This window comes from Pristis pectinata, chromosome X, assembly GCF_009764475.1.
Source record: "Pristis pectinata isolate sPriPec2 chromosome X, sPriPec2.1.pri, whole genome shotgun sequence".
Classification (NCBI taxonomy): Eukaryota; Metazoa; Chordata; class Chondrichthyes; order Rhinopristiformes; family Pristidae; genus Pristis; species Pristis pectinata.
Genome location: NC_067450.1, coordinates 1442655 through 1551753, shown reverse-complemented (window position 1 = coordinate 1551753; position 109099 = coordinate 1442655). Strand labels below are relative to the sequence as shown.

Below are 109099 nucleotides of genomic sequence, written 5' to 3'. Positions count from 1 at the left end.
CATCATGAGCACTGAAAGCAATACACTAAACCTCCATTTCAGATTTCAACTGACTGCAGTGATTTGTATTTCACAGCTCCAGTATTTAATTTCCTCATTCATTTCCTATTTACACCACCTCCAGACAGATCAGCGGTGTTCAACAACCCTGCCCCACCCTTGCTCAGGAGGTGCCACCTCTACTTGAGTAATTCATTCTCCTGGGTTGGTACCACCTCCACTTGAGTCATTCAGTCTCCTGGGTTCCACCCTGTCAGACACTCCCTTTTGTTCTATTCACCCCTCCCCTGCAACATAGAACATGTTTTTTTTTAAACTTTTCCTCATTCTGATGAAACATTAACTGTTTGTCTTTCCACAGATGCTGTCCGATCTACTGAGTATTACCACACTTTGACTTTATTTCAGATTTACAGGATCTGTCGTATTTTGGAAGGAAACAATCGGCCCAGCTTGTTCCTTTGCCAATTGGTTTCACTCCCTCCCCCTTTCTCCCCATTAGCTCTACATTTGTTTTTCCCTTTGTAAATAGGGATCCATTCCCCCTTTTTGAAGGTTCCTATTGAAACTACTTCCACCGTCCTCTCAGGCAGCGAGTTGCAGATTTCAACAATAATTCTTCATCTCCCTCTGGCTCTCATGTCCTCTGGTAATCAACCCTCCTGCCTGTGGAAACAGTTTCACCCAATCAACTCCACTAATACTCTTTTTTTCCCTAGTTGTTGTCCCAGTTGAGGTTCTACATAACTGAGGTCATTTTGGGCTGTTTGTTTTTTTTAAAAAAAGTGGACCTATTATGTTCTCTGCCAGTTTTTTTCCTGTCCCTCTCTCTTTGAGCTCCCAGTGCTCCAGCATACAAAGCAGAAAGTGTGCTGGCAAACTCCTCAGACCCCTCTGCCAGTTCTATTCTGATTTGATTACTTGGACACACATGGATGACAAACAATCCAAGCTGGTTCCTCCAGGGTTGTTTGTGTGGAGATAAATGGCTGCTCTTTGCTGCAGTGTCCCTTTACTGACAGTTTCCATTTGTGCAGTGCCTTTTAATCTAGCCAAACACCCCAAGGTGCACAGAAATACGAGGGCAGGTGACCAAATGCTCAGTCAGAGAGGTAGGTTTTGAGGAGTGATTTCAGGATGGAGAGAGAGGCAGAGAGCTTAAGCGAGGGGATTTCAGAGTTTGGGCACGGCTGCCAATGGTGAAGCAATTAAAATCAAGGTAGGGCAGAATCAATTCTTAGAGGAGGAACTAAGAGAAATCACAGTAACCATTGATTGAAAAGCAAGCTGATGCTTATATGCACAAGAAGCTGATTTAATATGCACAGAGTGTTGCTGATCCCCAAGCATCTCATTATTATTCCAACATTTGCATCACAACCCAAAAATGACACAGTCAGGAAATGTGCCACAATTTGCTGCAAACTAACTTGCTTAAATGTTCCTTCAACCTTTTGGAGTTTCATATTGCTTGTGTCTTGATGCAGCTGTATGTTTGGTTGCAACATCTGTCAACACTTTCTCCATCCATTCAGGCCACTATTCTCTGATCAGCATATTCATGAGTGGTTTGGCAAGTCAGCAGCACATTGTGCATATTAAAAAGATATCCTCATGAATATTGATGACCTAAGGAAGCATTCTGCTTACTGAACAAGGAATTCCTGCCTCAACCACCCGGAATGTTTTAAAGCACCAGTCTTGGCATTAGTTGTAAGTTCATGATTGACTTGGGAACATGAGATGGTGTGACGATAACCCAAGGCTTGATCGTTTGTCTTCATTGATAATTCGAGTACAGTAATGTGATATAACGAAGGGGAGCAGCATCCAATGCTCAACATTCTGAATTTTCCCTAATCTCCCACTAGGTTCCTTCTACATGTTACCTCCCCAAAATATTAGCTCACCCCTTTCCCACTCTGACCAACTCAGTCTTCCCTCCAACAAAGTCCAGATTATGAAGGATTCAAGCTTGAAGTTTGTAAGGAGGTGGTTCAGTCCCTCTCTGGTCTGTTCAACTATCTGCTCTCCTCAGCTTTGCAGCTTTTAACTTCCCTTACCAACCTGTTTGTTAAACTTTTGACATCTGACTACAACAGCTTTTTGCGAGAGAAAGTTGCAAATTTCCTATGGCCTTTGAATTAATATTGTGAGTGCCTCCTACACTCCCCTCTCCTGAGGGAAGAGTTTTCTATTTACCCAGTCAACTCCCTTCATCACCTCTGTTAGGTCACCCCTAATCTTTACTCATGGTAACTCGTGCCTTTAATTTTACCAGTTAACATCTACTTATTGACTTTTTTTTGTATAGATACACTTGGGCAGCTTGGTGCATACTTGGCACAGACTGGCAGAATCTATCTCTCTCAAATTTAAATGAAGATTTCAGAGTGGGGAGTATTCCCATCTGAAGGGCCCTGGGAATAGTGACACTGACAGCAATTGTGGCAACAAAGACTTGAATCAGCAAATGCAGCAGCACTTTGCACCACAAACAAGGAAAGATTTCAATCTTAATGGTGTCTTTGCACAAAGTGCTACTTGGGAGAGGATGAACGGTGGGAGGATGAGATGCAGCAACAAGGGCTTTTATAAGTAGAAGCTGAGAGCACAAACAACAAAGATAAAGTACTAAACCTCCCCTATTCCAGAGTTTGACTGCAGTGCTGGTATCGTCTGAGTTTTGACATATTCTTGTCGGTCTGTAATTTTACTTGCTTTCCTTTGACTGACCCATAAAATTAGGAAATAACACGTGGCACTGACTGAGGCACAGAAGAAGGAGCTTACCCCTGAGCAGAAGTGCTCTTTGTCGATGCTGAGTGCCCGGGTGAGGGAGTGTTCCACCCCCAGCATCGAGGTGCAGGTTCACCATTACCCAGTCATTGCTCACCAATCTCGATCTTGAAAGTCTCCCTCCCTCCCTCCCACTTCCACAGCTTTTTGGGAGAGACAATTCCAGATTTCCACTGCTGTCTGTACAGAGAAGTGCTTTCTGACATCACCCTGAACTGCCTGGCTCGAATCTTGAGGTTCTCCCTCCTTGTTCTGGACCCCCTCACTAGAGGAAATAATTTCACACTGCCTACCCTATATGCCACACATATCATTTACACCAACTCAGTTCTCTCCTTAACATTCTCTCCCCAGGGGAATGCAAGGACAGTCAATGCAGCCCTTTGTTTTTTTACCCCCAGTGTCATTCTGGTGAATCTGTGCTGTAGCCCCATTGTGAAGTGTGAATGCAGATACTCCAGCTGTGGTTTATCCATCCCCTCTGAGGTAATGCCAGAATGGGTTGACTTGGGCCAGGTCAGATCATAATGTCTGAAATAAAGCTGTAAAATGTTGGAATTGCATAGCAAGTCAGTCAGCATCAGCAGAGAGAAGGTAGAAGTTAAAGATTTCATGAGAACTAAGCTGGGTCTCACCCCAAACCTTTACTGGCAGATAACCCTGTGCCTTCCCACCATTTTATCTGTCAGATTGAAAAGGAGTTCAGCTATGAAAAGAAAAGCCACAACACTTCCTCTCTGGGCCTCTCTTCATTTATCTATAGCTCCCTAAAGTTTTCATTTAAACATTGTTGAAGACTACTTTGCAAACTTTAAGAGCATATCTGTTGTGTAGTTTGACTATCTGTCCTCTTAAAGAGGCAGTCTCACTGCTAGTGCTCACTATTCCCCTCCCTACTCCAAATCAAACTCATGACTAATGCAATCTTTCTCGCTGTTTTTTTAAAAAATTTTTTGTTTGAACAGCAAAGTTAAACAGGGCCACTACCTAGCAGGGTTATGGATCTGTAAAATTTGTGGAATCAAAACTGACAAGTTGATACCAATTACCCAGGGTCTGCTGCCTTTGCTTTTGAGTATGTTAATTTATTTCACTGGTACTAGTGGCCTCTAACTCCTCCAAGACTATTTGCTCTGATATTGTGATCAGTGGTTACTGTTTCAGTTGGGGATTGGGAGAGAGGAAGAACCCAGAAATCTGGGATCAGTTAGTCCTAGTTATTAAATGGCTGCTTTTTTTGGGGGGGTGGGAAAACAAGGTTTCTGATGAATGAGGCCCAATTTTTTTTTCCTCTCTCTCTGCTTATTGCACAGCGCGTGGCATAGTTTGGACATCACATTCTTGAATCGTGAATGTTTCAGTGGCAGGGGAAAAGACGTTTGGCTGATTTTCACTTTAGGAGCAGCCACATCGATCAACCACCATGCCTGGGATTTGCCCGTTGATAATCTCTTGCTTGTCATTGAAGTAAAGCATGTTGATGGGCGACATTTTGGTTGGTGTGCAGCAGGGGCCTGCTGACCCTCGGGCATTGGCATGATGTACCAGGTGGGTGTGTGGGTATTTCTGCATGAACATGTACTCGCATTGACCAGAGCAATAGTTGGCTTTGTATCGTTTGGGAGCAATAATCCAGTCCCAGCCGAAGGCCTCAAAATCAACGGTTAGTGGAAAACGGCAGCAACGGGACTCTGTGGAGTGTTCATCACAATCTAGCCCCAGGTTTCGGCGGGTACGTTTGTTTGTTTCTGCCACTTTGACTTCCAGAAATGGTTGCTGTCAAAAAGAGAGAGAGTTTTCTTTCATTGAAGTGTACCTATACATTTTCTTAATGTCATTAAAACTTTTAAGTCTTCTCTGCTATAGTGGGACATAGGGTAAAATATGAAACCAAGGATACAATTCCTCTGAGCAGGACACCAGGAGAACGCCTCTGCTATTCTGCCAGTAGTGTTGGTTTGAGACATTTCTGTCTTACTGACTGAAATTCTGTAACAAGTGGTGTACCACGGATTGGTGCTGGGACCTTTGTTCATTGTGATGTATATAAATGACTGAGAATATAGGTGGTCTGATTAATAAGTATGCAGGCAACATGAAAATTGGTGGAGAAAGTGGTTGTCTATAGATATAGTGGGGCATAAATCAGCTGGAAAGTTGGGCAGAGCAGTGGCAGATGGAATTTAATCCAGACAAGTGTGAGGTGATGCATTTTGGGAAGTCAAATTCTGGTAGGACATGATAAATAACAGGGATCTTGAGAGCATTGATGTACAGAGGGAACTTGGGGTGCAAGTCCATAGCTCCCTGAAAGTGGTGATACAGGTGGATTGAGTAATGAAAAAGGTATTTGGTATACTAGCCTTCATAGACAGGCATTGAGTATAAGAGTTGGGACCTTGTGTTGCATACGTAATTATGACATTTAAAAGCAATTGGACAGGTGTTTGGATAGGAAAGGTGTAGAGGGATACAGGCCTAATGCAAGCAAATGGGATTAGTGTAGTTAGGCACCACAGTCAGCGTGGACAAGGTGGGCTGAGGGGGCCCATTTCTGTTCTGTATGACTCTAAATGCATTCAGTTCTAGATCTAAGCTAATTTGCACTACTTGCACTATTTACAGCGCAACAATTTTTTAACTGCTTACAGGTGTTTTTGATACACTTAATGATCTCATAAACCTAATAGCCATTTTAAAACCACTGTCAATATTGATATTTAACCAGTAGGTGCTCTAAATGAACTGATAAGGGACCCACCCTTTGCAGACAGTTTAAATGTGGATGAAAATTCACCTCCCACTAGCAGCCATTTTAAGCGCATTATCAGAATGCAGTTAGATTCCCAGAAGTAGGCTGAAATTCGCTGAGGCTATTTATGGAAACCCCTCAGCAGTTTTAATGTAAAAAGCAGATTAACCAGACGCTTGAAATTTAAAACAAAATCAGAAAATGACAGAAGTACATAGCAAGCCAGTGGGAAGGTCTCATTCAGATTTAAATCCTTTTGAATGCACAGATAGACCTCAGAGATGTTTAAAATTCACATATTCCTAATTTAAGTGCATTATTACAATTCTCCTAACCCGAGTGCCCATTTTAAATGCATTGCTTAAAATTTGCCCTAAATCTATAGTTAAAATGGTGTATGTGTAGCAGCCATTTTAGACTTATTTTTCAAATTCAAAGTTACATTTTTTTTAATTGTTGAAATTCACATTCACCTAGTCGCCAGTTAGAACATAATGTTAAAATTTATGTACTCCTAAAAGCCACTTCCATTGCATCTTTTGACCCATTTTTCAGGATCTGGATGGTGCTATCAAGGCCAGCATTTATTACCTATCCTTAAATGCCCTTGAAGTGGTGGTGAGCTGCCGCCTCCTTGAAATGCTGCAGTCTGTGTATGTCAGTGTGCTCAGGGCTGTGAGTGAATGGGTCTGGTCACATGATAACACATGACAGCAGAGTTTGTTTTATGGACCATGGATTGAGAGAACCCGGCCAGAGTCTATGAGATTTAAAGGGGGACAGGAACGCACTGCGCTTGGAGACACAACATGATAAAAGGAGGTGGGGGATGAAATTACCGAAAATGAGATGTTGATCAATACAGAACCTGGGGAAACACAGCAGTGGGGAAATTATTATGGTGCTTGGATGGTTTGGGGAAAATGGTGGAGATAGTAACTAAGAGGCAAGAGGATTGGAACCTGGTGAGATTCTCAGAGGAGTAGAATGAGAACCACACAGTACGGACAGGACGAGTGTTGGATGGTGTAGTCAGGTGGGAAGGCTTGTAATAGGGGGAAAGTTGTCATTGACCTGGTTTCCATTAAGATGATGCTGTCAATGTGACTGTCCACAGTAAGTTTGTAGATGAAGGCCATTTTTTTTCAAGTGAACAGACCTCTTGGAAGTGCCAGGGATAGTGGAGACACTGGCAGAGTGTACCAGGTCAGCACTGGGTCCAGTGAGCTGGACAGGAGTTTAGTGAAATGAGCTCCCAGTGGTCCTGTAGGCCTGGGATGTTGATGAAAGTGTAGGTTGGGGCAATGAGGGCTGAGGGTGGAAGCAGGAAATTGAGAGTGCGGTGCGCCTGAAAGACAGGTCTGACTGGTGAAGGGGGGGGGGGGGGGTGGGGGAGAAAGTGGACACAGAAGCAATGGGCTCAGGTCCAGCCCATTTCTCTGCCAAACTGGTTGCAATACTTGTTGTTTTGGCTCATTTTTGTAAAATAGCCAATTGACCCTGGTCACCTAACCAGAGTCTTATGGGAGCCAACAGCAGTTGTGTTCAGGTTGGGTTGGGGCAGGTAAGGTTCTGGTCATCCGTTCAGGTTCCGGTTGGGTCAGGTCGGGCTGACTCAGTACTTTGTGAGTAGCAATAGCAAGCCCTTCGTTTCAAGTTCCTCCCAAAAATGACTTCCACCTTCATGTGACCAATAGCACGTTTGAGCTTCTTATTATTTACGGCCATGGTTGAGTCCAATCAGGTTGGGTATGAAAAAAAACTCCCCAGGCTGGGTCAAGTTTTAATTTTATCCCCAAGTAAATCGTTATTGTACAGCTATACCTCATTATCAATCAAATGCCTGCAGGAGCACAAGATAATATGTGCACTCCAGTCAGGCACCATTATAACAGAAAGTAAAGAAAACTGATGAACACTGCCATGCAAGCAAGGAATTTTTAGCCATTATTAACAAAAATACTTTTAATAGCGCCTTTCGCGACCTCAGAGTGTCCCAGAGCACTTCAAAAATGCAGCAGCCAATTTGCGCACAGCAAGCTTCCACACATTGCATTGAGATAAATGAATGGCGACTCTGTTTTCACGCTGTTGGATTTACCTGTGGTGCTGAAGTTAAAGGTCCTGCTGCATTGCCATAACCTTAGAGCAGTCTGCTTTCCCCCATGACTGTATCATTTCCATTTCTCACTCCACCCAGCACAGTAGCCTTGCAAGGTGAGATTACCAATTGTGGGAGAGGTTTTCTGTATCAAAGCTGGCTGAAACTAATGTTCTTTCTCCCCCTTTGCGCTCCTTATGTTCTTTTTCTGTGTTTGGAAGAACCATTTATGGCTTCTTAATATCCCTTGAGAGAAAGATGGACTGGTGAGGAGAGTGGGGGGTGAGGGAATTGGACAACCCATTGAACGAGGGCTAATTTAACAGCGAAGCAACTGAATCCTCTGGATCTGCTTGCACAGGTTCTCTTGCAGTTGTCGCGTTAATCAGTCAGGAGTCCTGATGTCTCAAAGCATTGGGCTTGAACTGTTCTGCACTAGCCAGCACTTCAGTTAAATGCCAATTTCCCTTCAGAACAATCAAACGGACATTGACAGCAGTAAACTATTAAAAAAAAACTCAGCTGTGATACAAACAGAAGAAATAGAAGCAGGAGTGAGCCATTCAAACCCACCCTGCCTGCTCTGTCAATCAATCAGATTGTGGATGATCTTTTGCCTCAGACCCAGTTTCCCCACAGCAACTCCTTGAATGTCCAAAAATTTCTCACTCTCTGTTGAATATACTCAGCAAATGAGCCTCTACAGCCCTCTTGGGGAGAGAATTCCAAAGATTCACCACCCTCTGGGTGCAGAAATTTCTTCTCATCTCTGGTCCTTATTTTGAGACTTTGATCCCTTGTTCCAGAAACCAGAGGCTGGGGAAACATCTAACCTGCCAAGCCATGAGAAGTCTTGCACTTTTCAATGAGGTCACCTCTCATCCATCTAAACTCAAGAGTACCAGCCCAGCCTGTTTAATCTCTGCTCATACGATAATCCTGCCAGCCAGCATCTTTCAGAATATTAGAAATAAAAGCAGGAGCCGGTTATTCAGCCCCTTGAGCCTACTCTGACGTTCAGTAAGATCATGGCAAATCCTGTACCTGAAGTCTACTTTCCTGTCCAATCCCCATATCCTGCAATTGCCTTTAGTGCCCATAAAGTTACAAGTCTCAGCTTTGCACATACTCAGTGACTGAGCACCCACAGCCTCTGGCAGGGGAAGAATTCCAACATTCACAATCTGCATGAAGAAATTCCTCCTCATCTCTGTACTAAATAGCCAGCCCTTTCCCCTAAGACTCTGCCCCCCTGGTTCAAGCCTCTCCATTTCAGAGGAAACTGACTCTGACTATCTACCTGTTGGTTTCTCCCTGAAACCTTGCATGTCTTAATGCGATCATTGTTCACTCCAGTGAGTTTAGACCAATTTTATTCTTTCTTCGTGAAACAACCTCCTCATTCCTGTCATTCATCTAGTAGATCTACTCTGGGTAGACTCGTAGACCAGTGCATTCTTTTGGGTACAGAGACTAAAACTCCACACCCTACTTCCAAATGAGGTCTTATCAAAGCCCTGTCCAACCTCCTTACTCTTACACTGCAACCCCCTTGCAATAAAGACCACACACCGTTTGTCTTCCTCGTTGCTTACTCTGGCTCCCTGTTATCTTTGTCTTGTGAACCACCACACCCAGATCCCATTGTGCATTAATATTTATTAGTCTCCTTCCATGTAAAAAAAAATCAAACAACTCACTCCACCAACATCTTTCTCTCTAGATCTTTTTCCAGTTGTCTTAAGTCTGTCCTCTGGTTACCAACTGTCCTCCCATTGGATGCTTAATAACACTTTCTCCAGTCACCAATCACGGGCTCTGTTTGTGTGAGATTCTCTTGAAACTAGGGATACCTGTGCTTCCTTAACACAGGACTTAACGGAACTGTACTTACCAGTCCCTTCTCTCCACTTCCTGGAGATGTGATGGCCAAGTCATTCCCGTCCATATCAAAGACGTTGATCTCAATGCCCCAGTTGGTGTGCGGTTGCTTGAACCAGTTCTGCAGCACGTGCTTAAAGTCGATGCTTTGCCAGCGCCCATTGCGGGAGTCCATGTCTATTTTTAAGGATCGGATCCGTGAGTGCCTGCTGCCCTTTTCCGTCACAGGTTTCAGCCTGAGGATCTGCAGGTACACCGTGGAGGTGTGCAGTACTGGTCGCAGGTAAACCCACAGGTGAGCTCGCACCACATTTGTAAATGTGACTTTGGGGCTAAATTTAAAAAAGCAACATTTTGGACTCCCATCCACTTGGACACAGGGGTCAGCTACAAAAAGAACAAATCAAAAAACAGAATCAAAGCCAACTAATACATATCTGATTGGATAGAATTGTAGCCAACCAGTTCATTTGATTGCACAGTTTCATCACCAACTGATACATATCTGACTGAATACATTCGTAGCTAACTAATACATTTGATTGTTTGGAGCTTTGATGCTGCCTGGATTAGAGCGTATTGAATATGAGGAGAGGCTTAAAGTGCTAGGGCTTTATTCACTGAAAAGGAGGAGGATGAGAGGAGACATGATAGAGGTATATAAAATATTGAGAGGAATAGATAGACAGTCAGCGCCTCCTTCCCAGGGCACCAATGCTCAAGACGAGAGGGCATGGCTTTAAGGTTATGGGTGGGAGGTTCAGGGGAGATGTCGGGGAGATTTTTCATCCAGAGAGTGGTTGGTGCATGGAATGCACTGCCTGGGGTGGTGGTGGAGGCAGATACATTGGACAGGTTCGAGAGTTTGTTGGATAAGCATATGGAGGAATGTGAAATAGAGGGATATGCGGGAGGAAAGGGTTAGGTAGTGTGAGGGTGGTTTAATGGACGCCACAACATGGTGGGCCGAAGGGCCTGTTTTGTGCTCTATGGTTCTAATCCAGTTTTATACTGTGAAAAAAGAATAGGTGGTTACTTTTTTTTTAAAAAATTGTCTTTTAGTTGAAATATCAGAAACCAAACTGCTCACAAAGTTGTCTCCCTATTCAGAGTGTACCATTAGAAGGCAAAAAAAAGTTGTTATACACTCTGTGCTCCTGTGGTTGTATGGTAGCTAAGTTACTAGACTAGGATCTACAAGCAAGCCAGTGACATGTTTGAATCCCACCATATGAGCTGAAGAACTTAAAATTTGTCATCAGATAAACCTTGAATTTCTTGATAACAGAATCAATAATTGTGACCATGAAACTACTGCTTTGTTGTAAAAATGCACCTGGTTCACTAATGTCCTTTAGGGAAGGGAATCTGCCATCCTTACCCAGTCTGGTCTGTGTGACTCCAGACCCAACAATATGGTTGTCTTAAGTCTACTCTGAAATGGCCAAGGAGGAAATTAGAGAAGCCCAATAAATGCCAGCCAAGAATTAACCAGCATTATCTGCCTCCCAAGAACAAATAAATAAAATAAAATTTGAGCAACACACCGACTGAAAATTGAATTTCAACCCATTAAAATGAGAGTTGTTGCTTCACCGTTTTGTAGTGATGCACTCTGGGCAGGACTACGTTCCACCTGGTTTGTGCTCTGCTTCCATGTGAAACTGCAGAAGTATCTATTTGAAAAGCAGTTTGATCATCGTGAGCCACAAAGATGTTCCGTAGGGATGAACACTAGGGTACAGAGATGTCATCTTATCCAGAATGCCTCACTGCAGGATGGTGAAGCAATGGAAGATTCCTTGGTTGTGGAAATGCATGAGATTACAGCTGAGAAACTGGAGCATTAATCAGTAAGTAATTGATCATTATTTTTCTGTTTTAAGAATTTTATTCTGAATGGTACAATGTAGAAAAATGGCAGTAAGATGTAAAATGATTGGGGTACCACAGTAACAATGTATGGTGGCCTCATTTTGAACACATTGGGTATAACATTACCAATTTCTTTTGTCACTTGAACACCTATTGCCAGCAACACCAGTGAATGATGTGCACTGGGCAGTTTTGTGTCAATAGAATCGATCAACTCAGGAGTAAGGTTCATTAATGGAAATGCTAATCACGTCAAGACAGCTGTCTACCAGATGTGTTTTGATGAAAGTTCATTGGCCTGTGAAACATTTAACGATATCACAGCGGTATATAAAATCATGAGGGGCCTAGATAAGGTGGATGACCAGTTTTTTTTCCCACAGGGTAGGGAGTCTAAATCTAGAGAGCATAGGTTTAAGTTGGGAGGAAAGGTTTAAAAGGGACCTGAGGGGAAACCTTTTCCACACAGAGGGTGGTGGGTAAATGGAACCAAGGGAATGTAGAAACGGGTACAATTACAACATTTAAAAGACACTTAGATGGGTACATGTATAGAAAAGGTGTGGTAGTGATGCACTCTGGGTAGGAGTCACATATAGACCAGACTGGGTAAGGATGGCAGGGTTATGTCCCAAACACAGGCAAATGGGACGAGCTCAGATAGACACCTTGGTTGGCATGGATGAGTTTAGCAGGGCCTGTCTCCATGCTGTACAACTCTGACTCTAAAGATGGGAGACTAACACAGACCAAGAAATCAAGTTACCTGAAGTTGTAGAATTCAACATTGAGTCTGGAAGGCTGCAACATGCCCAGACAGAAGATGAGGTGCTGTTCCTCAAGCTTGTGTTGGGCTTTGTTGTAACAGCGCAGGAGGCCAGAGTGGGATGGGGAATTAAAGTGGCGGGCAGCAGGAAGCTCTGTGTCGCCCCTGCAGACTGAATGCAGATGCTCTGCAAGGTGATCACCCAACCTGTGTGTGGTTTCTCCAGTGTAGAGGAGACCACGTTGTGAATACTGACTGCAATGCACTAGATTGAAAGAAGTGCAAGTGAATTACTGATTTACCTGGGGGGTGGGGGCATTCACAGTCTCAAAATAAGGGTCATCTATTCAGGACAGAGATGAGTAGTTTCTTCCCCCAGACAGTGGTGAATCTTTGGAATTCTCTACCTAAGAGGCTCAGTTACTGAGCACGTTCAAGATGGATCAATAGATTTTCAGATATTAATAGAGTGAAGAGAGATGCGATTAGTGCAAGAAAGTGGTGCTGAGGTAAAAGATCAGCTGTGGCCATACTGAATGGAAGGGCTGAATGCCTCCACCTGCTTCTTATGTTCTTGTGTAGTCCCCTCATTTGGTGGGCTCCATAAGAGAATTCTGGGTGGAGGTGAGGGGATGTTGGACCTGAAATCCAATCCTCTGTTTTCCAGGATGAAACTCCATTATAAATCAACTGGTGTTAATTCTCAAATTGTCCAGCACCTTTAAAAATTCTGCTTAAAGCATGTTGGATTGCAGCTTGGCTGCTCCCCTAGCAACACACCCCTGGATCTCTGCTAAATCATCTTTGGTGAATAGGAAGGGAATAGTTTAGTTTATTCCTCAATTTTGCTGAAGAGACTGTACAGATACCAAGTGCCTTTGCGATGTCCCTCAAGTAGCCTTTTCGTCACATGGGAAGCCACACAGAGTCTGGATTTTCCATTCTCCACTATTTTGGTGCCGGCATGAAAGCAATCAGTTTGATTGGGTTGATACCATTATTATAATAAAGAGAGTTAGAAAGTCAAGACTAGAGGCTCGGCAGACTCTATGAATCTGGGGCATTACAGCCAAGCCCAACCTTCTCTCTACCTAACGAGCACTGTGAAGACTTTCTCTATATGACTTGCTTAGAGTGTGGAGATCCCATTTGTGTCACACTCACTTCCTGTCAGATGTCAGTATTATTTCCAACTCATTATAAACCACACCGCGGGAGAACTAACTGTCTATAAGTAAAGATATTGTCTGTTTGCCTTTCAGATTTACCTTTTTCCTTTCTGGTCCCTCTGTTGATGAGTTTTCTGCACATTGATGGGGAAAAACATGCTCCTCGGTGCATTGTAGGAATTCTGCACCCTTTCTGAATTTTACACTGGTTCTGCCCCAGTTAATGTTAGAGTGATTAAAATCCCCTCCAATTATTTCCAATTGCTATTTTTTAAAAAATTCACGATGTGGATGTTGCTAACAGTGCCAACATTTACTGTTCGTCCTTAATTACCCCTGAACTAAAGAGGTAGTTAATAGTCATCCACACTGGAGTTGCATACAACCCAAACTGGATAAGAATATTAGTGAACCAGATCACTTACCCAGATCTCAGAAATTTGCCTCCATATTTGCTCCTCTATCACCCTCTGCCTGAGTGCTCTGTGCTCCATTGCACAGCCCGACAGCTTGAGGTTCCCCAGTCTCGGCTAACTCAAGAGAGATCAGTGAGCACTCGGTATTTGTTGATCTTCCAGCATCCCTCCTCGCAGCTGTAATTGTTTGTAATGATCTCCCCAGCCTCCCCCAATGCTTTTTCTTTTTCAATCTTTATCTTGCCTGAAAAGTCTGTCGCTAATTCTCAGTTTGGGTGAAGGTAATTTTCTGTGGCTGCAGTGCCCTTGTCTGACCCTTCTGTCACATCTTTAAAGAATTCTGGAAGATTGAAACCTTTACTGACTATTTGATTTTTGGTTGTATTTTTAGTTTCTAAATGTTTCTGTTACCTTTTTTGAGAAAATTATACTTCCTATTATCAATGTTAAGCTAACTGCTTTTTTGTTCCCTGGACTTGCTCTAAACCCCTATTATGAATATAGGAATCATATTAGCTGTTCACTAGCCCTCAGACACTCTCCCTTTCTAATTTTTTAAAATATGCATAACAATTCCTCTGCTATGTTCAGGTTTTTATTCTCTCTGGCTTTGCCTTTATCAATGATATCCTTCCTTCTTTTCTATCTTAATTATCTTGAAATACCTTTCTGATCTTTTCATCTCACGTCATGCTCCCCTTGTTAACTTCCTATTCAGTATTTCTATTGCTCTGCCGTCATTGCCTGTGATTTTATTTGTGCTTCCTTTTGTGACCCTACACTGCTACTGATTTTCCTCTTATTATTTACATGTCCATCAAATACTTTATCTTGTTTTGTGTTTTTTAATTTCATCTAATAATTTCTGTCTTCTGTATCATTTTATTAAGTTATTTCCTGTCGTATTCATAGTCCCTTTATTGTCTATGTACCCAGTGTGTACCTTTTTCTTTAGATTGGACTTTACTCTTTATTCTTTTGTGGTGCCCCATTTGCTAATTTCTTTTTAGCAGAATACATACCTCAGAACTCCCATTTTACAAACCTTCTGATATGTTACTTTATAAAATGTTAGAATATAAATAGATTAAGTATATTACAACCTTTGAAATACTTAAAAATTTTCACAAATATTTACCATAGCTGCTCTGTCTACTTGAGAATTATTTATTTCCTGTTTACCTTCCCTTTTCTATCTTCTCCATTGTATTACTGTGGTCTTTGTCTTATTTATGTCATTCTCAATTATTAAATTTAAATCTTATGTTGTGATCACTATTGCTTTCATGTTCCCTATACACTGCTCCTATCTACTCTGGTTCATTCCCTATTATTAGACCAGTAGTGATTCCTTGCTTGTTGGGCGACTTATGCATTGGGTAAGAAAGAAGCTCTGAACACATTGTAAAAGCTGTTTCCTTTTTCTCTATTCCTACTTTTTCTTGATGCTTTATTTGAGGATGTTTGCTTACGTATTCCTTCCTTCTAATATTAGACAGTCTGTGGAATACCCATATTAGAATTACTACTTGGACTTTATTCCAAATCTACTTGGATTCTGTTTCCATCTTAATATTAATTATGGCCTTCAGTTTAAACTGTTGTTATGCTAACTACTGAAGTTGGCAGTGAAGCGACTTGGATACAAGGCCATTAAATGTTAAATGCAAAGATGAAACAGCAAGTTGAAGAACAAATCAAGTGCCTGCCCCCCACCCACCCCCCCACCCCCATACATCAGCTGGTTGAGCTGAGCCATACAGGCCTCAAAATCCCAGGTTGGATTCTCAATGAGTGTCAGCCAGGGCAGGGCAGAGACCCTGGGTCACACTTATAGCCCTGAGATCGCAAATGAGGATGGACTGACACAGCAGGGAACTGCACCCAGGAGAAGAGGGGACAACAGTGGGACAAATTTATTAAAAGATTTAAAAATTGCAGCTGTACATTACTGCAGGCTCACAGAGGAACAATTACAAGAAACCTCAGCCATTTATGAAGAGAATAGAATTATGTTTTGTAAAAAGGCACAGGCAGTTCAATACTACAGGTTAATTTACACTGTTCAGCCTTGTGCTGAATTAAAGGATACATCTTGGAAGCAGAAACATTCAATATTAACTAATGATCCTTAAAAATCAAATTCAATGTAACATGGTTTTAATACCCACTGTTTTCATTTTATGAAGAGCTGATCTTGTCAAACTCACAGCTGTGGAGAATTGCACTGGGATTTGTATTCCCCATTATGTGCTGCTCTATTTAATAGTGTCCTGTGGCCACAGGGCAGCTAGTCAGCTGCAATCCAAGCCCATTTGCAGTTAAATGGCCCTATCCTAACAGACAGGGGTCACAGCCCCATATTTCTGTCCCTGCATAACATCATCTGCTTCCCAAAGGATTTGGCTCGAACTGCAAACAAACACTTCACAATATAGAAAGGGCAAGAACCCTTTCAAGCAACTCCAACAGGATATTTGATGCACTGTTTTTAAAAATAGAAATCCTGCCATCTAAATTCACCCAAAATGAACCTTTACTGATATGAGGTAAGTACATTTACTCTCTGTGGATGGCTTCAACTCCCTATTGGCATCCCAGTTGCCCAGGTTTTTGTGGAATGAAGGTTATGAATAGATAGACCAGATCAGATAGGGATAGCAGCTTGCCTTTCTGAAAGAATATTGGTAAACTGTTTGGGATTTTGCCACAATCCAGCAGTTTCAGGGTTACTTTTACTGAGAGCAGCATGTTCAGATTGAAGCTGAATCTAAGTTCTGAGGGGCTTCAGGGTCTCTGGGTGATTAGCCCAGTAATGTGACAGCTGCACCACTGCACCTAGTACAATGGGTCTCATTTCCCTGTCGGTGGTGAAGGGACAGTTTGCTGCTGACCTTCGAATGGCCCTGTGCTGTAGATCTCCCTTTTGGAGATCTGTGGAGGCCAATAACAATGATATTGTCAGGCTGGCTAAACCACCAATCAGATTGTAGTATTCTACCACAGCAGTCCAGGAAGTAAAAAGCTTTCATTTTTTATAGCATTTTTTAAAAAAATTACAGAGAAGAACATAAATATCAGAATGCCAAACAGTGGGTTTCCTCTGGGTGCTCCGGTTTCCTCCCACATCTGAAAATCATGTGGGTCGGTAGGTTAATTGGCCACTGTAAATTACCCCCGGTGTGTAGGTGAGGGGTAGAATCTGGAGGAGTTGATGGGAATGTGGGGAGAATAAATGGGTTAGGACAGGATTAGTGTAAATGGGTCCTTGATGGTTGGCATGGATTCGGTGGGCTGAAGGGCCTGTGCCCGAGCTCTATCTCTCTATGATGTACAAAGAGATTAAGGAAGAATGGCTCAGGGAGTCATGAAGGGAACAGTTCCTTCATAATGCAGAAAGAGGAGGTGAAGATGTGGTGGCAGGAATTGCTAAAGATGATTAGTTGAATGTGGAGTACGGTGGGGTGAAAAGCGAGGTCCGGGGAACTCTTATCTTGCTCTGTCCAGGAGGAGAGGGAATGAAAGCAGATGTGGGCAAGAGCTCTGTCATCTATGGTACAGGAGAAGCCATGGTTCAGGAGGAATGAAGACACTCCAGAGGCACCTGTGTGGAAAGTCTCGTGATCAGAACAGCTACGACAGAGATGGAGGAACTAGGAGAGTTGAATAGGATCCCTGCGTGAGACAGGGTCAAGTATGATCAAGATAGCTGTGAGAGTGTGGGCTTCAAATGGATATTGCAAGTATCCACGTTCTTCAGATCATCCTTCACAGTTTCTGCCACCTTTAACGAGATTCTGCTGCCAGACACATCATCCCCTCTCCTCCCCTTTCAGCATTTCAAAAGGACTGTTCCCTCTACGACTCCCGGGTCTGCTCTTCCACCTCCACCAACCATTCCTCCTCTCACAGCACTTCCCCATGTAACCACAGGAGATGCCACACCACCCTTTCACCTCCCCACCATCCAGGGAGCCAAACGGTCTTTCCAGGTGAAGCAGTGATTCACTTGCACTTCTTCCAACCCAGTGCACTGCATTTGGTGTTCACCGTGGTCTCCTCTACACTGGAGAAACCAAACACAGATTGGGTGATTGCTTTGTGAAACACCTGTATTCAGTCCACAGGGGCAACCATTGTCTACCAATTCTCCATCCCACTCCCACTCTGACCTATCTGTCCACAGTCTCCTGTACTGTTCCAATGAAGCCCAATGTCAGCTTGAGGAACAGCACCTCATCCTCCGTCTAGGCACGTTGCAGCCTTCTGGACTCTTATTGAATTCAACAATTTCAGGCAACTTTCTCTGCTTGTATCAGTCGTGGCCAGACTGCAGTAGGATATCAATCTGTAACGTTGGCTCCATATTTATCTTTCCATCAGCACCACTGACATCTCCTACTGTCTAAATTTCCTTTATTTGTGTTTTCACTCTAACTGCCCTCATTTACATTTATGTTCCTTTGTTTATGCTTTCTCTCTGTAAAGGCCCTCATCAACCTTTCAACTGGATAACTTCATCTGCAGCCCCAAAACCCACATACCCAGTGCAGATGGGAAGTATTTTAACTGCAGTTTAGATTGGCATAGGATCCAAGACCCCATAAATTTCAAAAAGAATTGTGCAGCTGCAGATATGAAGGAAAGGGGAAGGTAAGTTACTTTATTTAATTATTTCAGTTTGGTTTAATGTTTTCAGTTATTTATAGGTAATTTTGGGTGTTTTTCATTCACTTTATTTTCACTTCTCAAAAAAAATCGTTTTTTTTACTAACAAAGTAAACCTGTTGCTCTTATTTACTTACGTTTTAGGAAACATCTCAACAGCTTATTTTAAAATCATTTGCCCCACTCAGAGATCGAACTAGAAATGATTGTTTGTTACGCTTTGGTTCATGCACAGAAATCTATGATACAGTCACTGAACATAATATAGGAATTGCTGGTGTTAGATTTGCATGCAAGGCTATAATCTAAAGATTGTTGATGAGCATATCATCGCATGAAAAAGGTTTAGAAATGACACCATATCTTGGAAATGACTTGCAATTAATCTTTGCAGTTTACACATGACCTACAGCTTAAAATGATAGCTTGTATCGCGTGCACACACGCACACACAATCTATGTTTGTATGTGCGACTGCATATTACACATGCAAACAGTAGCTTAAACAACTATTTGCAACCTGTGTGCAAGCTTTAATTTGAAGTAATGGATTTCAATTTGCACATTTGATTTACAAGCTGAAAATGATTTCACAATTTACACATGCAGACTACAGCTTAAAATAATGGATTGTAACAGACATACTGAGTATAGTCTAGAAACTGCTGATGGACATATTACAATGTAAAAGCTGATGTAGAAATGAAAGCCATTGCTTAGAAATGTCTAGAGTCTAATATGACACTTTGCAACTTACACATTTGGCCTGTGGCTTAAAATGACCATTTGTGATTTGCACAAACAAGGAATACCAATGTAATTTAAATTGACTATTTGCAATTTACATGCATGATCTACAGCTTGTAACGATGGATTGCAGTTTACACACATGATCTACAAGCATAAAATGATGGACTGCAAGTTACATTTACAAATTATAGCTTAAGATGACAAATTGCAATTTGCACAATGCGCTAGAGGATTAAAATGACTATTTGCAATTTATATGCATGAAAAGCGTATACAATCTGTAGCTTAAGATGGCTGTTTGCGACTGATGCTTATGATCTTTAAGCTTAATATAACTGTGCAGCTTGTATGTATGATCCATCGTTTAAAGTAACTTGTAATCTACAGATGCAAATCTAATTACTCCCCCAAGATTATTTTGCTCCATCTGCATCAAACATTAATCACACTCTTCATTCCTCCTTTGTTTTTCTCTTTCTGTACAAGTTGTTGGAGGTTGTACACTTGGCATTTATGGGAGGGCTGGAGCTAACCAAGTTGGAGGAACAGAGAATTCCTTTGGTTAGAGCTTATGAACTGACAGCAACTATATTTTGAAGACACTACTTGTATCTTGGTATTTTTCTCCTGCTCAGCCTGTCAGAAGACCCCTGAGGGATACCCTCTTCACCATGGTCTCCTGTATACCAATATCTGCCCTGAAGCCTTGATCTCAGATGACTGGTTACATCAGCCCTCCTCCAGTGATCTTCCTGGGTTTGTGATTCTGGAAGGCAGTTTCATAATAGTTTCTCCAGACTGTGGATCAGTGATGAACGAGGAAACAGCAGGATTCGCTCACTAGTGACTAGCAGCAGATTCACAATATGTATAAGATGACCTATCTCCAAGTCGGTAGACGATGATAGTCAAGTAATTTTTGTTTTGTTCCTTCCTCTTTCTCGCTGTAATAGATTTAGAGAAACTGCTCAAGCTTGCAAGAGTGAGATATGATTTCCAAAAAATAATCTCACCAAATGGGATGTAAATAAAGGTCCATTAAACTCCCCTGAGGAGTTGTCAATCAAACTGTATCAGATAGAGCCTCCATGAATATAGTGGTTGAATTAAGTACAGAAAGTGCTGGAAATACTTGGCAGGTCAGGCAGCATCTGTGAAGAGGGTAACATTAAATGAAAGATCAAGCTGAGGTGTTGGCTCTTGTGTTGACCTGTGGCATGTAGTTTTGCTGGGGTAGGGGTCTTAGTTTTGCCCTTAACAGAGCCGGTCTCCCTCAGTGCCCCTTCTGCAGGGGACATTGACTTGAAGCATTGATTCTGTTCCTTTCTCTGCTGACACTGCCTGACTTGCTGAGTGTTTCCAGCATTCACAGTATTTTGACTTGATGTTTGAATTGATTGGCTGAGACCCTCTCTCTACTGTCTGACTGAGAGGACTATATTTGGTCATAATAATCCTGGCACTTTTTGTGAATTAGTCTTGTGTTTACTTTGTCAGCAAGTAAGACCTGTCTTTTTACAGCATCAGTCATGACCTCATGATGCTCTGAAGTGTTTTCCAGCTGATAGTGTTTGAAGTACTGTCACTTCATTACTGTTGTAGTGTAGGAATAACAAATATCAACACAACAGTCCTGACTGAGTAATCCTGGAAAATTAATGTCGTGTACACCTGTAGTGTGTGCTGCCTAGAGTCCTGCTGAATCAGGTACTGTGAAAGGGCTTGCTCACGGGGCCGTAGACTGGACTATACTTAGCCGAAGACCCAGAGAGGCAGCAGCCTTTACTTTGAACAGTACGGTCAGGGCAGGTGATCAATGCTGCTCTGGTGACCCAGGAGAGTTGGGGATTGCACCAAGGGAGGACGGTCCTACTTGTGGGTAAACACCACCAGCTCTCCAGTAAAGGTGCATCCCCTCTGCACCAAAGTTGCTGGCCAAGTGGCTGGGGTCTCTTGGCTGCAGGCGGGGAAGATGTGTATAAGGTGATGAGGATCACCAATAGGCCCATCAAGCCTGGCACAGCTATTAGTTGGAAACTGCATCAAACTCTGAAGTAGCTGCAAAGCATGGATGGCCCACCTATAACAGCGAGAAGAGATGGTGATTACATCCAGAAGCACTGTGGAGGTGCAACTGTCAAGGACTTTCTCAGTGGAATGTACAGCCTCGGTTGCAGAGAGTTGCCCATCCACCCGGTCTCCCCTTCAGGCATCAGGGGAGGTTGCACAAGGAGGGGTGTCACTGATGTGCGTGGTGACACTACTGAGCTCAGATACCCCTGAGCAGTAATTATTGGTAAATCTACCTTGAGAAGGGTTGACATGAAGAGCTATGATGCCCACAGAGGAGTCATGTTCTCCCTGAGCATCTCTAAGCAGATCCCTGTGACCCACACTGGGCCCAACACATTTCAAGCTGATGTGGTGTTTCCACAACCAGCATACCATGAGCTGAACTGGAAACTGCTGTCTCCACCCCTCTGTAATAGTGCCCATTGGCCCCTGTTCTATGTCAGAGTACAGCAAAAAGGTGGGATCCAAAAGCATCAGGTCTTCTGTGGTCAAACAACAAGCATCTATGCAAAAGATGGGGCACTTTGTTTTTGTGAGATGATTTAGTCCACGATGAAGTTTGCAGCTGACACAAAAAGTGTCCATGTGAGTAATAATGAGGAGGAAAGCTTTAGATTGCAGGAATAGATAAATGGCAAGTGGAAGTCAATCCCAAGAAATGCAGGGTAATGCATTTGAGCAGGTGCAACAAAGCAAGAGAATGTCCACTGAATGGAAGGATATTGAGTGGTGTGGAGGAATGGAGGGACCTTGGAGCGTATGTGCACAGATCCTTAAAGGTAGCAGGATAGGGCAATAAGGTGGTTTAAAAAGCATATCTGAGGTTTTCCTTCATTCACTGAAGGAGTTGATGCTAGAACTGTAACCAGCTTGAGCCCTGCCCAGCAGGCTGAACCACCTCCTCCTGCATCAGATTTTCTACATGATTCTATGACATACCTCCATTTTGGATCATTTCTTTCTCATTTCCTCCTGGTTATGACTGTCCTGGACTACTCTTGGCAGAGTTTCCCTCTCCAGAACAAGGAGAGCTTCAGCTCCATGAAAGTCAGCCTGACTTTGCCACAGCCCAAACGCCAAGGCATTGCCAATGAGCTACATGGTTTGTTCGGTCACTTCATCAGTTACCATTCCCCAAATAGTTGAGAATTAAGAAGAGGCAAAGGAAACAATAATCCTGAAGGTGACATGTTTATATGATTTCTTGCCTGGAAGATAGACTTGCATAATTACTGTTGGATTGAGAGGCCAGAAATCACAATACATCTTAGCATAGAAATTGTGATGTGAAATTTTATGGACTATAGACTAGGGATGACTGCTTCTGATAGTTCATGGACGTTCAATGGCAAATTACTACTTCACAATGGGCCAAACGGCCTCTGTCTGTGCTGTAACCATTCTAAGATTTTACATAATTCTATGATTCTGCTTCTGTGGATATTAACAGTGGATCACTGCTTCTGACAGGGACTAAACATGGAAAATTACTGCTGCAGATACTTTCCAGGTTTAAAGAGTGGAAGTTGCTGCTCCTGATCATTTATGAACTGCAAATTTCTTCTATTACTTTATAAACTGTAGTCTGGAAATTGCTGCTCCTGATACTTTATAGACTTTAAGCAAAAAATGCTGCTTTTGATAATGCTGCTTTTGATATTTTATGTATCCTGAAATTACTGCTTCCAACCATAAACATTAACTCTGTTTCACTCTACACAGAGGCTGCCTGACTTGCTGAGTATTTCCAGCATCTGCAGTTTTTTTCTTGCTTCTAATGTTCTATTGATAAAAGAATGGAAATGATTGCTTCTGATAATTTATGATGTATAGACAGGAAATTACTATTGATATTTCTTGGAGTATGCATTGGAAATGACAGCTTATATTTTAGGTTCTGTAGGCTTGAAATTAGTGTTCTGCTGTATGGAATGTAGACTGAAAATGACTGTTGATTTTTGTGGATGTAGATGGGAAATCGGTGCTTCCAATATATTTTGTGGACTATCGTCTGGAAATTAATGCTCCAGATATTCCGTGGGTGAATGCTTCAGATACCTTATGCAGTATATCTGATAGTTTATGGACTAGTAACTGGAAATAACTGTTTCTGACATTTTATGGACTTTAGAAAGGTAATATCTGCTTCTGATTTTTTTTGGACTAAAGACAGAAAAGTGCACTATAGACTGGAAATTCCTGCTCCTGATAATTTATGGAGTAACGATTGGAAACTGCTGCTTCTGATATTTTATGGACTAAACTGGAAACAATGGCTTCTGACATTTTATGGACGTTAGAAGGGAAATAGCTGCTTCTGATTTTCTTTGGACTATAAGCAGGGGTTTATTGCTTCTGATATTTTATGGATTGGAAATCTCTTCTGTTTTTTTTTTGAGAATTGAAGATTGTAAATTGCTGGTTCTGATATTTTATAGAATAAAGATTGGAAGTTGTTCCTTCCGATATTTTTTTTAGAGAAAAGACTGAAAATTGCCATATCTGATATTTTATGGACTAAAGATTGGAAAAGGAGGCTTCTTATATTTTATGGAATAAAGAATCAAACTTGCTGTGTCTGATATCAATTAAAGATTGGAAATTCCTGCTTCTAAGATGTTATGATGTAAAGACTGAAATTTGATGCTTTTGATATTTTATGGATTAATTGAAAATGCTGCTTTTCAGAATTTATGACAATAGCTTAGAATTTGCTGTGTCTGATATTTTATAGAGTAAACATTGAAATTCTTTCCTCCTGATATTTTACGGACTGAAGATTAGAAATTGGTGCATCTGATATTTTATGGAATAACGATCAGAAATTGGTTCTTTTCATAATTAATGGAGCAAAATAAATAGCAATAACTTATGAAGTATTTCAGTTTGAAAATTGGAAACTGTTCTGTTATTTTGTTGACTAAAGATTAAAAATTGGTGCTTCTAATGGTTTTAAAACTAGGAATTGGAAATTACTGCTGGTAATATTGTGTGGACTATGGTGGGGAATTTGCAGCTTCTAATGCCTAATGGATAATAAGAAGGAAATTGCTATTTCAGATACTTTCCATAACGTAGTCTGGAAATTGCTGCTTCTGATCTAAGCAATGACCAGAAATTTCTGCTTCTGATATGTAATTGACTGTAGACTGGAGAAGACAGCTGATGTTTTATGGGCTAAATTGCAAGTTCCTGCTGCTCATATTTTATGGATCCTTGACTGTAAATAACTGCATCTGACATTTTGTGGACGATAGACTGGAATTAGCTGCTCCTGGTACTTCCTGGATAATTGACAGCAGTTTACTGTCTCTGATATTTTATGCTTTACAGAGTGAACATTATTTCTACCGACATTTTACCGACCACAGAATGGAAATTAATGCTTTTAGCATTTTACGGACAGTGGACTGGAATTTACTGCATCGAGCAACTCCTGGACAATGGATGGGAAATTATTGTTTTTGGTGCTCTACAGATTACAGATGACCAATTACTGTCTCTGATATTTTATGTGCTACAGATTGAATGAAACATTGAAATATTTTACAGACTCCAGACTGAAAATAAGTGCTTCTCATCTCCTCTTGACCATAGACTGGAAATTACTGCTGTTGATATTGCAAGGACTATAAATTAGAATATAATTGCTTCTGATATTGTGTGGACTTGCTTGGGAATTACAGCTTCAGTCCATGGAAAATCATAAGTTTGGAAATATTTGTATTTTGTGGACTGTAGTCTGGAAATCACGGCTTCTGGCATTTTATGGGTTACTAACTGGACATTACTGCTTCAGATCTTTTCTAAACTATGGGGGGGGGGAAGGTGAGAAGCATTACTGCTTTTGATACTTAATGGGGAAATTACTGTTTCATATCATACAGAATGCAGACTGCCATAACTGTCTTTGAGATGTTATTCACTACATACTGCACATCATTGGATCTTATATTTTATAAACTATAGACTGAAAATGACTGCTTCTGGCATTCTATCTTCTATAATAGGGATAATACTTAAGTGATTATTTCATGGACTAACAGACAAGACATTACAGCTTCAATTATATCATGTTCTACAGAACAAAGTGAATGCTGATAATTAGTGGATTGTAAACTGTAAATACTACTGATATTTAATAAATTATAAGCAGAAAATTATGGAATTATGGCTCCAGATATTTTCTAGAGCATACTTTGGAAATTACTACTGATATTTGATAGATGAGAAGGAGGAAATTACTCCTTCTGAAATATTAGAAACAATTTCAGTCAATAACATTTTATGGATGATAGACTCCTGGAAGTGACTGGTTCTGATATTTTATTGGCTATCGATTGGAAGTTGCTGCTTTTGATATTTTAAATACTATAGATTAGGAATGACTATTCTTGAAATGTACTACTAAAATGAAAATATAATGTTAGATATTGTATAAGTCTAGACTGGAAACTGCTCGAGATATTTTATAGGCTTTAGATTAGAAATGACTGCTTGAGATTTTTTTGGATTAGACAATGGAAATGACTGCTTCTAACATTTTTTAAACTTGACAAAAACTTCTGCTTCTGATTACATAAAATAGGCTCCTGAAATTTACTGATTCTGATATTTTATGGGCTATTGGCTGGAAGATACTCTAATGTGCAATAACAGGTGAAAACTATATCAGATATATTATGGAGTCTACACTATAAACCACTGCTTGTGATATTTTAGGCATTCAACAGGAAATTGTTTTATCAATTTAGGTACTACAACGTGTAAATTGTTGCTTCTGATATTTTATTTGTTGTAATCTGCAAACTACTATTCCTGAATTTATGGGCTATCAACTGGAAGTTACTGCTCTTAATATTTTATGTCCTACAGACTGAAAATTACTGCATATAATGTACCACAAACAGAAAAGTGTCACCCCAATACTTTATGGGAGTCTAGATTGGAAACGACTTCTGCTATTTTATGGACTATCAGCGGAAAATTACTGCTGCTTAAAAAGCAAAAATACCTATAGCTGCTGGAAATCTGATTACTTGTTGGTGTAGACTGGAAATTACTGCTGCTGATATTGTATGGACTGTTAAGTGGAAATGGCTGCTTCTGATTTTTACATATTGTAATCTAGAAATTACAGTTTAAGCTATTTTATGGATAAATAACAGGAAATCACTGCCTCTAATGTATAGACTGTATGCAGCAAATTGCTGTTACTGATATTTTAGTGACTACAAACAGGAAATTATTCCTAATATTTAATATAGATGGGAAATTACTGCTTCTGATAATTGTATTTGCAGGAATCTGCAAGTTGCCACTTTTTATTTTATGAACTGGAAATTGAAGTTTCTGATATTTTGTGACTATAAACAGCAAATTGCTCCTGATATTTTGTTAACTATAATGTAGAAATGACTGCTGCTGATACGTTATGATCTGCAGTGCAGAAATTAGTGGCTTATACTGTTTGATTTGTGAAATGACTTCAGGATCAATTTTATTATTTTTGATGCTGCATCCTTCATCTACAAGTTGTATTTTAAAGTATTAAATATATATCACAAATCATAATCCAACTACATAGAACTATTTTTAATCTACCAATAGATGAATGTATTGTTAATCTTCATTAATGTGGGATTGAGGTATTAAAATTATTAAATTTGGTGTGAAGTTTTTAAAATGTGTCAGTAATATTCATGCCTAGTTTTAGTATCAGTATCAATGATTGTGATATTAGTTCCTTTTCTATATATTCTCTTATTTGGTTTTCAATTATGAACTCCAGCCGATGTGTTATTATTTGATCTTTGAGTTACTGTCTCTGATTTATCTAACTGTAACCCAGAGATTATGGCTAATTATATTGCAACTTTGTAATATTCTAAATATTTCACTCAACGTGACCTTCTGCCTGAAGCCTAACTGCATGAATGTTAACATGAGATCTCTATCAGATAAACTTATATTTTGAGTTAGTTTCCCGTGGAAACAGAAGGGGTTGGTCCAAATATCGCTCCATCAATGTTGCAGAGTGTAGCGCAGTTTGAACCAACTAGGAGGTTGATGTCACCTGGAGCGAGACATTTCAGACTTTCGACATAGCGGCAGAAGCAGTTAAAGATTACAATTTATTGCATGATGTTTAAGCGACCCCACCCCCTCCGCCAGTGTGACATTGTCCCTTTGAGTCATCAACATGATTTTCGCCCAGAGTTTGAAGATGGGATAGAGGTACTCACGTTCGGCGGCCATGGTAATGACAGTTTCTGTCGTGGCGTGGTACTCATCATCTTCCAGAGCAGGTTCCTTGGCTGAGCAGTCATCTCCCTGGATGTCATAGCGGTCCAGCAGTTGTTGCAGCGGGGGAGCTTTAGGCAGGAGCTGATTGACAACGTCTCGGCTGATGTTGGGGGCTTGCTTCAGACGCAGCTTGCTCAGGATCTGAGACTTAATGGATTCCAACCTCAGTGCTTTGCTGTGCTCCCTCCATAAACAAGCGGAGCATTCTTGTCTCCCAGGTTCCGCATGGTCTGAGACGCTCTCTTCTGCCCCCAAATCCTCCTCCAAGGCTGGCTCGTTGCTGCCTGTCAATCCCAGAGAGATCAGGAGGCAAAGCAAAACGTGTGGTCTGTGCATGGTCTGCTGGCGTGTGTGTGTGTGTGTGTGTGTTTGGATGTGTGCGTGCGCGCCCTGTTGAGAATGAAGAGGCGCGCCGGATCCCAGATTGCAGCCGGGACTAAGGAGAGGGCAGTGGGCGAGTGCCACGCTGGTGTATGATAACTGATCAACTGCGTCGCCCCTTTTTATATTATAACTTTGACCAGAACTATTGCGTCGTAAAAATCCGGGATTGGCTGAACAGCCAAAGGGGTTTTGGCTGTCAGGAGGAGAGAGAGAAAAAAATTAAGATATTGCCTGTGTCAGTTCTAGTTCTTATTTGCAGGTTTCCCTCTCTCCCTGCAACTCTGTCAGGATAACATCCTCTGTATTTCATTCTTTCTTTCTCTCTCCCATTTCGTGGGCACGATTTGGACTATTCTGTTCGTTTAGACACAAGCTAATGTTTTCATTCACTAATCTTATTTCAATTGACAAACTATTTATTTCCTAAATTTTCCTTAGTTTATCATTGTTATAAAGAAAGCATCGGCTGCGATTTCGTGTTTAGTTTTCATCATTTATTTCCCGATCTTTTAGCTTTTGTGTGTTACCACGTTTTGTTTTGTTTATATAAATTTTTGCTTCGCTTTTAAACCAACCAGGATTGACGGTTAAGCCACCGCCCGCCAGTGAAACTGACCTGCAATTAATATCACTGAGTTTATGCTAGTTGTACCGACTGGACTGTTGTCTGAAATGTGTTTATCGGGGCGTTCTTGTAAAATAATCTATTGGCGTTCTGCTGGGGTGATGGAAGGAGGGCCGCTTGTGGATAAACCAAAGTACCGTATCGTTCGCTTCCTGGAAGCCAGAATGGAGATCTTTAATTTCAGTTTTTGCTTCTTTTTTAGGTTCCACTTATTGGTTCGAAACCTTTTTATAAACAGTGTATCAAGGCATAAAGCTACTACGTTCATTAATTTATTCATCCGCTATTATTAATAAATTGTAACAAGGCGGGGAGAAACTTCAAGTAATTAATTAAATCTAGACTAAAACCGTATTAGTGATAATAACCATGCAACCGCTGGATTGTTGTTTACTAATCTAGTTCACTGATGTCATCCAGGGGAGAAAATCTGCCGTCCTTGCACAGTCTGGTCCATGTGTGACTCCAGGCCCACCGATGTGGTTGACATTTAACTGCCTCCTCAGTCCGGGGACAGTTAATGCTGGCATCGCCAGAGAACGGATAAATACATAATTTTTAAAAATGGTTGTTATTTTGTACTCGATGCATTTGTTTGCAGTTTTTCACCGAACCTCTCTGAAAGGTTTTCCGTGTCAGTTACTGGTCAGTTTCATCGTCTGATGAGCTGCAGGTTGTTTTCGGAGCGGAAATTGTGATGGTTCTCAGCCTCCCCTCAACGAAAAGAATCGACAGCGAGAGGCCAAAAGAGTGACAAACGGTATACACGATAATGAAATAAATGGCTATAACAAATGCACCGGACCCAAGGGAACGGGGCATTGCAATCGGGATGAATTGGTTCTTAATGTTGTAAAGCACGGTGGAGAGAGAAAACAGAAAAGTGAAATTGGTTAAGTTTTCCTTGTCACTCTTTGAAATTAAGAGGCCTTGGAAAAATCGCAAATTTAAAGCTAGAATGACACAAAAGGTGATCGAAAAATCAGAGGAAAGAAATTTCTCATAACAAAATATATTCATCCCAAGTCTTAAACAAGGCCAGGCTGCAGCTCTTTCGATTTAATTAGAGCGAGATTTACACATCACCAGCCATCTGTATTGTCCGTCTGCATTTAAACTGGGTTGCAAATGTATGCAGAAGTTAAACGAACTGGACTTTGGTTAAAGCTGACCGAATTGCAGATGCAAAGCCTTGCGCGTAAAGTTGTCGGATCGAACTGTTGAAAGCTATTGGTGGGACTTATGAAGAATATTCGTTTTTGTGCAGAGAGCAACGAAAATAATTTATTGTGCGAGACAGAGGCATTTCTGTTCTGCTTTTATACCCAGAACGGGTCTGATTTAGTCAGTGTTTGCCGACCACTGTACCATACACGGAAAGTTCCCCGCCGAGCCTTTGCTGCACCGTGAACTAGGGATTTAGGCAGTTCCACCTCCGAAATGAAAACAGAAAATGCTGGAAACATTCAGCGGGTCAAGTCGGCGGCTGTGGATGAAGAAACGGAGATAAGGAGTCTCTGACCTGAGACGTTAACTGTTTCTCTTCTCACTGACGTCCCCTGACCCGCTGAGTGATTATTCCAGCATTTTCTGATTTTATTTCAGATTTCCACCATCTGCAGTTTTAGTTTGAGTTTCACCCATCAGTTTATGTAGGCGCGGCCCGTGCACTGAGTGCACAGAACCCTCAGTAAAATAGAGCATGATTTCCTGATAGCGCCAGTGAGAAATAACTCCGTGGAGCATTCTGGATCTAACCAAAAAAATTGGGACTAAAGCGAACAAGCCTGTCGATAGAAAGAGATCGGCGATCAGCGCCTGGAGCTTCGTCCGCATCCAACCAACAGCGCAGCCGGCTAGTGTCTTAACCCAACTCCCGCCTCACTCCCAAAACTCTACTGATTTCAGTCTGTAAATACTCAACAGGCTCCCTGCTTCAACCGCTCTTTGGAGGGGGCAGTTGCAGATTTCGGCTGGATTCATATTCTGAAATCACTTAATGCTTCACATTAGCTAAATACAGTTTGCTCAGCTGTCAGTGAGCTGAAATTACAGAGAGGGACAGAACGGTCTCAGCGAAAGGTGGCGTTTTGACCGAGGATTTCCATCAGGACCGTGTGGAAACACAAGTGTTGGAGAGGACTCTGGAAGCACGCCCGGTACCGAGTGATTTAGGCTCGCTGAATTTACTATGTCGAGTAAAAGGGATATTATGAATGATTTAAAGACGTATTTGTCTCGCTTCTGGATTCTGTGTGTGTCCGTTTTCAGTCTGGGGTTGTGTGTGTGCGCGTTGTGGCCAACTGCTGACTGCTTTGTACAGTTTAATATGTATCTACACGGGCTCCTGAAAGTAAAAAGTCCCAAGGCGTTTCACAGGAGTGAGTGTCAAATGACATTGGACACCGAGGCACGCCAGGAGGCCGAGCAACGGCTCCGTGGTAGGGGGTGGTTTCAAGGAACATCCCAAGGAGGAGAGGGATGCGGAAAGATCTGTGAAGAGAATCCTGGAGCTCGGGGACCAGGCAGCAGAAGGCACGGCCGTCAATGGCAGGGCCACGGGAATCGGAGGCGCGCAGAGACGGGGAGGGGTGTAGGGGAGGGAGGGGGTCACGGACACAGGGAGGGATGTAAGGGGGGTGTAGGGGCCGGGGGAGGGGGTCACAGAGACGGGGAGGGGTGTGGGGTAGGGAGGGGGGGTCACACAGACGGGGAGGGAGGGGGTCACGGAGACGGGAGTGGTGTTGGGGAGGGAGGAGGTCACAGACACAGGGAGGGATGTAAGGGGGGTGTAGGGGCCGGGGGAGGGGGTCACAGAGACGAGGAGGGGTGTGGGGTGGGGAAGGGGGTCACACAGACGGGGAGGGAGGGGGTCACGGAGACGGGAGGGGTGTTGGGGAGGGAGGGGGTCACAGACACAGGGAGGGATGTAAGGGAGGGAGGGGGTCACGGAGACGGGGAGGGGTGTAGGGGAGGGAGGGGGTCCCACAGACGGGGAGGGCTGTGGGGGAGGAAGGGGGTGATGGAGACGGGGAGGGGTGTAGGGGAGGGAGGGAGGGAGGGGGTCACGGAGACGGGGAGGGGTGCTGGGGAGGGAGGGAGGGGGTCACGGAGACGGGGAGGGGTGTAGGGGAAGAAGGGGGTCACAGACACAGGGAGGGATGTAAGGGGGGTGTAGGGGAGGGAGGGGGTCACGGAGACGGGGAGGGGTGTTGGGGAGGGAGGGGGTCACAGACACGGAGGGATGTAAGGGGAGTGTAGGGGAAGGAGGGGGTCACGGAGACGGGGAGGGGTGTAGGGGAGGGAGGGGGGTCACGGAGACGGGGAGGGGTGCTGGGGAGGGAGGGGGCTCTATTGTGGCTGAGATCACGGTGGGATTTAGTGGGACAAGGAAGGCCATTTTAAAATGGAGGCATTGCTGGTCAGGGAAATAGCGGGGGTCACAAGCACTTCGGTGGGGGGTGGGGGGTGGGGGGTGGGTGCCTTGTTGTGAGGTGACATTTGACATGATGCCACGCGGGAGGCTGATCCATGAATTGGAAGCCCATGCTATCCGAGGAAGTGTGCTAGAATGGATACAAAACTCACTCATAAAACAGAGTTGTGAATGAATGGGTCCTTTTCACACTGGAAAGAGGTAACTAGTGAAGTACCGCAGGGACCAGTTCTTGGTCCTCAATTGTTCACCGTTTCCATTAACAATCTGGAAGCAGGGAACCGTGTGTAATTTTCCAAATTTGCCGGTAATACGAAAACAGATGGAAGGGCACGTTGTGATCAGGACACTGTTAATTCTGCAACGGGATGTCGATAGATTGAGTGAGTGGGCAAAAAACTGGAAAATGAGTTTAACGTGGGGAAGTGTGAGGCCATACACTTCGGTAAACGGATTAGGTGGATTATTATCTGAATGGGGAGAAACTGCAAGTGAGTGACGTTCAGAAGGATCTGGGGGTTCTAGTGCGTGAATCACAGAAAGTTAACAGGCAGGTCCAACAAGTAGTTAAGAAGACAAATGGAATTTTGGCCTTGGTTGTAAAGGCATTGGAGGTTAAAAATAGGGAGGTTTTGTTGCAATTGTACAGGGTGTTGGTGAGGCCCCACCGGAGGACTGTGCACAGTGTTATCCCCTTACCTAAAAAATACAGTAACACTGGACGCTGTCCAAAGGAGATTCCTCAGGCTGGTACCTGGGACCAGAGGGTTGTCCCACAGAGAGAGGTTAAATAGTTTGGGCTTAAAACCACAAGATATAGGAGCAGAATTAGGCCATTCAGCCCATCGAGTCTGCTCCGCCATTCAATCATGGCTGATTTTTTTCATCCCATTCTCCCCCCTTCTCCCAGTAACCCTGAACCCTTTAAGCAGTCAAGAACCCATCAATCTCTGCCTTAAATACACCCAGTGACTTGGCCTCCACGGCCCTCGGTGGCAACAAATTCCACAGGTTCACCACCCTCGGGCTGAAGAAATTCCTCCTCATCTCAGTTCTAAAGGAACATCCCTTTATTCTGAGGCTGTGCCCTCAGATCCCAGACTCTCCTATGGATGGGAACATCCTCTCCACGTCCACTCTATCCAGGCCTTTCCGTATCCGGTAGGTTTCAATGAGATCCCTGCTCATCCTTCTGAACTCCAGTGAGTACAGGCCCAGAGACATCAAACGCTCCTCATATGTTACCCCTTTCGCCCTCCCCCTGGATTGTCCTTGTAAATCTCCTCTGGACCCTCTCCAGTGCCAGCACATCCTTCCTTAGATATGGGGCCCAGAACTGCTCACAATATTCCAAATGTGGTCTGACCAACACCTTATAAGGCCTCAGCATTACATCCTTGTTTGTTATGACTTGTAATCCTTGGAGTTTAGAAGAATGAAGGGTGATCTTATTGAAACATATCAGACCCTGAGGGGGCTTGACAGGGTTCCGGCTTCTGCCCTTTTCCTTTCCAGTCCTGATGAAGGGTCTCGACCCGAAACGTCAACTGTTTATTTCCCTCCATAAATACTGCCTGACCTGCTGAGTTCCTCCAGCGCTGTGTGTGTTGCTGGAGGGGAGATGTTGCAATGTTTTCACGTGAGAGAGTCTTGAACAAGGAGGGGCAGTCATTTAAAGCTGAGGTGTGCAGGAAACATCTTCCCACTGAAGGTGGGGAATCTCTGGAAGTCTCTGCCCCGATCGATGGTGGAAGCTGAATCATTAGAAGTATTTAAAGTGGAGGTGGAGAAATATTTGAAAAATTGAGGAATAGAGGGGTATGGAGAACTGGCACAGAAGAGGAGGTGAGGCCGGTGTAGATCAGCGGCTGGCCAGGAAACTGTTGCAATAGTGTGAAGATAATAAGGGCATGACTGAGGGTGTCAGCAGTGGGTCAGCTGGGGTGGAAATAAGTGGTCTTAGTGACTGTGTGGATATAAGGTCCATCGCTCGTCTCGGGGCTGCAGCAGAACACCACAGTTACAGGCTGTGTGACTCAGGTTCAGGCAGAGGTACCAGGAAGAGGGGAAGTGGCTGCCAATGAAGTTTGTGATGGGGACTAAAGATAACATATCGATCTTCCCAATATTTAGTTGGAGGAAATATCTGTTCATTCAACACTGGATGTTGAACAGCAGTCTGACAACTTAGAGGACAGTGGAAGGGTGGGGGAGGGAGGACTGGGTGAGGTCAGCGTATGCACGGGAAGTACCAGGCCTCTTTGGGGGATGTTGTTGAGGGGCCGCACGTAGATTAGAAGCAGGAGAATCAAGGGGTAATGGGTGGGAAGAAGCATCATTCCTGGGGGTTCCCTGACTGGAGAGAGATGGATGGACCCAGCTGGTTGATGGAGAACAGCCGCTGAAGGACGACGGTGCAGCCAACCATGTCAACGGCTGCAGACAGGCTGACACAGACAGATCACCTTTGCGACCACCACATTGGATGTCAGCAGTGACCGATCAGAGCAGGGCTGAATGCCGGCTGGAGGGGTTGTCCGGGTAAGATGGGCACAAATTCAGGAGGAAACAACATACCTCGAATATTTTGGAGAGGAAGGAGGGGGAGAGGTTGTTGAGATGGACCAGAGATGGAGGCATTAGGGGGTTGTCTTTGTTATTGGAGGGGAGGGTGAGGCTTAAAGAATATAGTTAAAGGGACACAAATGATATGGAAACAGCCCCACCCTGAACTTTCCAGGGATAGAGGCGTGAAGGGTTGGTCTTCTGAGGGTAACATGATGACAGCAGATTTGAAGGGGACAGTATCTGAGGACAGCAAACACTGGGGGCCAGGAAGGGCAGTTGAGTGGTCATCAGGGAAGTATTTCTCTGTAACGTATGAAATCTGATCAGCTTCAGCTCCTCAGACCCCCATTAATCCTCCATACTGGAGGGAACACGAGTCTGGGCGACCTGCTGCAGCAACACCCCACCTCTCACCGCCCCCCACTTTCTGATTAGTGGTCATAGACCTGAGAGCCTCTCCATAAATGCAGCCTGACAGTATTTTCAGCATTCCCTGTTTGTATTTTACATTCAACGGTCCTTGGACTGCTGTATCTCAAACAGCGGTGACTAAGTGGAGTATTACACTGCCGATTGAGACTGTGCAGATCCTGCCATCTACTGGCCATTGCTGGTACTTCAGACCAAGTATTTCAGATCTGCAGATCTGTTACTGCTGAGTGTACCAGAAAGATAGGAACTTCGAGAAGGATTTTACTGACTTCAAGTTGTCCCAAAGCGCTTCACAGCCTACGAAGTACAAGTAACACAGCATCTTTCTCCCAGAAACAGCAATGTGAAGATGTTTTCGTGATGGTGGTCAAGGGTGGTTGCACCCCCTCTGCTTCAGAATATTGCCCTGGGCTCTTTCACTTCCAGCTGAGAGGGCAGATGGGGCCTTAGTTTAACATCTCATCAAAAAGATGGGATAATATTCCCTTAATCCTCAAATCCCAGAAACAGGATTTGGAAAACCTGGTTACCTCACCCAAGCCCAAGAGAGCCTGATCCTGGGCATCGAATCTGGGTCAGGTATACATTCCGAGTAAAGCATTCAGGTTTGGGGCAGGTCACCTCTGTATCCAGTTCAGAACGATTTGATCAGTACTGTATTACTGCTTGTGTCCTCTGCCAGTATTGGCCACGGTCAGGTCAGGTTTTCATTTTACATCCAAGCAGATCTCTAACCCGCAACCCTCTGACTCAGAGGCAAGAGAGGTATCCACTGAGTTAGAGCTGACACACTGGGACAGGGTGTATGGGACACCACAAAACCAATGGTTTCATTGCCTGAGAAGTAATTAACTCCAATTTAGGTTGTAACCAACTGTATATTGTAGACAACAACAAATTCTATTTACAAAGCACCTTTAATGTAGCAAAAGCCTCCCAAAGCATTCCATAGGAGCACTATCAGTTAAAATTGTCACCAAGCCGCATAAGGAGATACCTGAGTAACTCAGTCACAGAGGCAGGTTTTGAAGGCATCTTAAAGAAGGAGAGAGAGAAAGAGAGACAAAGAGATTTACGGAGAAAATTGCGGAGGTCAGGGCTCAGGCAGCTGAAGGCATGATTGCTAGTGGTGGAGCAATTAAAGTTGAGGGGTGATCAAGAAGTCAAAGTTGGAGAACCAGAGAGACCTTGAGGGTTTACAGGGGCCACAGGGATAGGGAGGGTTGAGACCACGGGGGGATTTGACACTGAGGGGTTGTTTAGCCAGGAACCAGGGTGGATCAGTGAATGGGGGAGACGGGTGAATCAGACAGGGTGGGAGTTAGGACACAGGGCTGCAGCGTGTTGAATGACCTCGAGTTTACAGAGGGTTTGGCAAAGGTGGCTGGCCAGGAGGGTGGTCAGACACCCAGCTGAGGCTAGAGGTAACAGATGGATGGCTGAGGGGTTCAGCAGCAGATGGAAGGCGTGGCGGAGTCAGTGAGCCCGAAGTAGGCAGTGGAGGTGACGGAGAGGATGCATGGCTGGTCCGAACTGATTCTAGGTCAGCTATGTTATGGTGGTTGCAGGCAGTCTGATGGTGTTGGTTGTTTTTTGGAGAGGGGAGAGAAGTCTCGGGTAGATGTGCACAGTTCTGAGGGCATGACAGGAGTAGGATATGGTGCAGCAGGTCATCAGCCATTGACAGCAAGGGTGTAAGGAGCACACAGGGAATCAGGGATATGGAATGGAGAATAAAGAAAGGGAGAGGCCCAAGGGGGGTGGGAGTGGGGGTGGAGATGGATGAGATCAGATGACAAGTTCATCATTTCATCTGTAAAATGTATTTGGTAATGAATAAATGCATTTTTCATTATGTGAGAGATGGCAGTGATTGACATGGAGACCAGTGGCACCATTCATTAAAGTGTCCCTGTGCTGCTACACATGCCATATATAATGAATGGCCAAATCCAGGTTCAATGGAGCTTTAAGCAGTGATGGAGCTGTGTATGTAACTGTGCCATCTGTGGCCCTTATTAATCAATATTAATGCTCATTGAAAACTTTGTTTTTTGTGGATGTCAAGGATGTTTTTGTCCTTAGTACATTTAACAGAAATATAAAGTAGTAACTGCCAAACAAACCATTAACTATGGGGTCAGTGACGACCAAAATAAGCCTGGTGATTTTACGCTTCTTTTGTGATATTAATTCACTACCAGGTTCACATTGGAAGGAGGTGTTGACACTGGTTAATAAGAGGAGCTTCTGCCTTACAGTGCCAGAGACCCGGGTTCCATCCTGACCTCCGATGCTGTCTGCATGGAGTTTACACATTCTCACTGTTTCCCCTGGGTGCTCCGGTTTCCTCCCACATCACAAAGACACATGGGTCAGTGGGTTAATTGCCCACTGAGTATAGTGTGTAGGTGAGGGGTAGAATTTGGGGGGAATGTGGGGACTCAGTGGATTGAAGGGCCTGCTTCTGTGCTGTATCACTTTGTTCTACATCTGCAAGTGGAGTAACTTATGCAACTATTGCACTTCCAAACAATCTGTTTGGAATGTAAAAACAATGAGCACAGTGGTGGTGCAATGGTTAAATTATTAGACTAATAACCCAGAGACCTGGGTTCAAATCTCACCATGGCATATGTGGAATTTAAATTCAATTAATCATCTGAAATTTTTAAAAAAAGTCTTAGGAATGGTGAAAACAAAACTAGCAGATTGCAGAAAACCCCACACAATTCACTAATGCTCCGAAGGGGAGAAAGTTGCCGTCCTTACCTCATCTGGCCTCCCTGGGATTCCAGTCAGACCAGTGGGCTTGCCTCTGAAATGGCCCTGTAGCCACTCAGTTCGAGGGAAATAAGGCCTTGGCGGAAATCTGAACATATTCAAAACTTGACATCTGTGGAAAGGACAAATTGATGTTTCTATTTAAGATTTTTCATAAGAACCAAACGTTAATAGACTTAATACTGCCATGAGTCACATACAGTATATCACCATTTCAATCAGTGATGACTTGATTGGTAGCAGCCTTGCTTTTGAGGCAGGAGCTATAGATTTAGTGAACTTCAGTGCGTAATCTAGGCAGAGATCCTGTGTATGGGGGAGTGCCACACTGTTGGAGGGACAGTGCTGAGGGAATGATGCCTTTTAGACATCGTCGTTCCTAGACAGGGAATTTTTCCTTTCCCTTGATTCCTTCAAATGATATTCAATGAAAAGGTTCCCGAGTCATCAGAAGATAGTGATGAGGAAGTTTGCTTGGCCTCGTTTCACCCAAAGATATCAGACCTCATGAGGGTTCCCAGGCTAACTCCCAGAAACGGTGCCCTACTTTGGTGGTCCTATCCATCGAGTGGGAGAGGTGGGAGATCTGACCGAGTACAGCTAGATCAAGCCTGTGTTGGAAGAGGACTTTGCAGGGTTGGTTGGGCTGTGATTGCCACAACCTTCTTGTTGCTGATCTCCCTGATTTACTTCCTTTTGAAACTTGCAGTAGCTATTTACAACTGAGTCACTTGAGAGGGGACGGAGAGTGGGCTGCAAGGAGTACTGGAGACCTGCAGAGGAGAGGGGTTTCCTTTCCTGAAAGGCACCTCTGTACCAGAGAGACGTTTACGACATTTGGGGGTCAACTTCAAGACCCAGGCCCTGAGTTTATCCAGTGACAGAATTTGAATTTGCTACCTGAAGCTTGCTATCCCCAAGTCCAGAACCACCGGGCCACCAACTCTCTGGGAGGGTGAGTCTGGATTTATGCATGCTGAGGAGAATGCTAGGTATCGGGCAGTCCAATTAGATCTTTAGGAGTTCAAGAAAACAGTGATTATGGAGAAAGGCTGAGAGACCTTTGAGCCAGGTAACCTTCTGGGTGACTGATCATCCCAATCACATGTAGTTGTGATGGTTAGGAGGCAGCAGTGATTTCCAGGAAAGCCATTTCCATTTGGCTTTCCTCCTGGAACATGGTGGTAATATTTTAAGAGTCAATTTTAAATGATTCAGTCTTTTTTCCATGTGTTTAATCATTTTAGTGAAGGAATGGGCCTACCATCTGGAGTTATTCAGATGTGGTTCTCTTGTCAAGAATGCAGAAGTAGTTCTGGAATTCACAGTGACAGGACAGGCATTTTTTTTATTATTATTCAATTACTTATTCCAAGTTGGTTTTTAAACGGCCTTTTGCTGGCTTCCTTCTGTACATAACTCTAACGCTGCAGTGTGCAGGCTGTCCAACCACAGACCGCTTGATCTCCTGCCTCTCGGTCCTTGATTCAGACATTCTTGAGCCGCTTTTGGGTGCCTCCTGTAAAACTGGACTGGCACAGACCTGGGACCAGGTGCTGCAGTCCACTGAAGCCAAGGCTTCTCTAACAGCACCTCCCAAACCCACAGCCTCCGCTGCCCAGAAGCAGGACATCATGGGAGAGGGAGTGTGAGGAGAGGTGCACTGGAATAGAGTTAATGAGCAGATCAAGGGCTCAAAGTCAGTTAAGCACTGTGCTCACCTTTCCTGCTCTGATGAAGTCATTAAACCATCTGGGACCATGTAAATTGCTCCTTAGTGCAGACAAGTGGCAGAGGACCAAAAGGGGGAGTTGTAAGGGGGACAGGCGATAAGGGAAGGGGAATGAGATTGCTCTGCTGGGTGCCAACATGGACCCAATGGGCAGCCTCCTGTGTTGTTAAAGAAAACAGGGCACTGAATCCAGGAATGGGCACCAAATCTACTGTGGACTCTGGTGGCCATCTCCAACCACCTGGTCTTCATCTCTCTGGCAGGCCTCTTCCTCCTGTCAGTGGGGAATACAATGGCCCTTTGAGTCCTTACAGCCATAGGGTGACGTCAAGCAAGGCATCACTGAAGTAAGGGGCGGCCCTGATGCGTCAGCCCTCTGTCAGGTCCTCTCGCTCTGTTTGCCACTAACTCCAAAGTCCTTTAAATCCCCTGCTTGCAACACGCCTTTAAATAGTGCAGCTGAAATTCAGTCCTGTGTGGCTTTAACACGCCCCAATGACCTAAGTGATCAGGAAACCCAGAAATAATAATTTAATGCCATGGCTGCATTGAGAAAGGCTTTAATAAACAGGTTGCAAAAAAAATCGGGCTTCACTGCATGGAAGTTAAAATTCAGCCCCAAATGTGGGTCAGCAGGGGTGTTGGATCGGAAACTTGCAGGGGTGAGCTTGGTCTACATCAGTAGTGCCAGCAAGGCAAAGCAACTTCACGCCTAGCCTGGGTTCTGTCTGCTTTGAAAGCAATTGGCATGGTCTAACACCGGCTGCTGAGTTGCAGGCCTGGTTTCACCCCGCTACCCCCTCGCCTCTCTCAGACGACAAGTATCCTATGTGAAATGAGTTTAATGCAAACTCAGCCGAGTTGCTGCAATTCAGGTCCAGTCAACTGGCTCTGAGAGTGCACAAGAGCGGTCCCAGCAAGCAACAGAAATGCTAGTGTACGTTCTCAACCTGTGATCGAGATGTGGTCAGGGCGATTTCCTCCAAAGCAAAATGGGAACAGGTTTACAATGGAAAGGTTTATGATTCTGCTACATCCAGCACATTGAGAAAACCTATTGAGGGCAGGTCAACAGAACCTTGCTGTGCTCCTGACCATGTTGTTGTTAGTAGAAAGGAAGGTTTGTATTGATATAGCACCTCAGGGCATTCCAAAGCTCTTTACAGCCACTGAAGAACTTTTTAAATGTGTGGTTGCAATGTTTGCAACGTGGAAGGAAAAGTGGGAATAGACAGGTCTTCCTCAGGTACGCAGGCTGTGACCAGGATGGATGCGTGGGTTCCAGTCTTCACAACCTCCAGCAACCATTTGGCAGAGTGGACCAAAGGTCATACTTCCAAATATGCTGAGGACATAACTTGCTGGGATTGTGAGTAGGGAGAGGGATGTAAAGAGGCTTCAAGGAGATATAGACTACACTCACCAATTTTTATCGATGCACCATAGAAAGCATCCTATCTGGATGTATCACGGCTTGGTACAGCAACTGCTCTGCCCAGGACCGCAAGAAACTGCTGAGAGTTGTGGACACAGCCCAGCACGTCACGGAAACCAGCCTCCCCTCCTTGGACTCTGTCTTTACCTCTCGTTGTCTTGGTCAAGCAGCCAGCATAAGCAAAGACCCCACCCACCCGGGTCATTCTCTCTTCTCCCCTCTCCCATCAGGCAGAAGATACAGGAGCCTGAGGGCACGTACCACCAGGCTCAAGGACAGCTTCTACCCCATTTGAACAAGACTATTGAACAGTTCCCTTATACGATGAGACAGACTCTTGACTTCATAATCCACCTTGTTATATGAGCTTGCACCTTATTGTCTACCTGCAATGCACTTCCTTGTAGCTGTGACACTTTACTCTGTATTCTGTTATTGTTTTTACCCTGTACTACCTCGATGCACTGTGTAATGAATTGACCTGTACGATCGGTACGCAAGACAAGCTTTTCACTGTACCTCGGTACAAGTGACAATAATAAACCAACTCCAATACTAATAATAGAAACATAGATATCAAGAGAAAGAGTAGGTTACTTAGCCCTTCAAGCTTGCTCTGCCATTCAATAAGATCATGGCTGGTCCTCTATCTAAGCACCATTCCCACTCTTGCCCCATTCCCCGTGATGCCTTCTGTGTCTAGAAATCCATTTCCTTCTTAAATATATTCAGCAACTTGGCCTCCGGGGCCTTCTGTGGTAGAGAATTTCACCAGTTCACCACCGTCTGAGTGAAGAACTTCCTCTTCATCTCAGCCCTAAATGTCTTACTCCGATAAGTAAGTGACTGCTAGTTCTAGACCCCCCAGCCAGGGAAACCATCCTCCCTGCATCCAGTCTGTCAATCCTGTTAGAATTTTACATGTTTCAGTGAGATCGTCTCTCATTCTTCTAAACTCTAGTGAATATAGACCCAGTCAACCCAAGTTCTCCTCCTGCGACTGCCCTGCTGTCCAGGAATCAGTCTGGTGAACCTTTGTTATATTCCTTCTGTGGCAAGTATATCCCTTCTTAGGCAGGGAGACCAAAACTTCAGGTGTGATCTCACCAGGACCCTGTATATTGTAGCAAGACATCCTTACTCCTGTACTCAAAACCTTTTGCAATGAAGGCCAACATAACATTTGCATTAACTGCTTGCTGCACTGGTATGTTTGCGTTCAGTGTGTACAAGGTCACCCAGCTCCCTTTGTACATCAACGTTTCCTGATCTATCACCATGTAAATAATACTCAGACTCAACATTGAACACTACAGCACAGTACAGGCCCTTCAGCCCACAATGTTGTGCTGACATTTTATCCAGCTCTAAGATCTATCTAACCCTTCCCTCCCACATAGCCCCCCATTTTTATATCATTCATGTGTCTACCTAAGAGTCTCTTAAATGTCCCTAATGTATCTGCCCCAACCACCTCTGCTGGCAGTGTGTTCCACGCACCCACCACTCTCTGTGTAAAAAAACCTCTGACATCCCCCTTATACCTTTCTCCAATCACCTTAAAATTATGTCCCCTCGTGTTAGCCATTGTCTTCCTGGGAAAAAGTCTCTGACTGTCCACTCGATCTATGCCTCTTATCATCTTGTACACCTCTATCAAGCCACCTCTCATCCTCCTTCTCGCCAAAGAGAAAAGCCCCAGCTCGCTCAACCTCTCCTCATCAGACATGCTCTCCAATCCAGGCAGCATCCTGGTAAATCTCCTCTGCACCCTCTCTAACTTTTGATTTTCTTACCTAAGTGGATAACTCCACATTTATCCACGTTAGACTGAATCTGTCGTGTATTGGCACTCACTCAACTTGTCTAAATCACCTTGAAGTTTTCTTTGCATCCTCCTCACAACTCACTATCCCACCAGTGTTGTTGGCAAACTTAGAAATATTACATTTGGTTCCTTCATCCAAATCACTGATGTACCTTGTGAATAGCTGGGGCCCAAGCACTGATCCCTGCGGTACTTCACTAGTCACCACCTGCCACCCTGAGGAAGACCATTTATTCCCCCTGTTTCCTGTCTGTCAACCAATGTTCAATCCATGCCAGTATATTACCCCCAATCCCACGTGCTTTAGTTCTGCACACTGACCTCTTATGTGGGACTTGGTCAAAGGCCTTTGGAAAATCCAAATACACCCCATCCACTAGTTCTTCCTTATCTATTCTACCTGTCACATCCTCAAACGCTCCAGTAGATTTGAAAAAACACAATTTCCCTTCTAGAAATCCATGTTGACTTTGTCTAATCCTGTCAACATTTTCACTGTGTGCCGATACCACATGGCGAATGGAATATAATGTGGAAAAATGTGAAGTTATCCGCTTTGGTGCCCAAAACAGAAAAACAGAATATTTATTAAATGGTGACAGATTGGAAAATGTTGATGTTCAAATCAGCCTAGGTATACTTGTATACTGAAAGCCTACATGCAGGTGCAGCAAGTGATTAAGAAAGTAGATGGTCCACTGGCCTTTAAACTTGTTCTCAAATCCTCTCAAAATAAAGATGTCTTACTACAATGATATTGGACCCTAAGTGAGACCACACCTGTTATATTGTGGACAGTTTTGGTCTCCTTACCTATAAGAGGATGTACTTGCCATAAAAGGGAGTGTAAGGAGGGCAAAGGTTTACCAGTCTGGTTGTAGGGATGCTGGGTTTGCCGTTGGAGGAGAGTTGCGTAGATTGGGACCGTAGTGTCTAGAGTTCAGAAAAATGAGGGGAAACTTCATTGAAACGTACAAAATTCTTACAGGGCTCAACAGGCTGGATACAGGGAAGATATTTCCTCTGGGTAAGGAGCGTAGAACCAGGGATCCCAGTCTGAGAATAAGGGGTGGCCACTAGAGGAGATTTCTGTCATTCAGAGGGTGATAAACCTTTGAAAATTCTCTTCCGAAGAGGACTGTGGATGCACAGTCGTTCCATTCATTCAAAACCCAGATTGATAGATTTCTGGATACGTATTAAGGGAACCAAGGGATATGGGTATTGTGCAGGAAAGTGCTGAAGTAAGATCAGTCATGATCTTGATGAATGGATAAGCAGGCTTGGAGGGTCTGCTGGTCTAACTTATTATTACACTGCTTATTTTTACTTTCTTCTGTAACTTGTGCACAGTAAGCTCCCATAAATGGCAATGACATAAATGGACAGAAAATGATTGAGGGAGTAACACCTGGGTAATTTTGCTGCTCTTCAAGTGCCATGGGATCTCTTACATCCATATGATAAGCTGGCTAAGACTCCTTTCAACATCTTGTCTGAAAGACAGCATGCCCGACTATGTGTTGCTCCCTCAGTGTGGCACTGGGAGCATCGGCCTGGATTGTGGGAAGTTTCCAGGGAGGAACTCAAACCCAGGACCTCAGTGGCGAGAGGGCTGCCTGCAGAACCCCAGATGGGCCGGTATTCCATTCCCTGGCACTGACATCCTTCACCTTGACAAGTGCAGAAGGCTCCAAACAAAAACTGATTTATGTGCGGAGTGGGCTGGGGTGAGTGCTGCTGCATTCCTGTCAGATGTAGTTAGGGGATTTGGCAACTTGTTGCCAATGCCTTGAATACCTGGCAAAGGGACGTGGTTTCCATCCGACAGCTGAATGTGTCTCGTTTATCCCATCTTCACACCTGCTTGGGTTGAATTATTACATTTATTTTTCATATAGTTTGCAACTTCAGACAGTGTTTTCCACCAAAAACAGAGTGTCTGTCTGGAGCAGACCAGCACTTTCTTTTGTGGAATTACACAGGACTAGGTGGAGGCCATTCGACTCCTTGGGCTAGTCCCATCATTTAGTTTGATCACAGATCTGTCACTCAACCTTGTTTGTGTGCCTTTGCCCTGCGATCCTTGATGTTCTAACCCAGTTTTGGCACTTCAATGATACCCCAAGATTTTAGGGGGAGAGCTCTGAATTCCAACACCAGTGAGCAAAAATGTTTCCTGATTCACTCTTGAATGGCTCAACTTGAATTTTAAGGTGATCTCCAACCCCTCTGGATTCCTACACCAGAGGAAATTATTCCCCTGCAGTCTACTTTATTTATTGCTTTAAACACCCTGAGTAGAACTGCCCTCAGTCACAGAATTATTATCAAAATTCACAATATCAAAGAGGCCATACAATGCATCATGTCCAATGACAATCTTATATACTCGAGGGGACAAGAAAGCTGCCCTGCCTCAAGTGGAGTGAACTTGAACATGAACTTTCTCAATGAAGGACAATGGTTCTACACGTCAGGAAAGACCACAGTCATAGAGCACGGAAACAGGCCATACGGCCCAACTTATCCATGCCGACTGTGTTCCCGGCGAGCTGGTCCCATCTGCCTGCGTTTGTCCCAGAGCCCTCTAAACCTCTCCTATCCATGTACTTATCGAGATGGCTTTTAAATGTTGCTAATGTGTCCGCCTCAACCACTATTTCTGGCAGCTCGTTCCAAACACGCACCACCCGTTGCGTGAAGAAGCTGCCCCTGATGTCCCCCTCAAATCTCTCGCCTGTGATCTCAAACCTATGCCCCCTTGTCTTTCGCACTGCCTCCCTGGGAAAAATACTATGTGCTTTCACCCTGTCTCTGCCCCTCATGATCTTATATACCTCTATCAGGTCACCCCTCAATCTCCTACGCTCCAGGGAATAAAGTCCTGGACTACACAACCTCTCCTTGTAACTCAGGCCCCCCAATTCCAGTCACCTGAAAGATAAAGAGATTCCCTAGACATGTTTTGAAACCATTCAAGAACAAATACGGCATCTGTATTTCATGCCTCATGGAAGTTCTGCCCCGATAAACATGGGGTTGGAACTGTGTCTGAGTTGTGGGGTGAAAATTAGCCTGGATTAATGGGAACCCAGTGAGAAATGACTTTTGACTAATCGAAAAGGACAGCTAGTAGAGCCACTGCCTTACAGCTCCAGAGACCCGGGTTCAATCCTGACCTCGACTGCCATCTGTGTGGAGTTTGTACGTTCTCCCTGTGACTGTGTGGGTTTCCTTCGAGTGCTCCGGTTTCCTCCCACATCCCAAAAATGTGCAGATTGGTAGGTTAATTGTCCGCTGTAAACTGCCCCTTATTTGTGGGTGAGTGGGAGAATCTGGGGGGGTTGACGATACTGATCCTATATTAATCCCATTTTTTACTCTCCCCACATTCTCTTAAACCACCGACCCCGCACATCTCTGGGATGTGGGAGGAAACCAGAGCACCCCAGGGGAAACCTACAGGGTCACAGGGAGAACATGCAAACTCCACACAGACAGTGCCTGAGGTCAGGATTGAACCCAAGTCCCTGGCGCTGTGAGGCAGCGGCTCTACCAGCTGTGCCACTGGCCACCCACGTAATTCTTAATGAAATTCTGGCAGTTTCAGTTATCATTATTAGTTTTAATTCCACATTTATTTGATTACTTGCATGTAAACTCCCAGCTGCCACAGTGGGATTCGAACTCAAGTATCCAGATCTATAGAGAATTCTGACTGCTAATCCAGTAACTTAACCACTAGGCTACCGTACCTACACTTTTGACTGGGTGCATAGAAAGCACAGATAATGCAGAGAGACCATTAGGATGGCTTATGTGGGCGCAGTGCAGTCAGCTTTCTTCTCTGAGGTTACAAGTTAAGGCATCTTTGTTCAAAGGGCGAACCCTGTGGTGTTGTCAACGTCAGTCTGACTGTGAAGCACCCTGAAGAGGTGAAGAGGAGGAGCAAGGAGGGACATGGGTTGCGATCAGCGGGGTGTGTACAAAGGGTGCATGTTCCAAATTCCATGGAGGAAAATCTTTAGCTCCTGAGAGTGAGCAGAGTTAGTAACTGGGGCTCTAGATATTGCTTTGTAATTGGCCATTACAGTGCATCTGGATCTACTTGCCCTTTGATTCTTCTCCTCTGTGCGGTGGCTGAGGTAGGGTCAGGGGTTGGAGGGCGGGTACGAAGGGTGGGGGGGGGGAAGAAGGGGCTCAGCACCTCCTCTTGATGCTAAGTGGAGCTGCATCTCACTAGTATCTGAGGCTTGTGGGGATTCAGGCACTGCGATACTAAGGGGCTCACCTCCTGGGAGCCCATCTGTTTGCATCAAAGAAGGCAAGGAAACCCCCCAGGAAGCCCATTTCTGCTGAAATCCTTCCAAAAGGACATCTCTGGAAAGATCAAGCAGCAATGATAGATCTGAGAGGAGGAATCCCTCCTTTAAAAGAAAAACTGGATTCTCTTAATGCAAGGCCAAATATAATGGAACACCCAGAGTGTCATCCAAGAGTTGCATCTGCACTCCCTACATCATAATTTAAGTACATCAAAAAAATGTAGAGCATTCATCAAAGCAGATGCTAAAATACTTTTACCATGTTTCCTTGAATAAAGCCAAAAGACGTTTTCAGACACTGTGTGTGGATATCAGTGCACCAGCTGGGTACTTGGAAGAATTGTTTTCTACTCACCATAAGCAATTGTCTGCTGCCTGTATCCCAGCTCACACCAAGGGCAGTACCGGAACAGAGTGGTCATTCCCAGCAGGAAGGACTGGACAGGCAGGGGCTGTTTATCCCAGAAAAGAAGTTGCCCAATAGATGTCTTTAAGGCTGTGGTAGGGTTAGATGTGGGGACGATGTTTCCACCTGTAGGGAAGACCAGAACCCAAGGTCAGAAAAATATGGACACTGATAAATGCAACCGGGAATACTGCGGGAATTCTTTCCTCAGAGAGCGGGGAGAATGTGGTTCTCACTCCCACGGGGAGGGTTTTAGGTAAACTGCAGAGAAATGTTTAAGAGGAAGCTGGTTAAAGACACAAGGGGAAAGGGGCAGAAGGATGTGGTGATGGAGAGAGATGGGAGGAGGCTTTTGTGGAGTATAAATACCAGCAGGGATCAGTTGGGCCAAATGGCCTGTTCTGTGCCATAAATATTGTATCATGTTCACTCACCACTCCCTGTGGCCACTGACATCAGCTGCCTCCAAACTTAAGAACCTCCTCCTTTAGGAATCCTTCTGCGGCCTTGTCCCTCTCCATCTCCAACGTTCTCCAGCCCCACAACCCTCTGAGATCTCAGTGACCTGGCAGATAAATTGCAATAGGAGTTGAGAGAGAAATCTACAGAAATTCACAGCGGCCAAGATTTCCTGGAGAAACTTGATGTGACTTATCACCTGAAGCATGCGCCTGTCATTAAATAAGATAAGTTAGCTGAGGAAGACATGAGCATCAACCTTTCCTCACTCTGCTGGGAGAAAGTGAAACCGTGAATAAAACATGAGCCGGAAATAGATACTTTAAGTTTTCTGGGCTCTGGACTCTTGAAGAAACTCCAAACATTTGTTTGCAGAAGTCATGATAAACAGAGCAGAATAAACACAGTTCAGACAAGAGACAGTCACGTAGATGCCACGGCCAAGAAAGCTCACCAGCGCCTCTACTTCCTCAGGAGGCTAAAGGAATTCAGTTTGTCCCCTTTGACTCTCACCAACTTTTACCGATGCACCATAGAAAGCATCCTATCTGGACGTATCACGGCTTGGTACAGCAACTGCTCTGCCCAGGACCGCAAGAAGCTGCAGAGAGTTGTGGACACAGCCCAGCGCATCACGGACATCAGCCTCCCCTCCTTGGACTCTGTCTTTACCTCTCGCTGTCTTGGTGAAGCAGCCAGCATAATCAAAGACCCCACCCACCCAGGACATTCTCTCTTCTCTCCTCTTCCATCGGGTAGAAGATACAGGAGCCTGAGGGCACGTACCACCAGACTTAAGGACAGCTGCTACCCCACGGTGATAAGACTATTGAACAGTTCCCTTATACATTGAGATGGATGATGACCTCACGATCTACCTTGTTGTGACCTTGCACCTTATTGCACTGCACTTTCTTTGTAGCTGTGACACTTTACTCTGTACTGTTATTGTTTTTACCTGTACTACATCAACACACTCTGTACTAACTCAATGTAACTGCACTGTGTAATGAATTGACCTGTATGATCGGTTTGTAAGGCAAGCTTTTCACTGTACCTCGGTACAAGTGACAATAATAAACCAATAGCAATAGCAATACCAATTTGATGATTCAAACTCTTGGATTCCACCACATTGATGCTACAAGGAAGACCAGGAATGTGGATCTTTTGTCAATTTTACCCGACTGGTTTTGTGAAGAGGTCAAAATGTCCTTTTCGCATCTTACCTCCCAAGGTCAGTTCATTATTAAAGTTATATGTAGTTTTGGTGCGAATTTAGAGGATACGGGTGGCAGGATTGCAAAAATGGCAAATGAAACTTAAAGGGCTGGTGACAATTAAATGGAAGTGTCAGGAGGGGGACTCGGTTCTGAAAGCCTGTTAGTGATCTTCACCAAGGGAGATGGGATTTGAAGGTGGCAAATAGCAGTGAATTGGAAAGATGTCAGGTGTGGTGGCTCAGTCAATGCGCTCCAACTCCACAGTCTCGAGCACATCATCCAGGCTGACATACAGTACTCCCAGTGCAGTACTGAGGGAGTGCCGTGCTGTCAGGGTCTCTGTCTTTCAGAGAAGATGTTAAACTGAGGCCCTGACTGGCTTTGCAGAAAGTCGGAAAAGATCCCACCTTGCTATTTAAAGTGGTGCAGGCTCTGCTTGGCCTTCTGGTCAATTGGCCACTGTGTGCAGTTTTGGGCCCCTTATCTTAGGAAGGATGTACTGAAGTTGGAGAGGGTTCAGAGAAGATTTACGAGGATGATTCCCGGAATGAAAGGGCTTACATATTCAGAGCGTTTGTCGGCTCTTGGACTGTACTCACTGGAGTACAGAAGAATGAGAGGGGACCTCATAGAAACATTTCAAATGTTGAAAGGACTGGACAGAGTAGATGTGGCTAAGTTGTTTCCCTTGGTGGGTGAGTCCAGGACTAGAGGGCACAGTCTTAGAATTAGAGGGTACCAATTTAGAACAGAGATGAGGAGAAATTTCTTTAGCCAGAGGGTCGTGGATTTATGGAATTTGTTGCCACGTACAGCTGTGGAGGCCCGATCATTGGGGGTGTTTAAGGAGGAGATTGATAGGCATCTAATTAGTCAGGGTATCAAGGGATATGGGGAAAAGGCTGGGAATTGGGGCTAGATGGGAGAATAGTTTAGCTCATGGTGAAGTGATGGAGCAGACTCGATGGGCCGAATGGCCTACTTCTGCTCCTTTGTCTTGTGATCTCGTGATTATTACCCTCAATGGCACTGCTGAAACAACATGTCTGGTCTTATCATTGAATTACCACTTACGGGGGATTACTGTGGGCAGATTTGCGGCTGGACTTCTCTAGAGCTGACAGTAAGGACTGCAAGTGTAAGTACTTCATTGCCTCAAACTGGGACATCTCCAAGGAAAGGAAGGAAGGCTTGTTCTTTCCTTCAGGATATAGGTCTAGGGGAACACCCTTCCTGGGGGCCACAGTGGACGGTGCACTAAGAGCCACCCTCCCCACAGCACCATCCCCAGAGGTCAGCACTGCAGCGAGGTAACCATAGAACATAGAACAGTACAGCACAATACAGGCCCTTCGGCCCACCATGTTGTGCCGACCTTTAAACCTCGCCTAAGACTATCTAACCTCTTCCTCCCACATATCCCTCTATTTTAAATTCCTCCATATGCTTATCTAGCAATCGCTTGAATTTGACCAATGTACCTGCCTCCACCACCGCCCCAGGCAGCGCATTCCATGCCCCAACCACTCTCTGGGTAAAAAACCTCCCTCTGATATCTCGCTTGAACTTCCCACCCATTATTTTAAAGCCATGCCCTCTTGTATTGAGCATTGGTGCCCTGCACTGGCTGTCCACTTGATCTATTCCTCTTAATATTTTGTACACCTCTATCACGTCTCCTCTCATCCTCCTTCTCTCCAAAGAGTAAAGCCCTAGCATCCTTAGTCTCTCCTCATAATGCATACTCTCTAAACCAGGCAGCATCCTGGTAAATCTCCTCTGCACCCTTTCCAACGCTTCCACATCCTTCCTATAACGAGGCAAGTAATGGAGTCCAGTTTCAGGCCAGAGCTGCGCTGTCAGAGTTAGCCCCAGGGCCCCTGCGGCAGATGGTACGGCTCTGTATCTGGTTCTCGGGACTGCGCATCATTGGCCTGGCCAGAGAATTGTAACAGGACCTACTGATGTGATTGGTGGCATCACGTCAAGTGCAGACAATCAGTTTATGCCAGCCGATCACCCTGGCATGTGTGTGTGTGTCTCTCTCTCTCTCTCTGTACATTGCCGCTGAATTATGGCACGTAAGAATGAGAGGCACACCTGGGTTTACATGGAGGCAAACACTCCAGAGCCATCACACTGCTTGTCCTGCCTTCCTCGGGGTGTTGGAGCCTTAGTTGTCAAGGTGAAGGATGGGTGGGTGAGCAGAGAAAACCTTCTCTCCACTCCTCTGACTGGTGCCCCCCACTGTCTTCCTCTGCTCCCAAACTCCTCACATCAGGGGAGTCCCATTGAACATGCACTGTGTGTTGTATTGGATTCTTTCTTGGTGGGCATGAGTACCAGCAAAGAATCCTGTCACCTCACAAGTCTGAAACAAGCTGAATGCTGAACAGTGTTGCAGCTCGTAGTGCTGCTGCCTCACAGCCCCAGCGACCTAGGTTTCGATCCCAACCTCTGGTGCTGTCTGCATGAAGTTTGCACGTTCTCCCTGTGACCACGGGGGATTCCTTCGGGTGCTCCAGTTTCCTCCCACATCCCAAGAATGTGCGGGTTGGTAGGTTGATTTGCTACTGTAAGTTGCCCCTGGGGTGTGGGTCAGGGGCAGAATTGGGGAGGGGGGAAGTTAATGAGAATGTGTGGACAACAAAATGGGTTAGGGTAGGATTAGTGTAAATGGGTGCTTGATGGTCAGCACAGCTCAATGGGCCAAAGGGCCTGGGTTCAATCTCTCTGTGACTCTGTGACAAAGGTGTCTATTTATTAGACGTTTTGCCTTCTTTGAGACTGTGAATGTCAGGTCATGCACTCCAAGCAAGAGCAATGCTTCCCTGCTTCAGAAAATTCCTTGAAATCACTTGGGACCAATGGACCAGCAACATCCTTGAGAGAACCAGCCCACAGACTAAGTAGTCTTGGACATTTGAGGGAATTTGGCAATGTTGGAATTGGGAAGGCGAGAGAGGGGAGGGAAGCGGAATCAGGGTACAGGATCAGCATAAACTTATTGAATGGTGGAGCAGGCTTGGGGGTGGGGGTGGGGGTGGGGGGGGGGTGAGGTGCAGGGGAATGGCTTTGTCCTGCTCCAGTTTATTGCGAGCCTATATTACCTTCAGGCTCCATCATTGGTAGTACCACCATTGGAAGTATCTACAGGAGGCACTGCCTCAAGAAGGCAACATCCGTCAAAGATTCCCCCCACCATCCGGGCTGTGCCGTCTTCTCACAGCTCCCATCGGGCGGGAGGTACAGAAGCCTGAAGTCCCCACACCACCGGGTTCAGGAACAGCGACTTCCCTTCAACCATTCGGTTCTTGAACCGACCGGCACGACCCTGATCACTGCCTCAGTGCAGCAACACTGGGACCGCTCTGCACTTCAATGGACTTTGTTTTGTTTGAATTGTGTTCTTTCTTGTAAAAATTGTGTATAATTTATGTTTAATTTATGTTTTTCTTGTGAATGCTGCATATCTGATGCTCTGTGCCTGTGATGCTGCTGCAAGTATTTCATTGCACCTGTGCACACATGGACTTGTGTGTGAGACAGTAAACTCCACTTTGACCTGCAGAGAATATATATCTCTTTAGTTAATTTTGATTGCTGTCACGTCCCATTGTTGAGGATCAAGATGGTTGAGATATTCAGTTTAGAGACACAAACTTGTGGCCAAACAGTCTTCAGAGACATGTCAATGGCTGACTGCCTGATCTAGAAGAAGTTTCATTTACCTGGCACCTCTAACATCGAACAGCATCCCAAGGCACCTTACACGGAATTTCAGTTTGAGGACTCAACATAGGTTGAGTTAATCGCCCTCATTATTCGTCAGGGTTAAACTATCGTGGGGCGGTCGTGTTTCCTCAGAGCCGATTCTCCCTCCCCCTCCGGTCCCTCTTGTCGCCGACTGAATCGTTGACTTGTCGTCGCCTCCGTGCAACCTATGCTGATGGTCCACGACCTACAGCTGATTGACGTACGAGCAGCCAATCGCAGGGTGAGTGGCGGCGAGCGCGAACCGAGCCGCCAAACACCAGCTGACAGGGCGGTGGGTTTCTTTCAGTGACAGGTTAGGTTGAGCGGTGGAGGACTTCCTGGTTGCAGTTAAAGGTGGTGAGTGGAGGGATTCTTACTGATATCAGATGGTTTTAGAGTGTGTTTGAATGTTTGAATATCCGTTTCTTATCAGTTAAGCAGATAAATTAAATGCTTTTTTTCCGTAAATCCTCTTTTCTTTTAATGGGCAGGCCTTCTGAGCCGGCCTTTTGATATCTGCTCAACGTTTCAATATTGTCGTTTTCACCTCGCCCTGCTGCATCATTCTCTTTTATTTTTTTAAACCATTTTTTAAAAGAATCACTTAGTATTGAGGAAATATCTGTTTCCCACTAAGATTTTTTTTCGGTTCTGGTAGGAGTTTTACTGGGGATAATGCACTTTGTCTTAAGGCTAGTACTTTTAAAGGGATTATTTTCCTCTTTTTTTTAAAAGTCAAATGTCCCTGTTGCTGCAGGATATGGTGTTTTGTTGTCATAATGTCAAGGACAATACTTCGAAAATCTTGTACTTTGGGTAGCTTGAGTATCTGGGCCAGTCTAACAGCGAACCAAACCAATCCAATCCAACACAAGTAGGTAGAGTTTCTCATTGTTTGATTTGGAATGCACACGTTCCCCTTTAGGTCCAGAAAACTCGGGTGAAGATAGACAAGAGGAAATAATTTGGAATCTGGGGAGACCTTAACTGGACAAAAGCCCAAATGCTGATAAATTAGAGTCCTTGTCCAATTAGTTTTTTTTCAACAATTATCCACTGGGACATTGGCTTGCAGAGTTGTCTGGGATCCTACCTACCAGCATTCACTCCATCTCCAGATAGGCAAGTCAATTTTGAACAGTCCCTGGACTACAATAAACCTGATTTGGTATGGGTAACATTTGAGTGAGTTTGCTGTAAAAGTTCTCTATTCCAGTGCAGGCGGTGTCTTCTTGGAGTTATACTGACTTCAATGGGCCCCAACTTTCCCTCCTCCAAAGAGGATACAGTTTACCTCCAGTGCATCATGTGCTTGCAAGCAAATGGAACAAAAAATTTTCAGCCACTTTTTCAAAACAATGGCTTGTAAAGTATGGTTGATTGTTCTTTTAGTTTGTGCACACCACAAAGTTTAAATTGGATCACTGTGCAGTTGATATGCCTTTTCTCCCCGTGCACAAGGTCAGATGCCTAAATCAGTTGATTAAATTATACTGTCTTGGGTTATTTGTGGGTTCTGGGATGTAATCTTTATTGTAAACAACTTGCCTTTAATGTAGTAAAACATCTTCATAGGAACATAGTTGGAGAAGAATTAACTGAGGGAGAATGGTTGATCAAAAGCATGGTCACTGAATGGCTTTAATGAGCATCTTAAAGATGGACAGGCGGTGTTTTAGGAAGAGAGTCGAAAACACAGCCACCAGTGGTGGGGCATTCAAAATCAATGATGGTCAAGAGGCTAGAAGTGGAGGAACACAGATCTGGGAAGGTGGAAGGGCTAGAGGAGGTTACAGAGAAAAGGAAGGGCAAAGACTGTGAAGGGATTTGAAAAAATGAGGGTGAGGATGTTTAAGTTGTCATTGTTAAACCAGGAGCCACTGTGGGTCAGCAAGCAGAGAGGGGCAATGGGTGAATGGGATGGTGTGGACTAGAACATGGGGCGGCAGATTTCTGTTTGAACTGAAGTTTATTGGGCCTGAAAGATGGGAGGCTGACCAAGAGAGAACTACTAAAGTTGCATTAAGACAAAGTATGTTCCTACACCGCTGGAAACACAGGTGCTACCTTGTGCAACTGCATCAACTTATCTCTACTGCAGTGTATGATGCAAATGACAGCAGAAGCGCACAACCTGCATTTAAATGAGGACAGCAGGAACCCCGGAGCAACTCCACTCTACGTACCAGCAGCGCAAAATGCGCAAGCAGCTCCAGTGCACCAAAAGCGCAATTTCATCCCCTGGCACAGCAGTTTTGCACTCTCACTATGGCCACTGAGCACAAGACCAAACCCACTTCACACATTTCTTTTTGGCATCTCCTTGCCTCGGCACAGATGGTGCTCATGAGGCCTGTGCATCTCCAGCATCTTTCTTCCTCACTTAGACCTGGCGAGGTGGTTGATGTGGGGAAAGAGAGGCTGTGCTTTCAAAATAGTATGTGTTATATAATGTGAACTTCGATTTTCCAATTTTATATTCTGGCAAATGCACCAAGATCATTTACCTAATAGTCTCAAAAGTTAATACAAGCAAGCCTCCTATAACAGCCTGTTAACCCATTCACCTGTTTTGTGTTGATAACTGATGGCTATTTTAACCAGGGAAGGGAATGACTTTGTCCTTGGCAGCTGTTCTGAATCTGTTTTGAATTATAAACAGGATTTAAATACCTCATTGTAAATTGTGAGCAGTCATTCCACAGGTTACTGATTTCAAAGTCGGATCACAAACTCCACAGTAAGTCGTGAGCCACAGACAGCAGAATAACTTCAAACGTGGTTAAATCCTGGTGAATTTACTGGTAATTCCTTCCACTCCAATGTCCAGACAAATCAATATTCCCACCCATTATAATCCACATTTCCACAGGGATTCTGCGACATGCAGCTAAGTTAGTAGCATTCTTTCATGAGTGAGAAGTTGTGGGTTCATCCCACAACCATCATCACAACCCATGGTAAATGATCATTTGTTTTGGTGCTGTTAGTGGGATCGTGCTATGTTCAAATTGGCAGAACAGTTAAGAGCCATTAGCACTATTTTGCTGTCACCTTCTGTGTGCAAAGTCCTTCTAGAAAACTCTGGCTTTGGGAAGATCTTAGTGGCAACGTCACTTCCCATCTGCATGAGCTGAGGAAACCATTGGGCAGACTGTGAGTGCAGAGAAAGAGAAGCATGCTCTTTTTTTGTTTGAACTTTGCCCTTCTTTAAAGTAGGAGACAGGATGAACGTTGGCGTCGCTCACAGTGAGGTTAATCCCAACACTCGGATCATGAACAGCCGGGGAATCTGGCTAGCCTACCTCATTTTAGTTGGAATTCTCCATGTCGTCCTACTGAGTATTCCATTCTTCAGCATTCCGGTGGTGTGGACCCTCACTCATGTCATCCACAACTCGGTGAGTCAAGGAGAGTGGACGGGGTGGGATGGGGATGGTTAGGGATTGAAATGGGTGCTTTATGAGACTGGTGCCACCTTGCCATTTTTTAGGATTGTCATTAAAACAGCCGCCAGCAATCTTGGGGTGCACGTGTTCAGTCTCTGAGTTTGTGGGTACTGCTTGGTACGGTTAGTCTGTTGCACTCCCTCCTACCCTTGGTTACAGGTGATCAAAGGACAACCAGCCAGGCTCTTTCCTTCTGAACACTCGAGTGATGTGTGTGTGGACCTTGGTTGAGTATTGGATCAAGCTCCCGTGACCTGCACTTGCACATCAGAGATGGTAATGGTCTCCTAGCAACCCTCCATTGCTCAGGGGTGTTGAGACCTACTCCCCCACTCTGCGCTGTTCAATGTCATGTACCAGAAGCACATTTTTAGGTGACTTTAATTAGGTAAGTTAATTGGTTACTGTAAATTGCCCTTGGTGTAGGTTGGTGGGAGGAAAATTGGTGTGAGTTGATGGGCATGTGAGAGAGAATAGGTCACAGATGTCCCCGGGTAAGAAACAGGTTCTGTTTTTACAGATGTCCACAAGTCGATTTTGTCCATAAGTCAGAAAATATACAAAAATCACTCGCTATTAGTAACCATACCTTCACATTATTGTAATGAAATGACATCAAAAGTACATAAGGCTGATAAGAAAGAACAATTCCTTAAAGTGGAGAGGGGAAACTAGTTCTGTCGTTTGTAGGAATGAATGTATGTACGTACATCGGACTTTAGAAGTTCATATCATGGGAGCTCAATCATACGCAGGGGGTGTCCATAAGTCAGGCGTTCCTAACCCGGGGATAGCCTGTTGGAGACACAAGAGACGGCAGATGCTAGAGTCTGGAGCAAAAAACGAACTGCTGGAAGAACTCAGTGGGTCAAGCAGCATCTGTGGAGGCAGAGGAATAGAAGTCGGGTTACTCTGTGACTCAGTGGGCTGAATGGCCTCATTCTATGTCATAAGGAAACACTAACTATGACTAGTTTTCCATTGTGGTCATGCTCGAATAGTTGGACTTATTGTTATTGTCGAGTTGCATGGTGATTTGCCCCTCTTTGCCCTGTAATGCAATGCCACTTAATGACATGCAGTCTCCACAGGTACAACCATCTTGTGCAAGCACTTATGACGGTTAGTGTTCGTGGGCTATTCAACGTGGTAGCGGAGCTTGGGCAGGTCCCATCCTCATCCAGTCAGAGTCTGAGAGTTTCTGGTCTGTAATGGTTGTGCATATTGGTTGATACCTTTACCCGATGACTTCAGCAGAGCTGGAGCTCTTTTTTTTTCCCCGTTGTATACCTTATTCCCAAAAATGACCAGAACAGAAACAAACAGCATCCATTTAATGAAAGCGGAAATGGCAGTGGCTGGGAAATAATTGTTTTACCCAACACTATGAGTTGGAGAAACTCCCAGAGCCTAACAGTATTTGGCAAGATGCAAAATACTCATTACTGTATGTTCAGCAAGTCTGAGGATTGCTGCTGGAAAATCTCACGGTGGGAGATCAAGGTGGAGGGATCAGTTATTACCGAAGACTTCACTAATGGAGGGACTGCAAATTCCGCAATGTAATTAATCCAAGCCATTGTATCCAAAACATGTTACTTCTGTTAATTTGATTTCCAGAATTCTCCCAGTTTTGGGAGAGGTTAAATTCTTAAAAATTAGTTTTCCAACATCTGGGCATCGCTGACATTTATTGCACACGAGAAAGTGGTGGGAAGCTGCCAGCATTAAGCACTACAGGTTCAACAAACAATCTGCTGGAGGAACTCAGCGGGTCAAGCAGCGTCTGTGCGAGGAAAGGGATTGTCAATGTTTCGGGTCAAGACCCTGCATCAGGATCCTGCAGACCCAAAACATCAGCAATTCTTTTCCTCCCACAGACGCTGCTCAACCTGTTGAGTTCTTCCAGCAGATCATTTGGAGTCTCTTGGGTTTCCATAGCACTATAGGTTCTGCTTCTGTCGACCTGATCTGGCCCAGTACACTTGTGCAGAGTGTGCCAAGAATAAACAAGCCTTTGATAGAGATACATTTGTCACTTATGAAGCTTGAAATAATGAGCAAGGCATAGAAGGATATGGAATTAATGCAGGCAAGTGGTATTAGTATAGATAGGCATGATGGTCAGCATAGACCTGATGGGTTGAAGGGCCTATTTCTAAGCTGTACAGCTCTATGATCTCAGCTTTTAAATGAAAACCTAAAAATTCCTGTTAACTAGCTGCTTTAAGCTGGCTAAATTCTTCCATACAAAGTGGAAAGGTGCCTCTGCAGGTTATGGAACCATAGAACAATACAGCAGGACTTATCAACAGGACTTACAAGCCTAAAGCCTCAGATTTTAAACCAGGAGGCCTTCACACGGGAGATGTTGGGTGTTTAAATCCTACAGCAAGAGCAACACCGAAAAGATAGAGGCAGGCCTGAGGCTGAAATGGTCCGGCATTTTATTATCTCCAGAAGTATCCGACTAAGTTGTTTCCCTTCTACCTGCCACAAAAAATAGTGAGGGCCTCAGTCAGCACCAAGTGTTGTAACGAGTCTCTGTTTATAGGCCATGTATTGGTTTCTGCACACGGTTAAAGGAACACCCTTTGAGACTCCAGACCAGGGCAAGGCACGGTTACTGACACATTGGGAGCAAATGGATTATGGGATCCAGTTTACGTCGTCACGCAAGTTTCTCACCATCACACCAATAATTCTGTGAGTCCTTGTTTTGTTTTTGTGGTAATTGCTTTAACTGCTAAGACTGGTAGAAAACCTGGAGCATTGTTGTGAGAGGGAAGAGGGAGCCAGAAACTAACCAGTGAAATCCTTACTATTTATCAGCTTTATCCAGGGCTCAAGGCCTTTTTGCCTTTGAGTCAGAAGGTTTCAAGTGGTTTCAAGTTCCACTCCTGAGAGCTGAATATTTTTTTTCCAAGACAATACTAAACCTTGTTTGTTTTGATGTAAAAGAGCATTCTCTCCAGTGTGCTAGGGCAATATTTATCCTTCAAATTGGCATTACTTAAAACAGATAATCCATTACTCATCAAATTGCTTTGGGAGTAAATTGGCTCCTAGGGTCCTCTACATTGCTGTAATGCCTACAGTATATGCCAAAAAGTACTTGCTTGACTGTAAAGTACTTTTTAAGAGGACCCGAGGTTCTGAAAATCTCTGTAGATATGCAAGTCTACCTTTTTTTTTACATGTCATCTGCAGATCTAACAGGCAATGATCTCAGGCAGTAGGGTTCCATAACTGATATGGTATCTGGTAACTGATATCATAACTGGGTTAGGAATGCTACCAGGCTGAATCTTCCTGTTGCTGATCAGTCCTGCCTTGATCTGTACGTTTCACAGACGAACACCTTTTCAACACACTCACTTAGGTGTTTTCACGTTTTTAAAATATCTTATTTAGGTGATGTAGGTGTCACTGGCAGCATCACCATTTCATGTCCATCCGTAATTGCTGTTGTGTGAGCCGCTGCCTTGACCAGTTGCAATCTTTGTGAGAAAGGTGCTCTCACAGTGTTGAGTAGGATTTGGACCCAGTGACGATGAAGGGGCAGCAATACATTTCCAAAGGAGGATGGTGTGTGACTTGGAGAGGAACCTGCAGACAGTGGTGCTCCTATATGCCTGCTTCCCTGAACTCCTTGGGGGCAGAGGTCACAGGATTACTGTCAGAATAGTCTGCGTGACTAACTGTAGTACATTCTGTACAGTAGAGGATACACACTAAGGCCCAGTGGAGGGGGGAAGTGAATGTCTAGGTAGTGGTTGGGGGAGTCAATTAAACAGACTGCTTTACCTTGGGTGATGTTGAGCTCCTTGAGAGGTGTTGGAAGATGCACTTATCCAGGCAAGTGGAGAGTGTTTCATCACACCCTTGTGTCTTGGAGACAGTGTAAAGGCTTTTAAGGAGTAGGGAGAGCTTGGGCACTGGTTGCTTTGAAAGACCACAGAAACAAACCTTAAAAAAAAGTTTAATTATTGAGAAATAATCTAAGGCTACAAAGATGATTTTGTGGAATGGTATTGGGGTGGCTTAGTTTATGTGGAGATCAGAGAAACTGGTATTGTTCTCTGTACAGCAGGATAGGGGAAGGGGACATTCAAAACCATGAAGGCATTTTGATGGAGAAGTATTCAAGGTGGATAAATTTTTGAATGATCAGGGGATTGAGGGCAATGGGGAACTGGCATAGCACAGGTGACAAGACCAACCTAGACCAACCATGATCATATTGCATGGTGACACAGGCTTGGCGGGGGGGGGGGGGGGGGGGGGGTGCGAGTGGTCTGCTCCTATTTTCTTGTGTGGAATCATAGAACAGTACAGCACAATACAGGCCCTTCGGCCCACAATGTTGTGCCAACTTTTAAACCTCGCCTAAGACTATCTAACCCCTTCCTCCCACATTTCCTCTATTTTAAATTCCTCCATATTCTTATCTAGCAATCTCTTGAATGTGACCAATGTACCTGCCTCCACCACCGCCCCAGGAAGCACATTCCACGCCCCAACCACTCTCTGGGTAAAAACCTCCCTCTGATATCTCCCTTGAACTTCCCACCCATTACTTTAAAGCTATGCCCTCTTGTATTGAGCATTGGTGCCCTGGGAAAGAGGCACTGGCTGTCAACTCTATCTATTCCTCTTAATATTTTATACACCTCTGTCATGACTCCTCTCATCCTCCTCCTCTCCAAAGAGTAAAGCCCTTTTGGAGTGGAGGCAGTGAAACTTTCCAGTGGCTGGAGGGTCAGCAAACAAGGCCACAGATTTAAGATAATTGGCAAAAGACTGAGTAATGAAAGATTTTACAGGGGTGTAGGACTACTTGGAGAGATTGTTCTAAGACCAGCACACAAATCATGGGCTGTCTGCTACAGTATGTGATTTGATGAATTAACTTTTAGGGATGGCTTGTCATTTAATAAATGATTATGTTTTCTTTCCAGGTACATGCTAGCAAGTTTCTACACTAAATATAACGTTGTTCATTTCCTGGTGAACACGACATCTTTGCTCACTGCCCTCATTCCCAAACTCCCTCAGCTGCATGGGGTCCGCCTTTTTGGCATCAACAAGTATTGAGCGGGTAGTTGGTAGCTGAGCGAATGCTCCAGCCAGCCTCAGAAGGGGGCCAGTATCAATGATGGGCACAATGTACTGAGACAATGAACCAAGAAGAAACTGCTGGCTCCACCTCTCAAATTAGCAACTATTTACTTACTTGCCCAAGTGGCAGACCTTGTATGTAGGAATTATTCTCTTATGGATAAGCTGCTTGTGTATAATTTTATATTTCTCTTTCTCTCCTTTTGCATCAATTGTACACATATAAAAGGTTTATATCACTGAGGGTGTGGTCGTGTTTGTCACACAAGAACATGAAAATGCATACAAGTGGTACTCTGCAAGTCTGTCTTCTGTCCACACTCCTTCTCAGACTCTGCCCATCTGAGAATCTCCAGTACTCGGGGGAGGAAGGGAGGAATGACTAGTGCAGTAAATTTTATAACATTTCTTCATTGTTCCTACTCCAGTCCAGAAAGTATTTTGCTGTAATTCTTCTTGTAACCACAACAGAGCAACTGCTTGACCTTGCCGGACTATGGTCTACTAAACTAAGCAATACAGACTCCCAGTAATGAAGAACTGGCATTCCGCAACCACTTATGAGGCAAAGCAACCCCAGCTCTTATACAGGATACTAAGATGGGCTATATTAAAATAGTCAGAGTCAATGCATTGCTGGGGTATGATAGGTCTAAACCTTGAGCCTGGTACTGGTTATAGCCCTTGCTGGAAAGTGCAACTCGTTGCCAGTGAGAGTTAAACTGCAAATTCTCGAACACTACCACCTAATTTACTTTGCCCAATAAGACACATTTCAGAGGTGACAGCACCAAAGTTCAGCGACAAGCATATTGCACACCTTAAAAACTATTAATCCGTGGAAATAAGCAGATTCTGGGCCAGCTGGTGAAGAGTTAATCAGTTCCAATACTAAAGGTAGAAAATTTCAACCTGGTCTCTAATATTCAGGAACCTAAGTTATCACAGGACTCACACTGGTACATTAAACATTCTTGGCTCTATTTCTGAAATTAAATAGTTTCAGGGAACTGTAAACTCAACTAATGCTTTTCTAATTATGGGTGAACGAGGAGAGGAAGCAGCTCATGAAATAGAGTCAAACTTAAAGCTTCAAGAAACTTAATTCATTTCTTTTTTATATAAAGCATCTACTTATTAAAGCAAATGCATTAATCATTGTAATTGTTCATGCAGTTTCCTGTAGCTACCAGTTAACAGCCATATGGGCTGTCAGCTGTGATCCAGAGTATTGCACTCTCTTAACTCAATCAGAGGGTTGCTGCAGAAACTGGAGCACAAAAATCCATGTTGACATTCCCAGTGCATGCACTGGTGAGGGACCACTCTGAGAGGAGTTGTCAAACCGAGGTCCTATTCCTTCACGTTAATACAAAAGAGCCCATAGCACTGTTTCGAAGAGTTTACCCCATTTATGGGGATCAAAAATTTGTCACTTACCCAAAAATCACTAAAACATTACCTTTGTTTTAAAAGCAGAAAATAAAACAAGAGAGAAAAAAAAATTGCAGGTGCTGGGAATCTGAAATGACAGAAAATGCTGAAAATGCTCAGCAGGTCAGGCAGCCTCTGTGGAAAGAGAAACAGTTAGTGTTTCAGTTGCAAGACTTGGCAAAGGTTCTAATTGTTTTGAGCAAGCAATGTGGGCAGCATTCCTGTATCTCCACTGCACTACTGAATGTGCTGTAGTTTAATACCTCATTCAAACTGTAGTTCTGGCCTGATGAATTAGGGAAGTAGGAGCAAGCATTTCTCCCAGTCACAACTTTTTAAACTCAACTAACACAACCAAACGGATTAACTAGATGCTGCTGCTTATGGAATCCTGTTGTGCAAAATATGGAAATTACAGTGCTAAAACCACAAGCTAACGAACTGCACATAGTCTGGGACACCATCCTTGCAGCTCTAGGCTTTGAGCTTGAATGTAGCCTGAATAATCAACAAGGCCAAAACTGTGTGTCCAGTGCAAGAATCCCAAGTGAAACAAAAACTGAAACCTGTAACAAGGTTCCAGCCACTGCACGTTCCCTATCACAAAACTTTACATTGTCACTTGGCAAAATTTGAAATCTTAGCAAACAATAGGAAATAAATAATGCTGCAAATGCTTAGCAGATCCACTAGTAACAAAGCTCATTTCACCTGGGATCCTTCCACACTTAGTTACTGAACAGTGACAAGCACAAATGTTGGATTAAAAGATTTCAATAGTTTTATCATCCTACACCTTTTCAAGTTCATCATCTTCAATCTTCAAAAACATTATTTATTTGCCTGTATTAGAGCTTCCCCTCGATATGGCGAGTCCCCACACCACAGGAAATGGAAGTTCATTGTAGCAGCCATGTGTCTACAATAATTACTACTGCCAGCATGGATATGGGCCAAATGACCTGTGGCACAGAAGAGCTACTGAGACTGATGCCATTTTCCAGATTTCAGCTTGTTAGGATACATCAAGTGGTTACCTCAAGCAAACAGCCAGTACCTATCATCATCTCTATGACTCAAATGTAATATTTGGCTACTTAGTTTCTGGTTTGTTATACGAGGCCCCATCTGCTTCCTCAGGTTGATAGAAAGCTTTTCAAAACAGGGGAGCTCAGGAGAGCAATGTTTACTGTTCAAACGATCTGCTCATTTATTTCATCACTATTTGCAGGAGCTTGCTGTGCACAAAGTGGCTGCTGAGTTTCTTAGATTACAGCTACAAAGCACTTTGGGATGTCCTAAGGTTATGAAAGGTGCTATATACATGCAAGCAAAGCAAGAGAAAGTCAGGTATGATTGAGATTTAAAGATGGTTGCTGAGAATATATATTTTAAAAAGTAAATACCCTTTATAAAGAAAAATACACTTAGGTAACGCAATTTGCATTTATTTTTACTCCCAAAAAAGTTCTGGCTAACAAGAAATTGTGTTGGGATCTGCAAGCCTTTATAAATCAAAAGAATGGAGGTCCACTGGGTGAACCCATACAGCATTAAACTTGCCCAATGCCCCCTCAAAATTAGCTAACTTCAACAATGCTCACAGTAATGGTCAGCTGAACTTTGCTAACAGCTTACAAACTTGTACATTAAACAATCTGGCCATTAAAGGCAACAAGTTGTAAATTACTTATTCAACCTTAAATATCTTAAGTTAACTACAGGTGGGGGGGGGGGGAGCTATTTAAAAAATTAAGGTTATAACGTAAGAGTTTATTTAAGACTTCATAAAATGGAAAATGAAATGAGAAAATGCTGGAAAACAAATCAGCAAATCAAAGAGCCTCAGTGAAGAGTAAAGGGGTTAACATGTCAGCACACTGACTTTTTTAATGTTCATAAAATGGACCTGAACCTGAACCTCTTCCACAATAACTGTTTGTGAGATTCTTTACCAAATTCAATATAACATTGCAGCAAAAGATGCAATTGGCACATGCACACAATTTTAATTTCTGTGATGTCATTGGATGGATTCACTATACAGACAATGTCCAATTGGGGAGAGGGGGGGCCACTGAGTATAATTCTAATCAGCAAGCATTCCTAGTTTGCATACAAGTTTCAGATTGTGCGGGTTCAAGTTCGACAATCTGGGCTTTTAATATGCCTTCATAAGCTGCTTCCCGCCAAAAGAAAGTTGCTCTCACTTCAAAAATGGACCATGGAAAAAGGGAGGGGAAGCAGAATAAAAGATTTTAGCTTAAAAAAGGTAAAGGATTGAATAGGTTATTAAAAAGTGAAATTAAAGTTAGGAGAAAAATTTGTAGAGAAAGTGTTTTTAAGTTAAAGGATTGAATTTGATGTCAATATTACAATAAGGCTATTCCTGATGTTGGAATAGATTTATTATGGTTTTACCAGGTTTCAGTTTTAACTTTATTTCTGAGTCAGAGTGGCTTATCTGAAATGACCCAAGAAATTATCATCTCCACCCACCTGTTCATATACATTTCCCAAACTGGAACTCCCTCAGCTGCTCTTCTGTACAAAATTGTCTCTGCTGTCTTTTGGGATTCTCCCCCTCCTTCATTGTCCTCAGTTTCCTCCCACCCCAGCAACTCACCAACCACTTCAGCTCTTCACTCCCATGTGTGCTGTCATCTGCATGCTTCTCTGATACGGTGACCTCACCTCTATTAATTACTTTACACAAACCTAAATTCTTCCAATGCCTGTCTCCAAAGTTCTCACTATATTGCCACATAGCTATGCTCCCACCTGTCCTTATTCTACTTCCTTCAGCCTGGATCCTGTCCAACTCTAACCGCACTCTAACCAAGTTACAAATGGAATATGCCTGTGACAATTCACCCAACTCATGCCTCCTTCAAGCAGAACCCACCAAATTTTCTGTTGGAGGCTGACCAGGTTCCTGGTAGTTTGAATGTACAGTTGAGGCACTTGTTTTGAAATGCAGGATTTTCAGGCATACAATCAATCAACTGCAATGCACCAATTTATCTAGGTTTCCTGAACAGTCTCAAGGTGGCGACTCAGCATCTCAGGAGATTTAGATCTCTGTCAAGTTGAAAATAGCAAGGGTGGAGGTCACCCGACTTGCATGTTATTGTAAAGGATAGCACAACAGATCCAGTCTTGGAGCATACACCTATACTTGAATATCCAATGCTCTCTTGCTAAATTCTAATCCTGTCTCATGCACATAGGAGGGCATGGAACAGTCAACATGCATTCAAATTAATGTTCCTGCTGTCTGGGAATTGATGGTATGCATAGGTCATAGACTTTTCTCCTTTCTTTGGTTGAGTAAGGAGTAGGCTTGTAGGGTAGCAGTCTATACATGTATATACAATATTATAAGCATTTATTATTCTTAAGTGGGCAATTTTTGGCTCAATTCCCAGAGAAAGCTGGTTAAATTGCCAACAAAAAAAGTATACAGTACTGAATCTATCAAATAAATACACTTCCCATTCCCACCCCATGGAGCTATGAACACATAATGCAAAGGTTGGACTGAGTAAATTCCAGTGTTAACCCCTGAGTACCTCATTCCAGTTGCAAGGCACTTCCTAGTTGTGTTCAATTGTAGTGAGAGTTCTGCAGACATCAGTGTAACATATTCACTCTTGCTACTGATGACTACTTGTGCCATTACCATGAAAGAGAACATCAGCTTCATTGAAGAATTTTGTTAAAGCCAATTAGGGAGCTGAATGAGGCGAGCGAGAGAGAGAGAGAGAGGGGGAGAGAGAGGGAGAGAGAGGAAGAGAGGGCGAGAGACAGTACAACAGTAAGAGACAAAAATAAAAGGAGCACAACTCAGTTTTTCTATTTATGGTAGTTATCAAAAGGTTCATATTTTGTTTATAAGATTTGTGTAGGATTTCTGCAGCACAGTAAATTTTCCAATAAATATTTAATTTTTTTAAAGTTACAAAAAGAAATTGTATTCCATTTCCTAAATCACAATAAGTGTGCCAATTTTACACCCTTAACTCAAATTATTTTCTGGTTTCTTTTTTTTTAAAAAAGTGCTTTCTTTTAAAAAGAAAATACCTATCATACGGTGGAAATCAGGCCATCAGCCAAGCACAATGTTTAGTCTGTTCCTTTTGCATTGCAAACTTTTCCCCATTAAAAACGGTCAGGAAGATGTATGACCTTGGGGAAAGGAAGAGCCGAGAAAAGGAACATTTCAGGAGGAGGTAGCCGAGCATGGAAAAATAATAAAGCATTTAAAAAAGTCACCTACTGGCTAATTTTTCATTCTACCTGTTGAAACCAGAAATTAATTTGTCTTTACCTAACAGATTATAAAGTAAAGCCCTCTTAAGATCACCTTAGTTGCTACTGTACATCCAAATTAAAATGTTAAAAACAAGGTACAGTTAAAGTCTATTCATTCAATTCAATAAAAGAGGACTTTTATTTGTCCTTGTTCTAATCTAGAATCAGGGTTTGACCTTCTCAGTCAGGCTACTATCTAGCCTACTGAGGTGATCGCTGAGGTTTGTTTTAGCACTTTTAAGGCTCAGCGCGGGAATGTCCGTCGCACCTTCTTCCTTCTCTTTTGTTTTGCGTCCGTTCTCTGTGTGGGCTCTCCTTTCGCCTGACTGTTGTGCCCCATTTGTGATGGGTTGAAGAAGCTCCCGTTAGCCTGCGGCGCAGCTCCCTGGAAAATCTTGCTGAAAAATTCTTGGAGGTCGGCAGGAGAAGCTGGGCCATTCTCCAAGCCGGCTCTACAGAAAGATGATAAAGGCATATGGAACAATATTTTAAACACCTCTTCAAATGACCATATGCTCATACAGTAGACTGTCAACACCCTTAACCAGGCAGACTGTCTAATTCAACACTGCTATATCACGCAACCCTTCTCAAACCAGAGGAACAACGGCCCAACTTCTGCCAACATTGGCTTTATGTTGGCTGTGGAAAAAAAAAAGTAGAATAAGAGGACCTTGAGCCTGATTTTTATGTCCTTTCCACTGGAGAGCACTTGTTCTTTCATCAACTTATCCAAAAGCAGAGTCAAGACAGAAATAGACAGTAACCAGGCTGAGGTATATTTTCCTCCATTCCATGACTAGTGAAAGTCAACACGGCTTTTAACTACAAAGGAAAATATATTCTATTATTGAGGGTGTGAAGCACCACCTGTTCAGATTGCTACTGAGCAATGTGATGTTTTCAAAGCCATGAACACTCAAATGAGAGCTTTTCTCAAACTATTGGAAATTATTCTCACTCTTCCATTGGGCATCACTGGCAAGGTCAGTACTTATTGCCTAATTGTCCTCAGGCAGATGATGGTGAGCTCCCTTCTTAAATCACTCCAGCCCGTTGGTGAATGCACTCCCACAACGCTGTTAGATAATAAACTCCCAAGAGCTGCAATCTTGTTTGAAAAATAGCATTAGAAGTGCAATTTTACAGCTGTAGTTTATACATTGAATTTTTATCAATCAACATGAAACACCCACCAATAACCATGTGATCATGTCCCTAACACAATTCTAACCTGCCATTAGAACCTCCTCAGAGGGATTAGAGAACAAATGTGGCAGAAACCTACACATCGAGGAAGATTCTAAGTCTGGTTGCCGGTCTGTGCCAAGTCAGGCAAGCTCAGCTCAGGACAGCAGTCCGAACACTGTGCTGAGAAGAGGGGAAAAGGAGCAAAATAAAGACTGGGTTCGTGTTTCTGACCACCATCCAATGAAAATGTGGTTTGACTTGGAGGGCTGGGGAGAAGAGAGTGTTTTGTATATCAAAACCATGAAACAGTACAAACCTTCCAATTTTAGTACGATGTAATCCAAGCGCTAGAGCACACCAGATATTACTGTGTTGCTGCAGGACCCAATTCTATTAATGTGCAATCATCGGGTCACACCAAACCCTAGAGCGCATCTTCTTTACCAAAATTTCTCAGGTGATTCAAGCAGGAAAGCACCTGTATTCTTTAGAAGAAATTATCCCAAAATTCTCAAATCTGAACTGAAGAAACCACTAGTCCTTAGGGCAAAATTGTAAAAATTTATTTTAAGGTTATTCAGACAATGCCATAGCTGAAACTACTCAGTGCTCTCCTACACACCAATCCCCTTCTTTCTAAACTGCAGCAGAGAGTTACATACACATTTTTGTAGACAGTATTTGGAAAGCTTTTAGAAAATTAGTCCTTCTTAAGATGTGGATGCTGCTGGGAAGGCTTGTCCTTAGTCATCCCAAGGTGATGGCAATGGTCAACCTTCAATCTGATACAATTGCGCTGCTGGCAGAAGGGAGGTAAAAGTCAACAGTACACCAGAATGAGCAAGGTGAGCAGGTCGTCTCTCCTAAACAACTGCAAACCAGTTGGGTTTTGCGACAGTCTGGGAGCTTCATGATCAGTTTTATTGATGACAGTTTCTCCAGTTTTAAATAAAAGAGTGCAGCACAGTGGTGCAGCAGCTACTGCTGCTGCCTTGTCCCAACCTGGGTTCAATTCTGACCTTGGGTGTTGCCTGTGTGGAGTTTGCACGCACTCCCTGCAGCCATGCGGTGCTCCTGTTTTCTCCCACATCCCCAAAGACTTGAGGGTTTGTAGGTAAATTGCCCCTAGCGTGTAGGTGAGTGATAGAATCTGGGGGGAGCTGATGAGAATGTGGAGAGGATAAAGTGGGATGAGTGTAAATGGGTACTTCAAGGTTCGCACAGACACAGTGGGCCGAAGAGTCCATGCTGTACGACTCCATGAGTTCAAATTCTATTAAAGTGCGATATGAACTCTGAAAACATTTCTGGCAACCACTATTTTTTTCATCAGCTGGTAAACTCTATGTAACACCAATGTGCTCTCAGGCTTGTAGGTCATTAAAAATCTGCATGAAGTTGTGAGCTGGTCATGCACCTTTGTTCAACTATTGTAATTTACACAAGACCAACTGGGATACTGCAACATTGCTTCCAATAAAAACAAATTACACGGGCATTTTATTTGCCTTACATGTATTAATAATATGCCCTTGAACTTTTATAATGTAGAGTTTACTGTCTGATACCATAAAAATTAGAGTCAAAACAGTTGGAAGATCAATAATGAATATTCTGAGCTCTCTGCATTTTTACTCACCTATGCCGACCACTGCTTCCCGAAGTTCTTGTAGCAAAAGATATATGGCAAGGTACAAGATGTATATCAGGAGATATTCCTACCCTCTGACACCCAGCCCATTCTGAAAAGGGAAAAAAAATAAGTTACTAAAATTTGTGACTGTGTGTGACTTAAGCTCTCTTCCAACAAATCAGAAAAATTGATGGGCAATATCACAATGGTTAAAGTAACAAAAGAAATCCAAGTACTTTGTACCATGGCTCTCAAATCATCGTTTAGTATTTCCCAGTCAAGGTGAGGTGTAGGTGTCCCCACCCAGCCTGTTACTCACCTGCTTCCCAACCACCCATTTGAAAGTGAATTTCAAAACTAAAACTGATTGATGATCAAAGGCATCAAGAAAGTGTAATCACGTCAAGTAAACAGGGCTGATCTAACTATATCGGGAACAAGTTTAAGGGACTGAATGACCTTCTCCTGGTCCTATGAACCATTCTGATTTTCCTTCCTACTATCGCCAAGCCACCACTTTATACCTAATGGCCTGACGCCAATCAAGCAAGCAGCATATGCCATCGCTATGGCACCCCACCTCTTCAAACAAATCTGACAACTTTAAAAGCTTTGAAGGTTTACTTTCATCTGTAAAAATTTAAACGCAGACCTGGCTTCTCACTTATTTTTCCTTTGATTATTTCCACTGCTGTAGACAGGATTTTGGAGTACTTCAGGAATATTTTGAAATACTCTGGAGTACAATTTTAGCCATATTCTCCAGAACAGCACTCGAGGGAGCACTTTGAGAGACACTCAAGCATTTGCTGTCACTGGGAGAGCTGTAGTAACAGCTGCTGCAGTGAAGTCTACTTCTTCCATCAACATCCCTTTCATTCAGCAGAAAACAAGAACCATAGTCTCTTCAGAGGGGAGCATTTCACTTTCAACCAACAGCAGGTTACTTGGTAGGTTCTAGTACTGACTTTCTTTTCACAAAAAGATAAGAAGCTCCCATCATGTATCGGTCAAGCCTAGGTCTGAGATATTTTGTGTAGAAAAATAGAGAATAGAGAGCACGAACAGAACATTCAGTCCCAGTGATCCATGCTGCTGCCTGTGCTTCATAAAACCAGGGTGTTGGAGTAACCAGGCAGCTGGTTTTATGCAGCGTATTATTTCCAAATTGGCATCGCATGGAAGGGTCATTGAAAGCTACCAGTTTTTGTTTTTCTTTTCTTAATACAACATACACTGAAAGTACAGCAAGGTAGCTTCAAATTTCTCACCGTCTTACCTGTGATATCATAGACTTTGCCATCCATCATGGCGAAGTAAGTGATTTTCAATCCTAGCATGCTTGATTCTGCCCAGAAATCTCCATCCTCTACAGGGTGTCTCTTGTTACACTCAGCACAGTATCGAGCTGCCTGAGGGTCACGATCCATTTCAAACCTCCTGCAAATAATGTTCAAACTTTATTGTGACACACAAGTGGATTAGGAAATGTAGTTCCAGAAAGACAATTTGAGATTAGATCCTGACAAGGACTGTGCCTAGGAGTTATCCTTTAAATGGGCAAGGATGGATCTCCAGCAGTAAAATGGGGGTGGGGAGTGGTAGGGGAATAAAACAAAGAACAGGTCTGACCAGAGGTACAAGCAGATGCACTGTAACAGCTAACAGTATCCAGAGGAAACGTGTTCATTTCTCTATTGCCACTATTTAAGATCACATGATGAACGGCCAGTTGAACGAGGAAGCCAAGGGCACCTGATAACCATCAAATTCTATTCCAAGAGTTGGCTCATTGGAAAAGATGGAGGAGGCAAAACCCAACCAGGGAGACTAACAAAACTAAAACCACCCAGTTTTACAGGTCATTTTAACTGACTAGCAAAAGATAAATGAGCACAAACTTGTGTTTTCCTTCACATTTACTGCACATCATAGTGTTCATGGCCTCCTTCAGGTCATCCTGGAGTTTGGTGAGAAACTCATTCATGGATCGATGTAACTCACTCTCTGCAGCCCGTTTGCTAAAAACAAAGAGAGATAATCAGTTTTATCTGGAAAGAAATCAAGAACAGAAAGTGGCTGAAAAATTAAACTGGGATTCTGCAACTCCTCGTAAAAGTAAGACAATACCAACCTCTCTTAACAAGTATTCAATATCCATCCACAGGGAAAGTCAGCCACGATAAAATAAAAAAGTTATACAAAAAAGTAGTTGCCTTTTTACATCTGGAGGATGACTCACTACAACCAAAAAAAATTACTTTTGTTTTGAAGTGCAGTCACTGTTAAAAAGGCAAACGCAGCAGCAAGTTTGCGCAAATGCAAGATCCTGCAAATAGCAAATGACCAGAAAATCAGCTTGGCTGAAGGATCAGTGGTAGCCAGGACACTGGAGAGAATTGCCCTGCTCTTCAAATTGTGCCATGGGATCTCTTATGCCCATTTGAGCTGGAAATCAATGCCTCAATTTAGAGACCAAGTAAACTAAGGAACCAATCATCTCAGGTTGCTCTTGCACAGCACCAATAGCCAAGTATAGCACACAAAACAATAACAGGCACACCATCTCATGCTTTCTCCATGTCACAGTCTCCCTATATTAAAAATACTCACATCATTGCTTCCTTCAAGTAGAAACAAGTGAAATAGATACATTTAAAGTACAGAAAGGGGTTCCCCAAAACAAAACTAATTAGATAAAAAGCCATCAGTGAGAGATAGCCCTACAGTTAATTAGTAATAGTGTTAATATTATTCTGAGTAGCCAAATAATATTTTAACTTTAATGTTGCGAGAAAATGAGAAATTATTAATGTGCACGTTCTGATGGATTTTTGTGCTGAGCAATAGCGTGTCGTCAGTGCCAAGGAATAGGAAACTTTTTTGCATCCAGCTTCAACATCAAGTACTTCCAAAGCAACTTTATGGCTTCCCTGTGGAGACTGACATGTCACTATTAATTGATGTGAATTTTACAGACAGTTTTGTGATGTAGGACTAGAAACTCAATCAAACCTGCCAAGACTCAGTACACTTGGGATATCTGTAGCCGACAGAGAAGAGAATTTCGTTCCATTGGTCCAGACCGCACTCAAACCCAATCCTGCACTGTAATAGCAATATTCTTAAACGTTACTAGCAGGGAGCTTCCAGAGTTTTCTTTCTTAAACACTATACTTGGTAACATGTTTAAGCAGAGCTTCACTCCCTAATTCAAAATGGTAATCTTTATAATAAAGAATAATCAAATTCAAGTAGCGTGAAACATGCTAAAATACTTTTGATATTACAAATAGAAGGTAAACCGGCATATTTTAAAAACAACTGATCCTGCAAAGACAAAAATCACAGGCCACGTGGACGTATCTGGAATGCAGCACTGAATTTTGCTTACATTTCATATTCCTTCCTCCTTTCAGGATTGCTCACAATATCCCACGCTGCTCGCACCACCTTAAAAGCTTCCTCCGATCGTGGGTGTCGGTTTTTATCAGGGTGAACCTGCAATCACAATGGGTGGTTACTTTAAAAGAGAAAGGTTTTGATTGATGCGTATTGATCAACTACTGCTGGTGACAGTTCACATGAAGTCGTGTCAGTCTTCACTTTTTTTTAAAATGTTAAACTAAAGCTCACCCTGTGACTTATGGGTGGCAATAAATGATTAAAATCAAAGTTTAAAAGTTGACGGGACTTGGGTAACAGTACCATTCAAGGTGGTATTAATTGCAGCAGTTTTACTCACTGGTGTGCAGTATTGCCTCATTTTAACCAGTGGGATATCACAATTCACTTCAGCACTCCACCCCTTTGAGGGAGAAACAAGATGATGGAGGGCCGGTGGCAGTGAGGAAATAAAGAAATTAAAGTACGCAGCAGGGATTCACTGTCACGGCTGTTGTTCAGTGACCCAAGGCCAAACGTCTGTACCACATTGGGGGAGGACATATTCAAGTCCTGGTACCATCTAGGCTCATAAGTGAAGACTGTTATTGTTCCTTCCAATGGTTTTGTGGTCAGCAGATGTTCACCTGTTGGGGGAATTATTTAACAAAGCAAAGTTCTAAACACTCAATTGTATTTATTAAAGTGAAATAGTGAGACTCAACTAAATACTGTTTATAGATTGGCATCATACATACAGAACTACTGCTAACCCAGAGAACGGGACCTTGCACTGACAACTGAACAAATGAGGTGGAAATCAGGAGAAACCTGACAATGGTGAATGGAGTCCTCAAACTCTCAGCTGCACAACTCATTGCAGAAATCAGGCAACAGATCAGGCAGAATCCTGTATATTTGATACTTCCTGATGGAATTTTGCTAGTTGTGTAACAAAGATTGCCTGTGTGCATATCTGAAATACACATATTGTTTTACGTGATAAGGCATCTTTATCAAGGTGTAGTTCGAAATGAGTATTCTTTGACAAGTCCACAAAAATTAAGGGTAATTCTTAATATTGCTATCTGTGGGAGACAGCAAGAAGTGGCAGATGATCCTTCTCTGTGGGAGAGCTGCTTTATTTCATATGTGTAAATATCTCGCACAACACCTTCAGGCAGACTGACAGGTGGTTTGATAGTTTATCCCAGTTTATGTTATGAAGTTCATGTTACGAAGGTGGTGCATAAGGTCGGGTACAAAAAGCATGGTTGGCTCAGAAGATCTTTTCATGGCTCAGTAGCTGTAGATTGAGGATTCAGCACAGATCCAGAGATTTGGACCACAACCCAAGCTAATGCTTTTACACCTCAGCATTCCTCATTACTGCACTAGAGGTACCAACTTTAGGATGAGACATTAAACCAAGATTCCATCTTTCAGGTAGACGTCAAAGATCCCATGACACTATTGGAAGAGCAGGGGAGTTCTCTGGTCTTCTGCCCAAGTTCCATTCCTCAACCAATATTACAAAAAAAAAATCACTTTGCTTTTTGTGAGATCACTTGGTGCGCAAATTAGCCGCTGCATTTCCATTCGTGACAAAGTTGGCTACAGATATTACTTCATTGGCGACAAAGTACTTTAAGGTGCTCTGGGATTGTGAAAGACTGCAGCAAATACAAAATCTTTCCCACATTCCCTCAGTTTTAAGTTTACATTTAGTGTATTTTTCTTGCTTCTACTGTTGTTTCCGATAAACTTAACACTCTTGCAGTTGGAATATATGGTCCCTCAGTGCTATTCACCCATCTGTCAGAAAGGAGTCACCATTTCCAGTCATAGATTTCTCTTTACATGGTCACAAATTCCAGAATTTCTGCTCATTTTCAGAACTTAAATGCGTGTACAAGATGTCACGTTAAATTCTCCAAAATTGCAAACGGAGCCTGCAATAAGTAAGCCCTCCCTGGGACTGCTCATCATAGATACTGACTCACAAGAGAAATAAGAGCACAACACTAATAATTTAGTTAACAACTAGAACAAAAGTACAACACAGAACTGTTCTGATGTCTTATTAAATCCCCTCTCACCATATCCATCCTGGACTGCCTTTGACCCTAAATTGGAACCAGAGGTTAAAAACAGAGCTACCATTTAAATTTCATGATACTGGAGCAGCCAAGCAGCCAAGCAACAGCAGGCAATAATATAGCAGGTATGATGCTACTGCAGCTGGATAAACTGTCCTGGTGGGAGTACAGTGACCCAGCTGTGAGTGCAACATATGCAGGAAATCAACCACCTTACTTTTAACCCTGAAGTGCAGCAGAAAATTCTAATCGTCACACTTTTGGATTGCTCTATAACTGCTTACTGGGTGCTTCGTACAATGGCAAATGTGCTGCTGAGACAGTCTAGCAAGCTGCTAGAAGCCAAATTAATCGATCACACGTCAGCCACCATGCAAGGACAGTTGCCTTGATTCTAAGTACATTCACTTTTCTTTCAGAGCTCGGTCATGGAACAGGAGCTAGTTGTTGTCAAGACAGCATCAGTAACTTTCTACCAATCAAGACCTAGCCAATTAAACTCCCTATTGCACACATACAGCATGTTATGAAAAGAACATGACCATAATCAGCCACAAATACACTTTATATCCTATTTGCTCAATCAACGGTAAAGCTTTCCATCCTCTGACACATAATTGCTGTAAAGCATTTTCAGTAAAAGGTATATTACTAGTTATTTTATGCCATGCACAGTACTGATTTAGAGGGAAACCATGTAAAGTTCTCAGGCTTCTATGATAGTTGCTGACAAGAATGGAAGAGTTAAACCATCACATGAGGAACAGCACCAAAGGGGAGAGAGAGGAGAAATAAAACACTGGGGGAAAAAAAACTAAGTTGACAACTTGATTATTAATATTACAGATACTTTTTTTAAAATCAACTTCATCAAAGATGTAGAACCATTTTACAAAAAATCCTGGACACCAACAGTGAAAGGAGGGAGTGTACTTACCATACTGCTGCATCCTAGACCATAGCAACATTTCTGCGCTTTAGAAAAGACCTGCAAACTGGGTGCAGCAATCTCAGCTGCTATCTAATCCTAGCATTCAGAGCCCATGAGTAGATTGCAGATGCATAACATGTACAGGACTACTATATTAGGTTTGCTTTTGCTTTTTCAAACTTGCAGGTATTCAGAAGAGAGTGTGCTTTCCAGGGTTCTGATGGTTTAATATGCATAGAATGCTGACAGGAGGTGGTTTTGTTACTTCAAGAAAAACAGGCATCCCTTAAAACTTGGTAACTAACCATTGCGACAATAACATAAAATTAGCTGCAACAGAAAACGTAAAAGTCCAACTTCAAAATTCCAAACACAGGTCAGAACGTGAGATGGGGGGGGAGGGCGTGGGGGGGGGGGGAGAAAACCATTCATCTTATTTGACATTCTAAAACAATAAATCACCATTGCTTCCACTGAAACATTGACCTAGAATTTACTGGGAGGAAAAGGCAGAGTTTAATGCTCTTGGCATTACTGGTGAGTAAATGCCCCAGTAACTTGTGGTAATCAAGAGTTACCCAATAAATTGCGAACTGCCACATTGCTGCATTATTTGCATTGCTCCACCTTGTAAAAGGAGTAGCTCATTGCCATCCCCTCATTTGCTGCATTTGCGCCGGTAAAACAAATTCACTGCAAAATGTAAGAAATATCATATAACAATGCAAGTACCTTTTGAGATTTTTCTTCTTGCAAATGTAAATCTCCCCAACCCAGAAAGCAAACAACAGAAACTGAATTATCATTCTGGCAGGTAGTCAATTGTTCCCAGATTGTGTTTCTAATTTAAGTGCAAATCTTTTACATTTCCTGAAAACCAAACAAAACTGCAGATGTGGACGTTTAAAATAAAAGCAGAAAATGCTGAAAATACTCAGCAGATCAGGCCACATTTGTGGGAAGAGAAACAGAGTTAACATTTCAGGTCAAAGACCCTTTGTTTGATAGGGTCTTTGACCTGAAACTTTAGCTTTTTTCTTACTTTTCCTGTTCTCTTTTCAATCTCTCTTAATCCACACTTTCCCCACTTTTCTTTCTGCACCTGATTTGAAACTAATTCACCCCATTTCCTTCACCATTATTCCTGTTAAATCTGAACTCAAGAAATCAGTCTGTTGGTTCTGTCATTCTCCAAGGTCTCGGATGCCCCATTATCCTTGTCAAGCAGTTATCAGCACACATTTCCAGCAATTTGAAACACAAAATAGTGAGCTGTAAGGGTGAAAGGAAAAACATCCAATAAATGAGGCACGTCACCAGATGCTCAGGCCCAGCAAATTCTGGGTCATTATGTTGCAATTCAAGGAAAAATGCATCATTGTGTTGTTTTGTGGATTAATGCATTTTACCCACACATAAGTAACACATTTCAATACAAAACACTAAATATTCACAGAACATTGGATTAAATTGTACTATTACTTATTATACTACAACTGCACAGTAAGTGGCTGAAGTTTTAAGATTTAAGAGGAAATGCCCCATCAATTTTTCTGCTATCTTTCAGGTGCCAGCTACTACTGCAGAGTCAATTTGCAGCAACTTCTCAGACACCACTGTCTACCTCTCAGCAATACAGCCAAGACTCTAAGGCAGTGCAGTGAACATCAAATTTAGTGTTCTTGTTTGGATAGGAAGTGAAAACAGACATTTTCTAGTTTGGTGGCCACCTTGCCATTTGCTTCTAATAAGTTTGGGGACATTTCTCTGCTTTAAAAGATGCCATATGCACTCAAGTTGTTGCTACATAAGGGATACTAACACAGTAGAAGAATTGAGCAATTCCCATAGATCCAGAAAATGAAAATTAAGTCACAGCATTAGGGAAACAATGTTCGTAATTATCTGTACAAAATAGATTATCAGGTGAAAAATGAGCAGAAAGATTCACCAGGATTCCAGATCCCAATCATTACTGAGCAACCTTCTTCTGGAAGAATACAAGAGCAACCACCAGATAAAGAGGTTGAAAAGCCTCCTGACCCCACTATCATTGTCAATAAAATAGAGCAGCACCTTGGCTATGGTACTAGAGGGCCACTGGCACCTAAGGAATGTAAATGTGAAGGCATTCATTTAAAATTGGGGGGGGGGGGGGTAATTTAAATAAGCAAACATAAACACATTTTATACTCTCTTCACACCTTGAATGTTAATTAAGGTAAATGGCTCAATGGAAGTAATTGAATGAGACAGTTGCACTTTATCTTTAATTAAATGTTCTTACACTGAACTTACCAGCACGGCCAACTGCCGATAAGCCTTTTTCAGCTCAGCATCAGTGGCCATTACCTCCACGCCCAGAACTTTAAAAGGATCGAGCTCCTCCTCTGGTACATCAGCCATTGCCAACAGCCGGTCAACCTCCTGATCTGGCTGGTACCTATTACCACCAGGTGACTGGGGCGATGGAGGTGAAGAGGGAGACTGGCCTGCAGTCCGCCATTTAGCAGTTAGCCAGAATCTCATTTTCAATTTTTCCCACAGTCTTTTCAAATAATTCCAAGTTCTAGATTCTTCTATAGACGAGCACAAGCAGTGCAGAAAATAAACAGCTACCAAATGGGGAAAGTTTTCCTGGCCCCAGATGGGTAACCTCTGAAAAATCATGAAAACACCAGACTTTGCATATTTGTAGCCAAGTCGTAAGCATCCTATAAATAACATTAGTACTAGAAAAAGCAGAGCAAGCAGCATTTTTAAAAACTTTAGAGTCATCTTCATCAAGGAAAGGCAAAACCGCCTAAGCTTCTCTGACCCCAACTTTGCCTGCTTAAAAAGCCACACGCTTGAGGTCCTTGCACTGCCCTTGAAGGAAATAAAATCCTCTTTTTGTATCTGGCAACATGAATACACAAGTTTGCCCCCTGTCTCCACGTACTCTCCACACTTGTGGGTCACAAAAAGAATGACATCCATTATAACTTTGACATAGGTTACACATCTCCAAAGCAATTCCTCGGTTTGTTTCTGCACTCCAATCTTTAACCTATCCCTGTTTTCAGCGTGCTGTCGCTTCCTCTCAGCCTTTGAGTGCCGTTGTTTATTTGCTGAAGACTTGCTATTTTTCTTCGTGTGCTCCCTCACATCTTCCTTATCGTAGATGTTTGAAGAGTTATCTTTTGTCACCGATTTGTTTCTTTGTCGCTTGCTGCTTTTTCTGTGGGTCATTTTCACAGGATGTCTGACATCTTCTGTCACCTTCACATGGCTTTCGGCCTTTCCTTCATGTTCAATGAATTCATCACATTTGTCCACTCCATCTTCTTGTGAAGCATTGGCAGAACGTATGCAATCTAAGTTGTCAAGAAATGACAGATTGTCATCCGTCCTGAAAGGGAAGCTGTGGTCTCCATAGCTGCCAGGTTCAAAGCACCTTTCCAAAAACATGCGAGTACTCACAGAGCTTTCCAGCTGAGGAATGGACGACAGGCACCCATTCTCTTGTGAATCCTTCTCAGTCATACCTTCACGATTGGTTATTGCATCAGAAAGAGCGTATGGCTTATCACTACTGGCCAACTCTTTCTCTCGGTTTTGAAGGTTACACCCATCACATGACATGCCAGAACAATAGAGAGATGGCAGTTTCCCTGTAAAATCCAGCTGTCCACAGGGGTAGCTCAGCCCTTCCATATCCAACGTCTTCAGCTCTTCATCTAAAAGTTGATCTAAATATGGTTCTTTGTGATCAAAGCACTTCATGTCACCAAGAGGCCAATCCGACAAGGGCGAACTGTTCCCTGGATCAGTTTTTCTCGCAGGTTGTTGACTTGTTCTTGGCCAGGTCCGATTACCACGCGAGGTGCAGACACGTTCCGAAATATACTGACTCGAGTCAGCGTTGTCATGTCGTGTGCGACAGGGATAATTTGGAAAAGTATTCGTTTCATCATCATGAGGAGAATCGACAACTGGCCGATTTATCTGGGCAAACTGACAACGGCTGTGATGGGGCAATTGGGATGCAACTTGCTGCTCCTCCTCCTCATACCAGCGGGTTTTGTCTCTTTCTGACCACTGCAAATCACCTCGCCTACCATAGTGATCTTTTCTCTCCATTGCAGCAGAATCTCAAGTTGCTGGCAATCATGTTTGTTCCATGTTCACCTGAAATCAATGAGATACAAACAATGCTATAACTGTTCGACAAGAGAATTAAATACATGTAGATATTCAAAACTTGCAATAATTACATGGTAATAACTTTGCATAGATGCAATGTGTTATCTCCAGATCTAAAAGTATATAAAATAGCCTACCTGTCTTCATGCAAGACAAATATATTGTATATACACATCTCCATCTCTAACTATTCACACCTCAAGCTTGCTCTCAATCACTATGATGTTATAATGAAGACCGTAGACTGCAATTATTTCTACAGATCAATTATTCACATCCAAAGAGAAACATAATAGTATCCATGCCAGCTAATGCTTTCTTACCCATCTCACGGCAATTCCCCTCAATTTTCTTCTTGTCTATCCCGAAAGCACAAAGCTGTGCTGAGGGACAGTCCCAGAGACACCACCGCCCCTTCATCAGTTTTCACTCTCAACCAGGCCTGAGAGACTGAACCTGGAACTTAAGATCTTTATGGCTACAGACTGGAATGAAGTTGTTTATTAACAGATAATACACAAAAGGTCAGAAAAAAAAATCCACACTTCAAACTTGTATTGTTTAATTTGAGATTTACTTACAAATGCCTTACCTCCAACTTTCCCAACATTTTGTTTTTTAAAAGACACCTGGCCAAGAAATATAACTGGGATTAGGAGCTGCAGCACTGGGAGATTCTTAAAACTAGGTCTCATTGCTGTTTGGATGTAGACAATAGAACCTGGGGACTGCTGGCAAGATGCATATTTCCTTACTCAAAAGTTAATTTGCTACCCTTAGTTTAACTATTTAAGAGGGATGAAAAGGGTAATAAATATCTCCACATCTTAGTGAAAACAGTTGAGGTAATTAAAATGGTAAAATAGGAAAGTTATCAGTACCATGTTATATTTATTTCCTTCTTTGCTGAGAATATCTTCCAAGACTTACAGATTCTGGAATTGTTCCTGTGGACCAGAGGCTAGCAAATGTGACCCTACTAAGACAGAGAGAAAGAGAAAACAGGAACTACTGACTTGTTAGGCTAATATCAGAGTGAGGAAAAAGCTGGAACCATAATGAAGCATGTAGTAACAGAACACTTTGAAAAGAATAACAGGATTAAGCCGAGTCAACATGGATTTGAAAGGAAAATCACGTTTGATTAGTCCACTGGAGTTCTTGGAGAGAAGGGGGAGCCAGTGGATGTGGTGCATTTGGATCTTCAGAAGGGCCTCGATAAGATCCCACTCAGGTTGGTGAACAAGGTTAGAGCATGTGGAGCTGGTGGTAGCATACTGACAAGGATTGAGAATTGGTTATTTGACAGAAAGCAAAGATCTTTCTCAGGTAGGCTGGGTGTGTGTAGTGGGAAATGACAGACATCAATGTTTGGGCTCCAGCTATTTACAATGCACAATTTGACCAAGGGAACCAAATGCCATATTTCCAAGTTTGCTGAAAATGCAAAACTGGGTCAGATTTTGAGTAGGGAAGAGTATGTAGAGACTGCAAAAGAATATATACAAGCTGATTGAATGGACAAAAGTATGGCAAATGCAGCATAATGTGGAAAAAATGTGAGACCATCCACTTTGGTGCACAAAACAGCAGAGTGTTCTTTAATTGGTGAAAGATTAGGTTACATTGATGTGCAAACAGACAGGTTTCCTTGTACGCAGGTCGCTGAATGTCAACATGCAGGTGCAGCAAGCGATTAGGAAGGCTAATAGTATGTTGGCCTTTAGTACAAGAAGACTTGAGGAAAGGAGTAAAGCTGTCTTACTGCAATTATACAAGGCCTTGGTAACTCCGTACCTGGAGTATTATCTTATTTGGGCTCCTTGCCCAAAAAAGATATATTTGCCATTGAGGGAGTAGCAAAGATTCACTAGACCAGTTCCAGGGATGGTGAGTTTGCCACACAAAGTATTGAGTAAAATAGGCTTGTATTCTCTAGAGTTTAGAAGAATGAGAAGAGAAACTTACAATATATTTTGAAACAAAGGTTTCAACAGGCTGGATGGGTGGTAGACGTTTTCCTTGGCTCAGGAGTCTAGAAACCAGGAGTCTAGATAATGGTAGACCACTCTGGAGTGAAGTGAGGAGAAACTTCTTCACTCAGAGGGTGGCAAGTCTTTGGAATTCTCTACCCTGTAGGACTGTGGATTCATTGTCTTCATTCAAAACAGAGCCTGATAGGTTTCTAGATGTTAAGGGAATCAAGGGATATGGGGAGAGTGCAGGCAAATGGCATTGAAGAAGATTAGCCAGGAACTTGATGAGTGGTGAAGCAGGTTCGAAGGGCCAAATGGCCTAGTCCTGCTCAGAAATTATATAAGCAGTAGTTGAATACCACTTTGCTCTTATAAAGAGTCAAGGAAACCTTAATTCAGGTGACAGAAGTTACCAAGGATTACAGATTGTTTTCATCACAAGCATCAAGACCAAAGGGTTCACTTTTGCATGGATATTCAAATGTTATGTATATTAAGTTTTAAAAAAATGCACTTTCTTAGTACTGTACTTTTCTCATATGCAGATTGCTTTGAAGTAGGTCAATTATGCGCAGGCTGTTATGACTGTAGTCGGCACCTGGTGGGACTGAGTAAGACTCCATACTTTTCCCACTGTAGGAGGCTGGTAGAAAATACTTGGAGATGGGGTGCCGTCTCACAGGTGTGGAACACATGACTACTTCACACGTACAAACTGGCTGCAAAGTGAACATCTAGGGCAGTAGAGGCACAGATGCTGCCTCACGGTGCCAAAGACCTGGGTTCAATCCTGACTTTGGGTACTGTCTGTGTGAATTTTGTACATTCTCTCTGTGACTGCGTGGGTTTCCCCCGAGTGCTCCGGTTTCCTCCCACATCCCAAAGACGTGCAGGTTGGTAGGTTAATTGTCCACTGTAAATTACCAATGCATGTAAGTGAGGGGTAAAATCTGGGGGGAGTTGATGGAAAAGTGGGGAGAATAACAAAAATGGAATTAATGCAAGGTTAGTGTAAGTGGGTGGTTGCCGGTCAGTGTGGACTCAAGTGGGCCAAGGGGCCTGTTTCTGTGGTGTGTCTGCAAGTCCCTGCCACTCCAGGTGAACCTAGCTAACGAGGCAGAGAAGATGATTCGGAGCCCTCAATGAGCCATGGCTCTAATTTCTTTAAGTAGAGGGTTGTGACTCGTTGGAATTTTCCACCTTAGACAGCTGTGAGTGCCTGGTGGTTAACTGTGTTTAAGCCTGAGATTGATTCAGGCACAAAGGACATCAGGGATTGGGAGAGAAAGTGAAAGTACAGGGTGATATTAAATGGCAGAACAGGTTCAAGGGGCCGTAAAGCTTATATTAGTTTCAGTTTCTTATGTTCTTATGTGCCACTAAGTATTAAACTATCGACCACTGAGAGTAGGTTTTGTATTAAAGGTGTGCATCGGTACCTCATTGCACAGGATGGATTCCCAGGAACGGAAGTGTTAATGGAATCAGCGCAAAATGCAGTCATTATATATGGAGAGGTGTGCTACCGATGGTGCTCCTGTGCCTGGAACATGAGGCATATCCCTGTCCACCTGGCTGCTGTGCCAGAAACCTTGCACAAATTCAGGAATGAAACACCCCACGACTCAACAAGGAGAGGCTGCCTCTGAGGGCTGGCGTTTGGTGGGTCGGATAAGTGGTACAGATACTCAGTGCTGAGATGTAGTGTTCAGGGCTGCACAATCAACAGCAATGGCCGACACAGTGAGTGTGGGGTCATTGCTGTTGATTGGCAGCATCTGTTCCACGTGTTGATGAACGGACCAGATATTACAGTCTCCTCGTTGCTGCCAGTTAAACAGGATGGAGGCTGCCATCTCTCCCTTTGTTTGGCTGCTCAGCTCTCTCCAGCCCAGAAGTAAGCTGTGGTAGCCAAGTCAACAGTGGCCATTGGCCGTTTCGAAAATATAGGTGGGTATGTCGCTAATTGTTTGATTTGGAGGATCAAGAGTGCTGTAACGAATCAACAGTCTGCAGGGTAGCACTAAGCAAGTATCATTAAGACTGGACAGAGTCATTCAGCATGGAATCTGGCCTTTCAGCCCAAATGTTTCATGCCAACCCAAGATGTCAATCTGAGCTAGTCCCATTATCATAGCTGCTTTCCTCCACCACCCCTCTAAAAGGTACAAGCCATGTACAACATGGGGGGAAAAACACCTGGGGAAAGGGTACAACCTCTCACTGACCAAAACAAAAGTATTTCCCAAGTGTGCTCTCACCATACTAATGTAATTGCTCGCTAGGATTAAAGACCTGGCAACTTTCTGAATGACAAACAAGCAGCCAATGAAATAAATACAACAATTCATCACTCCTTTTACTGTTTTGCACTCACTTGACCTCAAAAGCAGAGTAGCAATCATTGGTTGCTACTTCAAAACATGGAAGAATAAAGTGCTTTATAGTACTATAATCAATGACCAGTTGATAACTGAATAACTAAGGTTACATCTCCATTTAAAGTTTTAACCAGTTGGATTCAGAAGAGTGATGGCTTGAGATTTTTTTAAATATTTGTTATATTACATTACATTTGGAATTTTTAACCTGGTGATAAATTCAAGGTGGTGTTTCAAGCAAACTTCAGATTATTTTTGGAGTAATGTTATTTAAATTCTCCATTCTAAATTCCTATTTTCCCCATTTACAGGGGGCATTGTGGATGCAAACTTGAGAGCTACAATCTGACCCAACCCACTGGAGGCACAGCAGCACCACCACTGGTAAGGGCATAGAATTACTAGGCCACAGTTACATGATTTGTATTATACACATGGATACAGGAATATGTAACAGAAATTCAAACACGGAATCGTTCTCATTATTTCCATTAAAATATTCCTTGATATATTAAATCATAACTACTCAGCTAGTGTGATTTTAATACAGCTGAAAGTAGGTTTATCAAAATCCACCAGTTTTAATAGTCAGTCTTCAGCCTCAGTAATTTGATGCCACTCAAAATTGCAAAACAAAAACCCATACTGAATCACTTAATAGTTTCAGTTGTGAACACTCGTCAGTTTCATAGTAAACTAACTGTTTTGATTTTGATACAGAGCAGCTTTTAAAACATGCTTATCTATGTCTGCATGCTCTAGAAAACGAACACCACTTGCAAAGCAACTCAAATCAGCAGTCTCTCAAGTTCAACCTGGGGACTCGAACAGTTAAGCAGCAGGATCTGATTCAGGCAAACTGAATCTTGAACTAGCATAAAAGTTTGTGGAAAATGGGTTTTGAACTTGACTCACTTGGTTGGAAATTTCTCCAACTTTTGCACTGATTTAAAGGGGAGTTTACAGAGGAATCCCCCGGGGCTGGTACTAGGACTGCTGTTTTTCTTAATATACATTAACAATTTGGACTTGGGGCTAGAGTGCACATTTCCATATTTGCAGATGTCACGAAATTAGAAGGCATAGCGAACTGAGGATGATAGTAATAGACTTCAAGTGTGCACGCGCGCACACACATGTATACATAGTTTTTGAAAGGAACAGAACAATTTGAAAAGGTGGTTGAAAAGCATACGAATCCAGAATTCTACAAATAGAGGTACAGTGTACAAGAGAAAGGCAGTCATAGTGAACCTTTTTAAGATATTGGTTTTGCTGCAACCAGAGTATCATTTCAAGTTCTGGGTGTTACATTTGAGCTGAAGGCTTTAGAGATGTACGAGAGATTTATCAAAATGATCCCAGAGAGACTCGAGTTGTGTGGATGGACTTAGGAAGCAGGGTTTCTCCTGTTTGGAATGGAGTTGATAATTGTATTTAAAATCATGAAGGATACAGACAGGGTAGATGGAGAGAAACCCTTCCCAATGATCAAGAACCAGAGGATAAAGAGTGAAGGTGATTGGCAAATGAATCAAAAGTAGCACGAGGAAAAATATTTTTGCACAGCAAATGTACTTCCAGGGGAGTAGTGGAGGTAGATTCAATTGTAGCACTCAAAGGGGAGCTGGATAAGTATCTGACTGGAAAGAATTTACAGGAATGCAGGGAGAGGGCAGTGAAATGGAACCAGCTGGATTCCTCTTAGAAACACCTAGCGTGGACTTGACGGGCCAAATGGCCTCCTTCCATGCTATAACCATCCTGATATGCTGATACCCCATCTGAATTGCCCTGATGTGACTACCACAAATATGCATAAGTTTGAACATTTTATTGAATGTGAATAGATTTTAAGAGTCCAGATACTGGTGCAAATGTCTTCAGCTTCAATTGGTGCCAACAGTGGTACCAATCCCAACCGAGTCGATTCACATCCCACCTCAGCCTTGATCCCACGATACAGACCAGCACGGCAGAAACGGTATCTTTCAGATCAGATATTAAACCAAGGTGGAGGCACAAAAGATCCCACATCCACTGGTTAAAGAGTGGGGGAGTTTTTCCAGTATCCTGATCAATATTCACCATTCAAACCAGATCACCAAAAACATTTCATCGTCTGTGGATCTTTCTGTGTACAATATGTCTGCTGTGACTCCTGTATTACAGCCGTGGCATTTCTAAAGCTTACTGGTACCCTGCTTATGACCATCCCACAGAGAAGAGATTTGTTATTGCATTCTTGCCCGCCACCCTGTCCGAACACTCGCAGGTAAACTACACCCTGTACTTTAAAAAGACATCTACTCAGACTGCACTCTGCTGTGCTGGAAACCTGGTAATAGAACCCTGCCTGCTGTGTTGTTGTGCATTGTTGTGCTGGGAGCCAGGTGCAAATCCCTCCCCTCCGCTGGCACTCCTGCAGTAATAAATTGCTCCATGGCTCAGTCCAGAGTGGATGTCTGTGTAAACTGGTGTTTGACAGGCTAGGGCAACAATGTGGCTGTTCAGCTCTGTGAAACAAGGCACAGGAGTGCCATTTCATGTTAGACATGATGGAAGTTGTTGTTGTCTCCGTGTCTTCGGTTGGCGACACAGCTCTCCCCAGCCCAGATATTTCTCCAGGATAACAAATTCAATAGTGGTTGCTCTATGTACAAAATACTATAATAACCCCTTTTAGTGCAATTCCATTAGTGCTCTTACTCCTAGAAACGCATCCAGTGCGCTCAGCAAGGCACAAAAATAGGAAAGAGGACAGGCTTCAATGAGGATAATTGGAGGCTCCAATGCGCAAGATCACAAGAGGCCGCAGAGGGTTGTAGACTCAGCCAGCTCCATCACGGACACAACCCTCCCCACCATCGAGGACATCTTGAAGAAGCGGTGCCTCAAGAAGGCGGCATCCATCACTAAGGACCCTCACCACCCAGGATATGCCCTGTTCACGCAACTACCATCGGGGAGGAGGTACAGGAGCCTGAAGACCCACACTCAACGATTCAGGAACAGCTTCTTCCCCTCCGCCATCAGATTTCTGAACGGTCCATGAGCACTACCTTGTTATTCCTCTTTTGCATTATTTATGTCTTGCACTGTACTGCTGCCGCAAAACAAATTTCATGTCATATGTCAGTGATAATAAATCTGATTCTGACTGCAACAGGATACAACTCGGGTAACTGAATGGATGAAAACTTGGCAAATGGAATTTCATGTAGGAAAGGGAGAGGTCATCGACTTCGGTAAGAGGAATCAAAGAGCAGGCTATTATCTAATGGAGAGACTGCAAATGAGTGGAGTACAGAGGGATCTAGGTGTTTTTGTGCATGAAACACAAGAAGTTAACAAGTAGGTGCAGTGAGTAATTAAGTTGGTAAAATGGCATAGTGGCCTTTATTGCTAGAAATCTGGAGTTTAAAAATAGAGAAATATTGTTACAATTGTATAGGATGTTGGTGAGGCTGCACGTGGAGTACTGTACAGAGTTTTGATCCTCTTATTTAAGAAAGGATATACTAGTAGTGCAGGCAGCGCAGAAGAGATCCACCAAGCTAATTCCTGGGATGAGAGGGCTACCCCATCATGAACAGCTGAAAAAAAAGTTAGATTTGCAAACTTAAGAGCTTAAAAGAACAAGGAGTGATCTTAATAAAAATATGCAAGAACCTAAGAGGGCTTGACAGGATAGATGTTGAGATGTTTCCATTATTGGCAGTCTCTCACAAAAGGGAAGTAATGACAAAATAAGTGGGCAGTCATTTAAAACTGAGGCGCGTAGGAATTTCTTCCCGCAGAACGTAGTGAATCTATGGAATTCTCTAGCCCATGGGGTTGTGGCAGCTGGTCGCTGGAGGTATTCAAAGAGAAGGCAGATATATTTTTGAAAGATCAGGGAACTGACGGCCAGGGGAAGTGGCACAGGGGAGGAGTTGAGGTCTGGGGCACATCAGCCATGATCATATTGAATGGTTGGGCAGGCTTGAAGGGCGAGGTACCTTGCTCCAGTTCCTTTTTCTTGTGTTCTTATGTACTGGTGTACTCAGTAAATTTGGTTAACCTTGTATACAAAGAGGGGCCTGAGAATAACTTATCATTAGCAGTCCATCCTAAAATGTCATTGCATCTGTTACAATGACAGCATATGTACACTTTTCTGTGCCACTTTATACGTCCCAACAGTAGCAAGTTTTACTGCTTCTCCACAATCAGATGTTTAAGATTTTATTTTGACACAATTTTGTTTGACACTCAACTTTATTCCTTCCCCAAAAGTCCTTGGGTCTCTATAGATCTGGGAAAAATTACAAAACAATTTGACATCTTATCACTTAGGGAACTGCACAGCTATGCGCAGGTGTGCACACAGCAGATACGTGCTGCCATTACTGTGCACATCCAAATCTCTTTTTAATGTATAACAGATGGTTATTTTTTGAGTTTTACTTTCAACCTGAAAATTTAAAAGATTTCATTACAACTCTCAAGAATTACAATTTTTTTTAAAAATGTAGATGCTCTCCTCTCACAGGCTGTTTGGAGTTGGTTACACCAAGCCGAGATACAAAAATAAAGATTACAGTAGTTCTTTTCAATCCAGATTTTTCCCCAAAAGACAAGAAAACTTAGTTAAACAATCAACTTTCACATTTTATCATTAGGAATATTTTGTGTTACACAACGACTGACTCAACTAAATCCCTTACCGAATGTTGCCAGCTCACTAAATTTTAATTCTGATTCTTTTCTAGATTACAATTAAGAAACTTCAAAAGGGATTTTATTAGCCGTAGAACACTTTAGAACATCCTTAAAGAGATGTGAAAACCACAATATAAATTTATTTTATTTGTCTGGATTTCACTCAAGATGCCCTTTAAAATGTACCTTAACCATATTTTTGGGAATCTCCACTGATGGTGCTTTATGGGACTTGCCGTCCAATTTTGCTTGACAACGTTACCATGAAACCCTTGAGATGTTTTACGTTAAAAAAGCTAATCAATGCATGTTTGAGAGTAGAAACCATGTTATCATATTGAAACGTTGGGATATGCTTGGGTATGGAAACAGCCCTTGGATAACATTTGTTTAATACTATTGGTTAGAATAGATACCCAGGGCCTATTGCTGGAAAGGAAATTACAATCTAACACAGCAGCATTTAATATATCAATAGACAACAGCCTTCACACCACATCTGTTTTTGTTACATACACATTAAGGAGTTTATAAATGTTTACGTTGGATCAGTTTGGCAGTCAAGTAACAGTCCATTCAGATGATCCTTGTCAGTATCCATGCAGGCTGATTAACAGTGGTCAAGAATGCCCCATGCTTTGAGAATTAACCTAAAGGTGGTTATAGTGGAATAAGACTGTGCCAAACTCCTCCCATCACTACAGAGTTGTAATCAACAGTGCTCATACTTTTATTCTAATAACCTCTGCAGATACATCGCAAGTTCAAACAGAATTGAGAATTATTAATACTTTCTGCAATTTAGGTATATACATCTTGAGGATTTTACACATTCAGCATTAGATGCTATTGAAATCCCAGTGGGAAAATGGTTAAACATGTCGACGTAAATATTCCACGTGCCCAGCATTGTTTTGTGCAAGTCACAATGAAAACACTATTAAATCTCTACACAAAATCCATTATAGTTTGATTTTTTTTAAAAACTACTACCAAAGTGTAAAGGCTGTTAGAATGCACTTTCACACTTAGATTTATTGCCCTCCAAGGCATTTATACCTTGTTTTCTCCAAAACTAATAAAACACATTCAAAGATTTTAGCTTTGCGCACAAATATCTACAGGCTTGTTCATATTTAAATAATAATTAATAGTAACCATGTATGATAGGAGAGCTAATAACATGCCATTAACCATTTCAGCATAAGAAAGTGTTTGTAGACACAAAAACTTATGGTGAAAACATCGAGTATAAAGTGTATGAACGTTATCATTACTGTCAATAGGCTAGCTTCCTTTTAACTTAAGTGAATAGATACATTACCATACCAAACACACAGAAGTTATCTTCACCTTGCTTTCATCCCCACATGCTTAGATGCCAACAGCTTGATGCAGTTTAAAACCACAGGAACCAAACATGAATATGAGAAGATGAATATGGAGCAGGAATAAGCGATTCTTATGCAGTACTATATGTGGCACACTATCAGTTTACGATCTAATTTACTCGTAGGACAATTTCACGCTAACCTGGGACATTTAACATCACTGTATGTCAAGCTGAGATGGGATATAACATTTCTGCCAGTGTCACGTTTGCAGCAGTAGTGTCACTAATGGCTTATTATGTCTCTTAGCTCATGACATAATCAGTTTATCCTACGTCTTAATTTTTTTATTTCCCACACATTTGGCTTCAAAATTTTGGCAACGTTTTTAAAATAAAACCGAGCCCTATAGGGGGTGGGGGGGGGTATTAACATAATCAACTTCAAATAAATTGATCGGCAAGTTATAAAATTCCAACATTTTTTTTACCTTAAAGCAACACGAAACCAAATCTATTTGACATTTCTATTTAGATCCTGTTACACTAACCGTCAAAGAAAGGGTGTTCTAACCCCAAGATATTTACGGCTTCAGCTTTCGAAAATTCGGAGCCGTTGAAAACAAATTCTGGTCCTTTGGCAATTGGGCTATTTACAACCTAATGGTGAGGAAACGAAACCGCCCCTTTGTGCGCCCACCTCCTCCGCGCGCTCATTGGTTCCAGCTCCTGTCCGGAGGCGAACCGCCTGTAGCTATTGGCTAGTGCTGATGTCAGTAACCGCTTCCAACAGTAAAGATTGACACGCGCCGCCCCTCCCCCTTTCTGTTTGGATTCAGTTACCGGGTTTGATTCTTAGAATGTAACGGCATAGAACCCACCTCGACTTCCGGGCGCCGCTCCCCTCACACAACTCGGGTAAAGGCGCCGGCCGCCGGGCGGCCGCCAGCTCGGCTCGAATGAGACTTTCACCGTTTGTTTGAAGCAAACGCCGTTCAACCACTTTCTCGGAGCGTCGGGGCGGGTGCCAGTTTCATTTCCGGTGTGAACCGGAACGGACGCAATCCACGAGAACAAAGCCTGCACGCGCCCGTGTCGCCCTCGCTGCGCTCCTGCAGGAGGTCGCTGGAGGGCGTCAGCGGCGGCGTTCGTTCATTCATTCAATCAATCAGCCGTTTAAAGGATCACTCAATAGCTAATTGCAAATCAGGAAGGCATTCATAGCAAAATGTTAAAAAGCATCTTCCATATAAATTCCCAAGTAGTCCACTTTATTTCAACTGCATTTGCTGCCATCAAGCTTAAATATGCAGTACTAGTGCATATTGACTAGGGTGCATACGATCTACAAAACATACACTCGCCAAGGGTTGTGGCACAACATCTCCAAACACAAAGGCTGTAGGCGCATGGAACCGCCGTCTGCAAACTCTCTTCCTAATTGGTATTGGTTTATTATTGTTACTTGTACCGAGGTACAGAGAAAAACTTTGTTTTGCATGCTATCCAGACAGATCGTTTCATTGCAAAGGAGGACCATCATTACCATCTTCAAAGAACAAACAGGGAGGAGTAATCAATGCCGGCCAATGCTGCAACCATACCATAAATAGCATCTACATTAGATGCTGTAGAGCAGCTGAAAGGAAAAGCAAATCAACGGCAATGTCCTTCCCCAGGCTAACCTCTCCAGCATTGACCCCTACTTATAGAGTCAGCTATAGGTATACTCAACCCCAGATTCCTGAAGCAGACATTCTATTCAAAGTTCTCGCAGAAGAGGAGATTATCAGGTGGACAGAGAGAAGGACTCGAGGATGTGCTTGAAGTGCAACATCTCCGGCAACTCCTGGGAACCTTTGGCTCCTGACTGCTCAAAGTGGAGGCGGATGATTCAGGATGAAATTAAGAATATGCATGGGGACTACACAGAAGGCCTGCATAAAGAACAAAAGGTGCATACCACCTCACAAACTACCCATCCAGCCTGCCAATCACTTCCTTCGCCATCAATGGGGGGAGGCTGCAGTTCCCACAGTAGCCTCATTAACCATCTCAGAACACACAAAACTGGTGTGGAAACAAATCATTCTTGATCCTGGGAGGCTGCCCAGGAAGAGCAGCTGGAAAAAACTAATTGGGCCACCTAAATTCAATCTGGGATCACCACTTTTTCCACAAAAGCTGTGAAAGAGACTTCACACCACAGCAGTATTGCTCCATGGCATGCACTTTGACAATCATTAGAAGGTAGGAAGAAAAGTTTTGGCAAAAACACTTCATGCACTCAACCTTTCAAAACAATTCACACCAGAGCATTCAACAGAAGCTGCTTTTAAACTTTTTTTCATAAAAAGGTATGGATTAAACATTTAAAAAACTTGATAGAAAGGGCAGCCAGCAAGCAAAACACTGGAGAAGGTTGTATACAAAGGACACTGCAGAGGAGTTTTGCCCTAGGTGATTGGACACAAAGCAGGAACAAAAAAAATCTTAGGTACTAGTGCAACGTAGAAACAGCAGCAGTTTACGTACAGCAAGCTCCCCCATGTTGGCTTTAAAAATGTATGTTGTGGAATAAACATCGGCTTGGACATCAGAACTCTGAGTGCTGTGCTATCTAGGTCTACCTGGGAGGAGGAAACAGAGGCCTGTGTGTAATCTTATTTTATAATCTCTGCACGTCCAACTCTGCAGTGGTAGGATTGTACACCCACTCTCTGATGTGGGACTTATTACAGGAAGAGGCCATTCATCCCATCACATACAATCCGATCAGTTTCATTTCCCCCCAACTCACCCTCAAAAATTATAACAGGTTTCAATGGGGTAGAAATGATTTCTTTGCATGGGAAAAAAGTGCAGAAAAAGAGGACAATCTTAAATTTACAGCATTAAATTCACAAATGAAGTCAGGAAACAATTGTCGTACAAAGACTAGCAGTAATCTGCCATTCCGTCACCCCACACAGACATGCTTGGGGAGAGTGGTAGTGGATGAAATTTCCGACACGGGTAGATTATTTCTTTGGCAAGGCTGTCGAAGAACACAGGACAAAATAGTGTTGAGCTGCCAATTAGTCATGATCTAATCAATTGGCAGAACAGGTCAGAGGGGACAGAGGCTAAATGGACAGCTTCCAATCCTCATTTCTGCTGAAACTATCAGATGTGGTTCAGCATGAGACATTTTCTTTGCTAGGCTTCCTCTGTCCTCAAACTCCAGCACGTCAAAACCTAAACCAGCTCCTGGAGTCCCAAACAAACAACTATACGTCCTCTGCAACGTAGTGGAAAGTGGGAATTTAAGAAACAAGGGATACAACATGCAAGCCTTTGGACTTTCATGTCATACTGTGGAGTTCCAGCTTTCTAAAACCAAACTGCCTGTTGGTCACAAAGCATATAGCAGTCAGTGTGGCAGGAAATGTTGTGTTCACAGTCTATTATAATTTTCAACATATGTTGAATCACTAAAATAAAGAACAAGCTTGGATTTGCAATTTTATAGCACACAAAATCCACTGGCATTCCCTCCACCAGAAGGCAGATGGGTCACCTAACCACAGACCCTATATCCAAACAATACAAAAGTCCTCCCTCCCTCTCATCCTAAACTAACAGAGAACACCTCTTCCCATCCACAACGCCACGCATGAAGAGATAGAAGTCAAAAGGCACTTTCCTGGTAATGTTTATTACAATTCAAAATTTCAATAAAACTGATAACAGTAAAATACAAGGATATTCATAGATTTAAACATACATTTTAAACAATTTGTGCCACTAGCCTCAGGCTTGGTTAGCTTAAACTGCCCGAGGATTGCTTATTGTGACTGTGTCTAGTTGTTGCATAGCCAATTACATTTAAACCTGAATCTTAAACAATCTCATTAAAGCCAACATGTTGCATCAAAACTCATCATCCAATACACAGCAACTTCATCGATCCCAGGAACCAAAGACAGTTGCATCAGTAAATAACCCCACAACGAACAAGAAACAGGCCAAGGTTCCAGTGTTGGATGGTAGGTTCGTTACCCACATGAATATTTTAGACGTACAGCAGCAGCAGCACCACCCCCACCACCATTACATGGATGGACAAAACTGGAAGAGTAGTACCGCCTTTAATTTGTTGCGCATAGCAGAGGCAAGAATGACGTGTGAGTGAACTGCAGGCGGTAGTCCACACATGCGTACCTTTAAGGAGTCCAGCAGTACACCACCTCCATCACAATTTCACTCTCCGATCATGGCCAAGACATTTAACAATATCAATCACTGCAATGCAAATGTTCCCCATATTGCTCAGCTAGCTCAAGAGGCAATAGTGCAAATCTATGAGCTCAGGTAGACTCCATCTGGATATCGGGCAAAGCATTAGAGATTTTTGTTTTGAAAAAAGGTCAAGTCTCCTTTCCCCCTCCTCCTCCTCCTCCTCCTCCTCCTCCCAAGGCTCCCACTTAAGATCCTATCATTCCTAAAATTAAAGATTCTGGATTGCAGCAACAGTGATTGCTTTCCTATTAAAAGTAGCAGCCTCACTATGGAATGAGCAGCAAGGAAAATGCCCTCTGGTAATACCGTTTAAAGAATGGGGCACAGGGTTGTGTTAAGTTTCCACTTATTTTTGAACCTCCAGGACACTGACGTTAAAGCAGAGAGTGGACTGAAGGAGCAGAAGACCCCAATGATCATGTTAATAGTTCTACCAAAAGTACAGTTACATAAACATATGCCAACTATTGAGGAAAAGGAGACTTGGTTTTGATTTACACATTTAGAGAGAATGTGACAGGAAATAAATTTTATTTTTGGTTTCAGCTATCCCTACATTATTCCAACTGTTCAGCAAGAACAGATAACGCAATTTGGTACAGATAGTTATTAAAGCCCCCTTGTTTTGAAGCTAGATTAAGAATGGGTGATACAGTTAAGAGACAAATTGGTGCACCTCAAACACAGAACTCTGAATAATAAGATAAAATTGCACTAAACAGGACAAAAATGCAATATTATTTACACTGTACCACTTCATTATTTGAAAAAAAAGGAGTTGATCATGAAAAGGTGCTCTTTGCATAGATACAAATTACCAAAGTCTCATGGACTTTAGCATGGCTTGGTTTAACTTGCAACCCTGCAGTTAATATAGTTAATATTTATATTTTCAGCCAGACACACATTTAGTTTTAATGTCAAAGTACAGAGGGAGCATTAAAATAAATAGAAAAAATAGTAAATAGTTAACTTTTAAAACCAAATAGCCACAATAGCAAATTTAGTCAACATATTGATTTTAAAAAAATTATAAAAGGTAAATAATGGTTGTGTGAAAAGTTAACCAGGCCATGGAAATATCTCCAATGTTTTTCTTTCTCTTGGTTTAAAGGAATCAGAATATCTAAATGTGATTTTTTCATTCCAATCACCCCTTACAGAAGCTACTGTTTCCAAATGGAGTCATTTGTTTCTTGGTTTCCCTGAATTCCAAGTAGTGCACCAAGTCAGATCAATTCTTTAAAAACACCGAAGCACCCAATGGGAGACTGAATTCAGGGACACAGAACCCTTGTACTGTGTACATACAGTATCAGTCTCCAGCACTTTGGGTCCAATCTGGATAAAGATCACACCCGCACTGAAGCTTTGCCAAGTGTACTGATGCAACAGTTAATGTCTTCTTATTTATTTCAATTATCCACGTCAGGAGTCAAAGAGGCATTGTAAACAGTTTCCTCCTCCGCAGAAAGAGGCCTCATCTCCGATTGACAGACCTCACTCAGAATGACGAGCATTTTCCACCAAGGCCCAGTGTCAATATTCGTTTTCATAAAAATCAGTGTCATAGATTTCATCCTCTAGATCAAGCATGCTGCCTAGACCGTATTCTTGTTCGTGAACAGAAATTTCATTTGGGTTGAGGTGACACTCCCCTTCAACAAAGTCAGCAAATCTGCAGGTGAGACAGACCCTACAGTCACATCAATGTCCCAAACTCAAGAGTAATCAAAATCATGTCAGGAACATGCACTTTATTAAAAAAGCTCTCCCAACATAATACTTCATGTTGTTACAAAGAGTACACATTTTTTGGAAAAAAAACAATTATTCTTTCCTTCCTTTCCCAGAGTATGAATCAACATATTGCTGATATTCAACCAGCCACACTTGAAGTGTGGCTAGTGTCAGCAAGCTGCTCAGCACAGGGGGAAAACATTACAGCTGAACCCGATGTTTCTCTTCTTTGGATGTCCACTGCTACAGATTTCCAATAAACATCACTGGAGACTAGTCAGAAGCAGATACCCTGGCTAAGTGACTCTGCCCTTAATGGGAATGGAGATACCAGGATCAGCTCACACACAGGGCAGAGGAAATCAAACCTTCCTGCCTATAGTGACCAGTGCTCTCACACAGTAGTGTACTGCCAACTGAGGGGCTTTACAAGTTTTCAAGGTACTTTGAGTGTGTGTGTGTGGGGAGAAGGGGGTAATAATTTAAACAGAAAAAGTGATAACAGGCCTCTTGATAAAGCAGAATTACTTGGAAGCCAGAGCTTAACCATGTTTCACTGATGTGTATCCAGCATCTCTCTATGGTTACATGTTGTTTTATATGTATGTTATTTTTTTTAAATTGGGGAGATGGGAGATCCAGTGGGCAGCTGACTTTTTAAGCTTGGAACCAAGCCCTACGTTGTTTTTTGTTTAAAAGTTTAACACAAGAGTTTGGGGAACTCAGCAGCTTCTTTGAGACCACAAAGATGGCTGCTGTAGGGAGAACCAAGACTCACAGTGGGACAATTGGTGGAGGGATGGGTGGTGAAGGAAAAGTCCACGTTCAAGGACAAAGGAGCTTTACTCGGCATCAGATTCACGTTTAGAAGGCGGACATTCATGATGCTGAAATTGAGCCGTCCAAATATAAAAACATTCCAAAAATCAGTGTTTCAGCATGCATGTGACACCACAGAGTGACAGAATGCAAGCCGGTCTCAGTGATTCCACCACATGCACAAAGCTCCTGACTCATCTGTGCAGAGGAAAGAGACTTTCCCTATTTGAGGGGTCGAGAGAGAGAGAGAGAGAGAGAGAGAGAGAGAGAGTGAGTGAGAGAGAAAAAAAGAAAAAGAGTAAGTCTCAAAAGGCTACTCTCACCCACCTCCTAAAGGACAGCTTCAAAAGCTGCATTCACATTCGCCTGGAAACAGATCACCTCGTCTGTTGACGTGAGGAGAAATTGGAGAAAGTAATTGACAGACCTCAGCCACCACATACTACAGTTTTGATTTTATTCTAATATACAAGGCATTTAAATCTGTTGCACGATAAATATCCCAAGTTGCCATCATAGCTCTTCTTTCTGGAAATTACTGTACCCAAGGGATATTGAAGTGTGGTTTTTTTTCCCCAAAAAAAAACTGGCTTCCCCGACATTCTCAGACTGAGGATTTCAAACTTCAGTCTGTACAGTGAAATTCTGGCGGATGCAAAAATATAGCACCTTCCCAACTTGAAGCATGACATTTACACTAGGTGCATACTGAACAGGTCAAGCAATGGCCCTGAACAGTAACTTGAATACTTGTTTACTGCTAAGCTTTGGGCATACTCAGGATATCTACTTCCATGAGGGGAAAAATAAGCAATTTGAGGGAAACTGGTCAAATCCATACATGGTCTCAGAGTCAGAATTGTTCAGCACAGAAACGGGCCATTCAGCCCACCACACCCATGCCAACCATTGTATTTATCTGTACTAATCTCATTTACCCGCATTTGGTCCGTAGCCTTTTGGTGTGGATGCTTCTTCAGTGTTGCGAATCTCTGCCTCTACTACCTCCTCAGACAGTGCATTTCAGATTCCAATCACCCTCTGAGGTGGGGGGGGGGGGGGAATCTTCCTCACATCCCCTCTAAACTTTCTACCCCTTACCTTATACCTATGCCCTCTTGTTTTGGATAACCCCACCAAGGGAAAAGATTTTAACTATCTACCCCATCTTCCTCATCCACCCTGAAAGCAATGGGTCACATCACCCTTTCTCTTTGCATCTTTTATGCTTATCTGGGTTTTAATGAGGAGCTGGATGCACACAATGTAATGAGCTCTAATCTGCTTAACCACAGAGAGCAAAGAGGTGCATCTACTACCTACAATTTCCCCATGCACCCAGTTACTGACCTTGATTGTATAGTCAATGGCAGAGAGGAAACCAAGGGCTGGGTGCTTCTTTGTTCAAAGGTAAAGTAGGAAAACCAGTTACACAGAGGGCTCTTGCACATCTAACTAATGCACAAGGGAAGTGCCAACAAATAGCTGGGAACAGGCTGTTACCCATTTTCTCAGGATGGAGGAAGACAGCAAAAGCACAAGAGGATTTAAATGGCACAAGAGTATTACCTCTTTGGTGTTGACAGTCTGGACACTATTTTCCACGCATTGAACTCAGGGCTGCTGCAATACTTTTGCAGTTCCGCCAAAGCTTTTTGAGTTTCTATTTCTCCTTGCCTTTGATATTCTTCCTCAGTTAGAAGCCTTCGGGGCTCTGGCTTGTTTCTTAGTTTGAACACTTGCCTAAAATTAGAGTATTTTGAACATTATAAAAAGCCAGTGGGTATTTCTGAGAGAAAAACTTGAGTTTCCCCCCCCTCCCCACTTTCTCCTAGGTTCCAGGAGACAACTCGTGGCAATTGTCAAAACTTTCTGTACTCTTTTTTTTGGTTCCCCTCCCTCTTCAATAAGTACACCAAACTTCCTTATTTCAGGAGTAAACGTGAAACCAACTAAAAAAAAACTTGATCTGCAGTGATAAAAAGGTACTTAATCAGACAACTTGGGTCCTTATGGAAGTTTAAACTACTTGAGTCCCAATACATTTTAGGATTTCAAGAGCAGACAATTAAACGGTTTCCTAGTCTCCACCAATCTACAAACTCCCACTAGATGGTGCCCATGAGATATGTTGAAGATCATTTGTCTTTCACTCTGCTGCAGATACAGAGTATTGTAGTTGCATGGTGAGGCATCACAGCAGGTGGGCGTGTACGTGCCCAAGGTAAAATAGCAGGGTGCAACTTCATGCCTTAGTTTCATACTGAAAGCAACAGTTCCAGTCACGGCAGATACTGGGTGTACAGCTGTACAGACAATCCTAAGCAGTTGTTAGTATTAGCCCACAACAGTGATATTTACAATACATCTGTCACAGAAACAATGAAATGCAGTAGCACCACCCCAGGAATCCACTCATTTCAGCCAGCCAGCTCCCCAGGTAGGTTTGTCATTAGATACAATGATAATAAATTAATGGAGTGAGGAAACAAATGCTTCTTTTTCCTTTGCAATCCACCAGATGCATTGGAAGTAGGTACAAGAGACTCTCACCCCTTCATTCGGGGTTGAACTTTGTCCAAAAGCTCAGTTATTATAATTTAAGCTCTCAGACTCACATCAATTGTTTTTTTTAAAATAACAACATGTGCTAACTTTGAGCTCTTGATATATTTGGACCAGGAACTCTGACTTGAAGGTTGTGCAACAGTAAAAGGAATCTGGCTGGGAAAATTCTGACATTTCTAGGTTTGAGCTTTTCATCTAGATGTTAGCCAGAATGAAACCAGTGAATTTAAACTAGCTTCTACTCAGTCTTTAGCAAAATTGCATTCACTCTTCTGAATACATGTAATTGTGTCTGGGACTCAACATGTTAAATGACAGCAGCAATTCTCTCCTGGTTGTAAAGGGGCCAAGTAAACCAATGTCTTTGAATAACACGGTGCTCTTCTGCCCATGTTGAGAGATCAGGAGCAACTCTGGACATCCCCATTCATTCAGGTAGTAAGCAGGAATGTTGATTGACCCCACGGGGTGATAAATTCCACAAGATTTAGATCCTATGTGCCTGTTGAAACTGTTCTCTGAAGCAAACGAAAATGTAGAGAATCTTGCATCAATACAAATACATCACTTGTGGAAAGTATTGACATGCAAATATCATCCACCACATTTTTACAGATTTATTGCTTTGCTGGGAAATATTCCTAACAAGCCAAATATTCCTCCTCCTGTTTGAAGAATCAAGCACCTAGAATCCTATGTGATGGAGATCTACCTTTGATCAATTCCCCCACCCTCTCCAATACGATCAAAGTGAAAAATCAGGTGTCCAGGAAGTGTCTCTCCTTCCCCCTCCACCCCAACCTCCGCCAAGCTTTGGTCAACACACCAAATATTTTCCTTTGCTTGGTATTTTATTTTGTAATTACACACCCTAGATGCCTCGGGAGATTTTTCTGCATTGCAAGCACAGCAAGGCCATCCATGTGCTGACATAAATTGAGACAGATTCAAATGCTGGACTCTCAATTTGTGCCTCTGCACACTAGCACTAGAGCTGTTGAGTTCATCTCCAGAGCATTAGTGTCAAGATATTCACTACAATCACCTGCTCCTCCCCAATCCCACCTCTTCCTCCATTAGCCATGGAACAAAACAAGGTCAGCTTGATACACTTGTTGCCAAAACAGAAGCAATAAATTGGATCTTGTACAGCTAAAGATTGTTACAAGTCTGAGGTGACTTAAGGACAGCAGTGGTGCAGTTGGCAAAGCTGTGGACCCTCACCTCCAGTGGCTTGGGTTCAATCCTGACTTCTGGCACTGTCTATACAGAGTCTGCTCATTTTCTATGTGACCACATGGGTTTCCTTCAGGTGCTCCAGTTTCCTCCCATAGCAAAAAACATGTGGGTTAGTAGGTTAATGGCTACTGTACATTTTGCCCCTACTCAATGTGCAAGGGAGTTGTCAGATTTGAGGGGAGTTGAATGTGGGGAGAATAAATTGGGATTAGTGTAAATTTGTGCTTGATGGTCAGCAAGGTTTTTGTGGGCCAAGGGCCTGTTTCTATGTTGTATGACTCTATAAAACTCCAAACACTTACTTGTACACAGTGTACGACCACTGAAAGGGCACTTCAATGTTCTTGATGCAGAAAGCTACAATGATGAGGGCCAGGGCAACCTGTCGTACTTGAATCCCAGAGTACATTAGAAGCAGCCCACAGAGTTGCAGGGTCCAGTTCAGCAGATTGATGCTTCTCTCCTTCTCGGGGGGTCCGTACTTGTAACAGACGGCAAAGCTGATGAAGCCAGAAATTGTCACATAGCCTGAAACATTAACAGCACAGGAAGAAATAACCTTAGTAACAGACTTGTTGCCTGCTTCTCCTAGATAATCTGGAGAGTGCAACCCTTAGCTGCAGGGTGCTGTGTACCAAGGAGGGACAGGAGGCAGAAAGACACAGCCACACTGCTTGGTAAAAGGAGGGGCAGGCAGAAGAAGAGAGACACCACATAGATCAGGTGCTTCTTCACTGCAAGGGAAGAAAAATAGAGCAACGATCACACAATCCCTCTGAAACAGACTGTAGAAGATGATACCATATACATTGGTAGATGGTAACCAGCAAGCTGGGCTGAGAGAAATGTGCCCTCTTTTACCACTCATGCGCCTCTGCTCTCCTGTGCGGGATGGGCCAGTTCCCCAGCCAAAAAAAAAGAGGGAAAAAAACAACACAAAAACAACAGATCAAATTGCTCAAAGCAACATTCTCTGAATAGGTCAGGCTTGTGGAGATGAGATCCCATTCCTTGGGGAAAAAACAACACACATACACAAGAGCACCACTGAAATAATTGCACACCCAAGGTTTTTGCATTTCATCAATACCAGATCAGCTAACACCCTGCTTTGCTGATGTGATGACCTACTTTTTTTTTTAAAAATGACAGGAGTGTTCTATCAAGCAACACAATGCATGCAGAAACAAACAAAATCAGCACCAAATACAGGAAGATGCAAGGGATCAAAAAATTCTAGCAATGAGATGGAGATGAGCAGTTCTGGAACTGGAAGGGAGCTCAAACCACAGCTTGTACAATGGTTATTTGGCACAGGGAGTGTGAGGGACAGAGTTTCCTCTCTAGTGTTTGGACAAACAGCAGTGCAGAGTGAAAGAAAAGTTAGTTGGGGTAGGGACAATAGGCAAGGATGTGATGCCTACAAAACAGCCTGCCTGTTTTTCCTTCAACTTAAATGGATGGGAAAACAGGCTAGCTGCATTTAGTGAAAAATCCCCTTCAGCTGATTTTCCCCATTTTTCATTCTTACAATAGTTTACAAGTTTAGTAAATTAAAAATGTCATTTTTGTTTACAATGGTCGAAATGTCATTTTTAAGTAAAAGCAACATGCCTGCTGAAATGAATTGCGACAGGCTTCTGATTACTGTTGGATGGCTTTCACCGGCTTATGTGGTCAGATTATCCAGCACCACACTGTCCAAATTCCCAATGAACAATCCCTTGGAAAAGATGCTGGGATGGTTGCTGGTGTCCTTTTAACAAATATTAGCAGCTTCACGAAAGGAGAGGTGGGACAGGAGAAAATGCTGGGAAATAAGTGTTCAGTTAGTTCCAAAGATCACAAAACCACCATGCCACATGGTTTCAGATTTGCTACCCAGTGTCACAGGAGGTATAAATTTTTAAATCAAGCAGGCAAATGAAATAAGATAGGATCAACATCCAAGGCAGAGCCGTTATTTTTGATTGCAGATGCTCCATTATTAGCTTCAAACAAAAGTGCTACTACTTTCATCGCATTATTTCAATCGTACAAATTCAGTCACAAAACACAAAAGGTGTAAATATATAACATCACATACTGGGTATCACCCAGCTGAACATTTTCAGACAAATCTTAGATTGCTATACGTTAAAAATGATGAACAATCTCACCTAAAACATACTGCCAGTACTCTTTCAGGAGAAACTGCAAATTCCTTATGGTCACTTGGATCAGATACAGAGACACAGACCAACCACCTGCCACCAACAAGTAGAGAGAACTTCTCTAAAATGAAAAGAAATAATAATTAATATCTTGTTTTGGCATTATGCATTTATTGGAATGCACACTGGATCTTGAAGCAGCTAACTATTCAGATACAAAAGGCCCAACAACTTTCTGCCCAACATCGGGCTAGTGTTTCCAACTGCAAATTTTTCTTTTTACCCAATACAGGTTCAAGGCAACCTCAACCTGGATTCAAATCCAACCCTTTCAGATAAACTCGCCTCTTGTTACAATGGTGTAGTTTGGTTTACAATTTCCAGAAGGCAGATTTTCACTGTAAAGAAATCCTCCCAATTCAGCATCATCAACTTTGCAACCTCACTGTGAGCACAATTGCTTTTGATAGACAAGATGCTGCAGACATGGTGCCACTCTGTTGAATGGAACACATTAAAAGCGACTTTCATCTTGTACTGAACTTACATTATCTCTGTAAAAACAATGCTGATAGTGGTTACGTAAGGTAGAAATAAGTTTTTTTTTAAAAATTGACTACTGCAGACATTAATCACCTCACGTGCAAGTAAATTGAGCTAGGGTTCAAGGACCTGCTCACATAACAGGACAGAGACAGAAGTCAGTTAACTTTTCACACTAAGCAAAAACATTCTCCAACCTACCTTGGGTAGAAAACGAGACAGGAGAAAGATGACAATAATGGCTGAAGCCAATACACCAATGCTCATTCCTGATGTATAGAAGAAAAGCTGACTCCTAGAAAGGAAAAATATCTCAAATACTTGTGATATATTTTGTTAAATCTTTTACAAAAAGAGCAATACCAGCATGTGAACACGATCTCCCCCGACACCACAAAACAGAAAAGGTGAGTGATGACCAACAGACAATGACAGAGCTCCAGCTCCTCTTCTCACAAAATTTATTATCTGCCTTCTCAAAAAAAAAAATTTCTTCGTTTCCCTTCCAAGATTTCTCTTTTTTCTGCACCACCCTTCAGCACAACAGTCCAACCAAGAGCTTGAAGAGCTGATTGGTACTAGGCTTTTACAACTGGAACACCTGAACCACCTACTCAACAACATGGAAGAGAGACACAGTAGATGCCCTCTTTGAACCATTTCACATTGGGGAGCATCTTACTCATTTCCAAGCAGTCTGGCCAAGAACCCCGAGAATTCACAGGGTTGAGTGTGCTGCGTGTCGTGGCTACTAAGAATTGGCCCCATTTCTAAGAATTCACGTCAGATTACAAAATATCTCCTGGAGAATGAGGAAGGCATTTAAAGGCTTCAGCCATCCCTTCATGTCGGCATCAGCAGGGAGAGAGATTTAGAACTGCCAGTACCACCAGTCAAAATTAAATCTGGTAATAAATCAGGGATGAGAGAAGAAATTCAAAATGCCCATTGCTTCTGATGTTGGAAGTAAACATAAGGGAAAATCAAAAGAAGCAATGGACAAAGGAGGCAGAAGACATCTCGTCAAGTCAAGAAGTAGACAATCAAAGTAGCAACTGAAGATGGCCATTCAGATCCTCGCATCGGTTGTGCCACTTAATTACATTTCAACTTAACTCCCTTCACCCATCTTTGTTACATAGCCCCTTTGTTTAAAATTTCATTGGCCCCAGAATCAACAGCCCTTTGAGGGAAAGTTTGAGATTTCCATCACTGTGAAATACTGCTTCCAGACAGCACTTCCGAACTGCAATTTTAATATTTTGCCCTTGGCTCCATACCATAGGAAATCGTTCTATTGTATCTTGCCTTTCGATCATTCTTACCATTTCAATTAGATCACCCCTCAAGTCTTCTACAACTGAAGGAACAGAAGCCAAGTTTTGGCAACCTGCTCTCAAATTTTTATACTGTTAGACACAGCATCATTCTGGAGAATCTACAAAGCAAATATATCCTTCCTGAATTATGTCCAGAATTGAATGCAATTATTCCAGAAGAGGGAGGCATCTAACCAGATCTCTGTACAGCTGCATCGTATCTGACGCCTGATCCTTGCTCTGCTTTTAAATGCACTACATTTTCCGATGCGCTTTGCTGTACTACATTTAAATACAGTACGTTTTCCAATGCACTTTGCTGTGTTATGCTATTACAGCACCAGCAACCCAGGTTCAATTCCTGGCCGCTGTCTGTAAGGAGTTTGTACGTTCTCCCCGTGTCTGCGTGGGTTTCCTCCGGGTGCTCCGGTTTCCTCCCACATTCCAAAGACGTACGGGTTAGGAAGTTGTGGGCATGCTATGTTAGCACCGGAAGTGTGGCGACACTTGTGGGCTGCCCCCAGCACATTCTCAGTAACGCAAAAAGACGCATTTCACTGTGTGTTTCGATGTACATGTGACTAATAAAGATATCTTATCTTTTAAATGCAGTACGTTTGCCGAGGCACTCTGCTGCGCTGTTTTTAAACGCAGTACGTTTGCCGATGCGCTCTGCTGCGCTGCTTTTAAACGCAGTACGTTTGCCGATGCGCTCTGCTGCGCTGCTTTTAAATGCAGTACGTTTGCCGATGCGCTCTGCTGCGCTGCTGCCACTGCCTGATTTCTGCACTGCTTTTAAGTGTACTAAGTTTTCCAACGTGCTTTGCTGCTTGATTCTTGCACCACTTCCAAATGCAGCAAGTTTTCCAACTTGCTTTGCTGCAGTGCTGCTCAATTCCCACACTGCTTTTAAATGCATTATATTTTCCAATGTACTTTGGTGCACTGCTGGTGCTTCCCAATTCCTGCACTGCTTTTAAATACACTACGTCTTCCAGTGTACTTTGCTGTGCCCACCCACTCGTTCTGCTGCCTGTTTTTTTTTAAAAACGCAACTTTTAATTGTTCAGTTCCAAACCAGTCACATGCAAGGTAACCTCTACCCCGTGGCCTTCAGATTCAAGGATCGAGAAATGGGAATTATACAGAAGGTACATTTCGTCTCGGTGAAAAAAGGGCTTAGTGAGCAAAAGGTCAAAGACAGAGGCAATGGGAGGCATTGCACCAGTGCAGCAGTTATGTTGAGCTGGGTGGAGGGCCTGTAGAGTAACAAGTGGGCAAGGGAAACATTTTCCAGGGACAGAGTGAGAGTGCAAGGAACTTGAAGCAACACGGCTATCCAAAGAAATGAGGTAGTGATTGAGGTGGCATTGGTAAACTTCAAAATACTGGAGCTGCCAAGGTTTATCGAGATAACTAGGGCACTTTTTAAAACGAAGGCTCTGCCCAAAACATTAACTAGTCTGTTCTCTGAAAACATTGCTGACCTACCTTTTACCCACTGTCTCAATTTATTTAGCTGTGCCTTATTTATTTTTTTTTACTTCATTGCTTACCTGCTTAAACTTTCAGCATAGAAAAACAGCAGCAGCCCAAAAGCGAAGATTAGGATCAACTGTGGATCGAAACCTGCAAAGAATAAGTCAAGATGAGACAGATACACAATTTAACCAAAAGGCAGAGTCAAAAAGTTCAATAGGTTTAAGAGAATAACTCAGCCAGAAAGAAATACAGGTTGAAGCTCTCTGGTCCAGCACATTTCGAATCTGGCGCCATTAGTTTGCAGAGCAGCCACCGGGGCTGTAGTTGCAGAGCCAAGCCGCCAGGTTGCTTATATTTGTAGACAAAATTTATTTTCCGTTTCAAGCTTTGCATATACACGTGCTATTCAATGCATTAAATGAAAGTACAGAACAGCTTTTCAATTGTAAGCTTTGCATATCTGATGAAACAATAAAACCTATTTTTGATGGCGTTATAGTTCCATTTTCTGTTTTAAGCTTTTTATGATATAGCAATAAACATGTAGAGTGAGCTGGCAAGCCTCAGGGTCAGGCACACGTTTATATAGGGAGTTCTTGGGGCAATTCCTGTGGTCCAGCACTGGTCAGGTCCTAAGGGTACTGGACTAGAGAGTTTCAACCTGTAATTAAGGAGTGTCCAGCTCTCTCCTTTCTTACCAAGGACCAGAGTATAGAGAAAAAGTGCATCCACAGGGATATTGAGATTAGCTGCAACAGCCTCCACAGTAAATACATCAGAAAGATCACTTGGGAAAGGGACGGGAGGGTCTGGCATCCATGGGTGGTACTGCTGTACAATTCAGCAGGAAAAGGGGTGACAAGTCAGAAGCTGCACTGGCACACCTACAATATTTACTATTTTTCTGATGTCTTTGCGACTCATTTTAGTTCCATAAATAATCTGAAACTGTTCATACAATAGGAACAGGCCCTTCAGCCCACAATATCTGCGCTGATCACGATGCCAATCTAAACTAATCCCATCTGCCTGCACAAGATCCATATCTCTCTATTCCCTGCCTGCTTTTATAGGCAGGCATGTTGTCCAGTACACCCCCAGTTGTCAGTATACATTTCACTACAAGCTAGGATTATACTTAAGTCTGTGCTATGAAAAAACCCCAAAACAATTGAAAGTGTGCAGATTCTGTTCATAAGAAACTCTGCCTCCTTATAAAAGCCATTGGCAAAGCACTTAGCGAGGAAATATGCATTGGTGGAAACATCTGGAAAATGACAACTAGCAGGCTTAAGTTCCATTTGAGACAAGGAGGCAGCAACAACGCGATAAAGTGAATTTACACCAACTTCATTACCACTGCAAAACATGTCATGAATTACAAGCAGCTAAATTAATCAAAAACTCACGGCGTGTCAATAGGATCTCATACTCCACTCTATTGCTTGGTTCCACCTTAAAGCAAGTTTTGTCGCTGAACAAATCAACATTGAGGTAAGTTTCATTCACTTTCTCCTTCAGCATCGATGTTGCCAATTCCATGATCCAGCTCCACACCCCTGGATCTTCCAGCTCCATTTCATCTTCTACTTGCTTTATTTTAAACTTCTCAGAACTGTTCACTCGGATCTAAGAAATGAAATTTAAAAAAAAAGGAATTGGTAGTAATAATATGGAAAACACATGTCAAACAGGATTACAAGTTCTCCCAGGTGTGACAATAAAGGACAATCCATCATTACAACATGTTATTATTGAGCCAGACTCTAAATCCAGCACACTAAAGACTGGTTTTTAAGGTTTTGTATGAAGCTAAAAATTGTGAACTGTTGGAGCCACTTCACTTGGTAACCTTTTCCAAATTCCTAATT

General features: G+C 42.9%; 4 protein-coding genes across 9 annotated transcripts in view; 1 reads left to right on the top strand and 3 right to left on the bottom strand.

Annotated features, from left to right (window-relative positions):
- Positions 1 to 4137: 4137 nt before the first annotated feature.
- Positions 4138 to 27892, bottom strand: LOC127567036 (growth/differentiation factor 11-like). The gene is made up of 3 exons (XM_052009679.1): positions 27496 to 27892; positions 9547 to 9920; positions 4138 to 4575 (listed from the first exon to the last, which is right to left on the bottom strand). The coding sequence occupies exons 1-3, from the start codon at positions 27890 to 27892 to the stop codon at positions 4195 to 4197; spliced, it is 1152 nt and encodes a 383-aa protein (XP_051865639.1). The 3' UTR covers positions 4138 to 4194.
- A 25360-nt stretch (positions 27893 to 53252) lies between these two features.
- Positions 53253 to 61761, top strand: ormdl2 (ORMDL sphingolipid biosynthesis regulator 2). Of its 3 annotated transcripts, none has more exons than XM_052009372.1 (4): positions 53253 to 53309; positions 56172 to 56353; positions 58956 to 59107; positions 61363 to 61761. In XM_052009372.1, the coding sequence occupies exons 2-4, from the start codon at positions 56180 to 56182 to the stop codon at positions 61496 to 61498; spliced, it is 462 nt and encodes a 153-aa protein (XP_051865332.1). In that variant the 5' UTR covers positions 53253 to 53309; positions 56172 to 56179; the 3' UTR covers positions 61499 to 61761. The 3 variants fall into 3 exon arrangements, with proteins under 3 accessions (XP_051865332.1, XP_051865333.1, XP_051865334.1); XM_052009373.1 differs by having other exon boundaries at positions 53284 to 53309; positions 56169 to 56353; XM_052009374.1 differs by having other exon boundaries at positions 53296 to 53306.
- Positions 61762 to 66802: 5041 nt separating this feature from the next.
- Positions 66803 to 92130, bottom strand: dnajc14 (DnaJ (Hsp40) homolog, subfamily C, member 14). Of its 2 annotated transcripts, none has more exons than XM_052009366.1 (7): positions 91966 to 92130; positions 78807 to 80678; positions 73489 to 73595; positions 71996 to 72115; positions 71374 to 71534; positions 70101 to 70203; positions 66803 to 67722 (listed from the first exon to the last, which is right to left on the bottom strand). In XM_052009366.1, the coding sequence occupies exons 2-7, from the start codon at positions 80628 to 80630 to the stop codon at positions 67515 to 67517; spliced, it is 2523 nt and encodes an 840-aa protein (XP_051865326.1). In that variant the 5' UTR covers positions 80631 to 80678; positions 91966 to 92130; the 3' UTR covers positions 66803 to 67514. The 2 variants fall into 2 exon arrangements, with proteins under 2 accessions (XP_051865326.1, XP_051865327.1); XM_052009367.1 differs by lacking the exon at positions 91966 to 92130 and adding an exon at positions 91636 to 91754.
- A 2632-nt stretch (positions 92131 to 94762) lies between these two features.
- Positions 94763 to 109099, bottom strand: part of nemp1 (nuclear envelope integral membrane protein 1) — a 24185-nt gene continuing 9848 nt past the window's right edge. The window contains exons 3-10 of one of the 3 annotated variants that reach the window (XM_052009369.1): positions 108638 to 108857; positions 107303 to 107375; positions 104629 to 104722; positions 103891 to 104005; positions 102034 to 102259; positions 99494 to 99667; positions 98252 to 98310; positions 96939 to 97043 (exon numbers count right to left, since the gene is read on the bottom strand). In XM_052009369.1, coding sequence (XP_051865329.1) covers positions 98268 to 98310; positions 99494 to 99667; positions 102034 to 102259; positions 103891 to 104005; positions 104629 to 104722; positions 107303 to 107375; positions 108638 to 108857 — 945 coding nt within the window. In that variant the 3' untranslated portion in view covers positions 96939 to 97043; positions 98252 to 98267. Of the gene's footprint in view, positions 97044 to 98251; positions 98311 to 99493; positions 99668 to 102033; positions 102260 to 103890; positions 104006 to 104628; positions 104723 to 107302; positions 107376 to 108637; positions 108858 to 109099 lie in introns of all 3 variants that reach the window. The other 2 variants (XM_052009368.1, XM_052009370.1) reach the window with 2 other exon arrangements.

Bases quoted from the DNA above. Each gene is read 5' to 3' on its own strand.
- LOC127567036 (XM_052009679.1), bottom strand. From the start codon at position 27,892: ATGCACAGACCACACGTTTTGCTTTGCCTCCTGATCTCTCTGGGATTG. The intron at 9,921-27,495 runs GTGAGTACCTCT...TTCTTTTTGTAG, and splicing joins CATTACCATGGCCGCCGAAC to CTGACCCCTGTGTCCAAGTG. The intron at 4,576-9,546 runs GTAAGTACAGTT...TCTTTTTGACAG, and splicing joins GAAGTGGAGAGAAGGGACTG to CAACCATTTCTGGAAGTCAA.
- ormdl2 (XM_052009372.1), top strand. From the start codon at position 56,180: ATGAACGTTGGCGTCGCTCACAGTGAGGTTAATCCCAACACTCGGATC. The intron at 56,354-58,955 runs GTGAGTCAAGGA...CTCTGTTTATAG, and splicing joins CTCATGTCATCCACAACTCG to GCCATGTATTGGTTTCTGCA. The intron at 59,108-61,362 runs GTGAGTCCTTGT...TTTTCTTTCCAG, and splicing joins ACCATCACACCAATAATTCT to GTACATGCTAGCAAGTTTCT.
- dnajc14 (XM_052009366.1), bottom strand. From the start codon at position 80,630: ATGGAGAGAAAAGATCACTATGGTAGGCGAGGTGATTTGCAGTGGTCA. The intron at 73,596-78,806 runs GTAAGTTCAGTG...TTGTGATTGCAG, and splicing joins ATCGGCAGTTGGCCGTGCTG to GTTCACCCTGATAAAAACCG. The intron at 67,723-70,100 runs GTGAGTAAAAAT...ATCTTTCTGTAG, and splicing joins GGAAGCAGTGGTCGGCATAG to AGCCGGCTTGGAGAATGGCC.